This window comes from Neopsephotus bourkii, unplaced genomic scaffold (assembly GCF_033783945.1).
Source record: "Neopsephotus bourkii isolate Nb327-2 ecotype Australia unplaced genomic scaffold, CSIRO-AGI_Nbou_v1 NB_695, whole genome shotgun sequence".
In the NCBI taxonomy this organism is placed as follows: domain Eukaryota; kingdom Metazoa; phylum Chordata; class Aves; order Psittaciformes; family Psittacidae; genus Neopsephotus; species Neopsephotus bourkii.
Genome location: NW_026901194.1, coordinates 15,559 through 159,737, shown reverse-complemented (window position 1 = coordinate 159,737; position 144,179 = coordinate 15,559). Strand labels below are relative to the sequence as shown.

The following is a 144,179-nucleotide window of genomic DNA, read 5'->3' as shown; positions in this document are numbered from 1 at the left end:
GTCTCTGCTCGGTGCAGATGCTGTCCCCATTTTCCTGCTTCTTTGACTCAAAAAGGTTTGCAGCAGGAAGCCTGCTCTCCCAGGCAGACATACAGCATCTGTCCCTGATACATTGGCCAAGTTACTCCATTGCCACCTGGCTGAGGATGCTTTTGCATCACGCATTACCAGTCCCTAAATTGCCTCAGGTTTGTTACAGACCCTCAAAATGACTCAACACTAAACATGTGCTACTGTGAAAGTGAAGAAGTCATTTGTTTTACTACAGTACAAGAACTATTACTGTGATTCAAGATGGGGTCATAGGAACGGAAAGACATCCTCACCAACCCACGCACTAGTTTGGCTCCCATTGGCTTCTCCATCTGGATCCTACCCAGCTGAAAAACTGTCTGGTAGCACACAGAGCTCTCAAAGGAGTACTGGACACTAGTCAAGTCCTTATCCTGGGTGTTGCATCAGCACAGCCTGTCCTTTCCCAACCATTTTCTCCCCATGGGTTGCCTTTTGATTCAAATCTTACTGCTTGTGGTTTCCTCTACTTCATAAGCTTAGTACTGATTCAAGATACCAGCTTCTAACTATTTGTTGAACGATGAATTCCCCTCACTGCCTTGCTTTAGAAACATTCATGCCCCTTGGTCATGGTTAGACTGAGTCACTTTCTGGCCAGACACAAGCAAAACTCTGCTGAATGGACACACAAAGCAAAGGACCAGCTTGGTCCTTAATCTGACTACAAACAAATCATTCATCCACTGTGAATGAAGGGTTCCCATCAGAGAGAGGGGAAAAGGTTCAGGTTTCAGTGCACAGCCTATACACAATGCAATCTGTCCTTTTCACCAACACAAGCCCTTCTTATGGTGGTCACCTCTGTGCTTTACACAGCTTTGTAAAACGGCAATGACTTTGACTCCTTATTTGCTTAGGAGTAATGCTAGACTCCTTATTTGCTTAGGAATAACGGCACTAATACAGAAACTAGGGATGAAAAACCTCAGATTTGGGGTGTTTGAGAAAAGAGACTCTGGGGTATTTTATTGTTTTAAAATAAGGCAAAATGCTGGAATATAATCCATGGGTAGCAAAACCCTGGGAGGCATTCACTGCCTGAGGGTGTAGGTGGGTCTGAAACTCTCCCTTAGCATTGCCAGCAACACCACCACAAGGGTGGAGGAAGAGGGGATGAAGGAGGCCACATCAGCTCCCTGTGCTGTAGTGTACAATCAATGAACCACTCTCACAGCTTGCTCCATCAACGCGTCTACACGTTCTGGGCAACACGGGTGAAAGCACTGCATCTCAAACAGTAACATACTAAAAATGGTAAAAGCACACAACAGCCTTAGCAATGCTGCCACAGACTTGGAGGGACTCTCCATGCACATTTCGATGAGGGAATACTAATCTGTTTTCATTTTAGCCACCACTTCTGCAGAAAAAGGGTATCTGGGTATACCAGAGTTATTACAGAACAGAGCTAAGTCATAAATAGCAGCAGAACCAGAAAGAAATTAAGAGGTGAAGGCAAAGAAGAACAGGCCTGCTTTCAGCTGAGATCTGGAAAGAGATAAGGAGATAAAGGCAGAAGCTGCTCCAGATGGCAGGAGCAACAAAGAAGAAACGCTGGCACATACTGTCACCTGCTATGTCTTCTTTTGGAGTCGGATGGGGTTTATTTGGCCAGGAATTAACAGGACAAAAGCAGAACAGACAGCAATGCAGCAGCGAAGCGGTGCTTTGTCCTAAGAAATGGGAAGGGGATAAAGCTAAGACAGTCCAAGGTAAAACCCCAGGACTGCAGTGCAGCCTGAGCCCCTTGTGTCCCAGCCCTCCCTATGCACAGCATCATTGCCATGACACAGCCCATACATGAAGCAGACTGATCAGCAGCAAGGCAACTCATGGTTGATGCTCTGCCTGGAGAGCAGGGTGGGCTATGGTAAGGTGTGATATGACTGGCAGCTGTAAGCACCGTGGCGAGGCTCATCTGTGAACCTGCAGCTCCTCAAGGAGCCAAAGACATGAATGATTCATCCATCCCAAACTCATGCAAAGCCTGCTCAGCAGCTCTGGGTTTTTTCCTTCCAGGAGGTTCCTGGCAGGCCATCGGCAAACACTTTGAGGCAGTTACAGTGGGTGGAAGCCAGGATGGGCTCTAGATGTTTTGGAGACCATTTTTCATGGTCTTTTTCTGGGTTGTTGAAAGAAACCCTTCATTCTCCATGCCTCTGGGAGCTCAGGAAATGCAACAGGGTGCTGCTGGATCTCTGGAGCTAATTAAATCCAAGCACCAAGCCTCTGCAGTTGGAGGAAGCTTTATTGGTTGTGTCAGCATTGCATAGGTGTCTGCTCAGCAGTCTTTCCTGGCTCACACCAAATGCTGCAATATCCCCAGAGGGTCCCACTCCGGGTATTAAGTCCTGGGCAAGATGCAATGTTTTTCCATACCACCAATGCTTCAATGTTGTGCCCAGGCTCCAAGACCCACTGTGCTGTCACTGTAAGGATGGGGAGGGAGGCATGAAGCAGTCAAGCAGTGCAGTGTTTGCACTGAGAGAACAGAGCCATGCACATAGGCATGGCCCAGTGCTTGCAGCAGGCAGCAAAAAGGCTGCTATGAGAGGTCAGTGCATGGATGCTTTTAAAAGATTCACCTTAATGACTCACCAAAATGAGGTTCTCATCAGAGCCTGCATTCAACCCCTTGTCTTCTGAGCCCCAGTCTTTTCCCAGGCAACTGTTCTGCCTTACACTCGATAGGAGCATATGTAAAACACGAGGCTGTTTCACAAACTGAATCCATCTGCTGGGTGTCCCTGAACACCCCATTTTACCAAATAAATCTTACCCACATTTCCACTCTTACTGAGCAAATGGTTTTCCAGACAGCACAGAAGAGGAAGAAACGTTAGCTGGATGAGGCGAAGGAGCTGCATGTTTCCCTTGACTTGCTCATGTAACCTCCTGGTCTGCCAACTGATGAGAGCTTTCACATGTGAACAGGGGCAAATACAGAGGGACCTCCAAGTCTGTGCAACCCAGAGCAGGAGACTTAAAAAGGGAAACTCAAAATTAATAGCCCCCCTTTTGTTCTGCTTGGACCCAGCTGATGGAGATGGGAACTGAAAGAGAGGGAAAAGGCTCACTTGCCTGCCAGCTGTGTTGTTCAGCTCCAGCTCACCCCAATGCCAAAGATCCATCCCCCGCGTGGAGCTCTGCACTCACATCCTCATTTGCCATTTTCCAGAGGATCAATTCATGCTCCTGCATTACAGTGCCCAAAAGCAATATCCATGTGTGCTCACATCCATCTGCAGTCATCCAGAGCCACCCCTGGCTGCAGCTTGCCTGCACCAGGCATTGGGGAGATCTTGTGCCCGCCCCAGTTCCTGCATGACAAGAGCTTGCCAGGGGCCTCCATGGTTTCTCACTGATTGTTATTAATGGCTTTTAATCTGATGCTAAAGAGGTGAGGCCGGCAGTGCTGTGGGTTACAGCTGTCTCTGATTAACTCTGCATCATGCAGTCGTTTTTAGTTGGAAGCCCACAGCCAACTATAAGCTCCCTTCGGAAGATCTTGGTGCCAGTGTGTGAAAGGGGAAAAAAGAAGAAGGAAAAAAGGAGGCGATTAATTTATCATCTGCTTCTTGCTAACATGTGTCCAGAGGATGAACCCCTGTCATAACAGAGGGGAAAAACTAGCCTTCATAAAAACCAATCTGGAGATTTCCTCAGCCCCCAAGGAAAACAAGTATCCACTAAGCTCAGAGCCTCTGGGTCAGAGCTGAATATCCATTAGACTGAGTCAAAGCCAAAACTTCAGCTCTAGTCCTCTGCTTTTGCTGTTTGCATTGGTTCTTCCTTTGTTTTTCAGTAAATGAGTGAATGTGGTGACTGTCCACAAAGCAAGTCCACAGCCCTGCAGACAGACAGACAGCTCTCCACTGCTGCAGCATGGTACAGGCTCCTCCTCTATGGTGTCACAGTGATGATCTCAAATGATCCCTCTCCTGCAGGACCTCCTCCCCATGAGAAGGGGGGTTGGACCAAACGACCTGTGAAGGTCCCTTCCAACCCAAACATTCTATGATTGCAAGACACATATCTGCTGTAGCATGGCACAACAATTCCCATGCACAAAATGCAGAAGAAGGTGGATGGGGGGACTCTACAGGGATTTTTATGGCCAGTGACTGGGCAACTGCACATGCTCTGTGGCCTGACTCAGGCTGTGCCAGAGCTCAGACATGGCACTGCCATCCTGACACTGCTGCTGCTGCTTCTGTCCTCAGGCCAAACACTCAACATACCCATCCTGATGCTCCACATTTTGCCCTGTAAAGCACTATGTAGCCAGTTGGGTTCACCCTTCCTGCTGGCCTGGGGGCCTGGGCTACACAGCTACATGGGCAAAGACCCATCAAAAAGAAATGAGGCCACAAAGACCTCACCAAAATGTTTCTGGGGTACCTTTTAACCAAGGTCTCCAGAAGAGAAAAGCTGGTGCTCAACCGCTCCACAGCATCATCCGCATCCCTGTGAGAACCACGGAAATCTTCCAAAGCAGCAGTTCCCTGGTGAAGCAGACCACACAAATGTACCCAGCTGGAAGAGAGAACTTTAATATTTTTACAGGGTTTTTAATGGTGGTGATGTAACCTGCAGACAGTCCTAGGAGGGGCAGCCCATCTCCTTATGTTTCCTTCTGCTTAGCCTTAAACAACATTCACAGAGACAGAGAAAACACTGCCCTAAGGACATCACCAGGGATAAACTACAAATCACAGCTCCATCCCAGGACAGAGCCTGCAGTTACAAGCAAACCAACAACAAAAAACAACCCCAAACCAAATGAACTAGAGATTTGCCTCTCCAAAGCCATAATTTGTCCAACTGTTGGCAGAATCAGAGATGCTACAATGTGCCTGGCACTTAAAACCAGCATAAGGACCAAAGGGCAACACCATAAGCCAAGACCCCTCTTCTCTTCTGACATATGTTACACAGGAGCCTGCTGGTGAGCCCGTGTTGGCATCACCATCCTCTGGTGAGCAGCATCAGACCAGCTTTGCCACCAGTTTGATGTTACTTTGCTAAAACCACAGGTGAGCTTCCCATTACTCAGTAATGGAGGTGAGCACCCATCTACTGATCCATCTTGCCACCATCATGACCCACAGAGTCCAATACGTGAAGCCCATCAGCGTGCCAGCTCCAGCATCCACATCACAAGACCGGTCTGACAACCCCATTCCACTCATTACATGTGTCGCCAAACTGTCATTTTTCTGCGAAACTTTTGCTTATTTTTAACACTGCAATTGCATCAGAATTTTTACATGTGGTTAGCTGTAAAAAGCAGGGCCAAGGTTTCCTTCAAAATGGTTAAAGTGTTATTTTGGGGGTGGAGAGATGTTGTATACACTTCAAAAAACAGATCTATGCAAGCTTCAAATAAGTCTTTTTTTGTCCTGGGAACTAAAATTATTGGAGTTTAAATAACTGTCATTTTCTTGGAATAGCACCTGGGATAAGGTTTATCCATCTGAACAAGCATCCCCTAAAGAAAAAAGGCAGTTCAAGTTTATTACTTCTATTCTTCAGAGGAACAACTCCCGTGTTATTAACAGCATCAGGGATTACTAAAAAATTATGAAAGCAAATTAAAATCTAATTCAGTTCTCACCATATCCTGACCTTTTACACTTTTCCTATCCTGGAGCGTGAGATGTTGCGAAAGACTGGAGGGGTGGATGGGTGTATGACAGGAAGGGGTCTCCACACCAAGCAGGAACATGCCTTCAAGTGGCTTCTTATGCCTCTGACAACTGATTGAGTTTCCATTTCTGTTTGTTTTCACTTCCTTGTCCACACATGCTGAGGAGGGAACCAGTGGGAGTTCCCAGAGCCACAGCAAAAGGGACTGCATTTTTTCCCTCTTCACCTCTCCATTTGCCTTTGTATGAGTTACAACTTTTTTTTTTCCTTTTTTCATGTGATTCTTTAAAACAGTTTCCATAAAATAGAAAAGAAAACCCAAACCCCTGTTATTCAAATACAGCCCTTGAGCACAAGGAAAATCGGAGCCCATTCCTGTTAGACCTGTCGGTATTAGATGCAGCATCATTAAACGTAATAAGCCTAACACCAAACTTTACCAGGAGGAAAATTAACACCCAGCTCCTGGCACACTTTCCTGGTGCTTCTGAAACACCTCTGCAGATCCCTGTGAACACTTAACTTGCAGGTGAGACTTGTTCTCCAACAGCTTGATTCACTCTGCTGTTGCAGTTCAGGATGTTTAAAAGGATGGGGCACAAGACCAGCTATGCCTTGAGCTGCTGTGGGCTGAGAGCACAAGTCACTCTGCAGGTCTGTCACTCGCCAAGGAAACCCTTTCTTTCCAGGGGAAGAACAGAACTGCCTGGTGAGAAAGAGCAGGATGAGTTTATCTGTTAACATGCTTTTTCTGGAACACCTCAGACATGAAAACAAAGTAAATAAAGGGAGATAAGAATCAATTGGAAACAGCTGATTTCTATTCAAGTCCACAGGATTTTTCCTATGTGCTTGTTTTCAACTCTTGTGAGGCACGCAGGTGACCTGAGCCTGGTGAACACACAAAACCCCTTTAATAAACACCACGGCAAAACCTTTATCATCTACACACAACTGCACACAACTGTTTTTCATCTTTTTGCACACTTCCAAGCACGAAGGTTTTCCAGGATGATGCCATTGCTTTTAGAAACGTCACATCTGTGCACTGCACAGCATGAGGGGTTGCTTTTCTCAGCTCCTTTCACAGATGCTGTGACAATAACACATAAACACATGGAATTCTGCTGCTGGCAGGTGGATTTACAGCCACGTACAGAAAACCTGTGCGAGCATCAGGTCCTCTCAGGATATAGAACATGAAAGGATGCAAACCTCATGCTCTCAAGGATGTGTCTAAGCAGCGTCTGCATCATCCATGTGGGCAATGGGGAGGACTCCATGTACATATCTATATAGTTTCTCTGAAACTTTAAGTTAGATTCTTAGGGAAAAACACTGTTTGAGCAGGAAGGTATAGATAGCCCTTTCTGCCCCTGAGTTTCCCTCTTTCAAAATGCTTTGCAGGCTTAAGATTGTCTAGCTGGTGATTTTGGGCTTATATTTAATTTGTCTAAAACCCTACAGAAAACCATGAAACCTGTTGGAAATAGATCTACACTCTAAAGCAGAAGCCATATTTGTGAAAATACACAGTTATTTCCATACAGTCTCTTTCTAATCTAGCACTGATGACTCATCTGAGTGAAGAGCTGCTTTTTATCCTCAGCACTTTGGGGCATAAGTGTAGATCACTCTGGGTTAGACTAATGGCTGCAAAACAACATGCAAATACAATACAAACCTGCAGCCTGCTGCACCACAGGCAGTCACACTCGAAAACAATTCATCACATCGAACCATCCAGCTGGGGTCACAGATGGGCAGCAAAAGGAAGCCATCTGACCATGGCTTTTACTTGCCTGGGAAAGATGAGGTTAGTAAACGCCAGTTAAGAGCAGAGGACAAGGTGCTGAGCCACCCAGCACAGCCAGAGTGAGCAAGGAAATCAGGTTTAAGTCACTTCTGTCAGCTTTTCTATTCAAACTGAAGCGGTTTTGGGGGTGTTCTTAAGACAGCCCATGGAAAACATCCAGACAGGAATTTATTGCCACGCTTATCAGCTCTGTTTGCACTATCACTTTATAGATATTTCTAGCTAAGCCTGCAAAGGAAGCCTATGTAAAAAGGGGGCAAAAGTCAGCACTTCCCTCTGTGCTTAAGTTTGGCTTAAGTTTGTAATGAAACAATCTCTTCAATTGATGGGTAGTTTTAACTCTGTGAGAAGCATGGTGAGAACAAGATGGGATTCATTGCTCAGTCTCCATTTCAGCTTCCATGTCCATGTCGGAGGTGTTGTCGGGACTAGGGCAAAATATCCCCAGGGTGATGAGGACAGACCAGAACACTGGAACTATCCCCACAGTTGTCAACTATTACACAGGGGTAGTGTTTTGCTTTAGATGTGTGGTTTTCCTTGATTCCCTTTTGAGTCAAGACTCCGGGATCATTCCCAGCCCCCAGGTTATAACAGGAAACATGTTCCTCCACAAAAGCTTTGACACTGGGGTTATTCCCTGTCTCACACCTTCTGTTGTATTTATAAAATCCAGTCATCACAGGCACTTTGCTGCTGCCTGGAAAAGGATGCTGTGTGGCTTTCCTTTTCTTTTTTCTTTTTTCTTTTTTTTTTTTTTTTTTTTTTGTAGGGAATAAAGGGAAGGATTTGCTTTGTGTCCAGCCAAAAGCTAAGTACAAGGTCCCTGCATCGTCTGGAAATAATTATTGACAAGGTTTTCCAGGGTGAAAATGATGAATCCCTCAAGCTCATGACCCCACTCTCCTTCTCATCTCTTGCCTTTCTCACTTGCAGACATTTAGATGGCATGGGCAGGGAAGGAGCAAACTTCATGGGATCCTGAGACAGACCATGGCGACAGCAAGGAATGTCAAAACACTGACTCTTATGGCCTTGCTTTCTGTTCTGAGGCACCAAAGCAGTTGGAAAGGAATAAGGGGTTTATTTACCAGGGTGGCTATGACTTTGGTAAGGTAAGAAAGGGGGAAAAGGCAAGAAGGCCAGCCTGCAGCCCATCTCAGAGCAGAGCCCACCCAGCTGTCACAGCACTGCATCCCAGGGAGCTGGTGGTCAGCATGGGGATGGGTCTGCTGCCAAAAGCAGCCTTCACAACAAAAGCGATATGAAATAAAACATACAGTGCAATTAAGGTGAACTTTGGGAAAACAGAAAGCTCTATTGAGGGGCAGCGAGAGAGCAGGCAAGAAAAACCAGGATGGAACTGCAGGAGACTGCTAGGACAAAAAAATAAGCATTATTTAATAGCCAAAGAAGTATTTTCCTTTCTTTTCTATGCTTATACAGATTATGGAAAACAGTCTGCATAGCACTGTGGAGATCAGAGAGTTAACCCAGGTTTCATCTTCCTCTTGGAACTGTAGAATGGCTTGGAAGGGATCTTAAAGCTCATCCAGTTACAATGCCTGCCACAGGCAGGGACCCCTTCCACTGGAGCAGCTTGCTCCAAGCCCCTGTGTCCAACCTGGCCTTGAACACTGCCAGGGATGGGGCAGCCACAGCTTCTCTGGGCACCCTCAGCACCCTCACAGGGAAGAGCTTCTGCCTAAGAGCTCATCTCAGTCTCCACCCAGCCTGGATATCCATGCATATCAAAATACATACACAACCGTTTGCATGAAGTACAGCCCAGTGAATCTCCCTTGCCATGAGAAGCAGTGTCACCACATCCACTCTTGGGAGGGTATGGACTGAAAGGACAGCAACTGCACTTCCATAGCCCCTTTTGTTCAAGAAGTCAAGGTTGGGACCCAAGGGCTCAGTCTGAAGCACACGGATGCAATTTAAAAATGAACTGGTTTCCACCTTAGCAAGGGACCCAGAAAGCTGGACAAGCTTTGGATAAAAGGCACATACAATTTCTCTATTTTGGCAATTGCAAGCAGTTACTCGGAACAGCCTTTGCTGAAAGGTTATATATCCACTGATGTGACTATATCCAGGGACAGACTATGGGAATCAAATGGCATCTCCTGACTCTCCCATCCGTTTTCCTTTTCTTTCAGCACCCACATCACTGTGTGGTTATCTGCTTTGATCATTTACTTTTTTTTACTGTGTAATCACCAAAACCAATTTCTACGCACTAGGACTATTAGGCATGCTTGTAAAGTGATTTCCGACCCCCGAGAGACTGTGCAACTGGATACCTTGTGTGCTAACCCATGAATTTTATCTACTTCAACATACACAGGGGCCTGAGGCCTTGAGGAAATTAACAATCAAAACAAATTTTACTGAGGTTTAAAAGATGAATTATTTCAGTATCACTGAACTTAGGCTGGATTCTGGTTTGGAGACAGCTCTCTGCAAAATCAGGCAGAACGCCTCAAACGAAAAAGGATTTGACCAAACTTCATCTCAATTGTCTCATAGTTTTCCGTCTCTTTTCCTTGCATTGCTGATTAAGAAGATTATTTATGTCCAAACACAAGTTCAGTCTCTTTTCCTTATCCAGAAGCTCGCTCTTTCCATGAGTCCCAGAGAAAAATCAAAGTTAGTGGATTAAAAATAGAAGGAAAAGAATCGCTATCACAAATGGCTTTTTCTTCTGGCACTTCCAGAGCTGTTCCTTGTTTTGTTTGCTTTGCTTTATTTCATGTCTTTTTGTCTCCCTCTTCGCAACAGCAAACTGCAAAGGTCAGACACTACCACGACACATATGCCTTTTGCAGCAAGAGCTGCTCTGCAGTACTTGGCAGACAGGAAAACCAGACGGTTCCTTAAATGAGGTCAGAATCCAGCCTTGGGAAGATCACCACCAAGCACCACAGTGTGAGCAGGACACGGGAACCCTGAGTCATAGTCTGAGTGCAAGGAAACAGGCGCCTCTCCCATATGGGTTTCAGATGAAGAGCAACAAGGGAAGGTTCACATCAATGAATGAATAAAAATAAAGGGGTAATTGAGAATAAGAGCGGGTTTTACACCTGGCTTCTGCACAGAAGCAAGTCATAGAATCATAGAAGAGTTAGGGTTGGAAAAGACCTTAACATCATCCAGTTCCAACCCCCCTGACATGGGCAGGGACACCTCACACCAAACCATATCACCAAAGACTCCATCCAACCTGGCCTTGAGCACTGCTAGGGATGGAGAATTCACAACCTCCCTGGGCAACCCATTCCAGTGCCTCACCACCCTAACAGGAAAGAATTTCTTCCTTATATCCAATCTAAACTTCCCCTGTTTAAGTTTGAACCCATTACCCCTTGTCCTATCCCTACAGTCCCTAATGAAGAGTCCCTCCCCAGCATCCCTATAGGCCCCCTTCAGATACTGGAAGGCTGATATGAGGTCTCCACGCAGCCTTCTCTTCTCCAGGCTGAACAGCCCCAACTTTCTCAGCCTGTCTTCACACAGGAGGTGCTCCAGTCCCCTGACCATCCTTGTGTCCCTCCTCTGGACTTGTTCCAACAGTTCCATGTCCATCAAAGCATCCATGCTGCAAGGGTGAGGAGGACCTCAGCTGTCCCACTGAGTCTGGGAGAGGAAACCAAATAAAAAAGAAAGGAGTTTCTGAGCCAAGGATAACCTGCCCTGGTCTTTCTGTGGAAGGTGAGGTTCAGCCGTTGCTGCTGGAGTCCTTCATAGTTTCCAGTGTGTATTTTATCCCAGAGTGGATCACAACCATTTTCCATACAATGCTCCAATACAAAACCTCCACAATGGTGGTGAGCAGGAATCAACTGACCAACATGGCAACATACAACACACTGCTGGTCAGTTGATTCCTGCCAGACAGCAGGACAGGAAAGAAGGAATGTAGAGTTAATGCTTTTATATCTCATGATCTTTACCAGATACACCATGAGATGGAGTGTATTTCAGAACCATTGGTGCAAACACTGAATTTAAGTTTGACTGGAAGAAGCCATGCTACAAGATGCCTGGTGGCCAGTATGACCGTATACCTCTACAAAGGGCCTGCTGTGGTGTGAACCTGCAGCCTCTCAGGTGGCTGAATGCATTTAAGACTTGCTGTTTGCCTTGCTTAGCAATTCACTCACACCTAGCAACGCCAGGTTTCTGCGAGGCATGCATACAGAGCAGTTCTAAGACTCAGCATCTTTCATGTGTGTCCCAAATCCTGTGCAACACAGAAAGGAATGAGTATTTTCTCTGTCCTGTTGTTCTCTTCAAGGCTTCTTCTCTTTTGTTGGTCATGGCTTGGAGCAAGCTGCTCTAGTGGATGGTGTCCCTGCCTCTGGCAGGGGCTTGGAACTGGAGGAGATTTAAGGTCCCTTCCAACCCAAACCATTCTGCAGTTCTGTGATTCTGTTCTTCGCTGTATTCTAAGGCAACATCCCCCCCCCCCCAAGCCCTACATGACAGCTTCTCCTTCTCAGATGCCTTCTCACACCACACACGCGCTTGTGAGCAAGCTTGAGTTCAGCAACCAAATCCGCGCAGCAACAGGTCTAAAGCCATAACACAGAAAGCTTCTGTTGCTGTTGGACAGATCTGGTGACCCCCATAATCTCTATGATCTCAGGGAAGTCAGGCTATGGGTGAAAGCCAGTGTTCATGCAGGAACTACCCATCAGAGAGAGACCAGCTACAGTAGCAGCAACAAATCCCCTGGCTCAGATTTGATTTAGTAGTTTCCGAAGGTAAATATACCATAAAGCAACAGCAGGGGAGAAAAAGGGGAGTACTCTGTCTGGGAAGAAGAAAGGCAGTACCTGAGGCTTAGCCAGCTGTGGATCAGCAGTTCTTACACGGCAGAAGTGGGTTTTATCTCTATCAATTCACTAGCACCGAACAGTTACTCAGCAGTTAAAAACTCATGTGACAGTATATGACTTTCAAACAGTGCCACATCCCAGTGCTTGAGTCCCTTTCCCAGTGTCCGAGAGTGAGCACTTGCTAGACCAGCACTGCTTCGTTTCCAGTCGGCTGCAGTGAATGGATGAAGCACAGCTCCAACCTGGTCCCTAGAATGGAAGCAGATGGTCACTCCAGGCTGCCAGCCCACCCTGCTGCTCTGCTGTAGGTTACTTTTACCCAAAAGCACTTCCCCGCTCTCCAGGGCTCCCAAAGAAAGTTCCAAAGCCTAAAAGAAACCAGCTCCCCCTGCCCCGGGGTTTCTGCTTTGGTCTTGGCCTGGCATGAATCCTGCAGCAGCAGTTAGGTTTTTTCTAGGAAAAGAAAAAGCCGTCAGTAGCAGATCCAGCTCCTTCCAAGCTCTCTGTGATGAAGCAGCAGCTGCCTGCACATCTGAGGTCCTCACCACTGTGTCCTGCAATTCATCCCAAACACTGTCCCCTCATGCTTTAAGGCATGTGAATTAGAAGCTCGGCACAGTCCCCTCTGGCTTGTCTGAGTTTTAGCTTTTCTAGAAGGAAATAAAAAAGGCTAGTTCCAAGAACCCTGCACTGGACTCTTGTCTGTGCCCATCAGGACAGGAAAGGGATCTATGAGATCTCTGAGATTCAGGGTTTGTAGGCAGTTCAGGATCTTAGCTATTGGCATCTATGATTAGTTCTTCTACCTATCAGCCAAGGTAAGAGCTATGCAAGTGGCAGAAAGGAGACCCCAGATTCAGTCTCTCCACCACTGTTCTAGGACGACAGCAAAGCCTGAACTGTAACTGTTGACAGACAATTTACACCTGAAGATGCCAGTATCTGAAGGGGGCCTACAAAGATGCTGGAGAGGGACTCCTCATTAGGGACTGTAGCGATAGGACAAAGGTTTAAACTAAACCCAGGGAAGTTTAGGTTAGATACAAGAAAGAAGCATTTCCCTGTGAGGGTGCTGAGGCGCTGGCACAGGGTGCCCAGAGAAGCTGTGGCTGCCCCATCCCTGGCAGTGCTCAAGGCCAGGTTGGACACAGGGGCTTGGAGCAAGCTGCTCCAGTAGAAGGTGTCCCTGCCCGTGGCAGGGGCTGGAGCTGGATGAGCTTTAAGATCCCTTCCAACACAAACCGTTCTGATTCTGTGATCTGTGACAGACACACCTTCCCATGGCCAAGCGCCTTACTGGGTACATCACACATGGAGAGGAGAACAAAGACAGCTCTGGGAACAACACTGCATGTGGAAGGGACAACGCTTTTGGTGGTCCTCACACTGCCACACATGACGGGGCAGAGCAAGGGGGCTTCTGTGCTTTGTGAAGGGGATGAACACAGACGTTAGCACAGTGAGCTCTGGGAAGAACATGTCTCCACAGGACAGCTGTGTGCGTCTGATGTCCTGCCAAAGGCGTGCTGGCCCTCACGATGGAAAAGGATCTTCAGCAGTAGTTGAAATCCAAACTGTGGTGTTGATGAATTACAACAATATATATCTGAAATACTTTCTATTTTATTAATGAATAAAACAGGATCATGGAATGAAGATGAAAGGGGACTTCAGCTGAATTCAGCTTTCACAGCTTGAAGTGAAAGACTCATTTCTGGGAACACATGAAACTAAACCAAAGTAAAAAACTGAAAGTGGATTGCAGGAAGCAACTCTATAATAATAAGAGAATGGACCTGTAAGGCTTTAGATGATTTGTTAATGATGAGAAGAGACACAATAATCACATAATTAGGCGGTTGACAGTGAATTAAGATGCATGCAGTTAGCCCCGTGAAGAGTGCACATGGTGAGACATTGCTTCAAGTAGCTAAAGGACTAGTCTTGAGATCCTGAGGAGTGGAATGAGTATTAGCTGGCCTTGGCTTCATTTCCCTGACACAAACCCACTTGACTTTAAGATAGAGGCTAAAAGAAACTCGCAACAAGTGCAAAAACATTAAGAAGTTTATGTGAATTGGCTGTTTATAGCAGGAGAATGAGTCTGTCTATTCCAGCAATTTTCATTATGACCCAGATTAGGCCTTCAGCAAATCTCCACCCTGAACCTGGAAAACGCCTCTGTACATTACACATAAATAGAACTTTTCCAGACATGAGGATAAGAGCTCAGACTAACTGGACAGACATTACCCCACAATGTAAAACTACCATCAGACTTTGTTATTGTTATTATTATTACTACTACTACATAGAGACTGACCTTATTTACGGCAAGTGTTAAGAACTAACATAATAGAAGAAAGATAAAATCTAGACATGCTTACATAAAATGGGATTCTTTATCCCATACACTACAACAGGGTGCTAGATACTGCGGATTGCCTGTTCCCTCTTCCAGGAGTCATGTAGCTGTATAAATTGAGAGTTCATCTGTCACAGGAGCAGACTCTGCTTGATGTAGAGCCCAACAGACTTAAAAGCCCAAGCAAGGATGAAAGCCAGGACAGGTTGACTTGTTGCCCAGTGACGGTGATCAGACTGGTCCAAGTCAAGGCGTCTCCCATGTGAGCTGTCTCAGGCACTGAAATCTATCATTGCCTTTTATCCCAAGAGTTGTGTCCCTTCCACAGTCAGTGGCCATCTGCTACTTCCAGGTTCCTTTGGTTCATGTGGGACTATGGCTGACTTACCTGGACGATTAGGTCTTCCCCAGATCCAAGAAAACATCAGCGATGGAAAGAAAAGACAACTGCTATTGCACACCAAAAATAAGCCAGGCATGGATTACTTCCTGAACCCTCAGCTACAGCCTGCTTGCAAAGGACTCATTATCCATAAAACTGAACTCCATAAAATGCAGTCTAAGGAGCTCTGGGCTTTCCCTACAAAACTGTATGTAATTCCTGGGGTGTCTGTGATCTCAAGCAAAGACCAGCAGCTGTCCACAGCTGCTCCCTGCATAAGCCATGCTTCAAGAAGGTCATGCACGGACTATTTGGAACAAGTTGGTGCGCTAGAAGGAGACCTTATGCTAAACAACTCCCAAGAACTGGAAGCAGATTTATAGAAGCACTAACCACAAGTGCTGCAAACGCAAGACAGCGCCTCATGGCCCTGGTAGCTTTAATTCATCTTTGGTTCTGGGATTTATCTATTTATTGACTTATTTTTAGCTTTTTGGCTCTCAGAAACTCCTTTGCCAAGAGTAAAAGGCTATTCTGAGGAAAACTGAGTAGCAAAAAAGCCTCATTAGAGCTGAAACCCACTAAGAAGCCAGTGACAGTAGAGGACAATAGCACTAGCTCAGGAAACTTGTTTCACGGAAACAAGAGATGGTGCTGCAATGGCATCAGATTTTAAAGCAGCGGTACACTAAGCAGTACAAAGCCATCACCAGGAGCACTGAGCATAAAACTCAGGTTTGATACAGGAAGCTTGGCCTTACTAATGGCACCTAGAACTGAAAAAGATGCAATTATTAATGAACCACAGAGCAAGGAAAAGAATCAACTGATTTCTCATATTGCAAGAAAAAGTCTGTATAGACAAAATAACTGTAAGAATACATTAAAAAGAAACATTTTCCATTAGCTCCAAAGAGAGACATTTCTGGAGAGACAGCTAATGCCAAATATATTTCTGTGCTTGATGCATCAGCAGTGTTCTGGCAGGTGCCCTTAAAATAATAAAGTGCATGTTTGTGGGCATTCAACACTCTCTGAGAGACACTTTCCTCAGCCTGTCACTTGGGTTGAGTTCAGCACCAGAGGTGTTTCGCTGGAAAATACAACACATTTTTGTTGGTGTACCCCGGAGGGTTCCAAAGTCTACAGAACTGATGCTTACATCTGGGGAAAATCTGCAGGAAAGGCATGATGGAGAGCTCCAACACACTTTGGAAAGGGATGGATCTGCGAAGCTAAAGCTGAATTCCACATACTGGAAATAAAGGAAAGATATGAGGCAGAGAAGAGTTTGGCAAGATGCACCCACTGCCACAACAGGGGAGATTCAAGGATTTCCTGGAATGATGTACAAAGCTGCCCTACTTCAGCTGCTGAAATTAGCAACCTGAGGGCGCTACTGAACAAAAAGCTGTCCCAGGGAATAAAGGATGCTGACCTTAGCAGAGTACCCGTGGGAACCGAAGCAGGAAGGCTTTGGTCCTAAGACACTGTGATATACAACTCATGAGGATACAGGCACAGTCTGGCACCATCATGATCAAAATCAAGATCTGAGCTATGCGCATCTTGGTGTTAGAGAACTGGGATGCTCAAAAGGGATGGAGATTTTGGCCACAGGTTGTGGCTGTGTGTTTAAAAGCAGAAACCCCTCTTTAAGAAAGATCTGTGATCAACCACAAACCACAGACATGGTTGGGATACATGAATGTGACCACCACTGCTCCAAAGGACGCCGACGATGTGCTCCTTGAGGACACAGTTCTGTTTCAGCTATGACACACTGTTTTCAAAGCAGACGAAGTCTGGTGGGTGCAGAGAGACATTCTACACTTCCTCGGTTATTGCTCTGGGGATGCCAACAACAGCTTTGGATTTTCATTGGGAGCACTATCACCAAACTCCATGTTCAGAGACCTTCTGATGGAAGAGATGGATTGCTATCTCCTCCTGCCCCAGGGAGGACTCCAGAGCAACACCGTGCCTTAGCTCGCCCCTAGAAAAACCTGCCTACCCAGCACCCACGTTACCAGAAACAGACCTACCACATTCAGAGATCTTCTGCTCTAGAAAACTTGTTGAAATAAACTGGATAAGCCTCATAGCCCAAATATTTACAAAACACCACAAACCAGCCTGTAGAAATTCCTGGAGAAAACACAGATGGCACATGCCACATCTATTGTGGGAGACGAGATCTCACAGGTAGGCAGTAGATCAAGCTAGTACACTCCTAACACATCTTTAATCTTGATAGGATCTTTTGGTTTGGTGATGGGATTTTGCTTGATAACAGATAGAAGTAGCTGGAATAAACAATCACCTGGAAGCAGCAGCTCAGGATTGTCACATAGGGCAAAACCAGTCAAAGAGGAGGACAAAAATATCAACTGTCTATAAAACTTGTCACCAGGATAACACAGGTGTATTGTCATTGAGAAAACAGTGGGTTGTCTTCATTATTAAATCTCTTTGTGTGATACAGCTCACTAGAAGCAGCTAACAAAATCAAGCTGATTTTTGCTAAATATGGCACATCTAGTAACAGTCCTTGTCAATAGCCTTAGCTGTCTGTAGTAAAATCAGGATTTAGAGTTTCCTTTCTGACTTGCTCCTATTATCACCAGTGCAATTGGTTGGTGCAAGATGCCAGAACAGTGAAGGCCCTACTAAAAAAAGCTACAGAGTCAGACTCTCATTTAAATGTTTGTATTTTGTTACTACTGTTATGTTTGGCAAGCAAAGGAGAACCCGAGCAGGGACACCTTTCACAGGCATTTCCAAGCAGTTGGACGTGGTTGCAGTTATGTCCAGAAACTCGTGTTACAACTACGCAGAATGAAGCCCTGAACAAAACAGGTCTTTGCTAAAAGTCATGGCTCCGAGTCATTACCGAGCAGCTCAGCTCCTGATTCTGCTGGAGCCTCTTGATAGTCCAAAGCTGGAAAACATCATCCCTGGGAATAACCTCATAGGAAGAGAAATTCTGGAAGATTCATCCTGATGCCAATGTGCATGTTGATGGGGAGTGCGGGATGGTGACATGAAAGCATGCACATAGAGGTCCTACAGCCCTGTCAGGGAGAATCACAGAATGGCTTGGGTTGGAAAGGACCTTAAGATCATCCAGTTCCAACCCCCCCTGCCATGAGCAGGGACGCCTCACACTAAGCCACTTAAGGCTCTGTCCAACCTGGCCTTGAAGATGAAGATGGGGAGACCCCAGAAGAAACAACAAGTACATGTTCTATGAAGAAGGGGTACAGCAAGTCAGTGACCTCAATGATACAGTCAACCTCTGCACATACAAGCCCAAAGCACTCACAAGAGGTCTGAAAGTCTATATGGATGTAGCTACCAGGTGGACAGAAGTCCCAAAACATGGGGAGGGAAAGCAGAGCTGAAATCCCCTTTCCTCCCTGACACAGCCATGCAAGGACATCTTCTAAGACCCTGATGTCCAAGGAAGCCACCGGCAATTGCCTGGTTTTATTTCCATATCTTAGCAAGTTTGGTCACCTCTGCAGGGCATGGTGAAGTTTTTAAAGCAGACTACAAACCAGAACAAGGTTTCTAATCTGCAGCCCAGAGGCTTGGTTTTATTCATGCGTGCTAACTCCAAGCCAACTGTACCGAACCTTAGCGTAATTATAACAAAGACAACTAACACTGCTTATGCATGAATGACCAAAGCTGCTAAATTAGTGACAGCAAAACTCATTGATGAATTCCTATTAGTATCCTACAAATAGGTGATAGATGAGGATGAAGCCATAAACACAGGAAATACAGGGCAGGAAAATAACATTTAGGAATAATATTAACATAATATTTAGGCCTCACAAGATATAGTCTCAGCAACTGAAATAGTAATGATTTTCATGACAGGCACAGAAAACAACACACTGTAGGAAGGGTCTAAAAGGCAAGGATTAAAGTTGTTTGCATGCAAAACCTTGCTCCTGTCAAGTGCAAGGGGCAGCATGGGGGAAGGAAAATATCTGAAATGAGAAACAGGATATAAGATGAGGACAGGCCAAGAAAGACCACAAAAGTACAGACAAGTATTTAATGTGATAGAGAAGAAAAAGCCAAAAGAGAGGAAGCTTCTGAATGGATATGATTTGGGCAAAAGTCAGTGCTCATCAAGGCCAAGAGAAAAGGATGTTGTGTTAATCGAGACATGATGAGATAACAACTTGGACAAGAGTTTCAGCTGTGAGGAAGAAAAGGTTGAAATCTTATGTCTGAAAACACTTAGGACAGGAACAGGAAAACAGGAAGATGTTTAGTGTTCAGAAATAGAAGGAAAAATCTCCATCCACCACCTGAACTGTATCAGCTGAGACAAGTCCTCCCAGGAGACTTCCCTTCCCCTCCCATATTGTACAGCTTCCTCCTCAAACTTTGCTTCCCTTCCCAGCTTTCTGTTATCATTTGGATGTCTATCTCTTCTGCAAAGGATTTGACCAAGGAAAACAGAGTGCTTGTAAATCCGCCTGCCTGAATGTGGTTTTTTGATGTCTGGAGCACACAGACGCACTGCTGAAATTTATGGTTTCCAAGGAGAACTGAGAAAGGGAGAAATTTATGTTAGGAAAATGTGACTGTCATCTTCGTTTATCTCCCAGTTTTGTAATGGAAAACAGGCATTCTACAAACACATACACACAAAGCCCAGCATGAAATGTTTTATGAACTTCAGCGCATTAACCAAGAACCGTTTCATAAAGACTGGTAATAATAATATTAATAATGTAATAAATCACACACCATATGTAACATCCCATCTCCATCCACCTACTAGGGGAGAAGGCACCCCGTTGAGAAGCAAGGCAGCGGCATCTCTTTCCTCTTCCATCCTTCATTCTGTCTGTATCAATCAAAATACTTTGGATCCTTCAGACCAGCAGACTGACCACAAACACCCCCTGGTCCTTACTGAAGCTGTTGTACATTACACAGGCAGCAAATACAACATAGAGCTAACCAGACTTACTGAGGATGCTTCAAATCCACTCGAAGTTGACAGCTTCAGGAAAGCCCATCCTGAACACATGGATTACCTGGAACACTCAGCTCATTACATGAAGCAGACAGATAGCTAAAGCAACTCGAGCAATTAGCTGGAAGGAGTTAAGCCATTAAAAGACAAATGCTCAAATTTGTGTGTTGAAGAGTACAGACAGATTTGCATTCCCACTAAATGAGTGTGCTTTTCAGTCCTTGGCAGTTCATTTGGACTTTTGAATTTACAGCAGGAAACAATACAGATTATGCTTCAGACAACCACAGTTTATTTCTTGAGATTACTTGCAAGTAAACCTGAAATATGCATTAAGATAAAAGAGTATCTATTTGATCTGGTACCAACTAATCTGAATTCAAAGCTACCTCAATTTCTGAAGCTTACACCAAGCCATTTCAAAGTATTTATACCATTTTGCAAGCGTTTAGACAGGAAGCTTTTCTATACTCACCCTGGAGGAAGTGGTGGCATTACTGATATATGTCCTGCACTACATTAAGTGTGGCTGTGGAGTTATTTATGTGCTTTTCCTGACGACTTTTGACACAGGAGTTGATTGCAGTGCTGTATGATTATGTCTGCATCTCTGAATCTTTCTTTCTCAGCTGGAAAGTCTCAAGTTCCAAGCTGGGATTCCCTCTCCACCCCCTTCTCATGTACTTAACCCTCCTTCTGCTGGTAGTGTCTAGTAAACACCCACAAAATACTCTTAGGTACAAAAGACTACAGAGCAGCAGGAAGTGGGAAGGCAGCATTTTAGGAGGGGAAAAGAATGAACTTTCTTAGATGCTCTCTGCTTATGAACTCTGTGCTGTAAGAAATCTCTTTTTTTAATTATGATGTTTTTAACTAGAGACCCTTAGAAATAAATCCCAAAGGATTCGGGATTTCAAATTATGGGGTTTTGTTGTTGTTCTGCTTTGATTTTAAATTGTGTTTAGTTTTTTTTCTTATGATCTTTATCAGCCCAGCCCTCCTCCCTGGGTTCCCAGACCACCTATGGACAGAAGCATTGTTCATCAGTAAGGCTATTGCCGTCAGCTACAAACAAGCATCTGTGCACACCTATCACTTCTCTGTTTCACTGGTCACAACCCAGCCAAACGTGCTTGTAGCCCAACTCAACACTCATAGCTGAGAGCTACAAAGCAGATGAGAACGTGTGCTCAGTTCTGTGGGATGAAATAGCTACACCACTGTCATCTGGTTTCTGAGCCAAAAGTTTCCTATGGGGCAGTCGTGTCACACAGCCACTAGCCATTCTACATCATCTTGCTCAGATTTGTGCAGATCAACAGCAAGACAAGCAGCACCCTATAGCAGAGCTCAGACTGCTCTCAAGGTCTGGAGCAAACCTAGCATACATAGATGACTATAGCAGCTATAAAAGCTTACACACTGGAGTTTTGATTTACTCACCAAAGCCAGCACTTCTGATGCACTGCAGCCTCCACTGCCACCATGAACTTCTCTGAACAAAGTAAAGGACATTAACACAGAATGGAGACTAAAAGCTATATATGCTGCTGTGATGAAATGTGGGCTATTGGTAACTGAAACCCACAGAAAGGTGGCCTGTGGGTACTGCTCTAGCCAGCACATGCAGTCAGTCACTTTGGGCTGCACTGGTGCAGTGGGAGCTACTGCCGTATCTGCGAAAGACATGAGGTTGCTCTGGGCTTTTTTCAGCATGATGACAAACTTTATTTAGGACTTTATTTTAGTGGCAGCTGAGCCTTTTTAGGAGATCCCACACAAGGATAACAAACTACTGGTAGGTCTGGTGTTTCTGGATGCTTTAGTGTCAATCTCACCGACACAGCTGCGATGTGGAAGTAGGAAAAGTGCTCAAGATACAGAATGGAAACTCATACAAAGACTTTAGTTGATTGAAGCTGAAACCATAGAGAATGGGACTGGAAAAGACTCACAAACTATGGAAATAAGCACCCAAGATTTACACCCTCCCTGCCCAAACTGAAGAGCTCTTCACTGGTGTTTTTTTTCCAAGAGCAACACTCCAACCAAGGACACTTAAATCTTACCCTTCATTTACCCAAAGCTACTAAGATTTAGTGACTCAGAGCCAAAAGCCTGCAGGCACAATGGAGCTCAAATCCAAGCTCATCCTTCTACGAGGCTCATTTCTGTACAGTGCAGAGAGATCCATACCGTGAGTCAGATGGCAGGTAAAAACCAAACTAGAAGCCAAAACACACATAGAAAACTGTCCTCAAAATGTTCAGCCACTTGCTATCTAGCAAGCTTTATCAGTGCCAAGTGTTGCATTTGCTCAAAGAAAGGGATTGGCATGGAAAACTGTCAGCCTGTGCAAGACGTTGACAGAGGTCAAAGTTTCTTATGGGAATGTTCCTACAAAAGATGATTTTCTGGTAGAAATGACTAATACCTTCCAGCTTTTACAAAATGTGAAACAAAAGGAGAAAAAATCTTTTGTCTAACACTAAGGTGCATTCAGACTTTCGCCACTCAGGAAAATTTCCACGAAACATGGGAAAATTCTGGAATACAACACACCAAAGAAACTCCCCAGTTTCATGGTAAGGGTCAATTTAAAGGAATTTCAGGCAGAACCCCAAACAGATATAACCCTCCCCTGCCTCCCCCCAGCTATTTAAAAACATAGTAAGGTATAAAAAGTAATAATAATGAAAATCAAAAGAAAACCCCAAACCTCTGCCCTCCACCTTGCCCATGCCTACCTCTAAAGCTGCTGTTCCTTGGGTAAATGTAGGATATTTTTGTCACTACTGTATTTCAGAAAATGAAGAACTTCTCAGTATGAAGCACCTCCCTGGGCTGCACATTTAACTGCTGAAAGGAGCAAAAGGCAACCTGAATGAAAGAGGAAGGGATCCAGAACAAATCAACAAACTGTTTCTCATCTTTTCCTTGTTCCTCACGCCTCCTCTTTTATGAACATTTTGGGGGTTTTATTTCTCCTCTGGTTTTGCTGAAGAGAGCAGGGAGCCCATTAGAGCTGGGGGATTAAGAGAGTTGAAATAGGATTGAGTAATAAAATTGCTGTTAAATAACACCAATTATGCAAGGCAGATGGCCCCAGCCGAGAGCACGGCGTTTCCCACATGCCGGGACAGGAAGCAGAACGGAGCCCGTTCTGCTTTAGGAAAAGCATATCATTTGTGTCTGATTAAATCATACCAATTTGTGATTATTACAGAGGAGCTGCCCGAAGAGGGTTATGACACCGGGAGATGGAGGCAGGCATTTCAGGGAGGAAAGGCATCAAATGACAAGTTTAGCTGCTGTTTAACCCCTGCTGGAAGCACAATTCTCACTGCAATTCACTGCACCAGCTACTTGTGTGCTTACCTGGGTGCGTGCAAAAGAAGGTTTAATTTTCCTACCATGTGGGAACAAGAGGGGAAAATCTGTTCAGTAAACTGACAATGTTACTAATTAATGGCAGACAATTTCCAACCCTGGTGAATTCTGTAACGGTTAATTAAGCCAACTTAAAGAGCTGGTTCCCTGTGCACAGGGTAACAGCTGTAATGGCTTTTTTCTGCTCAATCCAATTCAGAATCACACAGACCAAGGGTTTCTCATTTATTTCTTTTAAATCAGGGGTAGCAAGCCAAGCTCCTCTCTGGTAAGATCAAAGCAGAAAAATGGATTTAGGTTTTTCATAAGATTAAAAATAAATGCTATGGAATGGAGAGAGTAAAAAATATAATGCATCAAAAGGAAGCAAAAGGGGAGAGGTGACTTCCAGGACCAAAGCAGTAAGAGATGAGCCAAACCCACGGGAATTCAAGCAACAAGATAGCTGTGTATAAATATACACATATGTATACACATATACATCAAGTAAGCTGGAGTGCACCTTTCAAGTAATTAAATGGTGCTGGCCAGATCCCGGTTTGTTTTCTGCTTTACCCAGGAAGCGAATGGTAAATTTAACACATAGAATCACAGAACCACAGAACAGTTTGGGTTGGAAAGGACCTTAAGATCAGTTCCAACCACTGCCATGGGCAGGGAGGCCTTGCTACACATGTCCATCACTTCTCCTCCTCCTCGCTGCCCATCACATCACCAAAACCTGGCCTTGAACACTGCCAGGAATGGAGCATTCACAGCTTCCTGGGGCAGTCTGTTCCAGTGCCCCACCACCCTCACAGTAAAGAACTTATTCCTTATATCTAACCTAAATCTCCTGTTATGTTTTAACCTGTTACCCCTTTTCGTATTCAATAAAGTTTTGCCATTAGAAATTATTACATATACATACAGGAGGTTTGTTTTCCCTGCGGTAATAGCAAGAGAGGAATTCCCTTTGGTTTCAGTGCAAGCAAACCCCAGTGCATCTGGATAACAGAAATCCCAAAGATTCCTTAAGAAAAGCAGGGAATCAGTGTGGAAAACAGGGGTACTTATTATTTTCAATTAGATGTTATGATCACAGTGCGGGCCCATGAGCAGTCTGTACCTACTGCTGGCATCAGCACAGCATGGGGAGATGTCACGCTAATCTCTGCTTTCCACCCAGGCTTTTTTGGATCTGTTTCACAACCAGATTAACGTTCTTTAACTAGTATGAAAAAATGTGAAATAAAATACTTACGGGAAGATTATATTACGTATAAACTCATGCTCAACACAAGCTGATGGACAGAGATGAAACCGGACAGTTTACTTCAACATTCAAAACCACAGTATAACCTGAGGGACCAAAAGTACAAAACTGTTCCCAGAATACTGGTTAATTAAAAATATTCATACTGATGAATAAACAAACCTTAAAATATAATTTTCTGCTTCAAATATAGAATTTTTATTAAAGGACATTTTTCCTTTGCAATATGTGAATTTAGAAAAATTGAGTAGGAAACAAACATGAGAATTCACTTAAGTTTAAAACGAGGCAAACAAAGGAGATGTTTGCTCTTGAATTAAATTTCACATGTGAAGTTGTAGATGCGGAAAAATAGGTTTTCATCCAGCTCCATCCGATTTATCCTGCTGAAGAACAAAGCCTGATTATAAACCCCTTGGCACCTTTTGAAAGAAGAGGTGTGTTAACCCTTTACCCCAGCCACACTGCACATGGGCAATCGAATCCCACACACATCAGCTCTGACTTCAGCTCTGCAAAACTCCCCTCGTGTTCACGTGCTCTGCGGCTTCTTACTCCTGTTTTTGTGGGGTATAAAACAACCTCTGCATATGTCAAACCTCATTTAGCAGAAAAATGAAGCATGTCCACTTGTACCACTGCATTAAAAAAGCAATCTCAGTTTACCCCAACCACCACTCTCTAACTGAATGACTTTCTTATTCCCAGCTTCATTCAAGGAAATGAGGTTTGACTATTGAGTACTCATCTAAATCAGCAGAGCTTATAGAAGTGCTTTGGGACTGAAGCGAATGAAAGGAACATTCTTATTTCTGATAATGGGAAACAGTTTTTGTTGAATTATATAGTTACAGCTCTAAATTTTCAGTACTTAGATTATTAGGAATTCAGAAGGAATACTGACTGCCAACAGAAGTTTGTGTAGAGTGACATTCTCCAGTGATTTTGGGTTGGGTTTTGGTTTTTTTTTTTTTGATACTGGTTTTCTCACTGTACTTTCTAACAAGAAACTCCATGGCAGTTGTGTGAAGTGGATAATAAAGTACAGGGCTACCAGAACATACCCAATTGCATGCCAGAATCTCCACGACGGAGACTAGCACTAGAGCAACATTTTGGTCAGCATTCCTTGCTTTATAGGCAAACTGTCAATACTGAAATGTCTAAAAATGCTGCTAATGAAGGCATTCCAGCCTATTTGGGTCACAGAAGGGTGCTCACTTTTATAGGTTTGTTTTGCAAGACAAAATATGTAAAACTAACGAGGAATGAAAGAAAAACAGAAAAGAACCCAGATCCTTCACATTTTTAGACCAATTTCTAGTTGTACAATCCATCAAACCATAATATTTTTATTAGTTTTTGCATCAGGACCATAGAAGCCCTTAAGAATTCACGAGATGGATGCCCTTTCAGTTGGGATTCAAAATTAAATGATCTGAAAAGTCATTCTTATGGTATTGTAGTGACTGCACAGCCATAACAATCTCTCAAGAATTTTAGTACAGCATCAAGATAAATGTTGAGGTCCTGGCTATAGTGAACTTAATATGAAAAATAACTAAGGGAGACAAGCAGGGTAAACAGATGCTCTCCTCCCCTGAAGCCCACGTCTAAACATTACTACACAAAACAAAATCAAACCCATGAAAACAGTATTCTGCAGTTCAGAAGATGAATTACAAATAAAATATGCAGCTGATCCTAGCCTAACCTTACGAGAAACGTTCCCTCTGAAGACTCTTGGTCATATGTTCTCAATCTCTGCCTCTTGGACAGAAGCAGCGTGAGGAGAAAGAGAACTGTTAAAAACAAGGATGTCAGAAGTTTTGCTGAGGAAAAAAAGAACCTTACTATTGAAAAGTCAGAGGCTGTGAATAACAGAAGGAGACATAATGAGAATGCATTTCTAGCTGACGTACCAAACACAGTCAGTCTTCAAAGGCAGAACTGCACCCATGGTGAAAGACCACCAACCTACCTGAAGAGAGAGCCAGGCAAAGCCTTCAGTACCAAGATTTTCAGTCTTTGAGCTATAATTACTTCTAGGATTTCTTATTGTTATGTTGATATGTTATTGTTACGATAAATCTCTGTATGAACATACTCTTCACACTTGGCACAGAACCTCACAGACTTTTCACAGTCACAAGCATTTCCTAGAAGGGAAATAATTCCTGAATTACTCTGCTTGGGAATGACTTATTTGTAAGTGACACACCCTGTGATGTCTAGAAAACACATAAAACATTCCTGAAGACATTTCCTCCCTGGGCAAGGACATAAATCCTCCAAAAAGGGAAAACGGATGGGAATTACTCATAGGAATAACCTGGCTCAGTGTTGAAGTCTCTTTTCTTTGAAGTATAAACATAGTGTGACACAGCTTAGACTAATGTAAACACTGGCAAAATACTAAGAAACACATCTTGAGGGACATGCAGTCTTAACATCTGAATGCAGCAGACCTCACTATGCTGCTCTCCTTACCTATTTTAATTGATTTGTACACTCCCCATTCCACACTGGTGAAGTGGATTACATTTTCTTGAAATCTAGTGAATGCTACTTCATGGCTTGATACACCTTTACAATCACTGTTAGCAGAAGAGACTTGCACATGTATCAGTCTAGTGGCTAAAGGAAACCTCTCCTGAACTCAATTTCATCTTGTACCTGAGCTGAAAAATGCAAAGAGAGGAGGATTCTCAGTTGCACCATAAACCAAAGATAGACTCCTTATAGTTTAAAGGCATGTGTGCTCCCCTTGAAAGCAGAAGACATTCGGGATGTACAAGGAAAGCTGAGTAAGAGTACAGCTTTCTGAAGAAGACAAGAAAGCCAGTATGGCCAATATGAATATACAAAGAGAGTGCTTTGCAGGGGCAGCATTGCCATCCCAGCTTTCTCACTGTCATTTCTAAGTGATAAATTATTATTAAGCAGCCATGCTAAAATATACAGGCCTTGCTTTATTTTTAGGCTTTGATTTGGATGCCAAGCTCTTCGAACATCACCCAGTCTGAGAACCACTATTAAAAAAAGAAACTGAAGAGCAGCCAAATTCTTGGCCTGCTGCAAACATTGTATTCAATAAGCTGTGGTTCGGTTGGCATTGTACTTGTGCGTCAAGAAATATCCTAAAGAGAAGTAGGAATTTACATAAAGCGTAATACTTAACAGGGACATTCCCAAAAATTGGGTGTGCTTAACCCTTTCTTTCATAAAAAAAAATAAGTAAATGTCATTTGAATTCAGTGATGTAGAATTTGTGACTGTGCCCCGCTGATTAATATATTAAATGCGTTAGGAGCCATATATTGACAATAACCACACAGCAAGTCTGCAGAAAAACAAAATACAAAGCAGCACCTCCCCCAGTAAACTATATTTTCCTAAAGCACACCATTAAGATAATCAGGCTCTGGCAAATGTGCACCCTTTCCACTCAAGCTTAGCAAATACGAAAACGTTGCTTTCTTCAAACTGACATGAAGTTTCCCATAAGTTTCAGTGACAGGTATCAGACTGTTGCAGCCCAGCTTTTTATGGGTGAATCCCAAACTGAGGTATTGCCACAAATGGCTGAACAAAGGAGGCAGAAGGAACAAAAATGGATAGCTCAGAAGAACTGGTCACATTAAAAAAAAAAAAAATCATAAATTCATGTTATAAAATAAGATTTGCAGACTCAAAAGCTTAACTATCACATTTTTAGATGGTAACATAATCTAAGATAGGTATCTTCCTTACACACTTAAATCTTACTTCTCAGTTTGACAGCAAAGCTTGCCAGATAGCATCTATCTTCAAACACTCCAGAGCTAAACTCTTACCGCACCGTCCAGTCAAACCATATTCATTCCTAAGGCAGAGAGCAACTTAGAGCTGCACTATTCATAAATACACATTTATTTCTCATTAAAAATGCATAATTACAGCATTTTAAAGCCTTTTCCCCTAGAAAAGTAGTTAAGCAATAGTACAAACAAAATTGTTAGTCTTCTGCAAATACAGTTTTAATTACACTGAACAGAAAACACCAGCAAAAGGCTAATACTTGCAGTTATGGAATTTTTCTTTTTTTAAATATTTTCCATTTTTGTTATAAACACCATAGCAAATAAAAAAAGCTGTTTAAACAGTGAAAAATATTTGAGCTCTTGATCTATATGTGGTAAAGCAAGTATTGCAAGGCAGCAATACACTAAAGATATCTGCAGACATTCAAATGGTGTATTTCACAGAAGAAATGAACAGGATGAAACACTGACTTAGTCTCACAGTTTTGATTCATTAGATTTCTTTCTTTCTAAAAGACTTTTTCCCCTCTTTAAGTGTACCTACAGGCAGGCCATTCATTGTTTCTGAAGGCCAGATTCTCAACTGATGCAGTGATATAGCTCCAATTTAAGTAAATGGGTATCATTTATTCCAGGTGAGAACAACCAGATCATCAGAACTCTGCAATTCGCAGGACATATTCGAGGTGTGACCATTAGTCTAAAGGGCATTTCCATTCTCCTGTCGTTGCACGAAGATGACAGCACTTTACTTCTGGCTGTGGATCACCCACATCTCAGAAGTTAATGCAGCTTTTCACAGTTCTCTTATTGGATTTGGATTGCTCCATGTTCTATCTGCATTTCTGGCTGGATCGCTGATTGAAGGGTATCAGTGCCCTGCAAAAGGAAACATCAGTAAATCAATACAACAGTGCTTTCCACTCATGTAGCCAAGGGAACGTGAACATACAGCAACACAAAGTTCTTGTGTATACACCAGTGCAAAATCTGTATGGATATCATCTCTATGAGAGAATTGAAATGGGAATACACTTACAAAGGCACCAAAAATAACAAAGAATCCACACGAAGCCCACATAGACTATTGCCCTTCAGGCTGGAAAGAGAAGACTGAAATAATAAAACCATGATAAAGATCTGTAAAATCATGAGTGGCACAAAGACAGCAAATAGAAAAAACTATTCTCTCTCTTCCCAAAAAAAGACCGAGTCCCAAAAGGAAACAAAATAAAACTCGTGTGTGGCATAACATGCACCAAAGCTGCAGAAGGACTCGTCCCAGCAAGATGCACATGCTGACAGCTTGGGGGTATGGAGTGTCATGGACAGAAGTTCACTAAGGGTGATCATAGAAAAGAGAGTAGGATGTCGCAGAGTGACAGAACTATTGTAGGTAAGGTGAGTAAAACTACCTGCTTGGCCTGTGCTTTCAATTTCACCAGCTGGTGCAGGATATGGTCTAAAACGGCTGTCTTTACCCACTGCAGTCTTTCTCTATTTTGTGTAAAATGAGAGTATTGCTACTATGGAAAACTCCTTTCTTAAATAAATTTCTTCCTACAGGCCTGATTCTGTTCACTTTCCAAGCAGAAACAGTTCTCCGTGAAGGAATTTAAAGCAAATACAGTCGACTTCAGCTCTCAGAGGAAGTCTCCTTAAAAATCACATTACTGCCTACCAGAAGTCTGACAAGGCCGTGAAAGGATAATCCCATAGCGAACTGTCTTTTCGGCCAAGTTAGTTGGAGTAAGGAGAACTAGATCATGACACAAACTCCATCCTTAGAGCTGTAAGATGAATAGCATTTAAGAGCAGCTGTATTGGCTTGGATAAAGCCCATCACACCCAATAAGCCTTCCCCTGATAGCAACCAGTATCAGAAGCATAGATAAACTACAAGGAAAGGGCAAGCATTTAACGATATTTTCCCGTTCACTCCCACAGATTCCAGAGATCTGCCCTTGATGGATTTTCCCTCCATAAAAACATCTAATAGATACTTTATGTAACGCCTTGAATACAAAATAATTTCTGTGGCAGGAATTCCACTCTGAAAAAGTCTTACTTGAAGCCCTGCTTTATAGTCTCAGCCTAGGATCTGCAGGATGATCCACAACAACACAAGGGTGGAAACTCATCAAGTTTTCCCATCCTTTAGGTCTCACTCTCCAGTCTCACCTTACTTACACAAATGAAAACACTGGAGTTTCAAAATTATAAAGCACTGCTCCTAAATCAACGTTTTGTTGTCAAATAATTTCCTTTCAGTTCTCTGCCTTGTTGCCAGGAATTGCAAACAGGTACCAGATTTTTTTCCTGTTCAACTTTCTAAGTTATCTGGTGTTTACTTAATTGTGCAATAAATTAGTGCCAAAGTGATAAATAATTCTACCAGATTACTAAATTTGATAGCAATTCAAGTGACCAACGTTTTCTTTCCCATTAGAGGAAAATTACTGAAATATTGTAATTATTAAATAATGATGATGACAGTAATGCTGCGTATTTATCCAACATTCAGACCAGAAGACTGACCAAAGCGATTAGAAGCATGCTTTGGATTTGGAATTATGGTGGGGTTTTTTTTCCAAATCTAACAACATTTACTATCAGCATATGTATTTCAGCTTAGAATTAATCCAAATTTCTAAATTTTGCAAGCTGCTCTAAGTAAGAATGCTATTGAGACATGAAAGCAAGCTTCAGCTGTGTTCAGAGAATGGATTTGTTTCAAATATCCTCACTCCGATCTTCAGCTTCCAAGTGCAACTGCTTCCAAAGAAGGTCAAAAAACTGGTACTTTAAATAAGCTCACACGTGGTGCTTCAAACATGGAATTGGTGTAGACCATAGCAGCTCCACTTCTGTAAGCTTTGATTGATAAAACAGATAGAAAATCTTTGAGAACATCTCAGTACCTTGACATAAACTATATGAAAACAGATGAAAGTGTCATTACAGCCTCACTGAGAGGGCTTTTCCTTCAGGTGAGATCTTCCCTTTCAGATAAGACATCTTTTCTAAAATGATGCAGATCAATATCCATACTTTTAGTCCCCACAAAGGTATTGAACTCTTTACATAACTCAGAATAATGAAAATATCTCAATATGTGTAATTTTAGCCCTCAAAAAAAGCTATTGAACTATTCATGTAACCCAGAGTAACACAAATACCAAGTTGGTTTCTCCAATTCATTAACAGATCCTTAGTTTTCAGTTTGTGTAAACTGAGGAAGTATTTATGGCAAACTTATTTTTCACCTTGTCTGTTTTTCCTTTCACAGCCTTCTTATTCCACTTTCCTTTTCTGCTTTTCTTCAGCTTTGTATAGATCTCTGTGGCTAACCACAGTATTAAAACCTAACACAGTACGAAGTGTCCCTGAAGAGAAAAGCGACTCCTCTGGTGGCTGCCAATTATATGGAAGATAGATGCCAATGAACTGTGCTTCGTAACCTCCTGTCCCCCTGGTCAGAGGTGCTAGCAGAGAAGGGAGGACAGGCATGAGAAAGAGACCCAGGAGAAAGTCCGCGGGAGGGAAATATGAGAGCTTCCCAGGCCTAGAGTGAGGACAGCAGCATGAGAAACACCTCTCACTATCTGATGCATATAAGCTTTATTAACTGCATGGGACCAGCAGTACTCGAGGATTTGTAAGAAATAAGGCATGATCCCTCTAAGCAACAGTCTTGTTGTCTAGGGTGCTATTACAAATGACTGAGAGTAAAATATGGAGACTGTTAACATAGAGGTTAATTTAGAAAAGATGGAAAATGCCTACCTAGGGCCCATCTATGTGTAAAGATCAGCATACAGAAAACTTAAGAGTGTAATCTTACAGCACAGCATTCTCACACATCAGTTAGGCTGATCAGGGAGCATCATTATCTGAAAAGCTATTTGTAGAATCCAGGTGAGGAGCAGCTCAAAGAGTTTAGAGCTCCAGCTCGCCTCCTAGCACCAGCCGGTGCAGACAGCCCGTCAGCAATACACCTGTACACAACACAGCTACTGGGACACTGATACGCTTTAATTTCATATACTGAACTGATCAGCAGACTGCATTGTTCAGGGAAGAAGCACTGAGTACTTCAGCTTTGTGCACACAAAGTCTGAATGTAATTCCTTTGATTTCTTGTGCAATTTTTTATTTCCACCTCAAGAGACTCAATATCCAACATAAACATTTATAGCCAGATCAGATTTTACAAAACTGTGGAGGTATCAGACAAAAATCCACTCTAATATTTGCTGCTAAGGATACCATTATATTTTGGCTAGCAAGCAACAGCTTATTCTTCACAACCACTTGATATTCTCTAGTAAAGAAGCCCACTAAGTGGGGTTCAGAGAGGAATGTGTAACCAGCTTCAAAAAACATAACTGTCTTAAGTCAGCACTTTCGTGTTGTCACCAGTCATAGCTTCAAGATGATGAGGAGCTTTTTCTTGACTCAGATACATGAGTGCTCTTAAAAGGGAAAACAAAAAAGAACTCCTTCACCATAAGTGAGAAGATCAAGTATTCACTTACAATTGCTAATATTCCCGCTCCTAAGAGAAATCCAGGCTGTTGATGAAAATAACTGGAAAACTGCTGTCAGAAAGGGAATAACATTTTTTAGAGAAACCTCAGTCTGAAAAATACTTTTTGGATAGGTTCCTAGCAAGTTTGCCTTGTCTTTTAACATGGCTCTCAGCCTTCAAGGATGCAGAAAAACAATGATGACCAAAATAACTATTCTCTAGAGGCATTGAGCAAGAGAATTGAAGCAGCAAGTCAAAGCCCATTTATACCTTTAACAAAATGATGTTTCTTATTATAGACATTTTAGGTTGAGTTTTTTTACTGTTTGGAAATAGGATCATAAACTCATTGGTATCGCAGTATTTGTGGGCAGATTTACAGTTCATCTGACAGGTTTCAATCAAGTTAAGGGCATTCAAATGGAGAAAAGACAACATATACATACTTGATTAGTTGCAGAGTGGTCTGTCACTGGTGTCAGCTGCACATACTGGACTTGGATATCACTCCCTTGGAGCGGGGACCCATCAACACCCCCTGAGGCAGGCTCAGCAGAAGCAACAGCTATCAGCTGAGCACCCTGCAACACCTGCACAGAAAGCAATGGAGAAAGCAGCCTGTGAACAACCACAACCAGAAATGCGTGAAGATCCACCTAACTTAAACCAGATGGCAAAATCAAAACCCGTTACACAGAAACACAAGAAAACTTGTCTATCTGTAACAGTTGCTTTAAATCATGTGGGTTTCTGAGAGGACATGGTATGCACATGGCAAGATTCCCATATTATATGCTCACCACATTTTGCCTTATGAGATTCATAAATTCTGTTTATGATTATTGCAATGACCAACTGGGACAGATTGCGCAGGTTGCACTAAGAATGTGACACTATCAATAGCACACAGCAGCATCACTGCTTTTACTGCCACAGAAACATGCACAGATCCAAGATACTCTTTCTCACAGCCAAAGGTATTTAACTTGTGACCATTTACTTCAGTAATGTTTATATTCCTATCATATATGAAGGAGATATAAGAATTACTTCTAATTAATGCTTACTCTAAATACATCTGACTGGTGAAGACTGTAAGTCTGGCATAGGCTTTAAACATCAAAGAACAGCCCATCCATCTTAAAGTGCTTGCTTAAAAGTGTTCTTGTGATTAGACTAATTTAAATTTACTTCTTGAACCACAAATCACAATAAAATACATGTATGCATTTTATGGCACAATGACAAGTCCCTTCAGCTAAAATCTACATATTCCACTTTAATTTTTATACGCTGCAAATAATGTATTTTTAAAATATGGCATTTGAATCACAGTGAACAAAAGACATGTTTCAAACGAAGGAGACAGAACAAAGAAGAAAACTAACATTCTTAACAAACTAACAAAGTATGATTTCTCAGCTGATCTGCGGGTGGGTGGCCATGAAGGAGTGGGTAGACCAGAAATGCTCTAGGGAGTGTGGGAGGCAAAAAGAGGTCACCTCCATAAACGACCTTTAGGGGTGTTGTCAGGGTTTTATAGAGATCTTGGGTGTTCTGAAATACAGGCAGCATCAAGCCGCAAAAGGATGCTACGTTTTGTTTTTATAGGAGTAAGCAAAATTCTCTCATCCTACGGTATTTGTTTTGGAATTATACAACACATACTGTTGGAACCACATTACAGTCTGCCCCATTGATTACCTGCAGGTCTTCAATGCATTTTTTCACTTTTATTTCTGTATTACAAACTTCAGTACAACTGTAAGTGACTGAACAAGCCCATCATTCTCACATACAAAGTGTTTTGCAATAAAGAAGCCTAAAATTTATAATGGTACCAGCTTCCCTGTTTATTGTATGTTCTCAACTGCACATCTCCTAATCCACTTCAGAACTCCCTCTTGTAGGAAACACTCTGGAGAAGCACAAATAACCTACTATGTACAGGAGCTGGGTAGCAGAGCCTTTTGCAAATGGGTCAGGTGCAAATATATGGCTTTTCTTTGGCTGTTCACTTGACTCCCAAACCAACACTTTAACTTTGTAATTTTTACCTGCCCTTGACCTTAAAATACAGGAGCTGTACCAAAAAAACACACAATCCGCCCTGAAAATGAACTTCTCTTCCCAATTCCGCTGGGCTTCTCCAACATCCTGCTTTACTGGTCCAACACAGGTAACAGAATATGGTTAAATGGAAAAATAATAAACTTCAATTCTAACAAAGCGGATTAATTCATGCTTTTAATACACACAGAACAAGAAGCTTCAAGTCACCCTTCCTTTTCACTTCAGCACAGAAGCAGGGAAGTATCCATTATGAAGTGTTGCTCAAGCTAACTCAGGCTAGTGAGAGTTCAAGCCTAAAAATGATCCTAAAAAAAATAGCGCCTTTAAAATCAACAAGCAGACAAAAGCCCACCAAATGTTGGGTTTTATTTTATTTTTTTCCCTTTTTGTAATAATTCAGTGGAGTATTTAGAAAAAGTACATTTGGCCATCTATTATTACTTGCTGTCAGTGGTAACAAGTTGTCTTGACAGTGACAAGATCTGTAGCTCTCCCGGAGCCTGGGCCCACTCTTTACATTGCACAATTATTTCCACTGCAAGCATAAACAACTGCACAGCTGGAACAGGGTTTGTTAAATTCCACTCTTCTTTCAGCTTGCATTTACCACCACAGATACATGCTTTTCCCCAAATAGAAAGCCCAGTGAAAAACATTTATCAAGAAAAATCAGAACACTTTAGGAAGGGTCTGTAAGATACTGGAGGCTCTCTGAGATGTATGTCTTTGAGAATGCTTTGAAGCTACCAATGCCCTCAAGCGCATTTTGGGACCTGGCCCGATCCTTACAAGTCTTCATGTCCCAAACCCTGGTGTCTCAAAGATTACCTACCACACTGCATGGTGACCCTGGTGAAGACAACTTAGCTAAATTAAAAAGCAAGCATGAACAAGCCCCTTCTCTCTTTTGCCACCTTTTAGAATAAGAAAATGTTCCCTAAAACCTTCAGACAGAAATATAAATGCATTTCTGTTAGTTTTGATTTTGCATAGTCCTAGAAATACCAGAAGCAAAAGTATTTTGTTCAGATGTTTAAGATGAAGTGTGAGCTCTTGGCATGGTTGGTGAATACAGAATCACTGACCAAACAGCTTTTCTTTAAAGATCTATAAGCTTTCAGTGAGAGCTATCAGAGCTGACAAGCATGATAACATGAGCTAAGGGACAGACAGATCCCTCCTACCCAGTCCAAAGGATATTTTGCCTACACACAGACATTCCCTGTCCCTCTTTACAGCAGCATTAACACAACCCCAGGCTCCCTGAGAACTGCAGCACGAACACAAACCTGGCCACCAACATCCCATGGACCTGAATCTTTACCTTTGTCCTTTCCTTTCCTTTCCTTTCCTTTCCTTTCCTTTCCTTTCCTTTCCTTTCCTTTCCTTTCCTTTCCCTTTCCCTTTCCCTTTCCCTTTCCCTTTCCCTTTCCCTTTCCCTTTCCCTTTCCCTTTCCCTTTCCCTTTGCCTTTCCTTTTTCCTTTCCTTTTTCCTTCTTCCTTTTTCCTTTCCTTTTTCCTTTCCTTTCCTTTCTCCTTTCCCCTTTCCCTTCCTTTCTCTTTTCCTTTCCTTTCCCCCTTTTTTCCTTTTGTCAGTCTGTCTTTAAAGTCTTGATGATTCAGGACATGCAGGCTACTGAGTCTGAAGGTCCTCTGTTTCTAACCTCTTCTTCAGTAAGATGCTTTCTGTATAAAACATAATAATAAAATTAGTATTAATAATGAAAGCCAGCTACTTTCTCTGCTCCTTTCCTTTCCATTTAAAGACCATTTTAGTCCATAACTAACAGTTCCCATTTTACATTCAACTGCCAGGGCAGGAAATAAAATTAAAAAATTAAAATGTAATAGGTTTTCCTTCAGTGTCTTCCAAAATTATTCAAGCACAGTTTCCAACCACAGCTCAATTCATATCACATCCTCTGCTGATTTTACTTATCACTGAAATATTCTTCTAGAAGCCCGTAACTTAAAATTCACCTTTATACCCCAATCTTCAGAAATAAGTAACTGTTTTGGGATAGCTGATGCTTGTTCACCAAAAAAACCCCATTGCTTGGGCTGGTCCTTGCCAGACTGAGCCTTCTAAAACACATTCTTGCTACTGTTGTGAGCTTTTTATTAATCTAGGCAAGCACATCTGTTTGCCTACCCATAAAAAGCTCAAAAATAAGACACGTTAGGATTTTGGTGTCTTTTTTCCATCATTTATTCCTATTTCTACTGCAGGAATGCAATAAAAGATGATGTTTCTTTTAAAAAATGAAGTTTTGAGTCACTGAAAGAGTGGCTGTTTATAGAAGGTTCACATCTGAAAATCCTGTAACACTTAGTGCCAGAAAGTAATAATTTCAGCAAATGTGACACAGAAGAAATTAGTTGTGCATAGGAAAAGAGAAAGATCTTGGTGACATGCTCTAGCTAAAACATTAGTTAAAAGGACAGTTTGAGCCCCAAAGTATAAGGATGGTTATGGGTTAAAGGATTCTTAGAAAACAAAACCCTAATACTTATCTATTATTGTCCTACACTGCCATTCATCGCTGATGGCAAAACTACAAGAATACGTTTGAATAGAAGACATTAATACATTCAAATAAAGACATGAATACATTCAAATAGAAGACACAGCTTCTTAAACTGATAGGAAGCTCTACTGATAAAAATGTTCACTTAAAAAAAAAAAAAGGTAACTTCCTCTAGCTGAAGCTTTTCAGTCTTCAAGTTAGTTTCATGCAGCCTGAAGATCAAAAATATCCACTGTATTTCATGCCAACTAAGCATTTATTTAGTGGATTTACAGGCTTATAGATGGTTTCATCTCACTAGTAAGTAGATTCTATATTTAGGTCCAAAACTCAAAACTTTTTAATATCAGAAACCTGTGAGTTCCTTGAAAACATCAGAGGCTTAGGCTAACCAAAGTCTCCATCACCTTGGCATTTACTAAGGAACCTGGAACAAGCAATGCAGAATGCCAAAAGAATGGAGCTGTATGGAAAAAGAAACCAAATCAAACCAATATTTTCTTCCATAAGATTGTCTTTTGCAGCTCTTAGTTTCACTTGATGAAGTAGAGCAAGACCCAATACTACGAAACAAGTCCAGAATGGAGGATACTGAGTACAAAGGAAAATCTGTAACACAATCTATTTGGTTCGATTTAACCAAATGGGTTCAGTTTAACCCTGGTCAACTGCATTGACAAGCGCATACCTGATGGTGGCCGATACAAATTTATTTTGATGATTCTATAGTGCAGTTCCAATAAAACTAAAGTGTTCATGTGATAAAAAGAAGCAGCAGCAAAGGATGGAGTGACCTCATTGTTCTCAAAGAAACAGTCATCTTCATGTTAAGATCAAACAGTATTCACTGAAAACCACGGTAACCCTTACATAGTATTTATCTATCCCATATGTATATAAAGTCAGAATGTACACAGCCTGATGATGTGCTATCTTTCCAGAGAAATAAATTCCCATTTAACCTGCAATTCGTCAGAACTAATATACAGCTGAAAGTACAGACCAAGGATCACCACATACCACTGCATACTTCTTATGCTCTATTTAAAACAAAGCAATAAGCATTTTGATGGAATTACAAGACAGTTATAAGGACTAAGTTTTCTTTTCCAAACTTTTCAAAATATTAACAGCAATAAAAGACTGGAAGTTCCTCTTCCAAAAAGATAAGGAAGGCAGATGGCTCACAGTGTTGCACAGATCATCTGCAGCTTTTCTCTCTCAGTACCTAGCAATGAGAAGCATAGAGAGGTGCAAGTAAGCACTTGGAAAATGTAACCCATCCTTTAGATCATTTATTGGCAACCTTTTCTTAAGCAGAAGCCTCCGGAATAGAAGGTCTCCTTTTGAGATGCATTTTTATGGCTGCTCTATGTTTGACTTCAAACAACTTAGATTACACTAAAGTGAAGAAAAAATCCAAAATATATAGCACTTGCATTTTTCTGAAATAATTATATACAATAATTTCTTATTTTTCAACCTGAGCTTGTTCTTATCATTTCACCAAAACAACGTCACCACAAGACAAAGGAAACCCTTTAGGCCATAATGTGTATTCCAATAATGTGTTCCATATCCAACCACCACAGGGTTTCCAGAAATTCACAGGTTTTTCTATTTTACTGTTACAAAGGGCTGATCATTGTCTAGTTTGTCATACACAGCATGAATTAAAGACCCTTACACACAGCAATTTCCATGAAAGCCACAGCTACTTTTTGAAGTACAACATCTCCTCTAAAGACCATCCCATCTTTATTATAAATACTTCAGCTGGTAGAATAACATGGAGAACCTAACATACTTCCCCATCTTGTAAGTCCTCTCATTATACTCTGCAGGAAAGGGTTTGGGAGGTGAGAGAGCGTATTTTATCCTATCAAACAGATGACCAAACCTTCACCAGGATAATAAAATAATTCTGGAATAACTGTTCTTAGAAAAATACATTACTTTGCATCTAGCTTTATTAAAAGGCAAGTTGAGTCAATCATATCTAGCAATCTAGGTCAGAGTGTAAAAATGACCTGTTACTTTCATTACTTTAATTATACTGCCATTTACATATCACTAACTATTCATTTTCTTTCATATCTTTGATTAAAATACTGAATAGCATTAGTCAAAGACACTTGTGGGAAAACACCAGAAAATACTAATTGAAAGGCTAAAATTAGTTTTTGTAATATATCAACTACATACTTTTGAATAAATGTTAACACTGGTTTCAATCATTTGCTACAGGGATACAATTCCAAGTTATCAGAACAGCATGTTGAAAATCCAAAGCAAATAAGTATACTGGCAATCAAGCTCACTAAAACAAGCCTGTATTTATTAAATTAATGCTGACTTACAATAAGTATGCTAACATGCTTTAATTCAGTTCTAATTACCTTCTAAACACTTCCTTTAAGCTGGGCATATTTATTGAATCAAAAATCACACTCTTTCTAATGTCTGTGCCCAGCAATACCAGATTAAAACATAAAAGGAACTGATGCCAAAGGGAATATTGAGCTATTAAGTCTTCTCTCCACTTGAGCAAGATACCAGGTACGGACTGTGTTATGCAGAGGAGAAAAGGGAAAAAATAAGGGTGCTGAAAGTCCTAGTGGTAATGAAGCAGCTAGCAAAGCTGGAATATACAGAACCACATGTCCTTCTGTCAGTTTCTATCACCCAAACTCTAATTTCTTCACTCACTTGTCCTCAAATACTGCAGTGTTTTATGACATGGGGTTTGCAGAAAATTACACAGCAAGCTTTAAGGTAACATATTCCCATCAATGTCACAACACGTTTCCGTTAAAATAAAAGCATGTTTGATCTAAGGTAACTGGAAACAATATAAAAAGGATGCATTGCTCTTAAAGATTAGGATATCATTCTAAAGTTAATGATCTAGTTCATAAGCTTTACTTTTAGTCCTTTCTTATTCCAACAACAACTTGTACCTAAATTTGCTATTTATTTCTTTCATGAAATGTGCCAATACACAAATAAATTCAGCATATATAAAAGTCTAATATACAGCAGTTCAGAGAGAGAGGAACTCTCCCTGCTGCGTATTTCTAAGTGTGCTGAATTGAACCGTGCAAAATGTGACCTTAAATCTGTCAAAACTTCATTAACTAACACCCCTACAGAGTCATATAACTGAGAGCACCTCCTTTAAATTCCCCAAACTAAAAGGCATGAAAAGTGAAACTCATTTCAGTTTTGCCGACGGTGGAAAAATGAAAAGGATAATTCCAGAGTACATTTTTATCAGTCGCATTATTTCCTTACATAACAAACAATAAAGCATCTCATCTGCTTTTCCTCTGAGTGTATACCACAGCACAGCTCTACTCCATAATGTCTACTCTGAGATTCCCTTAACATGCCTGTACAAAACCTGGAGAAGAGAGTGAACACAAACTGCAGATATTGTGGTTACTTAAACAAACTTCACAAAAATGTCCATCTTTCTGGCGGCTGCGGTTGGATTGAGCTAGATGAGTGATGGCAAATTGTGGCTTCATGTATTTAAACCGTCTGCATCTTCAAAAGCCCCTTCACAACACACCACCTTGCTTACCAATACCTCCGCTGCAGTGATCCCCAAGGAGAGCACGGCTTGGTAAGCCCCAGGAGCAAGCCCCTACCTCTGAAGACTAACTCTGTTCAGTAAAGCCATCAATACTTTCCAGCACTATGGCTTTACAGAGAGGAGCAGGCACCAGTGAAATGCTTCAATATGCCCTAAGAAAAATAATAATAATTCAAAAATTTACAGATAAATACTCTGCAATCTTGCTGAAGTGTTCACATCTATTTGGTAAATAAATTGGAGAAACATAAGGAGCAGAAAAAGACCAAATTAATACAGTTTACATTGTCTTTTGTTAAAAAAGCACCTGATTTCACCATCACTGTCTCTCTCACCCTTTTCTAAGCACAGTTCAACATACATTTTTCCACGTATACATAGTGCATGAACATCCCATGAGGCTCCTGATCTCTCTCCAGGTTAAATGCATCCTGCCTAAATGTAAGTGAACACCTAAGGACAAAGGTGCACTTGTCAAAAGTATTTCACACTTTCACTGGGTCAATACATGAGCCCTTACACAGAGAGCTTGGGGTCCCCCAACAGCCTAACAGCTACTTGGAGAAGTGGCTGGTACTGAACACAACAGGATAATCAGTGTAATTAAAACTTTATCTGTGCACTATTACGCGGGCTGAAAGGGAAGCAAAGTTAATTACAAGGAAATAAATGCCCAAATCAAGCTTTGTATCATGTGATCTAAATACAATGAGATTATAGGAAATCCTTTGTGTAAGTAGTCCACATTCACATTAGCTGGATTTTATTTTAACTCAGTATCATATGTAGACAGACAGTAATATATCTGTTATCAACAGGTAACACAGCAAAGAAAGAGGTATTGTTTCAAGATGCTTTGGGGTCACATCCCATGTAAGAGAAGTGGGGTCCTTCCTTTGGCTATGAGTAGAGATGGACACTCAGGCCCCATAAAATAATGAAAAATACACCAAAACAAGACAAAGACTTCCACTGAAAATACACTTTAAACTAGCACATGTGCAAGACTTAATTATAATTAGCTGGCAGTTCAGCTGCAGATGCAATTTCAGTAAAAATGACTCGGTTACAGAAAGTTACCTCATCTGAATTCACCGTATCAAATTAAAGAGTCTCTCTGGAAGTATGAGGCTTGTAAGGAAATCTGTACGTACATCTGACTCATCTTTTGTATGAAGATACTCTTAGTAAATTGCTCACCAAGGGAAACTTCTCAAAACAACTTTGTAGTCAATTGATGGCTCTTCTCAGATGTACTCCCAAAACCATAACCAACAGTTTCATTGGAGCTAGTTTGATGTACCTACACCTCATTTAGAGTTCCCTAAATCAGGTGCTTTGGGATTTTGTACCCACCTTTCTCTGAAGGCAAAGGTCTGGTCAATAATCTCTTTTCTGTATCTTTTTTTTTGGTGAACGAATGTTTTACATCATATGAGCTGCACGTGCACATGTGGACATGTGGCTGCCAGGCGTTCAACCCACCAGAAATTATTTCATATGCCTCAATAGCCTTTTGGCAAGAAAGAAAAAGAGCACTTCGGCTCAGACTTAACATTCTGTTACAGCTTGCAAAATCTTTTGCGATAATTCACTCTAAGAACAGCAAATATTATTCAAATCTATGCAATTGCAACATTTTGTGATGAAATGGCTTCCTGTTAGCAGTAAGTATGGTAAAATACATTGGAACTACTTCCAAAGAAGAAGATTTTTAGAGAGTGGACAATTAAATCTCTCTATCATAATTCATTATTTTGAGCAATACAAAAGAAGCCTTTGGCTTAAATGGGTTTGTTTTTTTCCAACAGAATGTTAGTTTGGGGCTTTATTCAACACAGAACTAAGTGCTATTAAGAAATGGCTCAAGAGTTCAGAGAAAAATACTACAGTGTCAAGGAAGTCTTACTAAACTATAGCTGCCGAGTGTAAAAGCTCAAGGACAAGTCAGACAGGAGTGACCCCGACTCCCTCTAACTGACCAGCACTGATAAAGGTTATTCCAGTGAATAATAAGTAGTGATTCACACAGCATCTGGCTGGTGGGAAATCTTCTGGTGTGACATAACCTCGCCAAGACGGAGAGGATAACTCAGTCCTAAAAGACTGTCTGCCTTTACACTTTCATGTGGCAAGTCCCTGCTAGTCTAATAAATGTAAACATGGCTTTAAATGCCACCCTGCTGGTCCCATCCTCCAGTCTTCAATTCCTGTTGGGATTAGTTATACTTAAAACAAAACGTCAAGATAAATGCTGAAGCACTTGCAGCATTTACTATGAAATTCTGTTAAAGTCTTCAGGCACTTTCAGCAGAAAGAGCATTCAATCCTTTCATAAATAACTTAAAACTAGAATCTGGACTCTTAGCGCTGATGAGAGGGTGCATCCCCTCCAATGAGACTAGTAGTAAATATGCCACTTATAAATAGTAAGACCAGATCACCAAGGATCTACTAGAATCACACACATCTGTTATTTTGCTTCTAAACCAATTTCTCAGTTTCCCTTCAGAACAGTGATTTAGTTTCGTTCCAAGAAGAAAAAGACATTTGGGGGGAACTGCAAATGTTTACATCATAACTGGCAGTGATTTTTTATTTTTTTTTTAATACTAGAAAAATAACATCTGAAAGTTTGGCTCTTGTTGCCAGAGCAACAAAACACTGCTCCTACCGTACACTGCAGGATCCTATTAAGTTGAAGAAATATGGATGAGGAAAAAAAAAAGCACATGCGACGATGGCATGAGCCTTTTATTCACAGGGGAACAGAAAAGTTCTAGTATTGCAATGTTCAGGAAAAGTCCTAGGGGAAAGAAAATTAACACAGTGCCTTCTGCATTTTAATTATGAAATGATGTAATCAGCTCAATTTATATCAATCAGCTTCAGAAATACGCAATGGTTTCAAAAGCAAAGCAGAAGAATGGTAGGAACAACTGCAGTGAGGAGTTAAATGTAAGTGTGCCTGAGCTATAAATCAGAAGTTGGAGACAGTTTTAAGCCAGTACTTATCAGTTAAAGAATACTTAAATAAAAAAGCAGTACTGCTGAGAATTACCTGAGTTACATTAATAAATTTCTTATAGAAAGTTGCACAAAAAATAACACCACAGGCATAATTAATGAAAATATCCCAGGAAGGACAAGAAAAAGTGTAAACTGGACAAGAATTTAAAGATCAGGTTCAAACACTCTGTTTTTTTTTCCCTTGAATGAGCCCACGACCTATAGGAGGATGCTTTCAGGAAAAGAACCCAGAATTTCAAAGTGTCTGTCTGCTGGAGTTTTGCATTTCCACCCAAATCTCAAGACCAACATGAATGATAAGGCACTGCAGGATATACACACAAGGAGTCCTAGTCATAGTGGGGTATATATGTTTGTAAGCAGAATATGTACTCCAGAACTTAGACTAGAATTAAACATATGAATATGGCTGGGTTTTAGAATGAAATATACATGACAAGAACACCTGGAGTTCTCTAAATATCAGTACAAAAGGCTACAGGATATTGGTAGGAAGAGAATTAAAAGACCCAACTGTATCTCTAATCTTGGCTTTCATCTACTAGCAAAATTCATGTAAAAAGAATTCAAAATAATAGAAGCTTTAGCTGCTCCATTTACATTATTCACACTAAAAAAGACAGTGCTGCTGTGAACTGCGAAGTGTGTTCCAAAGACCACTAAAACTAAAAGCAGATGTAACACATAAGATATATATCATGTTCCACCTCAGAAAATCCTGTGTTCCATGTCAAAAGCATTTGCAGACAATAGTTCTCAAACAAAAGCAATTACAAGAAATGATTGAGTTTTTTCATTGAAGTGGATGTTACTACATCTATACACTCATTTTTAAAACTATCATCTTTTTGACAAATTTACTAACATTAGACTAACGCCAATCACTATCCCCTGATTTCCATCGAGTCCAGAGATAAAACAGCAGTTGTACATCCTTCTCTCCACGTGAAGCTTCTCCCCCCAGAAGCCTGTGCAGTGATGGAACAGCACATGTGCTTCCCCTTTCTTCAAAGCACTAAGTGGACAAGTGTTTCTAATAGCCCAAAGAAGAGCTCAGTCCTTCTTTGACACCAGCCTTCGCAATGATGCAAACAGGCTTTTTATAATATAAAGTCATAAAATGAAAATGAATCTGAGTGTCAGTTTCTCTGACTGAGCTGTGTACTACAAGTTACAATGCTGTAGAAGATGTTTTCCCAATTGTGCTAATGAATTCCTAGTTACTGAATTAATTTCCTCCTTTATTTATTTTTCTCAAGTTGGAGCCAGTAACCTGACATTAAAGAGTTATACAAATTGTTAAAAATGTGAATTGCCAGGTACATGCCATGTTAAGAACACAAGAAACGTAATTTTTCTGGTAGTGATTTTCAAAATACATTTTTTGCTTCCATTTCTTAGCCTATGGTACGAAGTTCTGCATGGGAAAGCATTTTCAGCAAAACTAGTATTATCGAACAAAACTCTGCTGTTTTAATTTTGAACCAAGAAGACTAAGAAATTGTTTATATGCTTTACTCCCTGAATTGTTTAGAAAATGGAACCAAATCATTTTGAACACATTAGGTAACACATACACCCTGTTCTGCTATAAATTAATGAAATCTCTTTGCTTTGAGGGTGGGAAACAATTGGCGCAGTAGTTGAGTGCCTGCTCTCCCCATGAATTAACCTCCAACCACGTGTCTATTGTCAGGGCAACTTTACCCATCCAGAGCAGCAATCTCCATGGTTCTCCAAGGTTTTGTGCACTTACTTGTGTTCATTTTCCACTTCAGCGAAAAGCAGGGCAGACAATGACTTTGGGATGTAATCACAGGAACCATCTACTGGTAACACAGACTCTGAATCCTTTAGTACTCTGCTCTAGAGCTGAAAGTTTCACCTATGTGGAGCTTCCAGATTATTAATGGCCTGTGGTTGAACTTAAATCAAGGTCTCCCCATACAGCGATGTGTTTTGCTACCAGCTGAGCCTCCAGGCCAGCCAAAGGTCTTTACTTTCTGAAGCCATTTCCAGATATCATTTGCATACACGTTAAACTTTCCGATCATCATTTGGATTTTTCAAAATGCATTTTTGAACAACTCTCAATTTTATAGGGGTTGGTGGGTTTTTTTTGGTGAGAGAAAAGAGAGAGGAATACTGAGTGTGAATTTGAAGCAGACTTCAATGAAAGCTCTGGACCCAAAACTATTGTTTTCTTAGAGTACACATCTGGTTTTCCCCAAAATACTGCCAGTTCTGTAACTCAGTTTAATACCCAGCTGGGATAATGTAAAACTAGCATATAACCTAAAATAAATGCTAGAAGCACATATTTTTGTACAGTAATACTTGTACGCATCAAGTTCAACTTGACTAATGTTCTACCCACATACCAAAAAGTTTGTATCGATGAAAGAGGAAGGAGGGGGGGGAATCACACCCCAAACCAGGCACCCTGCATGTGTGTGGCCGCACAATTGGAAACTAGAACTAAAGCTCATCAGAGTGGCATAAAATCTTCCTTTTAGAAGGTTAAAATTACTTATTTTTACAATCAAAGCAGAAGTTTTTAAAGCAAAGACGTGTAAAATGTGGGTTTCTCACAACATCAGAAAGGAATTATCAAAGCCTCTAACACTAGCATGTACAAGAATGTTCCCCAGGCTGCTGACAACTTTCTCCCTGACCAACTTGAAACTTTCTTCTTTCTAGTCCATGGGAAGTACAAATGTCTGGTAATAAAAGTTTTTAATTCTGAGGAAACTAAGGCTATTGGAATGCGTCGAGGAAACTGCTGAACTAAGCAAGCTGAAGCTACAGAATGCTATATCAAATAATCATATTTTGGCAACTTTGATGGCCAAAACATAAATCAAAAGTCATGCAACAATAAAAGTGACAACCTGATAATGTTATGCTGAAGGCTGCTAAGAGGTAAGCACGAAGCAAGGACCACAGTGAGCTCAGTTTGAAACATTACTGAAGGAGTTTAAAGAATTGTCAGGGAAAGTTATTCCCTCCTCCAGCCTATTAATGCACTAATTATTTTGACTTAGATTACCAGATTTTTATTCACATAATAATTTTACATCCTACAGTCTGAGCCTATGGCTGGCTGTTCTTACAGAGATGAATAAAAGCTTAAAATGGATTTAGCATTTTCAGGAATAAAAAACCCCCACATTTGGACTTGATCAGATCTGGTCCTGATACAAATTACAGCACTTACAAACCAGACTTTCAGCCCTCGCATGGTTTCTGAGACTGCCTTGGGAGTGTAAAATGCCAAGATGCTATTAATATAAAGATTCCATAGTGCATGTGCTCATAAAAAGCATTTTTTTTCATATCTAATATAGAACACGCTGCCTTTTTTTTTAATTCAACATACTATAACTTGAGCAAAACAAGATCATTAAGACAGGCACCCTGCATGACCCTGCTGCCGTGTACCAACCTGTGAGACTATTTACACTTACTAAATTACTCTAACTGAAGAACACAGGCAAAGTTGGGCCCTGAATTCACAGTTCATAAGGGTATTATGGAAATATTCCTCTTAGAAAGAAATTTATGATTTCTTTCTGAACACTAAGATCTTGCAAACCTGTTCTCCTCCTGGTACTGACATTTTCCTCTAGAAAAACCTCTGGTTGTATCTTGCTATAATTGTTAGGGTTGAAGCTCAAGGTCTCCAAACTGTGCATTACAGAAGTTATTTTTGCTCCCTCCATGAAATCTAAGTTTCACACTTTTGGGTGCTTTTTGAGGAGAAGAGGGGGGAAATGGTATTTAAGGGGAAGGAGGTAGTAAGTGGTACATAAGCATTTGTCATGGCAAGAAGATAAAAGCACAGGAAAGAAGAAAGGGGTAAAACAGACTCCCCAGGGGTGCAGGAGATGTACTGCTTACCAAGTATTCCCCCTGCTTACTAAATATTCCCTCTGCTTTTATTTACCTACTCATGTGCTTGCTGTTTTTTCCCACATATATGACTTAGAAATTAGATCACACAAAGCACAAAGAAACCCATTGTAAGTGAAGACATGGAGGAGTAACAAAATGGCACTGGAAAAAATAAACTTAAAAATTTCTTCCTTTTTTAACCACTGTTAGATTAAAAAATCTTTAGTAATTATCCACTGTAGCATTTGAGATAAATAATAAACCACTGTATATCACAGAGCGTGATCAGCCAGTGCTTTAAAAATAATAGTTAATAATTAGGTTTTAAAATTTAAATGATGGCAGAGAGAATCTAGGAGGCAAACAGTGAACAGGTAAATTTTTCTAATAGGTTTGAGAGTCCACACTTTGTGAAAAGTTTAATCTCAAAAATACACAGAAATGAAATTTTCTAGCAATATTCATAACAAAATCCAGTGACTGATCAAGGGTTAATTTGACTGCCTGAGTGTCCAGATAGACAGATGGAGATAATGAGATGGAGACAACTGTGAAATCTTGTTCCACCCTCGAGCATGAGCCACACACGGTGAACGTGCAGGAGGTCGTGCCTGCATGTTTGCTGTGTGCAGATCATGCTCAAGTCCACCCCGACAGTTGTTTTAGAGAAGGAAAATTCTGCATTGCCCACTGAGGATCCCCCTTTGCCTACAAACACCAAAGGTTCATGATTAGGGCTCCATGGCCCCAAGCTTTGCCTCTCTACACCACCGGGGGGCAGGCCTACAAGAAACCTTTACACGGGCTATTGACAAAAGACTTTGTAGGGACTGAACAAGGGAGAATGGCTTTAACCTGACAGAGGGGAGATGAGTGGCAAATACCAGCATTGTCCTGGCTAATGACCTGATGGATCATCAGGTTCAAACCCGATTTTGTGCTGAGTATTGTATTAACATGATCCAAAATGTCAAGAGGCAACTCAAGGGAAAATAAAATTTCTTTGGTGAGATAAGGTTAGTCACAAGTAACATTTACAATTGAAATACTGTGATTTGAACCTTTGACAACCTTTGATATTTCTTCACTTGGTTCAAAATTTTTTACAGTGTTAATTTCTAGCACTGTAAAAATGTAATGTCATTTTGAGCCCAATCACTGGTGACATTTACTGCGGTCTTTGCGACCCACAAGGGCCAGTCCCAGATCTATTACAGCTCTATTTACAAAGGGCTCCTTTGAGAGTACAAGCCTGCACCATATAGACTGATGCATGTCTTTAAACCATTACAGATCTCATTCCATAAAACATAGCTGCAGCTGCTGACATTCATAAATGAATTTCTAATGCATTAGGGCACAGGGAAATGGTTACACTATACAATTCCCTTTGGGCTGTTCAGGGTCTCTAACAAGCAGCAGGTCAGAACACAGCAGCTACCTATGCAAACAGAGCAACACTGTCATGGTGCACAAAGCTGCATCCCTTTGTATTTTTCAATAATGAGCAAAATTATACATTAGAGACCTCATTACTACTGATAAACATTACTGCTTCAGATAGGTAACAAGTGCCAAACTTCACAAAGGCAAAGATTAAGTTAAAAAACTATCAGTTTACACTGGAAAAAAACTATTTGGAATTTCTTAATGGGTTACTAACATAGAAAGTTTCTATGTACTTGGACATCTCAACAGAATATCTTTGCACCCAAAGGAATAAATGTGCACATGAAGGCACTTGTGGATGAACTGTAACGACAGCACACAAATGAATCTGAAAGCGTTTACACATATCATGCAGTGGAAGTGAATTGCAGTGCTCGTACACATTTTAAGTATCTATCTAAAGAACCTGAGAGAAAAAAGGATGCAAGGAGAAACAAAGTCCACAAAAAGGATGAAGAGAGAAAATGGGAAGTTCAAAGCACCCCCATCTATTTCACTCTCAGACTACCTTCAGGACAATAATAAATTATGATAAAACTTTTGGTGGAATTTTGATAGCATTCAGAGAAAAAAAAAAAAAAAGATTAAGAAAAAAAAAAGCTATTACCCTGCTGTCAAGCACTGCTGTTACTGCAGTTACACAAAACACAGGGTAAAAGTGTATTACGATAGTAAGGCACAGGGGATGGGATTTTTATCTTGATAAACAGCTGAAAATATATTATGTTGATGAAATATTAGATTCTAAGATAATTTAGCAAAAGGCAGAACTGCAATGAGGTTTTGTTGTGCCAAAGTGATTGAAAACTTACAAGAATGAAAGCTCTGTATTGAGAAACTATTTGAAATAGTTAAAATCTGAGAAACTATGCACAGTTCTAAACATAAGTTACAAAGTACATCAGCAATGTATGTATTTACTATAAATAGCAAAACTTCTATTCATGTATACAGCTTAAACCACTTCCTAAGGAACATGCACATCATTTACAGTGGTGCAGTAAAGCCAATGCTATTTTCAATAGCTTCCAATGGAATATTTTAGATTTACAGATAAAATTTAAACCACATCGTATTTATCACTCGAGTTAAAAAAGGAAAAAGGAGGGGTGGAAGAAAGCAAACATCGGTTTTATTGTTTTTACTGTGGCTGTAAATTAAATTTCTGATTGAAAGGACAAGCAAAACTTGGTCTTATGTCTAAATATGTTTGTTCACTGGTTGGTAACTGAGGAAGATCTCCATCCAAGGAAAATAAAAGTTGAGAACCTGACTTACGAAACCAAACGGTGAGAGAGGATTCGGTCTGTGTGATATTCAAGATAAAACCATGTTAAATTACGTGCTAATAAAGAGACAACTTTCAGCTGTACATATCAAAGATTTCTCATGCTTATCCAATATTCTAAATGTTCCTGGACTCAATCTTTCTCTGGGCGCAGCTGCTTCTTGCTGAAGTATCAGCAGATTTTGGCCACTGAGCCAATATAGCCAGGTCCAGAAATGTAGTGAGGATCAGAGCTCCAGGTCTTCCGGCATCCCCCTTCTACACGTGACACACATACCTCATCCCTCTCTGCAATTCACTTTTAGACAAGCACTAATGTTCTTATACCATCATCATTCCTGGGATAATGCTGAAGTTAATTCACACACTTGCCACAGTGACCAGGACACAAAAGACCAAGAAGAAGAACAAGTATGCACTGTTTTCACAAAAACAGAGTGAGAAAACCTTCATAAAGCTGATTTATTAAACATGTCAGGCAACCTGGAAAGTTAAACTAGTGTTAACATCATCATGAAAAAAAAAGGTGATAAAAGATGATTTTGCTTCAAAATTTGATTAGATAAAAGTCTGCAATAGACCTCAAAAGCACAAACAAGAAGGAGTAATAAGCTGCTAATCTCCTACGTATTTCTTAAGATTTTACTCAGTCAATGGTAAGAAAAGTAAATGGTCCCCAAAATTTGATAGGACATAGCTTCTATTGGTCACCTTGGTTATGACAAACACTGCGAAAGCATCAGATTAATAGTTTGGGGAATTTGACAAGTTTTCCTGAGCTTGAAAGTTCTGCTTTTAATTTTGTCAACAGCATTATAATCTATTTTTATAAAAAAAACCCAAGAATTTCAAATGAAGAATATTTATGGGGCTTATTTAACATCTCTGTTGTTACTTTTTCAATTTATGGTGCAGCACTATGACCAAAAATTTCTTGGAAAAACGTAAGGATTTTCAAATATCTGGCTAATGAGTGAATAATTGTCGAGTAACTCAATGACTTAAGTCACTGGTGTCCCAGGTAAATAGGAACTGCCCAGATACAGAATGTTCTCAGCAAAGTGTCCAAGACTGTGGAAACTGGCTCAAGAAGAGCCGCGTGTTTTTGGAAACATGATGCAGAGGAAGGACTTGTGGAAGGACTCCTATGGGACAGGCTGAACTGAAGGAATGCTCAAAGGCTATGAAAGATTTATTACATAAAGAAACCACCTGAATTTTTCTGTGTAAAACACATTACATTTCAAATTTGAAGAAATACCTAAATGGTGGTGTTATCTTCTGCAGAGCGCATCTGTTTGTGGTGACCTGAAAAAGCATTATAGCCACAACAGTGAAAAATGCTAAGCAAATAAAATGAAAAGCCAGTATATAAAAGTCTTGACAAGATATTCTGAAGGAGAGACCACTGAACTCCATCCACAGTATTGGTTAAAGGCCCAAGGGGACAGAGAACAGGTCACTTTTGCCTCTACAGATATGGAAAATCTTCAAAATTAAAATTATGTATTAAGCACTTGTGCTTTACACGACAACCCCAGCTGCAGTAACAGGTTTTGCCAATATTTATCTTTACAACCAAATCAAAAAAACGTAATTCTCTGCATTATCAGGAAATTTAACACATCCCTAAGCTGCATCTTGCACTATGAAAAGCAATCAAGCTCTGTTCCACCTAAATCTAGCAATCCAAGTTTATTTAATTTGGGCACAGAGACCAGTTTGACAGGACCTTTGGGGACCTGAAACTTAAACTCCAGGTGGGACCGTCCCCTGTTCTTACACCCTTTTTCATAACAGAATACAATGTTATCCCACCAAGGATCTAAATACTACCACGTATTTTTACAGACTTAGTAATTTATTGCTCCACGTTGTTTTATTGTGATCATAACCTTTTCATTAGCTTGTAAATCAATGATGTGAAAGACTGAATATAACACAAGGATGAAGAGATTCCAAAGCTGTTATTGATATTTTTAAAAAACATTTTGAAAGCAAGTATTTATTTTAGCTGAAAACAAATGCTTCTCAGTTCTGTTTCTTCATTTATATACAGCTGTGTGCAACTACTAGATGAATGAAACATTCTGCAGCTATCTAACAAGAAATAAATGTTTCTAGTTCAGATATTAAGATGAAAAACTCATTAAAGGACACTAATAGCTGACCCTCAGGCTGTTTCTGCTAACACTTAGTTAACACTTCAGAAGGGATGCAAAGAATTTGTGAAGTATTTCTTAAGTCTTTGGACTTGAGTTGATTACAAACAAGTCTCGAATTTGCTGTATGAACCTTACCCAGAATCTTTTTCTTAAGGAATATGAAGCAATATTGAAAGCCCATATAGTAAACAGCATACAATGACATAGCAGATTATCTGGATTCTACATCAAACACACCAAAGTCATAGAATGCCTGATTAATCATCAGTGGTGCAAATTTAAAACCTGCCCTCATGGATGATCATTGTAGTAAAACGAATAGTCTGCAACCCTGGTCCTCAGCCTTACTGACCCAGTTCTGTACTAACAGAGAAAAGTACAAAATTGGCACTTCCTAACATTGCAACCCTTGTTTGTTATTTTTGTTTTAGATATATGTGTGTGTATATAATTTACAATAAACAAGTCACTTTGTCAACTAAATTAAAAGTTTCCTGAAACAACTGCATTTGCAACTTGAGAAAGAAGAACTAACTTATCTGAAATGTAACAAGTAAATCAATTCCAGCCCAAAGATTTCTGGGGAAAAACCTTTCACAAGAATGCCACAGCTAAAAATCTCTCTGCTAAGAATCATGACGCATTAGAACACAACTGTTAACTCAAAGAAGAGCTGCGCTGCAACCTGCCCCACGTATTGGGGAGCTCTGCAAACAGAGCTAAATGTGAAAATCCAGTGGTTTTTATAACTAGTTCAAATCAAGGCACTGTGGACTTTGAGATTTTCTACATAATTCTGTGTATAGCAAAACATGTTCTGCTAATTCACAAAGAATAAAAATTGGGAGTTTTCTGTTATTTGCCGTAAGCTCCTCATCAAGGAAGAAGGGCTGAGATGGATCTCCACACAAAAAGGAGTCAAGACACTTTCTTCCAAAAGCAAAAAAGCTTCCTGGGCTTCTTCCCTGGTAAAAGCAGGAATCTTTATTCGGAATCACAGAAAACATTCAAAAGTGTAAAAATTATGGATTTCTTGTGTAATTTCTTATCTTAGTTCCCTACCAACTGAAGTGATCTGGGGCAAGTCACCACTTCCACATCTTCCCTGTACAAGGCTGTTGATTCCACTTCCTCACTGAGACACTGGGAGAACTGACAGACATAAAGGCTTGAAAGATGAAAATGGATATGGGCTGCTTCTAGCAGCTAAGGATACCCGACAGCAACTTCACTGTCAGAGCTGCCCTTGAAGACAGATTTGAAACAAGATGTAAATCCTTATTCCCCTCTCAAAGTAAACTATTAAAATATGAAGTTTTTATGTCCTGAAATTTCCTCTGCCCTGTATCTGAATTGTAACTAGATCAGGACCTGATTGTAATCGTAACGAAATCAGGCAGAATTATCTGTGATCAATCCCTCGAGATCCTTCCTGAGGTCAGTTAAAATACAAAAGGTGGAGTAACACAAATCATCAATGAGACATACCACAATTACTGTCTAATTGCCAACTTCTGTATTTTAAATCATGCACTATCAAGCTAAACCAGTTCTGCTTTAAAATTGGCAATATTATATTCTTAAACTGCACCTCAAACACTGTTTTTTATCCTGTTAAATAACATTTTGAGAGTACCGTAGAAAGTAAATTCTTTATTCAGCTAAAGGCAGGCAAATTCTTATATGCTATTATTATATGGCCAGCATTTCATTTGCACCTGTAATGAAAAAAACCCAAACCCACACCAAATCTGTGCAGACTGAACCAAAGCAGCAGATGCACGTACATACAGATGCAAACCAGAAGTTTGCTATTCTTTTAGATGCTCTCTTATATTCAATATATTTGTGGAATACTATGTGATGTATCAGAGTGCACACACGGTGATATTTTTGCAAGATTACTTCTAGAAAGTGTGTATAAAAGCACAAGACTTTTACCTTAATCTGATTAAATTCACAGAAAAAAATACATGTTTTTAAAGTCAAAAGATCAGTTTTGTTTCTGGAATCTTTGCTTAATTTAGTCTATCTTGTTGTCTAAAACTTTTTTTCTTTAATCCTCATTGCTCTGCTCACAACATCTTGTCTGTACAAATTCCTCTTCTTATAATCTTGGGGTTTTTTTTTAACCTTTTCCATCATTTTCCCATAATCATTATCACTTTCTTTTTTCTCCACAAAATCTCTCTGAGAGCAAATATATCAAGCATTTGTTCTAGCCAACACCCCGCGTGCTCTTGTGTGCTCTACAGCATTACGCATAAAAAGAAAAAACATCCTTATAAGAATAAAAGGGTTTTATCTTCTGCTTGATTTATCTCATGGATATTAGTTTCCTTTTCAGAGGTGACTTGCAACTAGCAAACAGAAGGGCAAAACTCCAGCCAGAGATGAGCTATTCGTGATAATAGCCCCCATTCCTCTCGCCTCCCCCTCAGTGCTCCCAGCCTCGGGAGCACTGTTTAGCACAGCTCCAACCTATGAAAAATTAGGAACAAATGCTTACATTTGTCATGGATTGAAAATATTTCCAATAGTCAGGCTTTTTTATACGGCATATGTACTTATATGCATACATACATATTTCACTCGCTTGGCTAATTAGAGAAAGTGGTTCAATATGCTCTAAATTTCTCTTTAAAAAAGAAAAAAAAAGATAAAAATCAATTTTTAAGTCCTCATGTTGTCAGATGTGCGCATTTTGCCAATTTGAACCAATTTCTACCTCCTCCCAAAACCCAGGGGGCACTTCACACATATTTCATTCCTGGAGGCTGAATCCCGAGAGGACATACAAGGGACTGTTAAAAAGAGTTTTCACGGAATATTTGGGAATGCTTAAACTTTGAACTGATAAGGCAGCAAGAACACAGCCAGGAGCGTGACTGCAGGACTTTGTCAGCTGCAGAGGAAAACAGGAAAAGGTAATCCACATCTAATCCCATCTAAGTAAGATCTGTGTCGCTCCAAGTGCAATACATATCCTAGCAAAAAGCAACCCACAGCACACACCGACAAGCCGTAACCAAACGCCGGATTCAACCGTTAACGACTCCTGATCTTACAAAGTAGAAAATCCCAAACAACCAAATAATAGGACCAGAGCTGGGGCTGAAAACTTCAAGGTCTGATCCAGGTCCTGTCAAACCCATGGCAAAATTCCCAATAGCCTGAAATAGAATAGCATGAAACAAAAGCGGGGAGAATATAAATAACCAATATTCACTCGGAAAGCACAGTTCAGCTGAGAATATGAGTAACAGACACATGAGCTGTGACACTTGAGATAAGCTGGGGAAACCTAAGTTGGCTGTCCCAAAAGCTGTGGTAGCGTGATGTAACCTCCAGAATTAAGGTAAACACAGAAAGCTGGATCTTGTCCAAGGTCAGAATAGCTTTTTCTGTAAGGAAGTTAACTATATGCTTCACCTTCAATAACTCCACTCTGCCTCCTTATTCCCTGTCTTTAGATTAACACTATTAGGAAAGACATAGCCACATATGAGTTAAAATAAAATATATATACACACACACAGAATCTTAGGTCTTTCCTTCTTCAACTGCAGTGTGACACATCCTGCAGACAGTGAGCATATATTGCATATTTTGTTGCTCTTACATTGACTAAGCAGACTAAGAAAACTGTGTGGCATTTCTTAGCAGCTGGAATTATACAGTCATGGCTCAGGAAAGCCTTGCTGTACCACACACAGTAAACTGCCCTGTTACATGTGAAAGTAAACAGTTCAAGGTGCCTAGCTATAATAGGACCAAAAAAAAACCCCACAAATTAAGTGCATAAGCTAAACTACATTAAATCCTCAGCACTCTCATTCATAATTCAAGAGACTTGCATTAAATGCAATCCCATTAGACCCAAAAGTGAATTAAGATCTATTAATTAAATCCTCTTGAATTCTGTAAAATAGTGTCCATGCATAGGTTTATTATGGTTTGAAATAATCCACTAAATGCCTATCTTTGGTTAATTTAGATAAGCTTTTTGAAGCATTCTTGTTCAGAGAAGCCCAAAAGTCAGGTTCTCTCTAAAGGATGAGTTCAGTAGAAGTATTAAAGGTATTCTCTTACACAAATCTACAATTTTTTGCACTATGCTTAAAAAAAAAAAAAGTTAATAATTTTTCTCAATAAATTATAATAAAACCATAACCCAACCACATTTTTAATACAGATTGGTGCACACAGGAATCACTCATACAGCTTTGTGCTTACAGCTGGCAATGTTATTAGCTGCAGCTTTGAGGTCCCTTCCAACCCAAACCAGTCTGTGATTCTAATCAGTGTCCACACCAGAAATTTTTCTTTCCAATGCAATTAATTTCCCTTTTTATTAGAAAGCTTTATTTACTACAACTAGTAACTCCATGTCCATCAATCCTTTTACTCCATCGGCCTCTGAGACTGCCACAGAAAAGACTACATCCTCTCGCCAGCCTATTGTAATAATGCCTGGACCAAAGTGTAACTTTGATATTTTGGAGGCCAGATTAACATTCAAATGATAACTTCCAATCTTCATGTTATCCTTTAATTACTGCAAGAATTTGGCCACTCTTGCAGAAAAAGATGTGTCTTAGTAAAGATACAGGATCCTGCATCTTCACTACGACACAAGTAAACAGCCTACTGCTCTATAAATCATCATACAACTGGAGTGCACACATCCTTGCTCGCATGACAATATACAGCAACGCAATATTAGCACACGGATCTCCAATCTACTGCATACTACCACAATACAGCTTTTTATGTGTTAAAACTCACAAAACCCAAGAGCACTCAGATCTCGTGTAGGAAAGTAACCTAAGCACATTTTGTGATAACTACTCACATTTTCCATTTATCTACTTATAATCCTTTTAGAAATGCTGCCAAGGCAAAATCCAGAAACCCTCTCACTTACCTAGAAGCCTCCTGCAGTGAATATCCAACAATATCTATCAAGCACATCTACACGTTTTCAGCTGTCTGAGATATTACTGCAAATTTGAGTCATTAAATGTTTAAGGTTTCCTTTTCTCTGAGGAAGTTGATGCGTGTCCCTGATGAAGAATTATTTTCTAAGAGATTCCTGGGCTCTGTTTCTAGTTTCAAATACTTGTAGCTAACAGCAGCAAGGAATAACTCCATGAAAAATCTCCACAAGAAAAGCTTCACTCAAACACATTACGGTTTCATTTCAATACACTCCATTACACAGAAACTGGAACAAAACCTGACACAAGTTTAATGCATCAATCTATACAAATACACACTGATTAAAGTCACATGGGTTAAACAAACAGAAGCAAGTTACAGACTGCTGATACCTGTCCTTGCTTTGATAGCTGTGACTGGGGGATTTTCATTAATTTTACTAAAAGGTAAAGCTCAGCCTCTCAAAGCAAAGAACTGTGAGCCAAGGTTCTGCTTTTTCTTTCTCCCTTATGAGCACTTGCACTGTAGCTGCGACAAGGTTTGTGCATGGAGAAGCAAATAGCTCAAAACTAGAGTTAACCGTCACTTTTTAACCAAAACTTTCAATGTAGTCACTAATGTTTTTTTATAGGAGAGATATTAACGTTGTTTTAAATATTAAAGGATGAGGAGTGTGAAAGCAATGAGAACAATTCCATGTCCGGCACTCAAAAGGCCAGGACAGACAAAGCACAGCCGCCTGCTGAGATCGTTCTGACAGAGGATATTTGTCCTGCTCTTGCTGTCTTGGGCCTCTTTTGGCCATGCTTCACTGGCCATGCTTCACCTTTGCCAGACTCACAATTGATGTACAGTTGTTTTTGAGACTTTATTAGAGTGTTTCTTGGAACTAGTAAACACCAAACCCATTTTCTTGACTCATTATGGCTTAAATTTTATTTTCCACTAATTCTGGTAGGGATGGGTTTCCCATAAGGGATTAATTCCCTGTGCTACCTTGGCTCTCCAAGATTTCTGTTTCTGTTTTAGCATGCAAGACGAGAACATTTTTGCCTGAAAGGAACAGTCATTACCAAAGAAATAACAAATTACCCTATAGATTGAGTTGGTATTTTTCTGCTTTCTATGGCAAACTATTACTGATAGTCAAACACTTCTGGAAGCTGCTACACAAAATGTTTTTGCTATAAGATTTTTTTTCATGCCTGCAAAATAAAAAGTTATCTAAGTTTTCAAATGAATCACTTCACAGAAAGGATGGAAGTTCTTAGAATGTCTTTTTTCTTTTTTTTGTTTTTTTTTTTGTTAAACAAATTTTAAAGAACACAAGGTTAAAGTTGAGAGATGCCACTGCTATTGTTGGCTGGCTGCTTGTGAGCTGTCTGAAAATATATATGGAGAAGTCTCTGCAAAAATGGCCTTTCATTTGGACAACTGTAATAAAGATTTGCTTGGCAAGTGTTTTCACAGGAAAAAGCTTTACATATGTGAATTTTCCCCCCATACAAAGATACAAACTGAAAACAGATAATGGTGTACAAGTCCATACACAGAAAAAAAAAAAAAAACCCAACCAAAAAACCCAGCCTCAACAATTCTCAAAACAAAAAACTAAAAGAAATCCTGCTACAGAGAAATTAAAATCCTCTTAGATCCTACGTAGCCCTTTTTAAAAAGTACCTTTGCGGAGATACTTGGATTCAGTGCCTGAACCCAGTGACTTTGGTGACTCTGGATACAGTCCAAAGCTCATCTTTTCATTTAAAGCCAAGTTTTGATGCATCAATTCAGTAAAGCAGATATGCAATGCCAAAACAATTCTTCAGCAGTTCTTTAGCACCCTGCTACTGTTATTTTGCCCTTCTATATCCAGCTGCAACCAAAGAATCTTAAACCCCCTGCAGACATTAGTTAATTAGGCCTTAAAATCTTGACATGAAACCACTGCATTTTTGGATGAGTTTTCATTGCGTTTCTGCAGTGATGTTTCAGGTCAACAGGGATCTAATTGGTAACTTCATCCGAGTGGAAATTGTCTTGTGTTGAAAATGTAAAACTTTAAATGAGAAGGACTCACACAATGGAGCTTCAGCCAAAGGGAACCTTTAACTCCCCGCATCCTACCTTCTTGTCAGAGCTTGAGTAGCACTGTAGGGTTTAGCAAGCAGGAATGACCCAAGCGTTGTTCTTAAGGAAACAAGGATGGATTAAAGATACTGACTAAACCTTCTTGGTATCTGCTGACCAGATTCTTATGTTAGAAAATATAAAGTCCCTCTTAGCTTTTGCAGTCAATACAGTGTTGGAGTGCAGAAGCAAAGGCTTATGGGGCAAAGGAAGGGAGAAGCAACGGCATGCCAGTGGTCTACAGACTCACCCCCTGGGTGAAAACAGTCCTGCACCTGAAAGAATGGCTGGTGCAGAGGCTAAATATAGATATATGACTTTTTAGCAGACTCATCGTTTTGAACTAACAATAGAAAGTATTTTGAAGGGATTTAGTTTTGTATCAACAAACCCTCCAAGTTCAGCTAAATTTTGTCTCAACACTATGATTTATATAAACTGTATAAGACAAACTGGTGTCTGCATATTTTTATTCCTGCTTTAGTGGGTGTAGGAATAATTAGTTACAACTTTACTTTGCATTCTTTATCTTCAGTTGTTAACATTACATCATCTATACATAACTGCACCCACTACTATCCATACATAATTGAAAATGGTGTCGATAACCTATTTCTAACTGCAGAGGTAAATCGCACTTAGAAAAACAATTCTTGTTCTTCCTCCAAAACCTCCCAGCCAGTGCTACAAAAATACCCAACAACAGGCAGAACAAGCATCTCCTCATTTCAAACAATGACTTCTTTTTCCTTTCTTGTGTATATGAAGATAGAAGGAGGGAAGTTTACAGTCTGAACTCTCTTTCAGTCAAAATCTACCCCCAGCTTGTAAGTGTGAGTTTGGCTACCCACAGGCTTGCTCACAAGCCTCTTATTGTCTGTCTGAGGTCCACAATAACACATTTAGAATAAAATGAAGATCTGAGCACAAAGCTGATATGTGCTGCTGGTAAATTAAGCGGTGGCACAAAACATTACTACCCAAATCTACAGAGACTTCAAGTGTCTCCTTAAAACCACACAGCTTTACCTTCCACGTCCTGCCTAAAGCAGCTGGACATTATTTTTTTCTTGTTTAAGAGCATTTAACAAAATTTAGAAAGACTTAACTATCTAAGCAGATGTACCTAATTCCCCTCAAATGGTTTCACAAAATTAATTAAATTTTTAATTCTTCGTGTTTTGAATGACTACACCCCCACAAAAAAAGGGGGGAAATTACATACATTTAGAATTACACACAATTTATCAGTAACAGACAGTGTCTGTAAACAACTTAGAAGGGGAAACAGTCCCTGTTTCAGCTGTAGCCATATTTCCTAGTGAAAACAAGAATATGTTCAAGTAGTTCACAATAGTTTTACTCAAAATATACTGCTTACAGGGTGCTTTTCTGTGCAAACGTACCTTAATAACAGTATAAATACAGCTTCTGTTGAGAATGGTGGCTAATCAGCTTAGCTGTGAAAGGGCAAATCTTTAGGCAAGAACTCTGTATCCATTTCTTTTTATGAAAAACAGTATGGGATTTTTAAATTGTCAGGGATTACTTTTAACCTTAACATTCAGAAAAGTGGATGGCAGTGCAGTTTGCACATCCTGGGATACAGCAAACCATTGTGATGACAGTAGAATTACATATAGCAGAACCTTCTGCAAGCAAATCCAAACCTTCCCAGCAGCACATAAAAGCTGCATAACGGGAGATGAAATTTATCCCAAGTACAAATCAATGCTGCGTAGACTTACAAATTAACTATGTACATTCGTGAAAAAGAAATGTAGCTCAACAGAGGCTATACAAGCTAAACAGATGTGAAAGGCATGGGAAGCAAGGAAATTGAAAATGTTATGTCATTTTGTAAAATAATATTTAGTGCTATATCTTTAAGTATGCATTCAATTTAGCTTCTCAATCTTAAAAACAAACCAAGAAGAAAATAGAGAAAGCGGCCCAGGGAAGTAGTAAAACATATCAGACCTAAAAGTTCTTTCATGTGGAAGAGAGGATGGAAGTTTTAAAGATTTCCAAGACAAATAGGCACCAGAGGGCTGTATTTGCTGCCCTGCGGCACTGAATGAGAATCTCCTCACACTTTACTGATTTAGTGCAGCACCATGAGCCGCTCTTCAGCTTTGCTTTTTGCTGCATTGTAAGTAGCTTCCAAATGTAAGTTGACAGTTATTTCAGCTCTTGCAGCACACATGTCTTATGTATCAAATAACATCAGTTCCAGTTATCAAAGATTAACTCTGACCGCACAGAGTCACACAATGCATGCTCAAGCACATCTCTTGCCCTCTTTAGCTGGAGCTGACATGCTGCTGAAGTCCTCTTGCTACACAAACAGCATCAGAAACTGAGGGTGTACACCTAAACAAGGCAGGGTGAGCTGAGGATAAAGAGGAGAAGAGTGGTAAGGGGGGGAAAATAAGTTGTTTGGACAAAAAGAATAGAATAATTTTTAAAAGAAGATGTATTTGAAACTAATAGAAAAGGCTTCCAAAAAAGTCGACTGCTCTTCAGTGCTGTTGCAAATTAAGAAAAATTCCAAACTAAATTTGAGCAGCAGGAAGACGGTTTTGGTTTGTTGGGTTTGGGGTTTTTTTGTTGTTGTTGTTGTTGTTTTTTTTCTTTTTGTTTGGGTTTTGTGTTTGGTTATTTTTTTTTAATGAAAGACTTAATCATAGAATTGCAAACCTCATTTAAGTGCTGTAACAGAAAGTTGCATGTGAAAAAGCTACTGAAATCGGTATTACAGAGCACTGCATTTTTTCAGCAAACAGATGATGGCAGCTGAAATGACTATCAATAGTACTTATTAATTTTGGTCAATACTGGACCCTGAGTCAAACCTGCAAACATAGATATGACAGCCTGCCAGATGAATTTCTTGTACCCTCAACAAAATACAACTGGGAAAAGCAAGAGACTAAAGGACAATTATTAGATATTAGGAAAGGATGGAAGTTCTTACCAATTTCACGTTCGTCACTATCTCAAGGAGCGATGAAGACTATAAACTAAATGTCAGGATGAATCCCTTCCAAACGGCTCATCTTTAACATTCCTCCTGAAACACGAGCACCCTCTTTACGGCAATTCACTATCTGCTAGCTAGAATTGTCAGGATGCTCATTCCAAATACATATTTCTTCTTAACTTTGCTGAAAAGTTAAACATTGTCAACTGAAATAAAGCAGACACAGCTGGAAATGCAGCTCAGAGGAAAAAAAAAAAAAGCATTATATACTCAAACATTTAGCACGCAAACTTTCTCTTAAATTAATAGGGCTCTCCTTGCCAAGCAGGTATAGGAGAAAGTGTGATTTTCTAATCATTCTCTAAATGGAAAAAAGTTCAGCAAACTTTCACATTGAAGTTCAATAAAAAAATACCCTTATCTAATTCTTCCTACAGATTATGAACTCTTGCAAAAAACATGCAATAATACTTTTTCAAAACCCCACAACCTGTATATTCTATGAACATCAATACCAGGTAAAATCACTGAGGTGGTCAATGAAAGGAATTTCCCCCTTTATCTGTAAAATCTGCAGAAAACAATAAAGAGAAATATTTTTTCACATATGTTTAACATCAAGAAAATCAGATTTTTTTTAAATCCTTCAGCCTAGACGCAGCAGTAGAAACAATTGTAGTAAATTAAAGAGTATTTTTATGTAAGCCTATGTATTTTACCAATACAGTAAAATCCTACCTCCACCCATATGGGTTTAAAAATTTTTATACAGGATATTAATAAATAGTAAAATACTGACTGAAAGCATATTTTCAGTAGGTATTTTTGCAGTATTTCCTTTAATCCATTATCTTATGGACAGTTTTTGATCATTCTTTAAAATCAGAAACGCATGTTATGAATGAAGAATGCTGCCCAGAGAATAAATTACTTCAGGGATCAGAAAAACATTTGTTATTCTACCACTTTTTAAGAAAAATAGAGCATTCAACCTGTCCTGGTTTTTGGCATGTGTTCAAGCTTTGAAAAAGCAAATTTAATTCCCAAGTATTACCAAGTGTTCCCTTTGTCCACTTAGGCTGTAGGGGTGGTTGGTTGGTTGTTTTTTTGTTTTTTTTTTTTTTTTTTTCACAAAAAATAATGGCTTATTAACATGAAAAAAACAACCTTTTCTTAGATTCTGTATTTCATTATGCACTAAACACCAGTGATGCCTCATGCCAGGATACTTCTGAAACACGAGACTCTTCCCTGCAGCAGGGGATTTTCAATGGATTGCACCTTACAGACCCCTGACTACATGCATGGGCTTCTGCTCCACATGCACCATATCATGTGGGTGCAAAGCTTCATCACCCCCAAAATCCTCAGGTAAGCCAGCTTCTGATGAGAACAGACTACAGAATACACACTAGACCAGGTTGCTCCAAGCCCCATCCAACCTGGCCTTGAACAGTGCCAGGGATGGGGCAGCCACAGCTCCTTTGGGCAACCTTTGCCGGTGCTTCACGGTAAAGAACTTCTTCCTTATATCTAACCTGAATCTCTCCTATTAAAGTTTTATCCCATTAGCCCTTGTCCTGTTGCTACAGTCACTTACGATGAGCCCCTCTCCATAATCCTTGCAGACCCCTTCAGATGCTAGAAGGCTGCTATGAGGAAAAGCCCAGTGTTTATTAAGTGATCACTTTACAAAGTCACTAAACAAGCTCACCAGACCATACACAGCCTTGCCAACAAGAGTCATCTCAAGACCTTCTTGGTTAAAAAACACAGCACAGCAGCCCTAGAGCTGGACACCACCAAGAGGTTCACAGTGCTCATTTTTTGCGGGAATAGCTTGACCCAGGCAGACAGCCTGGCCGCGATGTGACCGCCACAGTGAACACATACCGGCCAACACGCAAACTGACCTAACAACTACAGCAAAACAGCTCCTCCCCACCATCAGGGAATAATTTGCCTGTAAAGAAAATGAGTTGCTTGCAAGTCTGCTACGTATCTTAACAAAAAGCTTGGCCATTATTGACCTTAAACCACCGGCACAAAATCATATGCCTATTACCTAATTAATCCACTCTTCTGGGTTTGAAGGTAGTGTAATCAACTTGTTCAAGAGAAGAGCTGCAAGGAGCGAGTCCTTCAATCAAAGTCAAGAGGCTAAATGTGATCTACCCATACTTGCTCCTGCAGAACATCTTGGAACTCTGACAGCTCTGGGGTATGCAGAGCAGCTCCTGCTTCCTCCAACACGTTAAGGGAGACAAAAAGAGAATGTGAAGATATCTGAATACTTCTCTGTACAGCTGCACATTCCGAATCTTGGGCTTGCATTGGGACAGTCACCACGCACAAGCTGCTGAGGACAGCTAACAGTCTTGGAATAAACACTGTCACTGAATTGCTCTCATGTTTTACAATCCCATTTCATCATTACAACTCTTACTAAGATCTAAGGCCAACATAATCCCAAGCGGCAGAACACACTACAAGTGTAGCTTTATCCAAGTGTCTCCCTTAGGGGGAAATCAGTTTTGCCTTGCAAAACAACTGGCAAGAAACCCAAGGACCCATGCAATGACCTAAACATTATTAGAAGACATACACCAACAAAGAGGCAGGTGCCAACAAACACATTATAACATCTGTAGTAACAAATGATGAGGGCAGCAGACCTGATTGGGAAGCTTTCCCAAGTATGTTGAGATTTCAGTAAAGTATGGGAGAAAGCAGATGGGATTTGCAGTCTTCTACACATCACTTTCCTCATTCAACATTTTGCTGCTATCTCACTGCAACCCTGCCAAAATTTAGGAAGAGGACTGTGCGGTGGAAGAAAAAGCAAATCTACCTCTTGAGCATACTTAGTGTTTTATTTCATTGAACAGCATTTCTTTGTTTAATGCTGAAGAACTGCATGCAGGTGAGCCACCTAAGAGTTCTTGGCTTTCTCAGAGTCTTCTGAAGATGCCCTTGGCATCTGGGCTTGAAGTTAGCATCACCAACTTGTTCAACAGAGAGATTTGCTAGTCCACCATCTTGTCGCTGCAAGTTCGTCAAGTGAGATACCTGCAGATACAAGCCTTCCCAGAATAAGCCTCTCTCCAGATGCGTAAAAGTACTCACAGCCTTTTATGTATTGCTTGGCTTTTTAATGGTCAAAGTCATATTCTGAATGCACAAGACAATGAGGAAGCTGTTGTGGGCACAAGAAATTTTTTGTCCCAATGGCTTTAGAAGAATCTTAGATGCTGTCAGTGACAATTGAAAACCCTGATTTCATTGCCCTGATACATAAAAGTAACTAAATTAAAAAGCAATATGAACTGCATCACTCTGTGTGCTGCATCTTCACATGAGGGATGAAAAGAAGCAGACGTTGCCCTTTGAGCCCCCAGTGTGAGGCACATGAAGCAAAAGAACCGATACAAAACACAGCTCCCACTTTGAGCGTCTGAGGCATACGAACAACCACAGACAAACGTACATATGGGTGGATTTTCATTAGAACAACATGTTTTACAAGAGAAATGAAAAACAAAACTGTTGTATATCAGCATAAGCCAAATTAAAGAGATATTTCAGCCTCATGTCTGGGCACAGACTATAGAGGGACTAAATATACTGCAGAAACTGAAAGACAACTGTGTTTATTTCTTTTCTAGCACCATCAACCACATTCTTTTCCATATAAATTAAGTCCAAAATTTTCAAACAAAACATTCAGAAAATATTTGTTAAAAGTAAGTTATCTAGGATTATCTGTGATACAAATTGAAGCATAGAAAGTTGCTCATTTATAAAAGAACAACTCTTCTAGAACCTTAAGAATCCTTTTAATACTTCACAAAACCCATTATCTGGTATACCTGGCACACAACCAAATCCAAAACAGTGATTAATAGAGAGACACGGGCACAAGGATGCGAACTGGAATCTGCTTGGGTCGTATGAACTTCCTAACCCCAATACGGATGTCTAAGGTTCGCTGATTTTGTTTGGTCTATCTCAGCGGATGCTTTCGTTGGCATTGATACAGGTGAGGGGTTTTTTTGCAGTCAACTAGATCAGTCTTCAACTGTAAAACTCTGAGCAGTCATTTTGATGTTAAAGAGCTCTGAGTGAAGCTTTGGCTGGGATATTAAATTCTAAATCATAAGAACCTAATAAAAGACAAAAACTGTCTTATAAATATTTATAATTTATTCTTATTACATTTTATTTATTACTGCAGAAAGTATGAACCATGGAAAATTACGCTGAAGCCATCAAGCTTAGCATATTATATGTGAAAGGCCATTTTTTATATTCTGGAAACAGATAAACAGAAAGGCTTCTAAATAAATCCTTTAAATCTCCTAATCCAAGACAAACATGATGATTATGATTGTTGAATGCTCCTGCAGAGCATTTGTCGGGTACTTTAATTGTTTCATGTGGTAGAAATAAGCCCTCTATTGATAGCACAGGAGCTGTAGTGAAAAGCTAGAGAACATCTGCTTATTTTATACATACTAAAAATGGCTTCTTGTTCAGACATGTAATGACCACTAAAAGAAAAATTGTGAAGCCAACAATTTTTCCTGTTAAAATATTTTGACAATATTCATGGTGGAACTCTTGAGCTGTGTCACTGGGTTTTACAGTGGAAGTAATGGTTTTTATTGGCCCAAGATGCTACTACACCCCATAGAATGATGGGGATTGCTGGGTCTCCTCTGCCAGGAGCTCTAGTGAGAGTTTGAAGTTGCCATGAGCTGCATTCTAACTAAGGCTCTAAGTAAGAACTGAGATGTCAGAACTACAGTATTAGCATGTTCCTTTCATCACTACCTACTATTTGTAAAGTATAAACTAAAATACATGCAAGAAAGTTATTTGCCGCTTGGTTTTAAGTCTCACATAAAATTCCCTTGAATTTAGAGTGAAACTTGAATCATGGCTAAATTTTGCCCCCCTGACACCCTGCACGGTAACCAGTAACTGGCTGTTCTTTTTAAACAAGACACAGAAATTCAGCTCATGATGCCGTCTAGTGAAATACCCTTTTGATTTTAGTCAAAACAAGAGATTTCTGTTTATTCTACTACCTGGAGTTCTTTGCCTCTAGGCAGCATTATCATCTGAATATTAAGTTGATTTTTAAGCTGTTACAATACAACATAAATGGGCAGCAAAGGAGAAAACAGTGAAAAAAGTAGTGAGGGAGAAAACAACAAGCTTAGATTAATCCTCTTACTTCCATGTATTTAACTTACATACTTCAGGAAGGAAGAGGCTGGATAACAAACTGATTGCCTTTTTTTTTCCCCCATGGATCACCTCTATTCTGAACTTTGTGATCTTAGACTTCTCATAACCTTGAAATCCAATAATGATAAAATTCCAGAGATATGATGGAGACCACAAGGATGCTTAACTGAAGTGTAGTGTTACAGATACGACATTTAGAATCAGACGTGGATTTGGCTGGACAGATTCTCTAATATAATAAAAATAGCCTTTTCTTTCCCACATTTTACTATCTGTCTTTGTTTATTCAACCATTCAGCAAACCCAGCTGGATCACAGACACTGTCATCAAAGAAACATTATAGGTCAGCCAGAAGTGGATGCCAATTGTCTAAAAATAAATAGAGGCTTTGTCACTGGAGTATAATTTTAAGGCCCCTGTAATGAATAATGGAATAGAAAAATCTTTCCAAGCAAGTGGGATGCACTGATTTCAAGCAGAAAGATTTCACAGTTAATCTGAAATTCACAATTATTGTAAGCTCCAGATAACCTAATTTTTATTTTATTTCAGCAAAAATCACACATAGAGTGGCTTATTAAAGGTTTGGTATTGTTTTTAAATACTTCAAGAGCTGCAGAGCACCTTGTAAGACAGATGAGTCTAAGCATGTACCTATCACACAGGAAAGAAAACTGAAACAACGTGGTGAACCAATTTCCTACAGGTCACCAAGTGGCAGAACTGGGATCAGATTTCACACTTTCTAGCTCTTATCCCCAGTATAATGCACAAATTATTTCCTCTAAGCTACAGAGAAGAAGCGAGATAAGAGCACAGAGCTTTATCAGTATAGCCTAATTGCTAAAGATCTTAAAGGAGGTTACATAAGAAGCAGAGCACCTACAGAAGTCAACGATGTTATAACAACTAGAGCTTGGCCCTGTAAACATTTTAATTTAAGAAAATACTTATCTAAATTCCTTCATGGAAGTTTTTAAAAGCTACTTCCTCAATGGATAAATACAGAAGTCTTCCAACTGACATTTAGCCAAGTCGCATCAGTAAAGATGAGATTTTGCCTCTCCAGTGCCCATTGCTGTAGAGTGGAAGATCATGTGGAAACTCCTTGTAAATCTGCAAATCAAACTGAATTCTTGTTCCATTTTCTTGGTCTTTATTAATTACTACATAGAATATTTTCCAACCTTTTCTAAAGAGCTCAAGGTGCCCTGAAAGTATAATTATGCAGGGAGGACACATTTCAAGGTTTGTTTCTGCCAAGTTCCATTGCCACAGTGGGTTTTGTATAGAGCAACCTGAGACGCCAAACACGAGAGCCGCATCCCATGGGTGATGCCTACAACAACAGCACAAGTGACTATAATCACAGTTGTGCTTCCTTGGACCAGACTAAACTGGTGTTGGATAATCCCAAACTGCCTTTTCACTACCACATCAAAACCAATGGATAATCCTGTGGAGTTAAGAGGCGGTGCTGGACACTTAAACAAATGATAAAAAATGCATTCAAAAAGAAGCAGCATTCAGATGAACAACTCCTGATTGTTAGTTGTCAGTCTGTCAATTCCGCATTAGAAGCACAAATGAAGCTCAGATATTCAGGGTAGAGCAGCATCAGTGTTGGTTACATCAAGTTAGAAATGTTTTAATGTCAACTTATTAGAAATGAAGTGTTCTGCTCCCATTTCTTTGACTTGTTAGAATGAATGGCAAAATGAATTCAAGTTCTATAAAGAACACAGTAATCATTTATAAGACAATAATTTCAGAATCATTAGCTAGATTCAAGGTATGTCTTTGTTAGCCCTTTTCACGCTCACACCAGGGGAGGAAACACGAAGGGAAGCTTCTACATTCTGGCTATGTAAAGAGCGCAGGTTAATGAGAACACTCACTCTATGATGGGACAGACTAAATGTTGCACGGTGTCATGTTTTGTGTGTGAGCTTTTTGGACTCAGTTCTCATAACAATAAGCCACTACATATTAAGAAGCTTCATAACACAATAGTAGTCTCACACTTTTCATAAATTCCTCCATACCAATAGCAAAGACACTTTTTCTAGAGTTACACTTAGCAATGGCAGACACACCATTTCAGAAGTAGTAGCTCTGGCTTTCTGTCCAGCACTAAATACATTACATGACATTAAGGAATAGACTACATCCCCAGGAACTATAAATTCCAATCCTAAATCAACAAAGTATGTCAATATTTCCTTTAGGAATGGGAGTCACTAAATTGATCTTCACTGAGCTGCTGGTTGGTGTTCGCTTGTTCAGTATTTTGGAATCATCAAGATAAAACATCCAAAGAATGACACAGTAACTGAGTAAGATTCAAGTGAATATAATCCACTGCTTCTTGTAAAACCAAGGAATTACTGAAAACTTTTACATACTTTTGGCATTGCCTCTGCAAGATAAAAGCTCTTTTATGCTTTTGACACCTGATGGGGCTGTAAAATAAATTAGAAGGGACGCTATATCACTTCAGAAGAAAATCCAACCAATTTCTAACCTTCCATAAGCTGCAGAAATTGTTTAAAATCTAAAGCAAACTATCCCAGACACAAATAATTTTCTTTTCTAATTGCTTGGAACACTACTGCTCCTTAAAAACCCACTCTAACAAAATACTTCTTTATAGTGCTCTAATTCTGTAAGTGTTACAACTCATGAGTTTCTTACGTTTCTCAAAGTGCTCATGCATTCATGATAAAAACAGTTTTGGAAAAAAAAAAACAACAAAACCAACATCTGAAGAGGGAAAAAAAAAAAAGGTTTTGCACGTTTTTCTCATCAGGTTGGATTGCAGTTTTCTATTTAAGTTATTCCAAGAAAGAAATGATTCACACTCCCCAAGTTTAAATGCTGAGAAATTTATGGTATCTTCCATCCTCACCCTGCCTGCTCCAATGAGCCTGCGAGCAATGGGAATTAAAAGCCACAGCAATGACAAGAACGTGAAGCCAATGCTTCCCAGCCTGCCCGGGAGAACATGTCGGATACTTGTGACCGTAAGCTTGCCTTTGTTTACTCTGTTGTGAAATACTTCATGTTCTGATCAGTTCTGTGGCTGAAAAAGGCAAAAGGCTTAATGAACAAAATCTGTTTTAGAGATAATACACAGGCTGTTGTGAAGACAGTTCCGTGTAAACACTGAAACACAAACACGACCCTAAAGATCCAAAAGATAAAAGCTGTCTGATGTTACTCTAAGAACAGCCTCATAGCAATAATTGACACCCAAAAAAAAGTGCAAACATTTAGCAACAGATTCATCTCTTCAAAAGGAAGAGATGAAAGCTGCAAGAACTCAATATTTATCATCTTGTCCTGATGATGATACACAGACAGGCAGCACTCAAAGGGAAAAGGTGACAAGATAACACAGGTTGTTCTGCACACCTGGAATAGCTCATTTCTCCTAAATTAAAAGATCAGCTCAAGAGAAAAATTTAAGGGGCTGGAACAAACTGGCCCTGTGTAGTGGATGTGTGCTGAAACACTTGCTGAAGCATGGCTTCACCAGTCCTTTTGTTTCAACTAGCTGTGTGTACAGGCAGCAAGTTACTTCCACACCACCTTGCCCAGGCTCCAGATCAGGGCAGCTCAGCTCATAAAAGTTCCTAACAACAAGCCCCCCTTCCAAGTCAGACCTTAGAAACACCCTAAAAGATTTAAAGACCAAGATTAACGTAACATGAAAGATTTACAGACAACCTTGTGGTTATTAGGAAACTTTGTGGTTTAGTTAGGAAAATGCCCTCTGTACCACTGCTGGAACCTTCTGGGCTCCCCTGAAGTACTGTACCACCAAGGTGACAGGGCTTGCTCACATGTTCCTGATCTTGGCATTCACAATTTCTTCCCATAGCCCCTGTCTGCTTGAAATGTTTACTGGCACCTTCTTTCCTCCTGGAATCTGCATATATCTCTTCTGCTACTGTGCGCTGTGTCTAGCTGGGCCAACTCTCACACACAACCACAGAACAACCTAGGGAGACATCCCTGACCCTTTTAACCATTCTCTCCCACTGCAGACCCACACAGTGTCATTTTCATAAGACAAAACCAAAAACATTCTTAATGTTAGTCTCATCAGACCTTCCGGCCCAAGTCTTTCAGACACCACTTTCCATGCACTTTAGGAATACTTGTTTGCATTTTCCTGCTGGACAAAAAGTCAAAAGGTGATACTCAACACTGTTAAATCCTGCAATTTAACAGTATCCAACACAAAATGGTTTGCAAGGTTTCTAATGGCTACTGAAAACTTCTGGATTAAAACAAATAGAAAAGAATGAACACTCACAGTGTCTCTTTTTTAACACTTGGTTTGAACAAAACAATGAAAACCTCAGTTTGCTCCCTTAAACACAGTCTCCTCTAGTCATTATCAGGCCTACCAAATTCACACACTGACAATGGCACTCTGCTGTGCCTCAAGCCTCCTGCTGTAATAATTCTTTATTATTTTCTGCAAGATCCCATCCTCTGTGGTAGCTCTGGCAAACGCAGGCCACATTGTGTCCGAATCCGGACAAGCTCTGCTTGTGTAGAGTTGGTTTTGATCAGGTTGACATGTACTAAATTTAACTCTGGTCTTTGTTCCACTGTGCTTTGGCAAAAGCTCCAGAAAAAATGTCTGCAAACATAAAATGTCTAATATTTTTGTGTTCCATTGGCTAATCTATATTTGCAGTCAAAACAGCAATCTCAATATTCTAGTGGGATCTCACCCATTTGCTCTATTTGGCAATACCATTGAGTGGCTGATGGTCAGCTGGCGTCGCAAAGACAAATCACAAGAACTTTTCACATCACTGTATTAAAGCCAAAACCTCCTCCTCTTTTCACTGCACTGGTGCGTTACCATTTTTTTAGGAACTACACATACCAGGCCCTGAGCTTTAATGCTGATAACACAGAGATAAAAGAAGCGTATGAAGTCAGAAACTTGAAGTCACTTTTGTACTGTCACTGTCCTGGGGCTTCCTATGCTTGGTTATTTTGGGGCTGGGGTGCAGAATTTGCAGATTTACAATCAAGTCCGTCAGTTACCTTTACCCATCAGCATCCTTATAGAATCACAGAATAGTTACTGTTGGAAAGAACCTTAAGATCATCAAGTTCCAACCCCCCTGCCATAGGCAGGGACACCTCGCTCTAAACCATATTACCCAAGGCCTCGTCTAACCTAGCCCTGAACACTGCCAGGGATGAAGCATTCACAACCTCCCTGGACAACCTGTTCCAGTGCCTCACTACCCTAACAGGAAAGAATTTCCTCCTTATATCCAATCTAAACTTCCCCTGTTTAAGTTTTAACCCATCACCCCTTGTCCTATCACTACAGTCCCTAATGAAGAGTCCATACCCAGCATCTCTATATGCCCCCTTCAGGTACTGGAAGGCTGCTATGAGGTCTCCATGCAGCCTTCTCCAGGCTGAACAGCCCCAACTTTCTCATCCTTAGGCTGATGATTCAGACCACTTCACACATAGGAATATCCTCCGCACCTCCTAGTCTATCTAGGACAGCTCAGCAGGGATAGCTACATCTACGCTGACATTACATGGATCTGACACTACATTGAAGTCTCTTTCTTGTCTCTCTTTTTAAACTCAGCTGTACTACCTCTTCTGAAAGACACTACTCCAGACACCCAAACACAGTTCCCACTCCTCTCCTCCTGCACCTACTAGCCCAAAAACTGTCCAACCCAACACGAGCCACATGCTGAGAAACCACTAACAGCAGTGCTCCTTCATTCCTCCTCTGCCTTCACTCTTCCTTCTGCCCCAGGGTCACCCTACCTCCAGTCACTGCACTCCCCTCTTCTACACCCAGTCCTTCCCCAGTGCACAAACTGACCCACAACCTGAATATCACAGCTTCAAGCCACATGCCATCTTCTGCCTTCTCCATGGGGCCCCTTCTAGTACTAAAGCTCCACTGACCATAAGTGAGACTAACTCCAGCATATTATTTATTGCCTTTCCTCCCAGCTCAGTACACATTCAAATGTAGTGACCGTGCTGCTGAGACTCCAAAGTGATTTTTCTATCCTATGAATACAGACAAGACGCTGCAACAGCCATGTGTCCAGTCAATAAATACTTCTGGCAGGCCAAATTGTCCCCCTGGGCTGTCCATTGGCCACTACTCTTCCATGCTATCAAAACCATGCTGTAATTTTCAGCAGAGCATCTCTGCTGTTGAACTGAACTCAAACAATAGTCTGAGAAAACTGTCTCTTTCAAAAAGGTTAAAATGTAAATAAAAATATAACTATGCTTTTTTATGGGCTGTTCTAATGACCCTTCTGTCCTTATGAGGAGGCAGAGCTGCTCCATGAAACTAAATAAAATATTTAAACATATTTCTGCTGCACTCCAGCTCCACTGTTCCAAAAGTTTGTGGCTCCAGGTCTTGCCTTCTGTAGTATTTTGTGTTCTTCCCCACACCAACAGCAGCAGAGGTATAGCCATAGTTGGTACCACAAGACCGAGTGGTCTTCCTTTGATGGACAAATTCTACTGGTTTAAAAAGCATTTTGTGTCTGAGGCTCTTCCATATTTGCTATCAGAATCTGATCCCTTATCACCAAAGGATTTTTTTACTGTTCCTAAATAAAAAAAAATGGTTCTTGAAACTTTGATTAGTCACAGGGTTTATTCCAATTTCAACCGCTTTCAGCACCTTCTGTTTTACAAGTTAAGAAGGCATCTCTCTCCTGTATCTCAAATCTTACTGGACTGCAGCACTATTCCAATTTCTTCAACTCATTTTCACAAATACCTCTCCCTTCCATAAAAAAAAAAGGAAAATTGTTAAGTGTCTCCAGTGTCAAAACTAGCTATTTTCCTTTTTGCTGTGCTTAATTCATCCTTACTTAAACTTTCCTGTACACCTAGAAAATTCCAACTCTGATGCGTATTTTACATCCTCTGCTCTCCATCACATGAGATTTCTTTTAAAGACTTTATGTGCACATTTGTGTTGGTTTTGGCTATGCAAAATAATAACATAACCCTCACAATTCTTTGCATGTATTTTGTCCTAAAAACTCAGCTTTTAAAGGAGCTGCTCCAACATTGCACCTTCCTAAAGAGAGTGTGATTACCTGGCACAATTGAGTGTTTTCCTGAAGTAAATACTTTTAGAGCTGTCACACTGCTATAAAGAAAGGCTGTGGAGAAGGACTGACTATATAACCTAACACGGAAAGGACTGATTTATAATTTAAAATATTATATTGATTGTAGAACCCTGGAACGGTTTGGATTGGAAAGGACCTTAAAGCGCATCCACTAGACCACATTGCTCCAAGCCCCATTCAACCTGGCCTTGAGCACTGCCAGAGATGGTACAGCCACAGCTTCTCTGGGCACCCTGTGCCAGAACCTCAGCACCAGCCGATTAAAGCCATTCCCCTTGTCCTGTCCCTACAAGCCCTTGTCCAAAGCCCCTCTCCAGGTTTCTTCTAATGCATTTAGGCACTGGGAGCTGCTCTAAGGTCTCCCCTTAAGAAGCCTTCTCTTCTCCAGGCTGAAAAACCACAGTTGTCAGTCTGTTTTCATAGGAAGATGAGGAAAGCAGCCTCAAGCAACTCAGCTGAAACGACACTAATACAGGAATATCAAACCACCATGCGGTAAATGAGAAGAAAAAAACCCACCAGTGGCTCTCCCTTATATTTTCTGATCTCAACTACCTCTCACACTCAAACACGGTGATTTTTACATGAAGTCATAATTTGAGATCACATTTATGGTGGTGTGCCAGAACATCCTGCCTACACTGGCATAAAAGAGCTGGAATCCTGACAGCGATCAAGCCGCTGAAATTTTACCTGGCAATCACTACAGAACCCAAGGGACTGAGTTGCCCAAATACCTCCGAATTTGAGGAAGGCTGAGATCTTTGAAACCAGTTACACAAAAGTGGCACGAGCATACTTCAAAAGCTCTAGCGCACTATTTTCTTGAAGTTTCAGCATAAAGCACAACCAAGAAGGAATGAATGTCAGGGCAGCCAGGAGCCAGGAAGGCAGCCTTTGATGGGGCTCATAGAGCAGAGACCAGCGGAAAACAAAGCACAGCCAAAATAAGAAGATTTTTAAGGAGCCAAACTTTTCCTGGAGCAACTAAAAAGATGCCAAAGTTTATCCTGAGGGAGAAACACCCCCCTGATTAGACATATGGATGACTATTGTACATAAAATGTAGGAGTAGAGAAAGTCTACTTTGTGACCTAGCACGCTGGTTCCAGAACACAAAAATAAGGCCTGTGCTTTTTTAAGGGGATGCATCTAATCCAACCGCATTTAAAAGATCATCTGGGACCTCCATTTCATTGAGCTCACTGTTCAGCTCTTCTATTTTTGAGGCTACAATGGAAAATTCTAGCTCAAAAGAGACATTCCAGCTCTTCCATAATTTAAAACAGATATTTTAGAAGAAATTTTGACTAGTGACCCGTTAACATAGCCGAAGATGGAGAACACTAACAGAAAAATCTCAAGAAATAAAGCACTGACTACATTTAGCATCAAAACAAACCCAGCTACGCTGTGAACTTTTACATGACAACGGAATTCTTTGCTATACAGATGACATAGGTGTAATTCATATTACCAAATTCTCTAATACTCATATGAAATTCAACAAGGGCAAGTGTAGAGTCTTGCATCTGGGGAAGACCAACCCCATGTACCAGTACAGGCTGGGGACTGACCTGCTGGAAAGTAGCGAAGCGGAAAGGGACCTGGGAGTCCTGGTGGATAGGAGGATGAACATGAGCCAGCAATGTGCCCTTGTGGCCGAGAAGGCAAATGGCATCCTGGGGTGCATTAGAAAGGGTGTGGTTAGTAGGTCAAGAGAGGTTCTCCTCCCCCTCTATTCTGCCTTGGTTAGGCTGCATCTGGAATATTGCATCCAGTTCTGGGCCCCTCAGTTCAAGAAGGACAGGGAACTGCTTGGAAGAGTCCAGCGCAGAGCCACAAAGATGATTAAGGGAGTGGAGCATCTCTCTTATGAGGAGAGGCTGAAGGAGCTGGGTCTCTTCAACTTGGAGAAGAGGAGACTGAGGGGTGACCTCATCAGTGTTTACAAATATGTAACGGGTGGGTGTCATGATGATGGAGCTAGGCTTTTTTCAGTCATATCCAGTGATAGGACAAGGGGCAATGGGTGTAAACTGGAGCATAGAAGGTTCCACGTTAACATCAGGAAGAACTTCTTTACTGTGAGAGTGACAGAGCACTGGAACAGGTTGCCCAGGGGGGTTGTGGAGTCTCCCACACTGGAGATAATCAAGGCCCGCCTGGACAAGTTCCTGTGTGATGTACTCTAGGTTACCCTGCTCTTGCAGGGGGGTTGGACCAGATGATCTCTAGAGGTCCCTTCCAACCCTTAGGATTCTGTGATATATATTTGTGTGTGTATGTGTGTGTGTGTGTATTACATATTTTCTATATATTTTCTTTTGGGGGGAGTGCAATTTTCTTTGATCAGTAATGAGGGCTGGTCTCAACTATGATGCATCCATACCTCAGGTGAAGCTTCACAACAATGCTTGAAAAGCCTAGTTTGTGTGCTCAGAAAAATATCCCAGACATAACAATTTATGTTGCTGAGGAATACAGTTGTCTCGGGATTCTCCAGAATCCCACTCTGTTGTTAACTTTGCCCTATAGCTCTTTTTTATTATTAGATTGTAAAACTTTGTCCACTGAAACAAAATATTTTTGTTCAACAACAGACTCCCTCTAAAGCATGAACAGTGTTTCTGTGAAAGCCCTCAGCTACCAAATTCTGCCTTTAAACTGTTATTTTAATTCTTCACAGCGTCTATTGGACAGAGAAAATAATGTTAAGTTTGCCTGTAATTTTAAGTGCTACACGGACTGCGACACCATCATTCCCTATCAGTCCAATCACAGGCTTCACTGAGAGGCACATGGGAATTGTTCCTCCAACTTTTTTTCCTTCTTAAAGCAGCTATCCTCGAAAGAATTCTCTTTTTTAGTTACAGACCTAAATCATTGTCCATAACAATCACAGATATGAAGAAAAAAGTGTAAAGTCACTTTCTCTAAGAATGCATCACAAACTTGAGGCCACAGCATCATGCTGAGCACTGTCACAACTCACTCCTACAATCTTCCAGGGTTTTAATTCAACTTCCCCAGGATCTGCTATTAAGCTGTGCAGGCTACCCACTTGAGCAAACCTGCATGTGCACATATTCTTCATTTCACAGGAATAAAGACCACATACATTAGTAATATTTAAACACAGATGACTCTTTATAAACAGAAGCTCTTGCTGCTCATATAGAGTGGCACGAGTCCTTCCTTCCAGTAAGATGCTATCAGCAGATAGCGTCGCATGAGCTGTTAAACTTAATGGACCAGAAACCTAAATCCATCACAGCCACACACGGGGAAGCTATCACTATTATTACTCTGCAAGTTCATGCTCTTTAAAAAGATGATTATAAAGCAGACTGGGGTTTTTTACTAGTTTTTTTAAATACAGATAATAATTTTGACTTTTATTTTTTAGCTCACAAAAACATTTATTTTTGACACATTTTGGTCTGAATAGCACAAAATGAAGTTGATTTCCATGTTTGTGCTGTTTTGCTTTCCTTTTTTCATGTTTTTACCCCTGTATTTCTTTACTATATTGTTTTTCTCACTGAAGCAAATACAGAAAGAACCTTCCAAATCAGGAAAGAGGAAATCTGGGGATTTGTTTAGCTTTTGGTTTTTGAACTTAATTGGGTTGAAAAAAGCATGGATTTTTATTTCAGTCAAACATGTAGCACCAGTTTCTGCTTTAATAGTAACTAGAGTAAAAGAGCAAAGAGATGACAAATCAATTTATCATCTTAATAAAATGTTTTACTTGAAATGGAAAATGCAATTCTTAACATATTCAACATTTGGAATTAATATGGCATCTGTATGAATTTAAAAAATAAAAATAAATGTCAGTTCTTGTACTGACATCAAGGTCTGACTAATGAAAACAAACCAATTAACCACAGTGGCTGAAGTCTGTGACTTTTAAAGTTTTCTTCTTGATCATTAGGGTTTGCAAATGCTTGCAATAAGGGCTGCTGGATGACACGTGCTATTAAGGATCGGAGCTGGGGGAAATCACCTTGTTAGTTGTGTTCCCCTGGTCTAAGCATAACAGATTTAAAGAGGGGGTAACTGAAATAGCATTGATTTTCTTTATGAACTCTTACTTCCCTTTTGTACAGTTATGCATTAGTCCGCATTTAAACTGATGTGAGTTTTTTGTTACAGGAAATTCTGAAGAGGAACAAACTACTACAGATTTGTCTGGAAATACCAGTTAAAGAAAGAAACAATGATGAAGGTAAAATCTCAGTATTGAGAAAGTCTGAGAAGCATGATTCCACTGTTAAAATCTTTCATTTTATACAGATTTTTAGAGGCTGAAAGGAAAAGCTTTTCTACTTAGAAATTGGCCTAATCTTAAAAGTCTTTTCCAATCTAATTGATTCTATGATTCTACACTTGATGTTTCAAACGGGTTAAAAAACCCCCAAACAAACAACCTGTAAAACAAAATAAATACTTATGAAACAACCTGGCTCAGTTGTAAACACAATGGAATAGGAATGAGATCAAAACCCTGCTAAAAGCACGGAATGCTGGTACTTCACAGCAGAAGACATTGGCTTCCCACACCACACAGGAATCATCAGCCTTGACCAGAGCTAACGAAGCAGCAACTTCGTTAATGGTTCACTGTAGCGTGATTGCGCATTGAGAAATGCTCCAGGAAACAAGAGACCAACATTAACACACTCCTGCTGCTGGCAGTGAGATCAAGGGCAGGAATAGCGTCCACTCGGTCAGCTCTTTTGCAACATTCTAGGAATTCTTTCATTCCTCTGACTCTGAGCTTTGCTGCAAGTTTTCATTAGAGCTTTGCAGAAAATCAAGTGATACGGAATTACTGTACAATGAGGACAGTTAAAATCCGGCGGTATTTAACTGTGGCTTCTAGTAGTGTTGCAGGGAGTAAACGTGTTGTGATACTACTAAGAAGAGAAAGATACGTCTGCAGAAAAAGAGGGCCCACTTCTGATTTCAGATGTGCTTGCTTTGTAAGGGTGCCATTCACTTTTCATTAACCAAGTCTCAATCTATACGGTCATCAGTCAGATAAAATTCTACCCTTCTAGAGGTGACAGATTGCTGAAAAAAATAAAAAATTGAGTTTGGCAGCAGTCCCCAATAATAATGAAAAAGACACTATTCAACGCATGGAAAACTAAACCATCTGTGGATCTTCAATAAAGTAACTCCAGAAAGTCCCCGTATGCCAAGATTTCTGTTCTTCAAAGCAAGTGATCCAAATTCACTTTTCACAAAGGAAAGGAGCATTTCTGATTAAGACACTTACAAGTATACCTAGTAAATGTTCTTATATAATGGTATTTTCTAAAACAACAGAAGAAAAAGCTCACTGAACAGTTTCCTCTACCCATTTCTAGGTCGATCATTCAGAACCCTGGATTTTCTCAACTGCTATTTATCTATTCCAGGCAACAATCACAAACCCAGATTTTCATCTTAATTTGGAAAGTCCCCATGGAAGAAGTAGCATCTATTCCCTGTGTCTGGGGCTTTTAACCATATACTGACATGAATGCCCATGAAATACAGTCAGGAAACACAAACGATCGTTGTTGTCAAGAGTTTAGTGTTGGACTAAATGGACTCCAAATAGTGGTAAAACTGCTAGTATAGCCTGGAAAAGAGTTAGGCCAATGACAAATGTTTTTGACAACTCCACTCCCATTGCGCAAGTCTAAGTCACATTATGTTTAATTCAGAACAGATGATTCACTGATCACTCCTTTCTTCAGGTTTTGGATGGTGTCTCTCTAACATATCACCAGTGACAATGAAAAATAAACACCAAAAAGTAAATTCATTCAGTAATTTACCACACGCCTTCGAGGATCAGTGTCCCATTCCCTGGTATTGCATATGTATCAGAGCAGTCATTACTTCAGGAGCAGTCATTACTTTAGAATTACTTACACTCTGGGCTCACACCAAAATGAAGCTCATTAGCACAAGCTGTCATACACAGGGAATATCATATGTCAACATTTTATCTTCAACTACCGCCTTTAGGCATAGCTCTGTATGCAGCACTGGAACACATTCTCTTTTCTGTATGCTTACAATTCATTTTACCACTTGACAAAGTCTTACCTTGCAGGAAAACATGATCCCACCAAAGTCAACAAGAGAAGTCACTGTGGCACTGCTGGAACAATGTCATTCATTTCTCAGAGCACTGGTTTTGGTTTGGTCTTTCTTACAGCTTTCTACTCTCTACATGGACATCTCCTTTCTCCACACTTACAGCATAAACAGTGTCCTACCATGAATTGCACACTACCATCTTCCCACTGTTATTTATGCAAAATGCTGTAATACCTGCTCTCTGCTGAAAGAAAAATTAAAACCACCAAAATCTCACAACACAGTTCTGGAATTTAGAAGTAACTGTTCAGTATTTTTTCATTACTACCTGCTATGTCTGCTTATGTACTGCCACCACTGACAGGACTTGATGCATTACAGCAACTTCTGCAACCCTCCATGCCTTTACCACTGAAACCCATGAAGCGGCTAGCTCCACACTGTTAGTACCAACTCAGAATTAAAATGGAGCAAGACTTGGAAACCATACACAAGCTAAGTGTAAGATGGGCTGATTTGCTGATGGTAGTTACTTCTCTGTGATTACTGTGACACTGAAGTACCCCATATTCAGGGTGATCATAAGCCACCAAACCAAAACAGTTAACCAGAAAAATCCCACTAACAAGATAAATAACTTAATTCTATCGCTTCCTCCTGGTGAACTCTACAACACTTCTGCTGTTTTAAAACAAATATTTAGCAACATTCCAGAAGCATGGAATTACATGTTTCAGGAATAAAAATAGCTGTGACAACAGAAAACAAAACAAAACAAAAACAAAAACAAACCCAACCAAAAAAAAAACCTAGCAACTTATAAAACAGATTCATTCATAGCTCAAGCCCAGAGTCTCTATCAAAGAAAATTAGTATCTGTGTGTAAAGCAGTACTGCTTTTTTGCTTCCAGATCAGTAAGGAACTGATAGCTCAAACTGAATAATTGATAGAGCCAGTATACAACCATTAATCCCAGCAGACTGGATCATATAAAAGGAAGCAAGCTTACACTTTAAAGTATTTATTCCACAAAGAAGAATTTGGTTCACAGAACACTAAAGAAATGGCTAAGGCAAGCCACAGTGGATGATTTTCCAAACACAGCTTCCAAGTGTTACTCACGGTAATACATAGATGTACTTCAAATAAAGCAAGTATGTCTCAGCTAATTAAAACAGCATCTGAGATCAGAAATGAAAACTGTGCTGTTGATGTGGGATTTCAACATCTGAAATAAGCAATAAAGTGGTTATCTTGTGGCTTTTTTCAGTGCATGCACTTGAAATAGAAACACAGATTAACTATTAAAAAATACACTGAAGTATATGGTATCTTCCAAGGTTTGTTCTGGTCAGCGTATACATCAGTATCAGGCATTTGATTGTCCTTCTTCTATTTCTTATTCACTTAGCTATTCTCAAATATTTTAAGGATTCTGGAAAAGTCAACTGGCAATATATCTGAACTATGCAAAGGATTAAATACGTGAATAACAGACATAAAAATCAACTGGTCAAATCTCACTGTGTTTAACATTATCTTGTTAAAGCTCTGAGAACTCTCTGTCAGTTTTTTCTCCTACAAAGATAAGCTCATTCTACCTTTGCACTCAAGCCCTGTGGTTTAATTTTTAAAAGGCATGGCTTTTGTGACCAAATGTGGCAAAAAAGCAATTACTTTAATGGAGAAGAGACAAAAAAGGGGAGTTGTTTCCTATCTCCACATACTTAAGTTGGTCACAAAAGATTTCCAAAGTGATGATCACCGTTTGTGAAACACCACAAAAATCCCACTGATTTTTAACCTCAGCAGATAATACAGACATCTGGAAACAGGTTTAAGTCCTCAAGATTTACTGTTGTGCTTAACAGAGTGGAAAGATTAATTATGTTAATGGCCTGAACTCACTACTTCCCATTTAGTAACCTGACAACAGGCACACGTGCACACACTTTATTTTGTTTTTCAACAGGATGAAACAGGATCTCTCTGTTGAAGAGCTAAGCAATCATCAGGGTCTGCCAGCAGCAAGTAGCTGGTATCCAGCCAAGGATATCTGCATTATAATGAATCCAGTATCAACCCATCACTGGCACTGACAGCCCAACTGTACCAACCATTCCCCAAATCCTTCTTGGGTTGAAATCTGGGATGTGGGACAGTGATTTCTGAACACACACGATGTTAGAGGCATCCCTAATATTTATAATCACTGAGCACAGAAACTGTTAGAGCATATGAAGTGGAACAGTGATGGGATAAGGGCAAATCTGCAGCATAAAGACAGGGCTCATATCACATGATGAGAAAAATCATAACTGAAGAGCACTAAAAAAAATAAACAAAACAAAAAAGAAATGATTTCTCCAGATTAGCACAGCAAGATAGCTTTGTGATGGCTGCTATTCTACAAGCAGAGATTTTTATTACCAAAATCTGTAATAAGAGACAGCTTAGACCTATGCCTTCTATGAAGGTGGAGAAAATTGTTTTTCCTTATATTTAAAAGATTATCACTTCGTATCTCATCTCTTCTTATTAAGTTTACAGCAATATTAAAACAAGATTTGGGTGAATAAAGAACATAATATACTCCAAAATAGAGAACATATTCTTTGGAGCATTATAAATGCTCCTGTCTGCTTGAATGGAATTTTAATGGAACAACCCACCCTCTTCGGAGAAAAATAAGAAAGGATGTCAGAAAATATTATCCTTTTCCAAAACGTTCATTAAGCATTCTTGCTTTACAGCCACCACAGATCACTCTGTGGACTCTTGTCACTCAGGGACAGTATCAAAGGTACTGTCTGTAAGTAAGTAACAAATCACTTCTATTAATTTGTTAATTCTTTCCACCAGCCAGAATATTTTTACAAATGGAAACAACTGATCTGAAAAAAATAAAAGGAATCCTAAGAGATATCATTATTATAATAATGGCTGATTTTCACATACCTCTGTACATTTTACTACTTTTATTAGCAAGCCAAAGAAAACCAATCCAGTTCGTGATGTGAGCAAGGTAACAGTGCAAGGCTCCACAGGCCAGTAACAGAGACACCGTGTTGAGACCTAGGGCTTCTGAGCAGAAGACCAAAATAGTTGTGTGACATAATGTCTAAATCTTGAGAAGCGCAAGGGAAAAACTCTATGTTTAAAACACAGACATTATATTATGTGCCTACAGCCAAATATCTGCTGGAATTTACTGTTTGCTCCCAAAACAAATCTTTACCTGCGTCACTGAAATGAAGCATGAAGGTAGGGTCAAATATGAATCCTCTGTTATAAATGGGACGCTATTTCCTTATTGTCACACTATGCCAAAAGCTGAAGTGACAAAAAAAATGCCATAATTATGAGATTTTGCTACCGGAGACTTTGTCTACTTCGCCTTCAGCAGAGATTTTTTTATTCTGTTTAAATTTTCAGCATATAAAGGTAGGCTGGGTCCCAAATCTGAAAAGACCGAAAAAGACAAAACACTGTGTGGCTGTTGGTGGTGGTAATTAATGATAATTAGTAGATGGGGAAAAACTTAAAAGAAGTTGACTTGAAAGGCAACTGCAAGTTTTCTTACATGTTATCTCTTAGGTGTTATACTAAGATCCTGGAAGTGATAAAGTATTAACACAATAAAATTAAAGGCATCACAATTACAGCTGCCTGAAGACAAGATCAAGGACTTCACATAAAAAAGCAGAGCAGATGCCAATACCAACCACAAAGCTACTAATGAGGAGTTCAAAAGAAATTTCAGCATTTTTGAAGCAGTGCTATACACTGAAGATGCTTGTCTTTTTATCAACTGGTAAAAATGGCTTTATAGGTCTCTTACCAGACCTATGCACCCGATGAGTGTTGGTGAACCTCAGTGGAGAGCAGGGGGCAGTCCATGATCTCCAAAGTCCATATTTTAAACTGAAGATTAACAACAACTGATGACCTTTGAGAGACTACAACATACAAATACCTACACTCCAAGACTGAACTATGCTAAAATGACTTAATATTTGCTTTATCACCAAAGCAGCAATTCATTTCTTCCACTGCTGATAAACCCAGTTAAGCCTGTTTGTTTCTTACTTGTTTCCTTCCTTTCCCACCACGTGAAAACTATTTGGATACGTTTATCTGAAAAGCACCATGAAGTACTTTTTCCACCCTCTATTTCATTTAGATGAAAACTTCACCATGCATAAGCTCAATTGTGCGCTAAGGGCACAGATGTGTAACTGCTACTGGCTGTGCCATCCCAAACTTAAACAAAGATGCTGCTTATTTCACCATGATATAAAGGCTGCTTTAAAGTTGGGAAAATAAAATGCAAAAATACTTGTTACTTCTGCAGATTCTTTTAGTCAGTCCCACCTCGAGGCTGATTAAAAGAAACCAAGTTAACCCAGCATTCAGGAGCAGCAACCAGCAATGAAAGATCGTTTTCAATAGCTGGAGATAACAAAGTACATAAATTTACCTAAGATATTATTTCTATCTTAGCAGCATGACATTTACTTAGCTAATTTTAGTTAAGTATTGAAAAGGTTGGGAAATGGTGGCACTACTACTTACGCAAACAAATAAAACCCCCTAAAAACAAGAGTGGTACATTTTCTGCTTATATTAGAGCAAGGGCTCGTTTTGTCTTGTCTGTTCTTCCACTGCTTCACGTACATTTAAATAACATATGGAAAAGAGGCAGAGGCTTTAGAAGTCCCTGCTAAGCACTCTGGAAATAGGGTAATATTTATCCATCATGATGAAGTAAAGTGCAATTTCAGGAGGACTAAACTACTTCAAGTGAGTGCCGATGTAGTTCTGCTACATCTTGGAGTAGAAAATGTAGTAATAAACATGTCTTGGGGTGGAAAATGTAGAAATACTGATGGCAGTCCGGTATAACAATATATATCAGAACAAGCCATGCTGCTGGAAAAAAAGTTTTTCCTCATGACTCAGTTCAGGATACTGTGCTTGGTGATGTATCAGCCATGGACATCACTGGGTTTCTCCAGAAAATAAAACAGCATCTTCTAGCACAGAACAGTTAGGAAAGAAAACTGAATGCAGACACTTTGTAAGTGAAACTTATGACCCACTAACATCTGCAGGGATCTGATACAGACTCTCTGCTCCAACAGAGTGTTCTACTGCCTTTACAGCAGCATGCACCATAAATGAGCAAGAGGGAGACAGCAGAATGGAAACAAAAACAAATCTCAGCAAGGTGAAGCAGAAGACTGGGAAAAGTATCAGCAATTAGGTATCCTTTGTTGTACACTGCTCAAGGTTTGCCAGGGTCATCCTTTCTACCCCCTTTAAACAAATCTTAGTTTAGGAAGATAATTATACCTTTAAGCAATAAAAAAAAGTTATTAAAACTACTAGACATGGTCAGGTTAACGCAACAAAACTCTTGCCAAAATTAAAAGAAAAAATATTAAAAGACTCCTGCCTTTTCTCTCTACCATAAATCTAAAAAGAAAAAAAGAAAAAATATGTATTTTTTCAAACCACTATTCATCATTTGTTAAGTAACAGAAAATTACAACATCGTGCTAGTAAAATATTCAGGTTTTCCATTTTTTAAGGAAAACAAAGTATTTTACACATTTTGAAATTTAAAACCTTAAGAATAAAGATTGAAGCTATTTTCCAGTTACAAACGCTTTCATTATCTGGCATAGTTTTTTGTGCTGATTAGGGAACTCAGACACCCAATTACCGGTTTCTGAAATTTTACACAATTAACAGGGACAGAAGTAAATTTAGACACAAAGAACCACTCCACATTCTCATTATTATTTAACATGCATTCACTTTCAGGCTCTCCAAAAAGGATCCCCCATCTCAGTAGTGCAGACGTGGAAAAAATGGTCCTGTCACCATAACTGCATCAGAATTGAAGCCTTAACGAACAACACTAAATCCCTAGATTTGCAACATAGGCGTTTCTCAGAACTGTTAACCTGTTTACAGAGCAAGGCCTGCTGACTTTCAGTGAGCTCCAAAACCACTCAGCATGTCCCCAAAAGTGTGTAAGTTATGTATTAAAAACCATATGGCATATTCAATAAAATATCCAAATTAGTTCTGCATTCTGTAACTGCAAAGAACGTCTTTTCCTACCAACCCCTCTTAAGTAGCGGTTCCCCTTCTGTCATTTTGTTCCTACTTTGTGATGTTTCGTTAACTGCTGCTGAGGGATTGTCTTTTCCCTGAGTATACGTCTCCTCGTAGTCAAGTAGAAGAATCCTGTTGTTCTATCATCAAATACAACCGCCTGGAGTAATTGATTAGCACAGATTTGTGTCAGGACTCTCACACAGAGTGATGACAACCAGGACCACTGGACATCAGTTATCTACTGGACCATGTCTTGTCCTGCTCTACAGCCACACAGTAGGTGCAAACCTTCTACAAATGCATTTAAATTCTGCAGTTCAGCTACACCTAATATAGCTTATCACAGATCCTTTTTTAATTACTCATCCTTAATAACACAAATGCTACTGCTTTTCTTAGAACAGTCATTTTCCTAGAGATATTTTGTATGTCAAAGACATTTTCATGATCACCTAAGTAGTAAGGTTTCTTTCCCCAAGCTTTTTTTAATCCACACACATTTGTATGTCCCAGCAAGCTTGTCTGCTTTAAAATTCAATTTCTCAATTTTAATTTGCTAAAATACTTTGCCTTGCAAACTAAGTTTTCAGAACTAAAAATATGGTGTGTGTTTTTGATGATTTACTTTGAGGAACAGTCAAAGTGGAGAACACCTGTGGAATGCCAATTAAAAAGTGCAGAAAGGAATATCCTCAAGAAAAAAGAAATGATGAAATGCTCACATTTAGGTATTTTTAGCAATCTTTATCCATAAACATATTGTGCTTCTACGTGAAATTTGCATAAAGCACATTTTGTTTTAAAACTATTCTCTTAATTTTTGCTCCTAAAAATAGAGCAGACCTGTGAGACTTCAGTACAACCTATTAGTAAAGAACTACAAGTTAGAAATAATCCTTTATTTTTTGTCAAATCCGTTCAAGCAGTTTTTAAGTTCCAGTTGAACTCTGCTGGGCTTTTAATTTTGTTGTTTTTCTTCTAACAATCCTGGCTATTTCTCCGTGCATGTTATTCAAAGCAGATATGAAAAACCCTTTTCAACTGACTACAAGCGGCTGGCGCAGAAGTTACAGCTGTCTTCCTTTTTGCACACAAGCACACGCGCATGCACACAGCCCCCGTGTCAGCAATGCATGCACAAAGACTCACGCTGTGAATGTGTTTCTGTCCCCAAGGTACGACAGTTTACAAGGGTGATGTCGGAGGAGCAACACATTTATCGCACTTCAAATTTCCTCTCACTTCTTCAACCTTTTGCAGAGAAAGTTGCTGACAATCATCTTACTACTACTGCCCTCTACTGCTTAGAAATCAGGGACAGGATAAAAACTCCTACACTGAATTAATTCTTGACTGATGAACTCGAATAAAGAATTTTTGTATTTTTAATTCTATAACTTTTTAATTAGCGGCATTATAAGAAAATTAAGACCGGTGGAAGATGGTTCTTTCCTCTGTTTTGGATAATGCATTATTATTGAGGTGGCTAATATTGACAGAAACTGCAGTGTTTATTCCAAAGGCTTAGGAAAGGCAATTTAAATGAATAGTCAGAAAATACATAAAGCAGTTTCTTTCCCAACAAAATGACATCTGCAAAATGCATAAGTGAGCAAAGCTGAGTTCATATGCCAACACATTTTGTTTGTGTAACTGAAAATCATGCTCCTGTCATGGATTAAACTGGGCCTTTAAAACATGAGGTGCCCCCACTGAAAAGCAAGGTGTGAATATCTCACTAATGACTGGGGGGTAAACAGATACAAAAACCTGATGTTAACAGAGTTGGTTTAAGACCATCCCATGTGTTTGTTAATAATTTCCTCCACAAGCCAATGTATTTTCATTTCAGTTTGATTCAGTCACAAATAAGATTCACTGAATATTACATGAAATTACTAGAATAGGTTTTTTTCCCCCCTTAACATTTGGAACTATTTGTCACCCTTTTCCATTCCTCCAAGATTTAACAGCTTTCCCTTTGCTTCATACTCAGTAGAGCACAGAAAGTGGACAGATGTTTCAAACATAGGTGATGAGGTCACATCTCCTCCTGTGCTGCATTACAGGCTGTACTATGTGTATTGAAAACAGATCTGAATGAGACATCAGATTCATACTCCTCCGGAGGACATTAAAGACAATGTCTCACTGATCTATTTCTCACACACGTCTATATTCTAACTCTTCAGGCCCAACGGCAGCTAGCTGCTACTAGGCAGCTCTCATGTCTGCTCTATTTTCACCATCACTACAGCAGTTTTCCAAGAATATATTTTCCTATCATGGATTCATTTACTCTCATGCAATCATTACACATTACAAGGATGCTTTTGTAAAGCTCACTTGGTGATCTACCCTAACAGCCCTGCATCTGAACTCTTTCAGACCCCAGAGCTGCCATAAAGCTCATAGCAGCAAGGTCAGAGTAACGGTTCAGAAAAAGGCAATGCAATCACTGCTCCATACAAATATCTCATTAAGCACCAGGAAAATGTTTTATTAATGTGATCCCCTCTCTCTACGTATACGCAATTCTACAGCTATGGATGGGTCTCACCACACAACTGATTATAAACTTAATCTGCAAGAGACTATGACTTCAACTACATAAGATGCCAAGTTCCTTACGTAGAAGAGCAACTCTGCATGTTTATTTGCACACAGAATTTGTTTTTATGCACACAGTAAGAAGACTGATTACTACAAAAGCAATTTTCACTAGTTTTTTGCTGCTAAATCTATCATACATACTCTTTGTTCTGGGTTCTCCTGCTTCTTCTACTTACCTACAGATACTAAGTGAACTAAATGCTCCTACTCTTATTAATTTTTCATTCATGAAGCAGAACAAATTGCCAGCTCTCCAAGAATGCATACAATCATATTTTAGATGTTAAACTGCATTAACTTTTTAATTTAAGAACTAAGGCTATTAGTTGAAGACCATCTGTCTGGTGTCATTTTAATTAATTTCTAAATTGGAGAAACACTGGCTTGTGAGGACATACAAACCAGAATGTCCAAAATGCACAATATCAAGGACTGTCAAACTACTGAAACTGTTCCACCTCATTAAACCCCACCTATACGAACACTGTGGTACTATGTCAGCTTGTGCAGGACACACATGGAATGACTTCTGGGATAAGGAACATTCACGCTCAAAGGGTGAAAAGGATGGAGTTAGGGAGAAAAGTAATAAGAGGAAAGACACACAAATTAGAAATCTTCCAATAATCATAAGTATAAAATGTAAAGTTGAAAAAGTCCCTGCTGGTCTGAGGCTTCAAGTGTTAGTTAACATGAATTCTAATTATTTTTGCACTTCGGCATTTTTATTAAACATGCACCGAAATATGAAACTTTCAGCTAATAGAACACATGTGTAGGTAGACAGCATTCTTTTTGGCATTATTTCATTAGTTCCACGAAAAATGATGCCAGAAAACAAAATCTAAATTCAGTGCAACTACCTGGATAGGCAATTCAAAAACAGGAAAAAGAAGTTCAACAACAGGCAGCATTCTGCAGAAAAGCTGGTATTTATTACAACTGTTAAAAGCTTAAAACATTTATTCACCTTGGAAATTCTACTGATAAAGTTTCACAGTAAATTTATGCCATTTTATGCTTTAGTTCATATGAAGCTAACATATGCCTTGCATCCCCAGCTTTTGAAAACCTTTTACTTGTGATTCAGATTGAACGCCTGCATCAGGTGGCAGTACTAAGCTTCACCTGAATCAAGAGATTACCCAACATCTGTGAAGTGTACAGTAACAGATGGAGAACAGTAGCAAATGATGAATTTTCAAAGGGACTATTTGGTAGCCAAGCCAAAATCTATTACCATTAGTAGTCAGCTAAAAACATTTAGTAACAGAAGTGCCACATTATTCACTTATCAATATTCTGTAGTGTCCCTTGGCAGCATGTATTACGAGTTCAAAACATGGAAGAAAAAGCCACTCTCCTGAAAACTAATGGACAGGTGGGAAAACTATAGAAGTCTCCCTGCTCACAGGTCATGTACAGATGATCACAAGCTACTGGATTGTTATGACTTCCATTACCACTGAACCGTATCATATGACAAGGTTTTGTGCTCTTATCCCACTATAAGTGCCAAAGAAAATGTATTAGTTTCAACTTCCATTCTTAAACCACAAACATGGTTTAACTCACTTTTCCTTGCAACTTTTATGAGCTAATAGCTCAAAAAATGGGCGCTTAGCACAGATCAGCTGATGAGCAGGAAACAGTTGAGGCACGAGGCTTCCCTCTACCCCTCGTGTTAACAGACACACGGAGCTGTTGTAAGGAATCATGTGAGTGCTACTCATCCACTTCAGTGCAAAACAGGCCCACGTGGCTTAAAACTGCTGATGAAGGGTTCAAAATTAATGCAGAATGGAGATAAAAATCCCCTAAATATTTTCTTCCTCCTATTTTTTTGCTCCACTGGAAAACAGTTGAGCAGCAAATACTTCTGGAGGAGCTTGAGGGCTCCTGGGGATTTGCAGAGGTTCCAGCTGAATGTGTGACAATGCCTGCTGATGCTCAAGAGGCAGCAGTTACTTTTCTGAACCAAAACATAGCTGAGGGTGTGAAGAAAAACTACTCCAGCACTTCACTGCTTGCTTTCCTGGGACGTTTAAAAGCAGGGCCCAGAGTACAGTCAGCTAAAAAACAGAAGACTGGATGCTGAAGTGATTTCCTACATACACGCACGCAGCCACAACCACTTGGGTAGAAGCAAGATGTCAAGTATGACATACAAATAGTACATATACACAGTATGTATACAAATATGTACTGTGTCATAGTACCAATGACTTTTTATAGATAAAGTGATGCTGATTTCAACAACAACAGAAAGACTAAAACATGCTTTTCTTCCCTATCTTGTACTCTCACACACCTCAACACATACCATGTTCTATATAGATGCAGCGAAATGTGCATATACACATTTACAAACATGTACTTGTAGAAAACCTTTCTTCCAGAGTAACCTTACCCTACATGTACTAATACAGCTGATCAGACAAACAGCAATACTCCCCTTACAGATATTTAGAGTGTGGAAGTTTTTTACCTCTCTAGAGTTTACAGTTAGAATCATAGAATAGTTAGGGCTGGAAAGGACCAACCCCCCTGCCATGGGCAGGGACACCTCACATTAAATCATGCCACCCAAGGCATTGTCCAACCTGGCCTTGAACACCGCCAGGGATGGAGCATTCACAGCCTCCCTGGGTAGTTTCTTACTTCATGCCTACTTTAGCATGAGACTTAGCAGAATACCACTGTTGTATGAAAGAATTTGACTCTCCTGCCTAAAACAGAGGGCTTGGGAAAACATAGTCGTCCAAACATTTCACTTACAACCAGCATGAACTCAAAACGTCTTAAATACAACCAAGCAATGAAGCTTAAGAAAGATTATATTTGTGGATCCTTGTTCGGAAGAGGTATTCCAAGGGGAAAAATTATGGTACTAGGCTATAATATTTTTTTTAAAGTAATTAATCTGCATGTCAGAGTGGCACACCATCACCCAATATTAGTCTTTAAAGAAGGTATTTGGCCAGCAGTATTTCACAAAGCAGGAAAAAAGAACAACAAGTACTCAAACAAAGGTTCTGACATGTCTCCAAATGAAATGACCTCTCCTAGTGTCACTTCTGTAAAAGTATTCCTGATTAACGTCTCAGTAAAGAATACTTAAAATGTTGGGGGGTTTATTTTTTTAATACAAATCATATTGCTTCCCTACATGAATACTGTATGTGGTCAAAAGTTCAGAGTACTGGTAGCTTCTGAAAGCCTTTGAGTTCAAGAACCTTTATGATGTGAGCCGCTTCACTTCAGGGCAATATTCACATCCTAGCCATATGTCTCACAACTTATTAATATTCAACAGGAACAAAAAAAAATTCAAAACACATTTATTCAAGTGGCCTGGCTAGAAAGCTTCTTACAGGAATATTTTTGTGCCGTGGATATTTTAATACAACTCAGCATTTACTAAAGTGTGACTGAGATCAAATGTTAGGAATTTTGCTGACACCTAACATGGAAATTCTGCTAATTTAATCACTTACTGACTCATCACTCAAAGTAAAAGCTTCTTTTTTTTACCTCATGTATGCATAAGCACCTAATAAAGCCATCTTATCAAAAACAACTAAAGCAGATATGAAAAGATCTGTTTCTCCCAAGACAGCCATATAATGAAAAAATATCTACTTAAACCTTGGCAATAAATGTTCTTTGGTTAGCATGGACTGCAGCCCACATCTGGCCATAGTGACAGTTGGTAACAGAGAAAAGAACATACTGTACACAATCTAAACAATCCAGTTAGTAGATTTGAGAGTGAAAGGACCAAAGACAAGAAGGTATAAACTTCATCTTATAAAAGATATAAAAGCATCTTACAGGAGTAATGAAATAAGCTTGAGCAAATACTTTGAATTCATGGACAAAGTACTTAGCTTACATGTTATCATTCTGCAAGTTGTTTATTAAAACAGAAAGACCAGAACAGACTTTGCTCTTTAAATCAGCCACAAATAATGTGAGATCATTCCAACTGCAACATTAATTTTAAAGACCAAAGTAAAATTATGCTTAAAACTCAGTTATGTTCCTACCTGCCCATCTTGACCCACATGAACTTGATGTATCTGCAGGTTTCCCTGTAAAATAAGAGCAGTTACAATTAAAATTACTTACAAATTTTACAAGTTGGTCTGTCCTGAAACAGGCCTGTTTCTCATCTCATTATTAAACAACTTCAATATTAAGGAAATCTATTAATTTAGGAAATTCTGCTGAGGGTTATCTTGGCAATGCAGCTACAATTCGATGGTCAGCACTTTAACCACAGAGGATAAACAGACTAAAAAGCAAGGAAGCTTTTCAGCACCAGCATGTTTTGCTTTCTGAAAGTTACTGTATGATGTACAATATTTTTATGCAGAGTTTGTTTGCATGGCTTTTGAGGTAAGCTTTGGGGTTTTCCTTATTTATATAAAACTGCAAATTTAAACTACTAAACTAGAATTAGCAGTATTAACACTTTTATGTGTGTGGAGTACGATCTACTATTGGTTGTTACGAAGTTGCTGCCTGAGCTACCAGATTTTTTTATTTCATCAAAATTTGATACCAAGACCATCATAGTTCTGCCACATAAGTTACATCTATTACGAAATAAAATCAATATTGTAAAGTATTTAAAGGAAACTGTAGCTACAAAGTAAAAAGGACAGCAGTATCTTTCAAAATGAAGCTTTTATTCTTATGTGCAGATACGTCTTTTCAGAAGTATACTTGGATTATAAACACAGTTTCCTAAACACAGAGACATGCAGTGAAACAGCACGTTTCTTTGAGGAAAAAAACCCCACCAGCTCTTTGATTTGCATATTTTCTGCATTTTCTCTTACTGGCAGCACTTCTCTTATTTGAAGCTGTGTACATTGTAATAAATTTAAAACCAGATGTTTTCATCTGTCATGGACAGATGTAGTCCTTAAAAGTCTTACACACAGGAACTCCAGAGGAAGCCAACGGGCACCTCAGGATCAATTACAATTAGTATCTGCTGAATCATAATTTTTTCAGTGTCTCATTACCCAAAATCTGCTTCAGTTTTGTTGTAGCACATTATACATCCCTTTAGACCCAGAACATTTTGATCCTTCCTTATCTGCCCCTCTGTCTGAGAAGCTCTTCAAAGAAGACTGCCTTTAACTATAATATTTATATAATATTTACAATAATATTTATTCTACAATAGCTCCCTTTGTTAACAATACCCCTCTTCAACAAAAGTGGTTTTATGAGATGTGATTTAAGGTACTTCAGAAATGGATTAAGCCTACCCACAAACAGATGTGCTTCACATTGAGTAAAATACAGGAAAACAGTAGATTAAAACTGTAGGCTGCATTTATGTTTAAACTTATATAGTTACTGCTTCTTCATGTAAACAAAGTGCACAAGAAATCAGCAGTCTTAGCAGTTAGGAGTCTCTATATGTTTTTAAATGCCCTAGTGTGAGGCATCCTTCCCCATAGCAGGGGGGCTGGAACTAGATGATCTTAAGGTCCTTTCCAAACCTAACTATCGTATGATTCCAAGAAATAACCAACAGCACTCCCACCCAGGTAAATTCATCTGGCTTTAACAGCTATTTTGCCGGGGAGTCAAAACTAGAGGGTTCAGTACTGGATTTATCCATTTCCATTCTACTACACTATGATTATGGAAAACAATATGAAGCGCAAATACCTCAGTGTCAGATTACTCAATCAGTTTACTTCATTCTGCAATGTATCTTTACTAGACAGAGTCTGAAGGTTTCTCCAAGTCCTGTTCAACAGTTCCCACAGTTAAAGACACCAAGTATTCTGAACACATTGAGCTCATAAACCTAATTAAAATAATTTCATTTCTCAAAGGCAGTGCAAATACCTAAACTGGTTTCTTATAATACTCTGTAAGTACTAAATTTCCAAAGACTATCAGCCATATACAACAGTCATTCAAGTCACACACACACAGAGCTGTCTTGGTTGGTCAAGAAAAAACCCAACGCAAACAAACAAAAAGAAACCCACAACTCCCCCAGAGACAGAAAGAGCATATTGCATATACTGCCATAAAACTCATTTCATCCTGGCTCCACCTCATGCTCTCACTTCTACTCCTGCTGTTCTCTGTAGAGTATTGTAACGGATCTCATAGGTTCAGTTTTAGAATTGGGGCCCTATGTTCTGGCCAACATCTTATCCACAGGTACTCAAACTTTTGGCTCACCTCACTGTCCTGCGTGATTTGGACTTGCTCGCCTTGGGGAACCTGGGCTATGTGGAGATGGCCCTGTGGGATCCGCAACAAAAGAAAACATGAAGAAGCATCAGAAGACAATCATAACTAGAGGAAGAGGCTATTACCTTGGATTCAATACAGCTTAACGTACGGAAGCCAAATGCTTATTCAATGAAAACCACTAAAGAGAGCTTTAAAAATAATAAAGTGCATACATATTTCCCCATCTTGTTATGCAAAGTATAAGCAGAAGGACTTTGAAGAAAGAATGGTTCATTTTCACATAAAAGGAAACAAAATGGGCATAATAATAAATAACATTTATGTAGCACATTTCTCTACAGACACAGTGTCTGCATTTTTGATTGATACACAAAGTATGGGACTAACTTGCTCTGGCAGATCAGCATTGTGCCTGAAACATTAATCCCATTTAAAGACCTTGGAAATTCAGTTCTTGAAACAGATATGCCAAGGCTAGCTACTTGCTAAGAGCAAGGTTTTAAAAGGTTATTTGTAAGTGTCCAAAGAGCTTTATGCATTCCCATAGTTCAGCTGAAGTACAGTACCATGCTAAAGACTCTCAAGCTGCTGTAAATTGGCATGAAATAGTTAATTTGAATGCAGTTACATTGGTTTATGTTAGTGGATAATCTGTTGTAACAGTTTTAATAATGTTAGTACTTTGTATTGCTGACCATACCCACCACTTCAGAACAGTATCAAGCCAACCATTTGATCAAAACATGGATAAGAGTGGACGGAATTCCTTGTGCATCCTGACTAGCCCAGTGAAGTCCTTGCTACTGTGATTTACCTGAAGGGAGATTGGATTCTAAATAACCTACTTCAGGGTTTATAAGGCTTTGTGTTCATTTTAATATGCCTGCATGAGACAGAGATTAAAGATAATCATTTGGAATTCTGTCAAAGGCTCTTCTTATTTTATAACACAAGAACAATTGCATATGATTTTCAAAGAAACACAGATCCCTCTATTTCAAACAGTTTCATTTCCTCTAGAAGGAAACTGTCTATTTATAGGAAGAAAAAACATACTGAAAGTATTGCTCTGACAATAGGGACCGTATATAAAATTATAGCACAGCCCAGTCCATGTTGAGATTAGCATCACTTTCCCTCCTTAACATCAAGCTCTCAGGGCTCCCAGGAAAAAGCACTGAACATTTAAAAGACCCATTTATAGAGTTTTCAAATATAAGCCACCCTCCTTTCTGATTAAAGAGAGAGGGGAAGAAGGTGACTTTATTCATCTTTGTATTATGCAGCATTCCAGAAGAGAAATGCTCACTCATCTTTTGCAGATACACAGCTGACCTTCAAAGGACAGCCCTTTTAGTTTGTTCACAAATCCAAGTCAATATTGATTTCTTTTAAACATACATACTAGAAATATCTACTACCTTACTAATAACTGTTGGCCTACTCTATAGTGCATTTGCCTCTCCACAACTCCTACAGCTGCTGACTGGAGTTTCTCCCAATGACTTTCATTTCAACTCCTTTCACTTTCATGCACTCCTTAAAAAATATTCTGGCTAATGTTTAAGTGCTCCTTTTAAGCAGTGCTTACAGCTCTGCCAGTTGCCTTTAACAGTGTGGTGCGTATCTTGAAATCTTCCCCCAGTTTCCACGACTCCTTTACTGCTACTCTTAGTAGCAGTCTTACAGACATGTCCTTTTTTAATAAGATTCCAAATGTATCAGTCTTTCACAGCCCTTTTTTCTTCATTATCTTTCAGAGCAATGTCACCATTTCCATGCTATTTGCATGCCTGCATGACCAGACTTGAGTATTTGCTGTGTTGATACAGAGTTTTCATTCTTTATGTGTAAATTATTCAGTTGGACAGATTTTCTCCTCTCCTGCACTGCATCTCTTACCTGGGAAGAGAATACTATAAATACCTATCAAATATCTATTCATTACTCTACTTCAGACTCTTCTTTGTAAGGACATTGACCAAAACTCTTCCAACAGCCAGACCACTAGCTACTACATTTTATGTCATTGAGTAACATCTCAGGAATTCTTGATTATTTGCCCATTTCCACCTGGCTTTTTTAGTCTGGTTTCTAAGGGAAATGGTCTTATGTGCTCATCACGCAGAGCAGGCACATACATCTCTGTGCATGCTTCTGTTTTGCGCTTGGACACTGCCTAGTCCAGTTGAGTTTTGGGGCTTTGTGGGTTGTTTTGTTTTAATTTGAATTTGAAACAATCCTTGTAGCCAAACTGTACTACACAGGAAGCAAAGCCAACCTGAGTTTTTTTCAGAGTACACTAAAACCTTATCTAAAAATAATCATGGCTGAGTGATGGTAGGAGTCTCAGGCTTAAAAAAATGTCAATATTTATAACTTTTACTTATACACATGTATCTAAATGAATACACACGTAAGGGATTCAGCTAGCAGATGCTCAAAAATGCCTAAGAATGCATAGTTTTTTTAATGAAAATATATAAATAAATGCATTCTTGTTTTGAAAGTCATAGCTGGAACTACCTCTGAAGTGTAAATCATACATTGAGTACGTCTACTATTATTATTATGGCAAGTGCAAGCAAACGGCCAGGTGGAGACGAGTCATTCTATATATAGTAATCGATGTGCATTTGTTTGCAATAATTGCATGAACACATCCTGTGTGAAGATTTTTTGCCAAATAAGATTTTTTTTACAAACTTTCAGTGTTTATTTTCTGAAAATCACATTTAAATGACAATAGGCCACTTCAAAACAAAAAACGAAACTTAAACTGAAGCAAAGGCTGCAATAAACTAGGTTACTTAAATGGAATCATTTAGAAAAAGTTGAGTACATACTACTTGGACTTGTCCATCTTCTCCTATTTGGTGGATCTGAACCTGCTGAGCATTGGCTAGTGCATAGTGTAGCGCTTGTGGTTGGTTCTGCTGGATCTCATTAGAAGCTGAAACTGAACTCTGCGAACCCTCTGAAAGAGAGACAAAAATCCAGCTTTGTGACATGTGTTTATCTCATGCCAGTGTCCAGGCAACAACAAATTACGACTTAAAAACTGTGGAAAACAAACACAGTCAGTAAGCAGACACAGATCATTTGTGCATTAATACTCTTACACATGCTTGTAGATTTGATACAGATTCCCAAGGAGTTCCAAAGGCTATTTTGTCTCTGAGAAAGCGTATCTTTAAAAGCATCTTTTGAATCTTGATTAAAGATTCTACAACACTAGAAGTCGTATCAAAGCAAAACCACATACATTTCCTAAACAGCAGCCCCTACACAAAGGAAGACACCTGGTGTTACCTTCGGGAAACAGGAAAACCATTGCGTGATTTCAAGAGGATAATGATTTGCATTAGAAGCAGATGTATCATAGATTCCTTTCTAGGTTTTCCAGCTGCAGGGAAAGGATCCTTATAAATCTGATGTTACATATGCTTTCCTAGAGACCAAGGCCCCGTTAGTGGGTAAATATATCACGAGATTCCATATATCCCTCCAGCAATCAGGAAAAAGACCTGGAACTATCGATCAATGACAGTTTTTCAGCACATATGACAAGTTCAAGTAGACGCTGCTAGGAAAAAACCTTAAAATGCCCCAGTATCATACTAATATCATACTAATATCACACTACAATTCTGCACCAGTACTAGTTTTCTTCCTTTTGTTTTGTTGCAGTTTTTTTTACTTAAGACATCTTGGAGAATGGGACTGTCAGAAAGGGCATTTAGAATAATGTATTGTTTGAAGAAACACTTTACATACAGCATTCTTATAAATGATTTTAACATTTTTCTTTTACTACACCACAAAAATACACTGAATGAAATCTCTGAAGCATTAAGTGGTTTACAATTTTTCTAAATTATTTATTGCTCTATGACTTCTATGCTATAAGATAACATAAAACACATTAATATCCAACATGTAGTTAGATTCAATACCACAGGGCTTTCAATCTCTCCAAGTACCGGAAACTATAATGAAAATATTTAAGAAACAGTGTCACTTACTTCCATTGTAGATCATTTCCTTACAATATTTTATGTATTGCTTAAATAAGCACCAGATAGGCCTTGTCCTGCTCAGAGATAACTGATGGTTGATATACTTCTATTTTTTTTTTAATTATTGGGTTTTTTTAAGCCACCACAGGAGGAAGTCATGAGTTATAAAATTTTAATACATCTACTTAATACTTTAAGATTTATACTGAAAAGAGAATGTTAGTTTTGCAAGAATGAGCCTTGTTCACTCATACAAATATTTTAATAGAAATGTTCTTTAAAAAAATCATCCATTCTTTGGGGTTTTTTTTTATCCTGTCTCCAAATGTTTGTGTAAGAAGATAATTTTGGAGTTTTATGTCTAAACATGGGGACTGGAAACTAACTCAAAACCACCAAGCTGGTATTTACTTACTTGTTGAAAGTTTAGTCGCTTCACAGTTCCACTAGACAGCTCTAATGGATGTTAATCTGCAAACACATAACTACAACCAGAACACTTTTTCAGTAATTGAGCAAAACATTAACGAGTACATGGGTTTGCTCTCTTTGGGGCATCCATCTGTAATTCTTTACATTTGACTAGGAGGAAACTGAAGAACACTTATAATTTCTTAAACATAGTCCTGCTGCTTATAGTGCTACTCCAGTATTTCCTGCACTGTTGTCAACAGAAGTTTGCTGTACAGAATTCCAGATGGGATTAACAAATCACAGTTGCCAGAAAAGTCACGTACCTAGCAGGAAAAACTGCACCATCAACCAAATAATAGTGTGATTTTTTTCCAATTCTGATACTAAATCATGCTTTCCACTGGCAGTGGCTTTGCCATGGTCACTGAAAGGAACAGATACTCCAAAAATATCATTTATCTAAGCTTTGTTGTCTTTCATTTTTCCTCTCATTTCCATTACTTCAGTCCTAATAATATTTTATGCAATTAATTTTCTGTATTTTTTAATATTACTGTTTTATGGATACTAAATAGCCAAGTAAACCCTCTGTTACTGATCTACCACTACTCTATTTGTTGTGATTTTGTCTTTCCATCATGCTGCCCAGTCCCCCAGTGCATAATTCAGCAGCCGAGCTGAGTAACAGTAATGCGGGTCAAACCAGCATCCAAGTACATAGTCCTTCATTTCAATGCGTGTGTACACACACACGTACACACGTACAAGTAAACTTCATACACTCAAACACAGAGCATAAATGTAAATACGCACAAAGAGCAAAACTGGACCTGGGACACAAGCAAGTAAAAATGTGTTTCCCTTACAGAACTTTCTACCAGTACTCTTCCTGTAGCTTACACTTGCCATTACAAAAACTGCAGTGCTGTACTTCTGAGAAAACATGAAGATTCATTTACAATGAGTATTTCTTTTCTAAGTTATGCAATAAAACAGTATCAAAGAAATAAGAGCTGCAGCAGATATATACTTACATATATATTATATGTACATATTGGAATACATTTTTAACTATAAAGGCCAAAATCCTCTATTTGTAACCCATCTTTTGCTTCAGAGATGCCAGAAATTATTATACTTAGCAGAGGTAGGAACAGCAGAAGCAGACTGAATGCAGTCATAATGTACATCTCACATGGCCACTTATAAATAGATTTCAGTTTGGCTTCACTGCAATAACCACAGTTGGATTTTCTTTTTTTTTTTGTTGGATTTTGGTGGGTTTTTTTTTTCTTCTTAGGAAGAAAGAAGAGAGAGGATTCAACAGTGCCTAAAAATAAAGCATCTTTTATAAGTATTGTTTTTCCTCTCTAAATCTCTGACCAGACAAAAGTAATTATTTATCCGTTTTTAAACATTCCCCATTAAAAACAAACACAAACATGAATAGCACACGGCTTGAATGAGGATGTGTCAACAGTTATAAATCACTATCATGTAAACTATCTAGCCTCACATTTGCAACTTTGATATATTTGAGAACCCTTGGCACCAAGAAGCTACACAGCTGAACTCCTGCTTTGAAATTTCCCACTGCACTGGTTACAAAGGGGTACTCAGACATGAACGAACAGCTTATGCAGTGCTACTACTGAGTATGTTTTTCATGGTGTTCCCAAAGCAACCTCTGCTACATGGAATAGCCTGGGAGCTACGCATGGAACGGAAGATGCTGCAGTGACTCTTCCACAGGTGATTAAGCTGTGATATAGGGGTGAAAAAAACCTGACTGAAACATTCCTTCCTTGCAAATTGAAATTGGACGTATTACATTTTTCCTACTTGTTTACTGCGCCTGCTTACGAGCTGTAAAGTAAATTTAGCCTACTTGCTTGTATGCCTTCTCAGATGAAATGTTCAATGGTTGGCAAAATGACCCCTGCTGAAGCAGTTACTTCTGTTACATCTCTCAATGCTGATGTTTCACAGACACTGCTGAGCAAGATGAATTTATCAGACAAATATCATTTGCAACCGTTTCAAGAAAGTGTGTGTTTCATTCTAAACTAAGATCAGTTTTAAAATTCCTCACTTCAAAAGCAAAACCTTCTGTGTTTTCTGATTCTTTCCTATTCTACTTCATAGTTATCAGCAGAGCATCTGGCTTCACATTTTGGAAGGAAATGTAGGAGGTATAAATTCCAGAGCAGAGGGATTCAGGTTTATTCTCTTTATGTGTTGTTATTCACACCCATTTTCCTGGTGTATAGGCCTCCCAGCCTCACACTTCTGCTTCTTGCAGATGTGTTTTCCTAGTAAGGAAAGGTTAATAGCCCGAGGTACTCGAACAAAAATCAGAGAAAACACCATCACTGAACAATTAATAGAAATAAAACTGTATGCTGTAAACCATTACCTCTACCTCACTCAGCCAGTGCTAAATGCCTCCAATTCTGCAGAACAGCTTTGAAGATTTGGCTGCACATCCATTTTTGTATGTGACATCTCAGCAAAGGCTGAGCACTTCTACACACAAATCCCAAAGTCATAGAACTAATTAAAAATTCCAACATGGAAAACTGTGATAACAGCTTTAACTATCTGAAGAGAAATTAAAAGAAAGGGAGAAGGCACTCTTCAATTAATCCTCCTCCCAAAAACTTCATTTCCTAGTGCCTTCCCTCCATAGACTGCTAACATTTATAAAACGAGTATCTCGCTAAGTTATCATGGCAGCCATGTGTACAACTCATCAGAAAAAAGAGAAAAACACACATTAAGGACCAAAGTGTTGGCACTGAGAAGAGCAGAGCAAACCACTGCAATTAATACCTCAATTCCAACAAAAGGCAACAGCTTCAAACAGAAAAACCAAATAAAATAACAAAACCCAAGTTCTGCCTAAATGTAACAGTCTGCTACTACAACTTTATGCAACCCATAAATCTTGTGGCTACTGTAAAGCTTCACAGTCAATGAAGTATAGAACAATCTCAATTAATATTGTTGGGGGCAAAGGACTGAGAAGAGGTATTCATTCATAGTCTCCTACTGGCTTCCTTAGACATGTTTTTGTCTGCAGACCCACTCCTCTTGAGCTCTTAACACTTGAACACTATCACAGAATTACAAGGCCAAAAGCTTGTAAGACTACGTAAGGACTATAGCTTCAACCTCCTACTTTTCTACATCATCTGTGTAGCTAATTTTTCCATGTGATAAAAAGAGTAGAGAAGAAATCTGTTATCACTTTCAGCAGCACAACTCAAATCAAAGCCACGTGCTACATAAACTTTTATGCACAACAAGCAGAAAAAGCCTTTGGCATGCCCAACAAGTACATAAGAATGAAGCTCAAGAATAGCAATCCTCTTTAAATGTAAATAGCGCAGACTTATTTATTGTGCATACAATAACTCAGAAGTCACAAAACTGCAGAACAGCTGATCCTTTGCAACACTTGACGGAAAGTACCAATAAACCTTCTGCTGTATTATTATGTATTATTATGCTATGACATACAGAAAGTTACCCTGCTATTATCAGCCCCTAGAGGTAACTGATGAAAAATATTATTTCAAGCCAACCAAATGTGACATTTTTGGATCTGAGCCTTTTTTTTTTCTGTTGCACTTCTTGGTCATAATTTTGATATTAAGTAGTACAATCACAAGTTCGTAAGTGGAAAAACCTTACCAAACTCTGGAAAAACTTCAAATAGAGAACGTGGTGTTCATTCATTCCCGCTTAGGACATTGAAATCAGATTTAAACCTCTTAATGATGCTTTCAGAATAGCTCAGCTGCATAGCAGACTCTGTGATACTGTGCGTCTACTTAAGGCATCTGTTGTTGATGGCAACACTGCATCTTAAGAAGTGCTCTCTGAAGACTATAGGAATATCTTCCAGGGTAAACCTTAAAACTTCCCTAGGAAATGACCATAATTTAGCTAAGAACAATGGGTTTAAGTACTTCTGCAGATAGCTTATCATATTTAACCCAGTAAAAGAAGGGAGAGCATGTGCAAATCTTCCCAAGTGGCATCATCTGAAATGCTCACAAGAGATGAAATAAAAGCACTTTCTTACTGAACTTCTGCAATACCACTGGTGTATCTAAACTACCAGAGAACATGACACCCTCACCTTAAGGTGCCCAGCAACCTAGATTGGCTAGTCACAGAACATCCTTCACTACATTTCCTGATCCAACTAAATCACTACAGCTTCTTTGAATAGAAGCCAGTCTTCCACTGAGTGAGTAGAGCCAAAGCTTTTCAGAGCAGCTCAGCAGACATTGTGCAAGATACTACACGGCATATCCCAGCATCCTTCACAGAGCAGACACAACACCATGGCCATTCACAATCTTCTAACATACTTTTTTCTTTATTATATCTTCTGCATGAAGCACCTACTACACTCCACCCAACAGATAAACTACACAAATACCTGCAATCCGTGTATTGACATGGAGTAACATACTACTCAGTGAAACCAAACAGGTATTCTTCTGCAGAAAGCAGCAACCACAGTATGGTGGAGACCTGACATAAAGCACCTAGAAGCTGATCTTAATAACTATAACTAACAATAATAGGAAAGACAGTTTCTCAAGTAGCTGTATTTCAGACTGTTAAAGGCTCACCTTAAATTGCCCCCGAAACAAATGCTACCATAAAAACTGTCTGGGTTCATATGTAACACTTTAAAAAGCCATATTTGACAGCTATGTTGTCATAACTGTGAAATACAGACCTCCTTTGCTTCAGAGCTGTGAAATATTACTTCTCTTTCTTGCTAGCTGGCAGCAGGAATTCTGCTATATCCACTGTACAGTGTATATAATAAGGAACAGATGCCTTTAAATTATGATGCTGTAATTCCACTGAGGGGTTCCAGGGATGTGAAGCCACAAAGGCAAAGTCTGAGCAGCTCACAAAGTTACCTGAAAAGAGCAGTGGAATTACAGCCCTGACATGCAAAAATTACCTTTTAAACATCTGGGAATCTACTTTTATTTTTACCTTGCATCTTCTCTTTCTTTTCCTTATTCACTTATTTAGCCTCTCAACCCAATTTCCTGTTTTTCCTCACACCCCTCTTCTCTCCTCAGGTGAAATACCATTCCCACCTGATTTGGGAATGCAAATTAGTTTTGCAAAGGAACACCTGAGTCTGGAAAAGCGGTCTGTTTTTCTCAGAGTTTTTTCACCATGGGTATGAATGCAGTGGTGAATTCATCTAACATCTTTATGGCCTCCCAGAAAATGATGCCAATGACATTCTAAGTAAGAGCAGTATTTTAAAGAAAATTAACAAAAGACTCTGGATCCATGGGAACATTTTCACATACCGTTACCAGAGGCAGCTGTTAATGTTATTGCCGGTACTCTGCTCTTGGCTGCACAGCCCATACAGTCCTGCCAATGACGTGCCAAGATGTCTCAGCTGAACTTCATCATCTTCTGGACCAAAGACATCTTTATAAGGACATGCAGCCACTTCTTTGCTATTAGGGGACACACAGGAGGCCTAAAAACTCCTGGGAAAATCCTGGATGTTGATGTACCACAGGCAGCCAGCTCAACTCCGGCTGAACGAGTGAGCCTGGGCACACAATCCAAAACACCAAAGTGGCTCTTGCAGAACCAGCCCATGAGTGTCCATACCTGCTACTCCCACCTGCCCAGACTGCACACTACTGAAACCCCAGAAGTTAATTCAGGTGTTCCTATACCCATGGAACAATTTGCTCACAAATCAGGTTAGTGGAACTGGGTGGGGGAAACTCTGAGTTTTCAGTTTAACAAAAAAAAAAAAAAACCCACCAAAACTTCGTATCTCATGGCCTTCTGTAAACAAGAATCCATTGAGCCTGAGTAATGTTTTACATCTCTACACAGGTCTCCCCAAATCTCCAAACCAGGAGATTAAAGATTAATACTTTTTAATAATAGATCTTAACAACACTCAAGGAGTACAGACTAATGAGCGCAGGCCCATAATATTCACTTACTACTGCATTTTTATTCTAAAATACTGATTGCTTAGAGACTGAAAATAAAAATCCCATTAACGTATATGGCTTATGGTTATCATTATGTTGATTAGTTGTTTTAATTTGAGAATTTTGGATACGATTCCCAGTTCCAGCACATAAAATTTTCCATTGAAAGCAGATTTTGGCATTCTTTGTATGAGATACAGTGGTTAGTGTTAACATGCAACCAAAAATTTTATGCAGGCAAATAAACTAACTTCCTTTTCTTTGGGCTCACTTCCAAAACACTGTTTTTAATATATGACGTACAAGTGGCCCATAACACTGCTTTATATTAAAAGCATGAGCCAGAAACGTCCTATGAGAACACTTCTTAGGCCAGTATTTTTCATTTGTTATTATTATTCATGTCTACATACCTATATGGAAATATAAAATCACCTACAACATATTTAAACTCTTCAGAGGAAAACACTTCAGGAACAAAATTTAGCACGTCCAACTAAATGGTGCGAACACACCAAGAAAGATTTATTCACTTAACTCCTCTTGAATATCAGCTGCAGAAACATTTTGACCCTCTACTGAAAAAAATCACCATGGTAAAAAAAAACAACAACCCATACCATAGCATAAAGCTGCACGTACTTCAGTTAACACATGGAGATGGACGTTCTTAAGCATCTCAATGAAGGCAGGCATTCAGATAATGTACAAACCCACAAAGCCAATCTCCACTCCTATGGAGCTTTGGAGAATGTCCTACACTCCTTTCTGGAAAATCCATAGTTTACTACTGATCTAGAGATAGACTTCCTTTTCCTTCTCCTTGTGAACACACACATTTACACATCTCACTTCCCTTCTAGGATCTTTAATGCACTGCAACCAAGAGTGTGACTGCAATTTGTAGGTGAAAAAGGATTAGAAGCTCATCCCACCAGGGATCTACTTTGGTCCAAGCAGCACAAAGGCTGGTGGAAGCCAGTCACCCCAGGAGGTGCTTGCAGAGGCCCACGATGATTTAACTATGAATGGATAGCTTCACTTAGTTCATAGATACACTCCTTGAGAAACACTGTAGGTATACTCATGCTGTAACAGAGAGGCCTCTTGACCAATGATAAATTCCAAAACAAAAACGCAAGAATATACAATCAGCTCCGAAACTTCAATTGTGAGAAACATGGGTTTCTCTATTTACCTCTGTTATGCAAAAATATCCACATTTCTAGGTACTACACACACCTGTTGTAAATATAATTAAGATCAAGGTAATTTTCAGGTATACTGAAAAGCAAATGGCATGATTGCTATAAGTTTCAGTTCCTGTTGGGGTTGGTTTGGTTACTGTGGGTTAAGGAGAGGGTTGTCTGGGTTTTTTTACCTGAACCACTGTAAGATGATGATGAAGGTGTTCGCCTTGAAAAGCTTTTCACAGCAAGACTCTGACCCCGCTGTTTCCGCCTCCACGCTGTTCGGCATTTGGAATCTATGCTTTGCTTAATTCTGTACCAGTCAGATTCTGTGATCCCAAATTTGTAAAATAGATGACCTGCAATTAGAGAAAAACATAAAGGGCTGAAAATTAGTATAAATCTGGGTGGTTTTTTTCCAGAAAATGCATAGATGGCACACACTGTCACACCTCATGCTTGACAATGCCTAAAGGAATACAATGACATTATGAAAAAAGTCAAAGCCATAGTGATGTGGTTTCAAGAACTATTCACAAAATTAAATAACCATAGTTATGTATTTTTAAATATCAGAATATTAGAAATTTCCTAATCTACACTTCTATCCATGGAAACTGCACTATCACATTGAAGCTGTGCAACACTAACCAATGGAAGGATCCACTACTTCAAAGCCAAATCTAGAAAGATTTCTTTCTCACTGGTAGTGCCCCACAGTATGTATACATCTGGTAAGTAGGAAGCCATATAAACCTCCCTATAAAAAAAAAAAAGGTCAAACCCTCCTTTAAAGCTCAGTTCAAAATTCATCGGAATCCAATGAAAAATGCAATACAAAATTAGAATCCTCTGAAAATGTTACCACTACTATTAAGTCATTTAAAGAGCCACATTACACACTTTCCAGTCTTCGGTGCTAAGTTGCCAAGCTGTTAAACAAATACAACGCCCGCTCATGAGTTGAGCTGAGTATTTTGAAACCAAGCTCATACAGACTGAGTCCTGCTGCCAACTCAAACCAGGTTCATTATCATGTGCACCCAAAAAGGAAGCCCAAGAAAAAGAAGGAGGAAAAAGACTATTTCAGGTATGACAAGAAATACTTGTTTCAACATCTGGACAAAAGGCTTTAAAACTGGGAAGGAAGCGTTGTGCATTGTCAGCTGTTTCAAGGTTTCTCCTCATATTGCTACATACTTTTACTATTTCATTGTAAGCTTCCAAGTGGTTTAGATTTTGCATAAAGCATCAACAGTTGAGAGCATTTGCCTGTATGTTAAATCTATAATCCACGTGGCTGCAAAAAAAGAAAAAAAACCCCACACTTGAAAAAGCAAACCCAAAGGTTCAGACCCCAGGAATTAAAACCAGAACTATGTGAACATTTATAACATTCCCTAAAACTTCAGTACTTACAAACTTTCCCAATTTAGATGTGCAATACTGCAGTTAAACATTCCAAAGCTGTAATAAATGCTTTTACTCAACATGACTACGCTTGAAAGATCTCTTTAAGATTCGTATATTCCTCTTGGTATCAAGACAAATGATTTGAAGCCTAGAGCCGCAAAATCCCACGTTCACACAAACAAAGAGCTTTGTACTTCCTCTGTATTACAAATGAGCCCGGAGTCCTCAGAAACTGCAATTTGCAGGTTACTGATCTACCACAGTCAAGCACAGTACTTTCTCTCTTCTGTCATCGTAATTTTTTAAACACATGTACTTTCTGACACTCCAGATAATTTTTTCTATAATCTGTTCAAAAAGCAGTTTGAAATCAAGTAGAGAACATACAGGAGGAAAACACTGGTATCCAAAACCTAATTCAAAAACACTTTAAAGGCCCCAAGATCTCTCACTGGCAAGCAACAGCAAGCATGTTACTTAAGAGACTGCTTTACAACCCCTATATTATGTGTCCAAAAAGGCAGTGGGAGTAGTAAAGGAGGAAAATCTGCTGAAATTATCTGCTGCTGTGCAAGTTCCCTTTCCACAGGTGTCAGCAAAAGGAAAGCACATTCTGTATTGTGAATACCGAGACCACACTTCTCAGTGTAATCTATTTCTAATACGTGCTACACAGAGAAATACATTTATAAATGTCTGTAGAAGTGTCCAATAAAAATAGTTGTGCTTTAACTCTTTATACGATTTCAGCTGTCAGTGCGTACAAAAGCTCTTCTGTAGTCCTACATAAAACAGTCACATGCTCTGTGGTGACTTTGAAAAAGCGTCCGTATTTCATTCATAAATACGTTCTAATGACTTTCACATTGTAGGCTGCTCTGTTTGGAGATGTGAAGGAATCAACTGTAGGTGAGAGAAAACTCTCAGAAAGCCAGCCTAGCTAGGTATTTGAATTATTACTTAATTCAAAGAGGAAACGAAATACGAATTAGCTGGGAAAAGACACCTCAGGTGCAGTGACCTGTGCACGCAAGGAGACCCAAGCCGCATAGGGCAAGTGCTTGAGAAAGATGATGAATGCCAGAATTGTGACGTTAAACATCCCAGAAACTGCTCTCTTGAGGGAAGACAGGAAAAGACCTTCTACTTACTGATCACAAAAGCTATCATTTAATCAATGTGATAAGGAATGGCCATGAAATACTGGATAGAGACACCACTACCTTCATGGACAGAACACGACTACAGAGAAGAGCATGGGAAAATCAATAATGAGCTAAACAGGGTAGAGTCAGACAAGACGACTTTAGGCTAGAGAGACCAAACACATCAGGCACAGATCTGCATGGCCAGGTGTGCTTATTTCTTTTCCCTTATTTATGAAATTCTTAATTCACTGATATGGTGGTCGAAGGTGTAAAGCTGGCCTAGATGAAAGGCTTGATGTTTGCATAGATTTTTACCATAACTGCCCACTCAGTCACAGTAACTGCATGTGAAAATTAGGCATGAAAAATTAGCCTTTAAGTACAAAGGTATCTGATACAAAGGTTAAATGGATTTCAGATGTACAAATCTATCCAGTTGGTATTGCAATCTAAAACATTATTCTTGAAACAGGTCTTTAGAAACCACATTTCATAACAGTACACCAATGACTGAAGAAAAACCTAATGCTAACGACAGCACAGTATTTTTTAAGCAGATAAAAAGTTCACCATAACATCAGAAACAGGATTTACCTGTAGTAGAATACATCCCCAAAAACATGTGCAAACAATATTTGAAAACTGGAGCGTGCTGACTTTCTGTTCTCTATCCATAACTGATCACACGCAGGAGAGCAGTCAGCTGTCTCATTCCGAGTATGTCAAACACCAAGCAAAGTCAGAAAGGCAGCAATAAAGCAAGATTCTGCAAATGAGGCATTTTAACATGGGGAAGTCCATATTAGAAAAGACAGAAATTCTTCTGTGAGAAGGGATTTGACTTTTTTCGGAACATTTGCTAGTCAAAAGCAGCATGAAGCGCCGTAATTTGTAAGCAGCACAGTATCTATAAGGCACATAACCCTGATAAAACACATAAAAAATACATTTGGCAATATAATTCAGCACTTTGGCAAAAAGACAACAGTACTTTGGAAGACAGAGACACTCATACAAGAAAAGTGAAGTAAAGGATTTAGATCATCTAAGGATGCCTGACCGTGTTTTTAGCGGTCTTTTTATTTAGGACAATGGATGGTTGCAGTAACATTCAATACAAAGGATGTGCTTGTTTTTAAACACTGAGGGTCCAAAGTTTGCTTGCTTTGGAAACCTCACTTCCTAAACAAAGCTTTATGAAAACATACCAGAAACTTAAAAATAGTTCAGTTAGTTAATAAATTGCAAGTGCTTGAGTACTTTCTATAGACCAGATACATACTAGCACCAGCTTGGGAGACAAAAGGTCTGCACAAAGAATTCCCAAAGACACAGGCTATTCTGAAACACGGGGAGGGAAAATCGCTTTGGTTCACAAGCCAGAACCAACGTTCAAATCCCATCAAGCAAAAAGCTTAGGAGGAAGGCGTATGTGCATCAGGAAAACTGAAAGAAGTCAGCTTTAAAAGCTTTAAAAGCTGACAGGTGCATCACACTAAGTTTTCCCTTCTGCATCCTATAGTAGAAACACAGCACATTCTTGTGCTTGTTACGTCCTATAAAACTGTAACAGGACTGACGCACCATGTTTTAGAACGCATCTTGTGTACCGCAAAATAAATCTTTCTATGGTTCAATACAAAATAAAGCTCGGAAATGCAGTGAAGACAATCTGGTGCAAACACAAAGATCATCACAGCAACGATGCCTGAATTCCATACTTCCAAACTTTTGGAACATCTACTGTATAAAATAAAGGGAAAAAGGGTTGGGTTTGTTTAACAAACAGGGCTAATTAGGAATAAAAAAAAAAAACGTTCCTGAGAAAGTAATCCACACTTTCTAAAAGGTCAGAAGTCAGTCAGCAGACAAAGCAATCCACATAAAACATTAAATTGCAAAGAAATTTAATTAAGAACAAATTTAAGAGGAAGAGAAGACATTTGTGAGATCAAAACCAGACACAAAATATTCCAGCCTGATACTGCATTCAAAATCAGTCTCCTAAAAACCAAAGTATGTCAATAGCTTGCTAGGGTTGTGCTGCTTCCCAGCATTCTTCATGAACACCAGATTTCCTTAGAAAATTTAAAGGTAAATCATTATGTTCGCAGACTTGGCAAAGTTCCTTTGCTGCCCTTTATGCTGAGATGGCACCGACTTTGCTTCTGTTGTTGTTATATTTTGGAATGTTAGGGAAAGTGTTACCGACAGAAAAATCTGATTACCACATGCATAAAATACATATTTACATTAAACATGTAATCCAAACAGATTTGGTTAACGGCTCCTTCCATTTCCAAATTCAACACAATTTTTTAAATATACATAAAAAGGAAAAGGATGTCCTACTCCAAATTCAAGTGATTATGCTGATGAACAGAATCTTTAATTGACAAGAGTATGATAGATAATACTAAAAACAAGGGCTTCAGTTTGTGCCTGCACAGAATCATGAAGAGGGGCGATTATTTGGGGGTTTGGCTAACAAAACACATTTTTTCACATAAGGGTCATACATTTGGAGTTCTTTTTATTAAACGAATAGCATATGACAACAAAATCTGCTGTACTAAACATTGGAACAGCGGAGGAAAAAATTAAGCACCTCTGAAGTTACATCTTGCGCCTTCAGGCTTCGATTCTTCAAACATAATTATGCTCATGCATTGAGCATATTGAAACAATTTTTAACAGTAATTGTTTACTCATTTGACAGCTGGGGAGGGGGATGAGCTCCACAGCTGGGAGGCAGTTTCCCCCTCCACAACTCCAAAGTGTTTCAGGGTTGGACAAAAGGATGCAGGAAGGGAAGGGCAACATTGTCCTCAGACAAGGAAAACTTGCCCCTTATAGCTGGTGGTTTGGCAGAACCTTGGCAGTTTCTTGAACATCACATGCCTATAAACATCAATCATGTCACCAGATAACTACTTTCCATAACACTGCTCTCATCCACAGGCTAAACAGCATCCAAACAGAGATGGGGGGGAGATGTTAAAAACTCAGAGGGAGGGAGGAGGGAAACAAAATTCAGCTACCAAGCAATTACTCTGTTTTCCATTTTATTTCTACAATTCCTTTGTTTAACTAGTACATTCATACCTTTCAAACAGCTATAAATTTATAGACTACTGGGGACTGGAGTGTGCACATGCTGTAGTACAAACGCAGTCAGAGGGTACTGATGAACAGCCTCAAATACAACTGAAATCCTATTCTACTATACATACCTAAAGAAGGGTTTCCTAAACCTGTGTTGGAAACCAGAATATTTTAAACAGCCAAATAAAAAAATCAAACACTATAAAATGTTCACAAAGTCTGATGATTTTTTTTTTTAAGGAAATTCTCAATTGTCAGATTTTACAGAAAAGAAATGCCCTGTTTCTATAGGCAAAGAACTGACGGTCAAAGAGGGTTTCTGCAAATAAGATTCCATAGAAAACAGATTATTTTATTATACTCTTCAACTAAGTTATAATAATACAGAAACCTCAAAATTCCATGTTAATCAAATCCCTTTCTACTTGGATAGTAAGAATTCAACTGTATACTAGAGATCATGAGGAGTCTTACTTATGTAACTTTATGACAAAATGGAACTGCTAATTTTAGAACTGCTTTACAACAAATTGTTGTATACCTACACTATGAAAATTAAATCTGTCATTAGAAGAGAGTAAAGAAATTCAGAAATATCATTAAGAACACAACTGAAAAAGCTAAATGTGTTTGAGGAAACCCTCCATATGTGAAAAGCATCCACAAAGCCTGTAGTCCCAAGTGTGAGCCTGCGATTAGATGATTTAAGGAATAAAGAATAACTTTAGGGACATTAAAAAATGCTTTACCCAGGAGTGGATTGTTCATATTGCATAATTTCCCTGGCTCCAGATGACATCATGATGTGGGTGGTTTATTAATACTTGTCAGCACCTTAAGGACCCAAACTCTAAACACTGTATTTTTATACCTTTTACAAGGTAACTGGAATAGAAGAGAGACTGCAGACAAATTTCTGCAGACTGAAGTGACAGCAGCCTATAGCATCCCATTCCCAAACCCCACAATCCCAGTAACACCAGTCTTAGAATTACCACCGAGACACCAACTGTCCCAAATCATGACTACTGTGTATTACCCAACATCGGGGTAGATTAAGGCAACATCCTATCACTCACGCACGCTATAGAATAAGAATCTTCTTTCTAATATGTCTTACACTTTTCAGGCAATCTGTTGACAACAATACTATACAAATAGAACACCAAACCAGGCAAGAAAGCGCTCCTCAATAATGTCAAATCACTCTATTGTGTTGAGGAAACAGTTCAGAAATGATCTTGCTTTAAATATCTACCAGGCAGCATAGAAAGTCTTCGTACATAGAGGCTCGTGTCTCAACAGATTAAAGTGAAAGTGAATTATTCAGTGCTTCAGTTGTTGCAACTTCCTCTGTCGAGCTGAAGCTGAGTATCCAAGGATCTGATGGATGCAAACAGATGGCTGGAACCACGTTTATTTTTCACATTTGTCTCAAGCATACCAGATCAAAGGTCTGCTCCAAGAGAACATTCACCTTTCACAAGGGATTGCTACAAAAGTCTTTCTGCTTCGGGTAAAATACATGGGGGCTCCAAGATCCAGAGCACTTTTTGTTTGTTGGGGGTCTTTAAAAAGAGTTAGGAGAAAACGGTACAACCCCAAAGACATGAGGTTTCTCTTTCTCTGTTCTTGCTCTCTGTAAAACACAGATAGAATGCCTTACATTTGAAGAGATTTAAAGCATTTTGAAACCGAATGCTATATAACTAAGCACTTTCTGGATGGTTATATGAACATCTGGCTGAGAATTCATTCTGGCAAAGTACTGTTCCTCAAAACAAATAACAATCACCTTTGAATTATCAGACTATTTAACATTTAATTTTATTAAATGCTTTCTGTCCAAATATTTCATTTTTATTAACATTTATTTAGAATATTTGCCTGAATATTTCATTTTTAACAAATCACAGAACCAGAGGTAACATAAAATTAAAAATTAGTTCAAATGTTCTTGCTCTACAAATTAAAAGGACCCATGCAGGTCTACAGGACCCTACCAGAACTTTTAAAACCAAAATAAAATCAATCAGTATCTAGAATCCCCTAATTCCACCACTGCATCCTCTTCTAAAGCAGAAAAGCTCCTATACTCAGACACACCTTACCACCTTGCTGCAAAAAATAACCAGTCTCTTTTTATCTATTTCACCAAGAGCAGAACCTGGTTTGACAAGAGACAGCCAAAACCATGCAAATAATGCCATCTAGTGGAACCTCAACTTTACCATTCTGGCAAAAATCAACAGCATTTTGATCGGTGCATGTGTATGTTTGTTTGCTCAATACCCTGCTCTCCTGCAGCACACACAAAGTGCTACAAAAGGTTAGCAGGACTGCAGAACCAGAGATGTGCTGTAAAATGGAAGCAACTGAATCACTAGAAAAATAGAGTATTTTTCATGTTCCTGGTTATATACTGCAACTGAAGCTCCACACGGTGTGTTATACCAGTCCCTGTAGGGGTCCTTTGATCATATTTCTCTGATGGTGACAGAATATCAACACCTGCATAAATGTAACTGTTTAATAACTAGAGCCTAATTATCAAAAACATTGTCTAAATTATTAAATTAATCAAATCAACTCCATGAGAAAGTAATTCTAGACCAAATCAGGGGTTTTATAATCCAGAATAGAAAAGTTTTCATGTCATCTACTACAGGCTTCCTACAGTTCACAGGTTACATGAGATGTACTCCACCACAATGATGCTGCACAAATGACATATATTTGATTCTATTTTTCCCCCATTTTTAAAAGAAAACACATTGCTTACTCTAAAAAAAAAAAAAAAAAAACAAAAAAAAAAAACAAAACCTTGCATAAATCCAAAGATTTATAAAAACAAGATACCCTGGAAAAAAAGAAGATCTACGTTTCATTTCCTCCCCAAATGTATTTATTCCTGCAACATTTGGGTCTCCATATGAAAGCAAAATTGCATACTTCATATAGCTATAGCTGTACTGCTAAGAATTGCAGCGACAGCATTCCACAGAGACTGCACAAGCATTTTCAGCTGAAATGGCTTTTCATGAAGATTAGGACCTAAAGACTCCCAACACGTTTTTGACTTACCCAGCCACTAACAATCTCTTTTCAAATTAAATACCTAATGGGCACGTAGTAACTATTACCTTGTTTTTGCATAATAAAAATGCACTTAGAGTATATCATGTTCTTAGGTTTTCAGTTAAATTTACCTTCCAGTTTTACACATTCAAATGTCAGAGTGCTCATTTATGATCACGGTCAGCAAAGCAAAGATCTTGCTATTCCTTTTACTCACTGGGAGAAACAATTCCATAAGTTTTATCTGTTTTGGAATGGAACATACCTAAGTATATGATGTGTTTATTGCCAAAGGATCAACTTACTGTTTGAAATCAAAGTCTGATACTCAAAACAAATGGAATCACCTAAATGGAAGCAATAACACTTGATCAAAATAAGCATTTCTGATTTTAAGGAGCCACAGCCAATAACCACACATCAGGTCATTTTTGATAGCCACAGCCTTACAGCGAAGTTGATTAAACAGCTGTTTGTCTTTTACAGAGCAGCACAACGCGATCTGACAGAACCAGCGGCAGGGCTGATGGAAAAAGGAGGGTTGTTGCTTTAACCACCCCCTTCCCAAGACATCCCGTTACATAAGCCCTCGCCGCAGAGCCTCGGGAGCCCATCTGGATGGCAAACGCCACCACACGTGCCGCCAAGAAAAACTCGCTTATGAATCAACAACGAAGATTTCTCCCCTTCCGAAGGAGCTTGTGGGTTTGGAAAGGACTGGCACGACAGAAACCTGAACGCTGCGGGAATGTATTTACGTTTTACTTGCAGTCAGCTCGAGGCATCTCCTCACTTCGCTCTTTAACCCTTGTGAAATGGAGAAAAGAAAGTTCAAAGCCAGGAAAGGAAAAGCTATGCAACTTTCTGGAATTCCGTTTATGAGATTTTGTGAAATCACAGCTCCCCTTGCATGCAACAATGCGTTTTCCAGGCGAATGTACGTTATTGCTGCATCGATCAATCTCTGGTGGCTGAGCTGCTTTTCCTCTCAGAAAGGGATCCCTCTCAAAAGGGATCAAATACTTTCTTAGGCTCTTCACGTCTTCTAAAAACCACACAGCTAAAGTTCAATTTTGTCATTCATAAGCCCTCAATAGTAAAGAAAATATTTCTTGTCTGGAGTCCATTGAAAGTTCATTAGGATATTTTATTTATGCAGGAACTGAGCCCGAGTGATTCTGGGTTACCACCAGGCTCCTCTACAGATGTTGAGAGTAAAGCACACTCTGCATCTTCTGAATTCAGCCCTAAAGGGACACCAGCAGTGCACACTGAAGTAACTACCCTGCAGACAGTCATAACACTGGAGAAGTTCCATGTATAGAGCCCAAAGAAAACAGTAATTAGTACAACAGTTATACAAAAAGCCCTCTATTTCACTTACAGCTTTATAGCTTGGACTTCAGTATTGATAAAGATGAACCTTAGACATCACACTCGACACATTGATTATAAATGGTCCAGTACTTCTTGCTGACATCAGGGTTTGGGGCTTGCTAATACATAAATATGTAATGACTTCTGAAATCCACACAAGACTCCCTTGATTTTCACTAGAAAAAAAACAGCACTTGTCCAACTAAGTTATCTTTTTTTAGCAGTAACTTTCCCATTGAGCACACTGCCTTACAAGCTACAGAACTCACCACTCTTTTCATCATACATCCCCCAAACAGCACTTAAAAAAACTGCATTTATGCTTACAGACTTATCTGACTGGTTTTAGCTGCCTCTCAAGAAGTGAGGACCAGCGCGCTTCAGCACATACTTCAAATAAGTCCAGCCAAATCAGAAAAGTATTGACAGGATGGAACAATTGTGCATTGACTGGAAAGAGATGATCCAAATGACCTAATGCATCGGTTTTCTTCTTTCTGTAGAGCCTATGAACTCACAAACACTTGAAAGCACATCATTCACAATCAAGTTACATGCAATCACAGTTGCAACTGACAGCCTAAGCAGCTGCTTACATTTTTGAGTGGAAAATTAAATTCATCACTTGTATAATGCAAGGACAAAAAGAGAAGTGTGAGAAGGAGAGAGAAAACACTTTGCCAGTAATTTATTTTATATCCAAAAATTGCTGCATTTTTTTTTTCTCTAGCTTATTAAAGAGTAACTGGCCAGGACAGTAATTGAAATAAACAGAAGTGCTCAGGAAAGAAGAAAACAACAGCCAGCATTAAATTACAGCACTTACATAAAGTCAGTAAGCAAGTGCCAGCATTGATGCCATTTATGAGAACTGCAGTGCCGAGATAAACTCAATGGGTTCTCATATTATCTTCTTGCCTAGCCTCAAAAGAGGTTATCACTTCCCTCCATGTGGCAGCATTTAATTGATTCACAAAGAAGCAGCTATCTGGAACTGAAGCCAGACTTTCACCACTCTGAGGAAGACAACATGCTTGAAAAAAGCAGCACTGCTGCATCACAAGGCTTTTCCCAAGGGTGCCACAGAAAAAAAACCACTCGTGCTTTCTGAATACGAGAAAACCACAACAGAAATGCTTTCTTTCACTTCTTTCCATTTAAAGACATGCTGAGCTCTGTTCTTGAGCATGAGCTAGTTCAACATTGCTTCCAACTCTCCCTCCTCTCTTCCCAAGTTCTGTCCCTAACAACAACCACCACTCATGGACTTCAGCATGAACCACAGTGCAACTGATCTGAACCTGTCAGGTAGAGGAGGTTCACTGGCTAAGACTCAGAGCAGAGGTTTTGAATAGCACACAGCTCAGGAGAACCTGCTGCAACTGCCCCACCTGCCACAGGCACGATGCCGCAGAACCAGGCCAGTTTGCCTACCCTCAACCCTTCAAACTGTGAACTGAAGCCAGTCCTACCTCTAAGCCATGATCTGGCAGTTGAGGGGAAATGCACTGCGGCGTCTGATAACACCGCAGTCCTCAAAGGAACAGGCTGAAGCGAGTTTTTATTTCCAAAGACCTACAGTCTGCGTTATTTATTACCAGGGGAAGAAAATGTTGGCAAAAAGTATTTCCAGGGACCACAAGATTAGCTCATCCATGCGGATACAAACCACACAACTTTTTAGACTACTACAGCTTGGAAGATTAACGTTATACATAATGAAGAAACAGGAACATGGGTTAAGCAGAAAACATGAGAGGTCCTCAACAAATTACTACCTTGAGCATTGCCACTAACCCGGTTCTTCTTCCCCCAAACCTCCAGAGTACCCAGAGCATGACTGATTCTTGGGTCTGATCTCTCAAGGGGGAAGGACTGAAATGACAATTAGAAATGCAGTTACAACAGTCCCAATAACAGAAATACATCAACTTCTAGTGATGATGAGATACTCAAGAGATAGGACAAAAAAGCAAATTGAAAAAATTTTCTTTTTTTTTGAAGTTCTTCATGTCTCCTGATGGAATCCAAGGCCTAGATAGATGTCTACAATTACTGTTAATCAAGACCTGTAGCAATCTCTGTTGCATCTGGGTGTAACACTGTATTAAGCCATTGTGTGTACACTACACAGTGTGATAGCTAGTGACTAGTACAATATTCAGAAATGAGACACATGAAGCCCGTAATTATAAACAGGAAATGAAAAGGATGACAGATAGAGAGTACAAAAAAGCATACAAAGATGAGGAAAGAAAAGAAGGATATAAAAGGGAAAATGGGTATTATTTATAAAAATACAACAATAAAAGGTTTTTAAGTGAAAATTAAAAAAACACAACAGAAAATACTAAATACATTCTGTATTTATAGTGTACACCTTCACCAACTGTAGTATTTATTTAAATAAAACATTCTACATAATGGCAGCAGTCTGCATTATGTCATAAAACAAGATTCACCGGTGAGAAACGTTAGAGCTGTTTGTCTCTGAGAAGCAACTTGCTCTCCTTCCTCTAGTATTTAAAAAAGGGTATCAATTGAGAAAAATTAAACAGAAGTATTGTGTATTTGTTGTTCATCCCGCATTGCTATTAAGATCAAAATCTTCACTACAAGCAAATGAGAACCTGAAACAGTAGTGACTTACCATGATCCGCAGGTTTTATATGACACGAGTTACAAGTTGTTTAAACCAGCCCAGCCCACATTACATTTGGGTTATGTGCATGAGCACATATATACACATATATACATACACTGATCTAACTGACATATGCTACACAATTAAGCAGGAGTCAAATGTGTTTCCTATTAAACAAATGTGGGTGGTCTCCTTCTCAAGCAGTACTGTGTCAATGAATTTTCTAAAGCAGTATAGTGCTTAATTTCACTTCAGCACCCCTCTAAAGACATGTAGCTGTGTTTGACTCTCGTAGCAAAGTGTATTAACATCACCTACAACTAGTACAGTAGAAAAGTGGCCCCATCTTTACTGGGAGCAATATTACGACACAACAGAAACACCAATTATTCATTACCAATTTCTTTCTATTCTACATTATTAATTGCATCTTTAAAAGCATTGCGCCATTTGAAACAGAATATACATCATTTACAGTACACCTAAAAGTCAGACTTTAGCGTAAGGTATTTTCAGGTAATACTTTTTTACCCACGTTATTTAAACAATAGCAATGAATTCCAGATGAAATAAATGTTAATTCATTTAACTGATGTTGCCTTGTTTTCATTTAGATTATTTTAAAAAAGAATTTACAAATTTCAGAAATCCCCTCTCAATTTTTTCCAAGAGTATATGCAACATCATCCTTTGTGCTATCAACTTTCTTATAAATGTGAAATTCTTAATTTGGAAATCTGGTTTTTCAAACTCAGTAGTGGAGATTGATATAAAATCTCAAGAGACCTAAACCAGTATTTTCTGTTACACAAAGAAAATTACAACTGTGGACATTCTTATATCATATTTCACCAGAAAATGTCTACATTTTTAGTAGGGCTGAAGTAATGAGCTACTTAATGACATATAGTGTGCTTAAGTCATTTTGGTTTCTTGCCCAAAAAACTCTCCTCAATACCACTGCCACCCCACAAGCAAATTTATACCACAAGTGAATATTTATATTTCCAAAGATAAACTTTCATCTCTCTTGCGGTAAACCTAATTCAGTATATCAAGATCTTTTAATAAACATACATCTCTTCACTTTCTATACTTTCTGCATATTATACAAAATATTCTCTCTATTAAATGCAGATTTGGTTGGTATTTTCAAGAAAGGAAGGAATCTTTCCACTGACAAACTTTAAGAAACATGAAACAAAAGGAAAAATAAAATCCTTTATACTGGCTTCAGCTTTTCTAGCTATGATTGGCAAATGCAAGGCTGATGACATTAGATTTTTCATTTAAATTTAAAATAATGCATCAAAGTATTACTGCTCCCAGCAGAAGCAAACCACATTGGTAGGACAACCGCCTAACTTGGTTCCCATGCTAGCACCGCACCCAGGTTCTGGTAGATTTTATGGAACAACACTTCACTGGTAAACAGCTGAAAGCAAAGTAGCTATGGCATGGCAGAGCTCTTCCCAGTACCTCACTGACAAATATTAGGGATCAAATCATGGCACAGCTGACCTCAAGAGGAGTTCTGCTACTGGAATGAACATGGCCAGAATCTCATCCTCAAAAGTTATGAGGCATCCATATGCTCATTCACAGCATAGTGAATTCGTGAAAAGGTTACTGAAATCAAATTTCATTTCAACCTACTTATTGGCAGTGATGACATATTAAGTTATTACATGAAATCATCATTTCTGGACCAATATCATTACTATTAAATTTGCTGCATCACCAAGTTTACACGCATTCTCTTAATTTGTTGCCACAAATCATTGCCAATAACCATTAACATTTAGGTACCCAAGAAAGTAAATTCTGGTCAGATTCACACAGAGTGTATTTTTTTCCAGACACATACACAACCCCCAGTTTTTAAAAGACTAGCTCCCAAAAGAAATCAACTCAGTAGCCAACATGAAGAAATAAAGATATTTTTCAGATACCTGGATCCCAAACATTCTGAATTGTACTTATGACACCAAAGACACAGACACTGGTTTCTGTGCCCAGTCCATCATTCCGAGTTCTGCTGCTTCTGATCCACTGCCATGTTTCTGCCACTGCAGACCTTTTCCAACTGCAGGGATCACTTCTCTAATCCCATTTCTTCATGGTCAGAATGCTTCATATAAATGACATAATCCCTAGCTTGAGCATTCAGTCACATGTGCACATTCCTTCCCCACACTCACATTTTCAAAAGCTTGTTCTTCCCACTCAGTTATAAACTCTCTCGTTTGATTTGTGTGCACAGATTTAAGTGATGGGGAAAAGGGCTGATAGCAACTTGCTTTAATATCGGAACAAGATTCATTTCTTCATGTTTCTAAAAACTATTGTCAAGCAAAATCTAAAATTTAAAAACCACAGTGGAACAAGGTCATTTATATTGAGATGAACAGATAAACAGGTTTTGGAGTTCACAATTACTTTGAATCACAATCTCCCTTAAGCATACACATTTAACATGTTTGAGTAGATGCCTGAAGTCTTCTGTTTCAGGTAGGTAATGAGACAAAAATTGGCCTCATGCAGCAAATCGAAGGGGTTAGATTTGCCTATCTTTTTCTATTATTAGGAACAAAATCAGGTCAACAGCACTGCATTTCCTCAGTTCTGTTCAGTATAAAGAAAGCACAGCAGTCAACTATTCTTCTCGATTTTTTCCATGTAACTAACAAACACACTGCCCTAACAGAAGCATAAAAACATCAAATTCTTCAAACACCAGTCAAAGTAAGCTCTCTTTGGCTGTGTTCTTAAGCCTTAACTAGCATTTCAAATTGACAATTGCATGCAAAACACTCCAGTACAACAAATCATTCCCACTCTACTAATTCATTGGTGACCTACATAAGATATGACCATAAAGAATCTTTTAACAGTGAGATCTACTGGTATATTAAAAACTAGTTCAGTTAGTGAAATTGGTAATTTTTAGACTCTCGATTCCACACTAACATTTGAACACATTTCCCCATTAACATGCATAGCAAAGGTATCACATGAGAGCTGTAACACTTTTGCCAGACACCTTCACCTGCCTCTTTTCCCAGAAAATATTTACACCATAGCACATGGAACACTTGGCTGTCTCCAATGTATTCACACAGTAATCCTGTACCAGAAGTCACTGTATCAAGGCAAGATCCCTATATCCAGACAATTCGTCACTCAAAACTAGTGGCTACTGTATTCTATATGTACAAGATGCATATGTCCAGATTCTTCTTTTTACTAAAAACTAGTGGCTATATGCCTGCTATATTCCACGCTCAAAACACATGATTACTTTAAAATTGACAAAAAAATGCATCTTCAATATAAGAAGTATCTGCTCATTAATACCTAATAGGTTTAATAACCAAAAACCCCATGAACACTGGAGCAGACCGAAGAACATTAGCATCATATGCATTTCTGTTATGAATCCAGACACTTTATGATACTTAATCCCTGCTTTACAACAGATTGCAAATTTCTTCTCAGTGTAAGCAAGTCTTCTGAAATAACACACAATGGGAAGTAAAAACTTAAAGAGTCAAGACCATGCTGTTTTAGACACTTGAATAATATTTAAATTTGTGTAATTTGTTTCATTATTTGTTCCATTACCTGAGAAAGTATTATTTATCCCATTTTTACTACACTTGGCGTGCTCATAGCTGGTAGTTGCAAACAAATTCCAATTCAGATCACAAGATTGAGGAATCTCCGGTGAATACCCACAACAAAACAAATTAAACCAGCCCATTAGGATTCCTTCACAAACAAAGGCTAACAAAACATCTGTCTGACCACAATAATACATACCTCGTTCTTCCATAACTTAGTTTAATTGTAAGCACACAGTTTCTGCCTCATTAACAGGATAAATTCAAAGGTTTCAGTATCATACTCACAGCGAATTCCATAAATCATGAGAGGATCAAGTTGCTTCTTCCCATGCTTCCCCTGGCCTGAGAGGTTGGAAATGGCCTGAATTTCGCGATGGAAGAGATAATCAAGCAAAGTCAATGCCATCTTCTCAGCTGTACGGCAGTTCGTGCTGATGTGCAGCATGTCAGCAGGCGTGATGGGGCAACGCACCCGCATCTCAGGGTTATTTTCGTCTCCAAGCCATGTCCCATTGGGGTAATCCTCTAAAAACAGAGATTGTGCAAATTCTAATGTGGCATAGAATGAAACAGGAGAGCTCAAGTTACAGTCAGCATTTCTTAAGTTATCATCAGGAATTCCAGTTTTCTTCATAGTCTCCATGAGCCTCTTCAAAATTTAGCATGACTAATAGGATCACAAGATTGGCTACAAACACCCTCAAATTCCCACCAATGGTGACCAGAGTTGTTGCCAGTTGTTCTGGCCTACATGGTGCAATTAGTCAGATGTCTAATTTGCTCTCATATTCGTTTTAAAGAGTCTTACTAGAGGCCAGCAGCTGAGAGAACACACTCTACTCACAGCATTCTCATTCATCAAGTTAGTCATCCCCTAAAAATGAAGATTACTGCAACTCCATAATATTCTTAAAGTACAGCTAACCTCAGCAATCTAGAACCTTTGAACTGCATTTTCCCCCAAAAGAATCAGATCAAAATGAGTCTAAACCAGATTATAAATTTAAGAATTTAAATGATAATCAGTAATGAGCAGTACCTAATTTAATGAGTTTAAAATAGTGTTTCAAGCAATCATTCAAATGTAGCCAGAGACCCTGATCAAAGCTATAGTCTGTCTTCAAATTTACTGGCCAGTAATTTATATTATGTCCTGAACAACCAGTTTACTAAGGAAGAGGGCCCAGCATAAAGATAATAATCTAATCACTAATCACTAATCATCTGCCAAGTGCATCTTCTATTCAAGCACATGGTTACTAGCAGCAGAATTATCCCCAGCTTCTCTTGTGCATAAACACACACATTTATATATAAATAACTTTTTTTATTTCTGTCCCCCCAGCCTCTCAGTTTGGCAGGAAAAAGAACTATTCTTTTTAAGAAGAATACTAAGTCCTCAGTTGAAATCAATTCTTGCATATAATGCCAACAGTTGGTGCCTGACTAACCAGAAACTAGAACTGGAGTTCGTAAGGATGACCAGTCACTAAGGAAGTGATGGACGCAACACAGGTCCTGGGATGAGACTCTCATTCCAGATAAAAAACAGAATTCCCAGTACAAATCTTGACAATGCTACAGGAACTGGATAGAACAACATTCCAGCCCTATTTCAATGCTCACTGACGCAGACCATTTGGATTTGATTTCTATGTTTGCTCAACTTTGTGGAGTAAAACAAAGCTTCCTGACAGGAATCACTTGGTCCTCTCATACTAGAGCTTTATCATGTTTCATTGTTGCTTCACACACCTTCAGAATGGTAAAAATGCAAAAAAGTAATTTAACTACATGATTTATCTTGCAATAAATGCCTTTAAAGTAGAGGTTCGTGGTATATACAGAGTCACACATCCTTGTTTTCCATAACCCTTCTAGTCACAAAATGGGGTGACAGAGTTTAGACAGATGAGCATATCTTTTGCACATATAACATGACCTTCCGCAAGCAGCATCTTTATTTCCAAGTACTGGCACAGGTTAAGCAGCCTGCATTTCACCAGAGTACAAGCCAAAAGTACGTAATAAAACATAACATAAAAGCAACTGAAACACTAAAAAACACTTTTCAACATGACCTTTGGATTGAGTCATACCACATGTCAGATGTAAGTTTACTACAAAGATTAAAACCAGTATGAAGCAAATGTTAGATTATGCAATCCTGATATCATTATAAATATCAGATTATCAACTACAATAATTTGTAGAGAAATATATTTCTTGCTGACGAATGTGGCAGCTAGTCCCTCAAACTTTTCTGTTGAAATCAGAACTTAATGCTCTGTTCAGAATATATTTTTATACACTTGCAATTTTTAAATACGTATTTTATTTAAACCTTTTCATCCTGAGCTATATAACAGGGCACACTAGCTGTTTTCTGCTCAGAGTACCAGGTGCCATCTGAAAAATAAGGTGGTTTGGATTAATTATGACTTGTTTGGAATGCCACTGTGTCTGGCCTCACCACAAGTCTGGTTAACATTATCAGGGAAAACAACAGTCTGTTCCTGAAGATAAATCGACTGTTTTATAAAAATCTGGGAAGAGCTGTCAAAGCAAAAATATCTCGACATAAATGTGGAAGTTTGGCAAAGAAATTCTAGTAAGTCTGAGTAAATGATTCTATATCCTAGCAAAACCTTACTTCCTCCCAGTTCACAGCTACTATCAGATGTAAGAGCTGTTACTACTTACAGGCCACCTTTGACTTGCAGGCTTCTTTAACAAATGCTATCAACCTATGCAAACTATAAAGATTCTTTTCAATTTGCTAAATAATAGCCTTTTTTTTCCCCCTCCTCTTCACTGGCATGCAGTTCAGAACATACTGTTTCTGCTACATGAAACTGTTCTTTTATTGCTAACAGCCTGGAAAAAAAGACATTATCTTGTTATTCTGACCTATGAAGACAAGCCCCACATTAAATTATCTCTTGCATTTTCCTCCTGTTCTAAAAGCTTCAACAGAAAGGGAATCTGCCTTATAATCATTTTGCATGGAGTGGAACTTGCATGACTAAGGTTAACTGTGACTCTGTCTTGCTGCAACTACCCGAGGGCACAAAAGATAAACTATTCCTTACCACATATAAGAATAACTCCTATCAGCCTGCCAATATACCTAGCACTCTGCATAGAGCAAATAATATGAGAATGGCACACCAGAAACCCGGTGAAAAGAGGAAATACAGTGCTAGCTATGACTAAGACAGAACTGCTCTGAACAACTGGTGCAGGAGAAAGACTACGGAGAGAGGCAGAAAGACTGAGAATTTGATGGAAGTTCTCCCTGAATAATTAAATACATTAATACTATTGATTAAAGCTTCACCACTTGAAATTCCATGCACTCAAACAGCCTCTTATGCTCAGTGAAATGGTTCTTTACATGTATTACCAGGCATTATAAATTAGATAGAACCTAGATGAGACAGGTTATTCAGGACATACATTGTAATAGCCAGACATAGAGTCAGAACTCTACTAGGCACTGCACAACCACACACAGCTTCTTCTACTCTTAAACGCTACCAAAACACAACCACCATGTGAAGCACTGGGGAGGAAGAATGCAGTTGAAGAGCACACTTACAAACAATGAAGCATAATGTACATGCTCACCTGTAACTCAGTTAATCACACACCTTTCTTGTTTAGCCCTGCAGTATTTTCCTTTAATTTTCCTAATGGCCTTGCTGCATTTTGAATGCATTTTGAGTGCTGTGTGGAAAGGTACTTCTTTGCCTTTCTTTACACCTCATACTGTATCATCAGAGAAGTGGCTCTTGATAATTCCCACTTCCCTGTTACAAGTCCTGACATTTTTATCTAATTTCTTCTCTGTATGCAGAAGCTCACTTTAATGACAGATTAATGTTTTTTTTAAGGTCAGAAAATTTGTCTTTATCTCCATTCTCCCGAATCCAGAAGTAGTCCACCTTTCAATGCTGTTTTCAAATCTTTTTCACTGTATTAAGTCCATTTCTTTTATCTCACCACACAGCTGACCATTCCTCTGCTTCAGCAGGGACACATGAGAGGAGAGGCGGCTGGGCTGCTATGCAAACAAGCCTTTCTATGGAAGCTTGAAGGGTAGTATCAAGAAAAACTGTGTCAAGAGAACAAAAACTAGACAAGAGCTGCCACAGCTTTCAGACTCACTCTGGACATGTGTATGTTTTCCTGACCAGGGGGATGACAGACACATGACTGCATGACTGTTACTCACATTTTTCCATTGGGATACACTCCCTAGTCTGACATGTGAGCATTAACAGTAAGACAGAAGGAAAGCCAGGCTCTGCTCTCTCAATAGGTGCTATTAGTCACTCCTTTAAGAAGGGAAAACAAAAGGAAACACCGGCCCATATAAACACTTGAATTAACAATTTGCATTATTGAAAGTAGTTTATTTTACTAACAAGGCTGAGGGCAAATCTGGCATTTGCAGCAGAGAAAAACAACATAGCTAGAGAACAATGGCAGAAAGGTGACTTACCCTTAAAAACAAAAGAAAAAAAACCAAACCCAAACCCCCCAAATCCTAGCCTACAAAAATAAACACCCGTTTCTAGAAAAATTAAACAATATTTTGGCTGATGTGTAAAAGATTTACCATCATCTTTTTAAATAAACGCCTGTCAATTAGCCAGAGTCCTTTGCCCCTGCAGAGGTTCACAGGGGTAGTGACCGAGACTACAGACCACTGACTTCATTAACTGATCATCATCAAACATAAGGAACAGAGTGATAACCACGCTGTATGTTAACCTATAAATCTAGCAACACTATTTAAAGCTGGTGATAAAACTGGTTAAAGAACTTGTTTAAAGCTATGTTCAACAAAACCTTCTCCCACCATAAAAAGCAGTTAAGGAGTCCTGACCAAAGGAAGCCTACAACATCCACACACATATCCATGAACATCAGACACTGACACAGAACTGGAGTTTTTTGCCTGACTATTCTGAAGGGAGAAAAAGGTTTAATTTGCAATATATTAAATAAAAAGAGACAGCCTGAAGAGCCTCATGCTCCAGGTGTAATCTTCTATACGGCACAAAGGATTTGGCTAACAAAGACATAGTTCCAGTTAACTTCTAAGCCCCTGTGGTTAGGGGACCATCATACTATCCAAGATACTTTGAATACATATCCTGCACTCATGGTTTCTTCAGCTGTCTGATGGACAACATATAGGGCAAAAAGCTATACATGGGCACGCAGTACCAGAACAAACTTGTCTCAGCAAATACTATGGTGTGCATAGAAGTCTCAGCATAACATAAATGAGATTACTTGCTTGTTAAAAATAAGGCTTGAGCTTCTGTACGTGGTTAAATCCATGAGACAAAAAGACACTTACTTTATGACTCATGAAAGGCCAAGGAATTTATTCAACAGAAGTAGAAAATGAGGACTATATAATCATCTGTAATTTAAAATGATCCGCTAAAAAAAAAAATTCAGATAAAGTTGAGAAAATTAGAGTATGTGGAATTTTAAAACCTTTAGGAAAGGCGTTTCATGTCAGAAAACACCAGATTTCTACTTTGGGGTTTGCCCACTTTCTTGTTTATTGCCTCTTTGCTATAGTTATCTTTACACAGTGGACCAGACTGTCAATTCCAAAGATCACTGTGACAGATACCTGGAAGAAACTGTCCCTTCATTTTTTTACTCCCAGTACTTAAAAAATTAAAATACATCAATTTCTGTAGTTCCCTCTGTCTTTAACAAGTCACTGAAGCTCTTGAAGTCTCATCATTGTCTTCAGATCAGATACATATAGTATTTTTTCAGGTACAAAAAGGTTCTATTTAAAAGTTCATTTCTCGCTGTCTGTATCTGGTCATAAGGAGCTTGGCAGGAAAAGCAAAGTGCTGCAAATCATCACATAACATGTGAGATCTGATCTTACAGTGAACTGGAAAATCTTGTGGATGGATAAGTCTGGGCCACATACAAATAGGTGCTTGGATTCAACATTTGGAAAGCAAATCCTGAGCACAATTTAATACTACTATTGTAAAATGACTGTTTCAGATGCAAAGTTGAAGAGACAATATGTGACTAAACAATCTTCTTTGGAAAAGTATCATTCACCCTTTAATCAACACACTATGCATATCATTTTTCCCTTATCTTCTCAAAAAATACATATTTACATTTTGAGTTCTGTATTTTTAGTCTTAAAATGAAGCAAAAGGAATGCAGAGAAAGCAGATATGATACAAAACTATCCTAATTGGTTCCAACATCGTGTATCAAGTGCAAAGTTCACTGAACCAATTCCAAGTCAGGGGATCTTGCCATTTTATTTGTATCACTTAAAAACAGCTTTCATGGAGCTGTGTTCAAGAGCATTTCACATACTTGGGATGTACTTGTACTAAGGACAGTGTGTTTCTTTCTTCATAATTTCAAAGTCTTGGCTTTGGCATAGACATTTTTAAAAATATCTGTTTTTAAAGCAACACAGTAATGCTGAATGGGACGTTCTTAGACCACAAGGATGAGAGGTCTGGCTTTTTTTCTTCTTCCATATTGAAAATAGGACAGTAACTCTATTGTGAAACTTTAAAAGGATAACACAGTGTGCATTAATGTTTTAGGAACAGATGCTCCTCTTGTTTGTACAGTAAGTCACAGATTAAATACTTTAAATGCTACCATATACTGAATGTGTGTAAGAACGGTATTTTTATAATATTCCTTACATCTTGAAGCCCCTTGTCTCTTGAAAGCAATATCTAATGTTAAGCACAATAATGCTCTCATCAGATCTCCTACAGAAGTGTGCAATAACAGAATGATCACAGTGCCTTTGATGGCTTATTCATTAGTTGAACTGTATTCAAAGTATTCAACATTTGAGCTTTGTCAAGCTAAACTGAAGCAGCTGCTTCAGTTAGTATTTTTCCTGTATATAAGCTGCATAAAAATAATAAATTCTGGTTTTACCCATATTCTAATGTGAAATTTTGAAGAGCAAAGTTCTTGCAAAGTTTTTCAAAATGAAAGTCAACACCTCAGAGGATGCACAAAACTGCCTGATCCTAGCAAAACTAATTCATCAAAAAGATTATTAAGTATATTTGGATACTATCTGTTCTTTGCTTTCTGCTGTTTGCACGCATTTCTTAGTAAAACAGTACTTAACAATGCAAAATACTGAAACTACTGTTTAATGAAAGCTCCAGACTTGCCAAGAAAGAGCTCTTTATGAATGAAGCACAAACTTTTCTACACGAATTCCAAGGAGTTTACGCAACAATAAGAAAACACAAGTATGCAACAGCCACACTTTTTGATCACTTCCTATAAATCCAACAGTGTAACACTCTTACATCAGAACCAAGGGTTGCAGAAGGTACTAAGTACAGAAAAAGATCCCTACCCAGCAATTTTACAACCCAAGGACAAGGCATGAAAGAATAGGTAGATTAGAGGCAGGTGCCAACACACACTGAGATGGAAGGCATCACTAAGAAGAGTATCTTAAAGTGTCTTAGAAGAAAGGTACCCTAACTATGGCTTAAGTTTTATATAAACACCATGAGAAAATACAATTTTAGGAGCAACTATTACAGACAGTTATCCTCCCAAGTAAGCAGAAAACTGCATAAAGATGCTGTGGAAAACACTGCAAGCAAGGCAATCCATAAGTCAGACCAACCCCAGATGGCATAGGACAGGTATTCCTTCATAATGAGGGTAACACAGAGTAGAGGTAGTAATGCAAGGCGAAGATGATAGGGTTAAAATGATGAGTTTGGAAAATCATACTTCTAACAGCTTTCTAAATATAAGGCCAAATAACAGTAAATAAGAGGGGAGGTAACTGGAGCTTGGACAGAAGAGTGTTATTTTCATCTCGGATGTTATCTGCTAAGAACGTAAAAGGTTCCTTTTAAGCATCCATCATTTGAAAATATGCACACCCTTCTTACTGAAACTTACTTCTTCATAGTTACTGCAACTTGCTTTCCTTCATCTAATGCTAAAACTCTTCAGTTAAAAAGTTTAGACAAATACATTTGAGAATGTCAGAATATTTTCTAACAGATTTGTGGTCAGCATGGAAGTGCGTACAGCTGCCAAGATATAGCTTAGTCAATTGAAAACCAACCCTTGTCAGGACTACAGCCACATACCACTACGGGAGAATTCATTAAAGTCAGAAAACAATGTAGGTATTTAATATCATAGGTTTAAAACTTCTGTCATTTAAAACTAGTGTGGTTCTAATGTTCTTCACAATATTACTTTTTGCAGTGGAAGGCAAAACCCAAACGAACTCAATAATGTTTGGATGAACATAACTAATATATCACATAACTAACAATAAGTATCACATAACACTAAGTACCAATACATCCACAGATATGGAGGCCTGAAGAATGGATTTACGAACTAACTTCCGTGCGCTAAAGTCACTAAATATCAGCTGTAACATTTTAGATTGCTGAAACCCAGTTAAGAGGCTAAAGACCTTTACAAATGTACAAAAGTTCTGGAAAGCACAGGAAAATGGTTTCCTCAAAATAACTTAACAGTCTAAGCTTTCCTTCTATTACCACCCCAAAAGTGTAAGAAGCGCAATATGTGACAACTGAAGAGGGAAACAGAAGTGTGCCACTATGCCACTTAGCACAAATTCCCATGCAACTATTAAAAAACTAAATTACATTTCAAAGTGTTTAGTATATAAAGTTTTATGGCTATCACAATCCAAAACCATATGAGTGAAATTAATTACATCTCTTCCTGTGCCATCTGCTTGCACAGAATAGTGAACTGTACAAAGCTGGAGGGTGCTCATGACATTTAAGTCACAATTCTGCACAGCATCAATACACCTAAGACAAATATCAACCCTGCCCCAATTACAGCTGAACAGAGGAATAAAAGTCATTGCATTATAGACCATTTAAAACACCAAGCAATTAAATCCTCCAAATGGACAAACACAGGTTTTGTAACAGTTCCTGAAGATCTGTGACAGTTTATTACAAAAAATAATGTGTACATAGACACCAGGCCTAAATAATTAAAAGTGTTCTTCATTAAATCAATTACTTATCAGTTTTAAGCCTACTTAGAAAATTCAAGATGAGGAAAAAGCACAACTTGGTTTAAACTGAGAATAGGCTGTACTCCAAAACTTACGGTAAGAACGCACTCATGTTAAAATTAACTGGACTTCTGAAACTAAAAAACCCCAACATCTACCAAATGTTGACACTTACTATAAGCATCTCCCAGTAATAAATGTTTTTTTCTTATCCATTATGAGAAAGATGTGTAATCCCCGCTGGGGAGGATAGGGTGAACAACAAACAAGTTCCCTGTCTTTTTAAACATGGGTTTCATTATACAGGAATAGCATACACTTCATCTACAGAAAAAGTATAGAGTGCCTCAGGAGAACACAAAAAAAAATTACTTTTCATTATATTTACGTTGTTCTCATCTACCAAAACCTTTCAAAAAAGCACTCTGTCGAAATTCTTAGGTACTTGCTCAGTAAAATGTTTTGTTTGAAAGTTTGACAGGTCATGCTGTAACTCATGTTTGGTGGTTTCCTTCCTCCCGAAAACATTTCTGCTAACACAGACATTCAAGGCGAAACAAATACACAAAAGATGCTAAAAATATGGGTACAGCCAGGTACTTCCAATTCCTAAAAGCCACAGTTCAGAAAGAAGTTTACATGAAGACAAAAGCAAGCTTCCGGATGTAACCTGCTTCACTGCATTCCTGCCACAACACAGGAGACACCTAAGCTCTGATGTTTCAAAAGACAAAGAGAAAACAGAAAGTTTAACCAGGTTTATTTAGTTCCATGCACTGTGGGTGAGGAGTTCCACAACTTTGATAGGAGCTCTCCAAAAGCTCTTCCAAATCAGAACTTCCTAGCTAAGATTTTAACAAAGACGGTTTTGCAACAAAAAGATCTCTGGTTTGAAACAATGACTCCTGGTTAAAGTGAGGACCATTTTTAACATCATTAATATGTTGTATTAAAAATACTAGGAGGAGATTTTTCCCTAAATCAGAAAAGAAAAATAAAAAAGGATAAGAGATGGGAGATGATCAAGTCAATTAGACCTTACAGTTTTTTTGTTTGTAGTTTGTGTAACTGTAACACAAAACAAGGCTTACAATTAACATTTCAGCACTGCTTGAACAGTTTAAATTACCAGACTAGAGTAGCCTAGACACAGATTAGTTTGGTAGATTCTGTGTTTGCCGGTGTAAGACCTTTCTGCTTTTTCACTTCATGCAAACATGAATTCAGTAGCGGGTCACATTTGGGCTTCTTCATTCAGTACCTTGCTTCAGTACAGTGAGAGAAGCTTGTATTTTTTACTTAGGATTTAAATTAAGGCTCCAATCCAGAACTCCAGAAACCAAAGATTCAAAGTGAATCAGTTTTAACTTGATGTCCCTTCCACATTTAAATCCTGAGAGGATTAGTGGCATTCAATTCTTTCAGTGTTTCTGGAGGACAAAACTTCTCTTCTTAAAAAGAGAAGTCTGGTAAAACAGAGTTTTGAGCTTTGATCTTAGTATTAAATCATCCTCCCATATGCAGAAAAGTAATTTTACATGTAAAGCACACTGCTATAATCTTAAACTACTATTTATACATCCATGCCAACTGCTTGTCTTTCATTTCTCCGTAAGATTCGCCTGGGATGAGCAGAACAGGCATACACGAACATATGCTTTCAAAACAACAGCAGACTAGTCACTTTTAACAGCTATTAATATCTGTAGGGAAAAATTACAAATTAAATTAAAAAACCCTAATATTTCCTAGTTGGCCAAATAAGGATACACTTGGTATTTTCTATGCAAAAAAATATTACATTAATAAAAACGGTAAGTCACTTACTAGTCAGCCTCCTAGCCTAATTTGATTTCACACTGGTAATTCAATACTGATTAATTCTATTCTTGCTGGGTTCTATCTTTAATTGTGCAATGACTTCATGGACACACTTTTAGAACTGCAGTCCAATGAATACACCAGGTGTTGATATTTCTGCTATCGTCCCCTTGTGAAAGGAGATTGATTATTCCAAAGTGAAGGGGGGGGGTTGTCACAAAAATTAGAGATTAAGTAATTCTAGATTATTACTAATAATAATTACCAAACTAATTCTATATTATTACTGGAAGTGGGAACTGGGCTCCATGCTTCTGTATAATTATTTTTAATCAACAGAAAGGCAGTAACACTGTTGGTTTGTTTTTTTTAAATACCATATGTGGTTAAATACTCTTTGAAATCAGCCAGCAGAGAGCAAGCAATGTCTTTATATAAATCTATTAACTAAATTCTGAATATACTCCCCTGTCAATGCCATATCCAAAGTCAGCGGACACCCAACTATAAACTCAGTCCAATTCTGCTTTCTAGACACAACATGACTGATAGGAGTCATGCTGAAAACCCTTTGTTTAATTTCAGTGAGTAAGAGCTGAAGTCTGCCATTATCAGGCCCTCCTATTTTACAATCAATCAAGATTCCTTTGAGAAACTCAGTCACTCAGAATTCTTCCACAGACCATGAAAGCAAGCTGATGGGTGCTGTAACTTTTGCCTTTTAATGCTGAAGAAAACGAGTCTGCACAACAGACCTATTATTCTTCATCACTTCCTTTATTAATAATTTAATTTCTGCAACATACTGCAGGCTAGTTTGCTTAGCATTCCTTCTGTGCAAGCAGTCCTCTCATCTTCATGAGGGCAAGAAGAGGTAGGTGTGGGGGATTACTAATCTGATTCTCAAAGCATTCATCAATCTCAGAGATTTTTAATGGATGAGTGTTCTAAAGGTCTGAAGGAAATCAGATCTGAAGACAGTAATGGATCACCCGTTTCTTCAAAATTTACATATACAACAACAGCACAGAAGGCCAACATCACATTTGTCTGTGCAAATCTGTACCAAATAACAAACTCAAAATAGGCATTATACAACAAATACCCTTCTAATGCTAAAAACTTTGTTCCTGGCAGAGCTGACAAAGTTGCATGAAATACCAGCAGATTTCACAAACAGTATGTTTTATATGTATTTTCACATGAAAATATCAGCACTATCTGCAATCCAATCTTTATTTTTTTTGAGAGGAGCTCCTCAGCCTCAGTCTCCTTTAATACCTCATTGACTCAAAATTAATGCCCTTCAGAAGCAACTCTATCTCACCACATACAAACAAGACAGAACCTAAAAGTTCTTTACTATATGTGTATGATGTATGTGCATCCATAAAAGTCGAAGAGTCCTAGGTTCAGATGCCCTAGAACGACATTTTCAGAAACAACCTTTGGTGCATGAGACTTTCAGTAGACTGACTTCCACAGTTTTTTAGCACTGAAGTTTTAAAGTATCCCATTGATTTTTTTTAGTCAGTTCTGAAATCTTTACATGAGCTTTTAAGTGCTTGGTTGCAGGCTATCTTGAATTAATCCCTGTCACTAATTTCATCCTAAACTGCTCACACCCAACACGCTTTTTCCAGTGGCTAGAGATCATGCAGAAGAAAAAGAAACCTAATCACTCCTAAGTTAGAGTCCTTCCATTTCAATGTTAAAGATCAAAAAGAGACACTGTATTTACCTCTTAAGTAGAAAGGTAACCTCTTAACTACATTTCCCTGCAATAACTTCCTGAAGTAACTTACTCTTCTCTGGTACATGAATGTAAATATGAACTACCACATCCAGAGTAACACATAAGTAAATATTCAATAAATATGTTTTTGATTTAGTAATTCTCCTAATTACTTTTAAAGTCTAGGGTTCAAATTTACATCTGTATTTGAAAAAAAATAATCAATACTTTCCAACTAATCATAAAGCAATTTATCACATCTGTTTTCATCTGAAAGCCGGTGTCCTTTGCATCATGTTCATGTTTAAAATTTAGCAAACAAACATTCATTTCAAAATCTCCAAACCATACAAAATAGAATATCTTTATAAGGCTAATCTAAAATTTAGATTTCGCTATATTCTATTTTAGTCTCTGAGACCTAAGAATTTGCAGAAAACTGACACTACACACTATCCTTCTAACACTGTTTTTAAGATGGATTTCCTCAAAAAAATTGCTTACTATTGCTAAAACAACTATTTTACATTCATAATAATTACATAAGTGGACTACCATAGTAAATAACAGGAAGAAATGGTACCAGTAGTTTTTATTTCCCAGAGAAGGCATTTTTTTCCTGACACAATATTTCAGCTTGGTGATAGGAAACCCTGCAGGTTGCATCTGTTAATTTAGAGGGCTTAAAGTATAAAGCTACACTGCTACAGTGGGGACTACCTTTTACAAGTAATTTAAATTAGCTGTTCTGCCTGCAAAAATGAAACAAACAAATGACTCATTCAGATTGGTTCACTCCTATCTGATGCTTGCTGTGCTGCCTAACCATTCCAAGTTGGAACTGTGATATGACCTCTACAGCTTCCAGTTCATTCCACCACCTCATTTACTCTGCTCAAGTAGCCTTACAGTTAGATGAGCATACCTTCAGAGTTCAGCGTAATAAGGGTGACGTTGTTTCCAATACTTTGGCTTCCTATTTGTCCGCTGTTGGAAACTGAGTCACTGGCTTCAGAGCCACTCTCTCCATCTTCATTGTGACTGTCATCATGCCCAGGAACCTTCACCACTATGGTGTTCTGCCTACGTCCAGGAACAGCACTATGGAAAAGAAAAGTAGATAACTTTGGGAAAAACACAATCCTTCTTTAGGAATAGCATCATTGTGAGGGAATTGAAAACACTGACAAAATTACATATATTATAAAAGTATACTCCTTCAAACAATCCTACTCCTGTTCATAACTCAAGTTATGATCTTACTCTACTGTTTATACATCCATGCCAAATGCTTGTCTTTAATTTCTCTGTAAGATCCACTTGGGATGCAAAAAAGCAGCACAGGTACACACTAACATATGCATTCAAAACACAGACTAATCACTTTTTTTCTTTTTTGCTATCCAGCAAAATAAAATGGAAAGAAAACTGCAGAAGAAAAAAAAAAGTTCTAGATACACTTTTTAAATTTGCATCAGTGGAAAAGTCTGGGCCCAATGTGCAAACAAACAACAAAAAATTATATTATTTAAGAACATTTTCTACCCAAAATCTCCAGTTCCACTTTATTTAAAATTTGCTTTAGACAGTATAAATTCTAACAAGCCTTCCTTCTTCAGCTGGTTAAATACGGGATCTTGGCACGTTCCTATGTGATTATGCATCCATGTAAAACACATGGAGCTGTGGACACTCTTTCTTTCAACTAACATTGAACTAATCCTACATCCTCCAACATACTCTCACCCCATCACGAGTGAAGCATTGCTTTATACCTTGCCTTTTTGATACAAGGCCTCTACAGGCAGAACTGTCCGCCTGGTAGAATATTCAGGTACCAGTTCCATGTCATTCTCTACACTATCACCTAGAACATTTCTCATTTCTTGTCTTCAAAATGCTGCAGAGACTGGATCTGTCAAAGGAGGGAATGAAGGGGGAGAAGGGGGAGGATTCCCGTAACCGCTACTAACTTGCTAAGGATATTTTCCAGAGAATCCGCTGCTCTGCTCAGGGGCTCTTCCTGCCCAACCATCTTGGCTACAATTGAATTCTGCCGGTCATTGTTCAGTATTACTGTTGTCTGAGGGACAACGCTACAAGACAAAAATCAGAGAGGAAAATGGAATGTAAAGGAGCAGATCTTATAAATAATACATTAACAGTCTTATGGTTTAAACAGTCTACTTGGAAGCAAAAACTGCCTGTATGCCTTGCTCTTCCTCCCAGCATCGCAGTTCTGTATCAAATGCTAACACTGGTAATCCATCGCATTTGACATCTGTACCATTTCAAGTACTCAGCTTTTTCAGGGGATGCACAGCTTCAGCGGAATTATATAGAAGTCTACCACTCCTGGCAAAGCAATAAGGAATTCATCAACTCAAGATACACAGAAAAAAGTCTGTAAATCACTGCTCCAAACAGCCACCAGATTTTTGCTTTGAAAAGTCTGAGCGTGGGCATTTTCAGAGATTTAAGGCAGACTTACATGGTAATGCACCATTTGAGTAGGATAATTCTCAGGAAAAATAATGTAAAAGTGTTTATTGCAAAACAGGGTGATGAGCTTAGTTAAAAATCATGCATTGCCTTGCAGGGCTGAGGGCTTGTGGAGGGAAGGAAGACAAGATGGGTACTAGAGGCATCAAAGCAGAACAGGGACAGACTGCAGCTTCAAATAATGACAAGACTGAACTAATGCTTGTGTGCATTTAACATACAAAAACCAAATATTTAAACAGAAAAGCATTTAGCTTGTGAGAAACCAGAAAGCCTTCACTAGCACTTACAATGTAGAAGAAAATTACTAGACAAATGTTGTATAGAAAAAAACATATTAGATCTACATTATAATACAAAAGTAAATATGAGAGCTAATTGGCCCTGGCATGCAGCTTATCTTTTGATTTGGTTTCACAGATTATAAACATTATTCCCACACAATTACTCAATATTCTAAGGCATGGTTTTGATACTTAAGACTGTTTCCACTGTGCTCATCGTAAAGTTAAGGACAGAACTTAGAAGAAAAACTTCTGTCTCTAAATCACGCATGCATTTTCTTCTTTCTCTCTGCTTCACACAATAAATAGCCCACTATTGTTTTTACCATCCAACATCTCAAATATGACTGATGGACATTTATTTTTCCTAACTGTATCTCTCAACTAATTGATGAAACACACAAATCTGATGACAGCAACTGTTTATTTCAACTGTAATAGGCTGCCTCACTGCTTAAATATTTGTGTGTCTACTTAAGACTTTAGGTGCTACAATAGCCATTGGTAAGACCTAAATAAATGATAGGAAACTGCGCTAAGAGCTAAGGATAAATGAATCAACTTTGGCACAGACAAAGTGGTTAACAACAGGTTTTTTGGATACAAAAAGACCCAGGGCTACCTTTCTTCAACAATAACTGCATCTGGTGCTAGCTACAAATGGAATTCCTCATGGGCTGCCAAGGATCAGGTGGACTGCAAATCTTGAGAAGCTCTAGAAGATGTTTGTCTCATCATAGATGAGTACTGACTGTGCTATAGCTTTTCATCTGTATATGAATAGTCACCCTTTCAGAAGTTTCTCCATTACCAAGGGGGAGAAAAACCTACACATTCTTTATAGAAAAAAAAAAAAAAACAACATCTGTCTGTTTTCTCAATGCCAGCATCAAACATTTCAAAACAAAAACATCCCACACCAAATACCTGATAAATGCGACACTTGGCAGTGGCAACGCTAGCAGCCCCCCCAGTCTAGCATCAATATTATGTGTTCCTGTTACATATCCCAAATTGCCCACATAGCCACATCTGAAGTTTTTACAGGCTGGTTTAAAATGTTCAAGAATTTTACACTTCCTTTTAGACACTGTTCTTTATCACCATCTTTCCTGAAATCACTTCAGAATGCCTGTTTAAAATGTCACTTACCAAAGCTTATTTTTAATGAACACTCTGAATAATTAATTTCAGCTGTAGAGATAAATGCAATAAAATTACATTTATAAAAGTCCTTAGGATTTTATTCATATTAAGTTTATATTTGGAAAAGGGAGACTTAGCACTAAAAATTGGCATAAAATAGGGAAGAAGTTGGGGGAGTTGCCCTTGGGGGTTTTCTTTAGGAATACTCATTTTTAAGGAAGGCAATCTAGAGCGTGAGCTGGATAGCTAATTTAAGAAAATTTAGAATAAGGAAATGCTTTTATATAGCCCACCAGCACAGAGTTATCCCCTCTTCAAAGCATCAGTTTATGTTCAAGCTTGCCTACTTTAATGCATAGACATTTTTTACAATTTATCCCTAAACAAACACCCACGAAAACACTGGCTTCTCTCCAAGAATTAACTTTTCCCAGTTAGCAGACTGAATTATTGACAAGAAAAATCCACCTGCAGTTGTTTTGGGAGGAGCCACTAACTAAACATTTCATTTTACTGACACATATTTTCCCGGTTATATAGCACAAAGGCAAAACCAGACACCACATACACAAAGAAAACTTCTGCAACAAGCCACAACTACCACCAAATTGTCCACCAATTGTTTTACATGTGGAAATGAACTGTTCTCAAGTTGTAAGGAATCAAAGAACCCATAAAGCAGTTTGGAGGAAAGACAAAAGTCACATGAAAGCACAGTGCTAGAAGACAGCTAGAATAATTGTTTGGAAACGTTCAACACCACACAACAAATCAACAACCACCAATTAACCTTTCTCTGTGATTTCCATCTCCTGAGTAGGAGCTCTAGTTTGAAAATAACTGGAGTTTCTTGTTTATTATCAGGAATCATTAGTGTTGGATAAGAGTATCTGTATCTACTAACACAAAGACTCCAGTAAAACTCAATGCTTTCTCACTCTTAAAGAAGAAATTATGTACGGTTTATGCTTCACTCCTGAAGAGAGATGCTTTCAAAAGCAATCTGCATGAGGTGAATGGGGTAACCTCTCAATTCAAATCATAAATGTTAACCAAGGAACTACAATTCTGGTCCATGATATACATCGAACAAGAATGGCAACAGATTTGCTAACAAATTCTGACAATGAGGCATCACAAGGCAGAAAGTTTTCAGAGCTGATGCTGTGAAACCTGAGCAGTTACTTACTTGGAAGAAAATAACAATTTGGACTAATACAAAAAGGTTCCACTATACTTGAAAAAGGAGAATTTCACATGATTGTCTTAGGCTCCAACTTGTACACGGGAAAAATGGATATCCACAACATTCCCTGCAGATACGGGAATACGCTTCCTGTTAGATTTCCTGTGAGCTGTTCTATTCTCTGTTTTTAGATTATTTATTTTAGAGACAACAAGAAATCCAATGAATATAGAATCATACAATAGTTAGGGTTGGAAAGGACCTTAAAATCATCCAGTTCCAACCCCCCTGCCATGAGCACACCTCACACTAAACCATATCACCCAAGGCCACGTCCAACCTGGCCTTTAACACCACCTGGGATGGAGCATTCACAACTTCCTTGGGCAACACATTCCAGTGCCTCACCACCCTCACAGTAAAGAACTTCCTCCTTATATCCAATCTAAACTTCCCCTGTTTAAGTTTTAGCCTGTTACCCCTTGTCCTACCACTACAGTCCCTAATGAAGAGTCCATCCCCAGCATCCCTACAGCCCCCCTTCAGATACTGGAAGGCTGCTATGAGGTCTCCATGCAGCCTTCTCTTCTCCAGGCTGAACAGTCCCAACTTTCTCATCTGATCTTCATACGGGAGGTTCTCCAGTCCCCTGATCATCCTTGTGGCCTCCTCTGGACTTGTTCCAACAGTTCCATGTCCTTTTTATGTAGATATACATGTTACTATACATACATGTTAATATACATGAAATTAAATATGGAATTCTATGGAAAGCCAAAATATTGGGCTAACCTGACAAAAATCCAGAGGAAACCATTAAAAATTATTTCAGCCTTGCTCATGCTCATACTAGATTATTCTAATTTTTTTTTTTTCAGTCTGTACAACTCATACTGGTGATTAATTTACTTTAATCATTACTTATATACTAAAATACAGAGAACAAATTACAAAGGAGGAAAGCTTCTGATATTCACTCCGATCCCAAATGAAGCAATTCTTCCTAGGAGTGCTGCCAGTACTATACTCATAGAGAAGATGGAAAGAAAACATTAAGAAGGGTCAGGGGGAGTACTTCAGAAACCCCATGTTGCTGCACAGGCTTCAGGACTTTCCATTTGTGTTCACGTGCTTCTTTCCCCATAAGCATTAGAACTTGGAGAGACTCATCCTGCAATTTTCCTATTCTTGGACACAACTCAGTGAAAAATTTAAAATGCATGCAACCTACAGATAATATTATATTCTGGGAAATATTTTTGAAAGCAGTTTACCAAATACTCTGTTAATTTAGAGGTGAAAGTATTTCTAGAAAAAATAAACATACCAGATAATGATTTTCAAGTGTACACATTTAGCCTCTGCCTTTTCTCTTTTTTTTTAATATAAAAGGACATTCTACATTTTGCATAAGAAAATTGCTGCCAAAGATAGTTTTCAGTATGGAAATGTGTGAGTCATAGATACGATCATTAGTCTTAACTGTTGGTTTTTCATGGCCAACAACCTGTCAATCACACGGAATGCACCCAATGACATAAAAGAACTTTTGGCAATACCAGGACCATAATCTCCTCTTCCCATATGAGTTTTTCACTTAGAAAGAGAAAAATAAGGAATAAGGAACTGACATTTCTATCTTCCACAAGGTACAAGATCAAAAACGTTTCTCTAAACCAATGAAAATGAC

General features: G+C 39.0%; 1 protein-coding gene across 2 annotated transcripts; it reads right to left on the bottom strand.

The window, feature by feature from the left end:
- Nucleotides 1-28,680: 28,680 nt before the first annotated feature.
- On the bottom strand, nucleotides 28,681-139,510 carry LOC133212424 (protein BANP-like). 2 transcript variants are annotated; one of them, XM_061353814.1, is made up of 10 exons: nucleotides 139,345-139,510; nucleotides 138,297-138,472; nucleotides 125,016-125,255; nucleotides 108,531-108,698; nucleotides 99,552-99,682; nucleotides 96,691-96,753; nucleotides 94,518-94,562; nucleotides 33,565-33,708; nucleotides 33,126-33,188; nucleotides 29,540-30,084 (listed from the first exon to the last, which is right to left on the bottom strand). In XM_061353814.1, exons 1-10 carry the CDS (start codon nucleotides 139,404-139,406, stop codon nucleotides 29,770-29,772), a joined length of 1,407 nt encoding a protein of 468 aa, XP_061209798.1. In that variant the 5' UTR covers nucleotides 139,407-139,510; the 3' UTR covers nucleotides 29,540-29,769. The 2 variants fall into 2 exon arrangements, with proteins under 2 accessions (XP_061209799.1, XP_061209798.1); XM_061353815.1 differs by lacking the exons at nucleotides 29,540-30,084; nucleotides 33,126-33,188 and adding an exon at nucleotides 28,681-29,466 and having other exon boundaries at nucleotides 139,345-139,506.
- Nucleotides 139,511-144,179: the final 4,669 nt, after the last annotated feature.

Excerpts from the sequence above, each read along its gene's own strand:
- LOC133212424 (XM_061353814.1), bottom strand. The coding sequence starts at position 139,406 with ATGGTTGGGCAGGAAGAGCCCCTGAGCAGAGCAGCGGATTCTCTGGAA. Across the intron at positions 108,699-125,015 it reads CATGATTTATGGAATTCGCT|GTCATCTATTTTACAAATTT; the intron begins GTGAGTATGATA and ends CTCTAATTGCAG. Across the intron at positions 94,563-96,690 it reads AAATCACGCAGGACAGTGAG|GGAAACCTGCAGATACATCA; the intron begins GTGAGCCAAAAG and ends CTTATTTTACAG.